Here is a 142,966-nt window from a genome sequence, read left to right as displayed (position 1 = left end):
AGAATGATTGTTTCCAATTTCCAGTTGTTTCTTGTAGTGTGTTCTGGGTTTTCTTGATTTGAGCCTGTTTACAGTGTTGCTGCAAAACTTCTGGGTAAGTGGGTCATAGGTTTCTGGATTTGGTTTTTTTACATTCCAAAAGAAGTGACAAATGTCTGGATATGGTTGAAATCTGGTTTTGTTTCAAAAATAATGCCTCAATAGGAAGCCTAGTGTTGATATGATGTGAAGGCAATTCTATCTGTCACAATTCCATGCTTTAAAATGGAATTAGCCAAGTGGGCTTGCTTTCTTTCTCTTTCTTAATCTCACCCTGCTCAATATTTCCCTTCCACCTTACCCAGCAAAAGATAGGGGAAAGTTGAATTAACAAAATTCATTGAATACATGCAATAGGATAAAATAGGTTTTGTTTGTATGTTGAAAACAAGAATACCATTTCTGTGCACTTCTGCTTCAGCAGATGGGATGACAGGTTCTCCAAAACGAATATTTACTTTTAATAACTTTTAATTTTCAAGAACTTTAAATCCCTTGTGTCCAAGATGCTTTCTAACAGTAAAGGGGATTAAATTGGTACAAATAGTTGATAAGTGATGTGGCTTTTTGTGTGTTTGTTGGGTTGGGGTTTTTTAAACTAAAAATGCCATGCTCTGTGTTGAAGTGATTTTATAATGAAGTTTTCTCTCTCTTGCTGGTATTTATTTAGTGACCTTTTCCAACATGTTTGCTCTTGTGTATTGCCTCCACAGAGAGACAGTATTGGGATAAGCAGCAGTGTGTGAACATGTCTCTTCTAGTTAAGGCTCTGAGTCAAAGAAGAGCTATCAGAATTTATATTTATTTGGCTGGTAACATCACTGGGTCTACTTTTTAATATATGGAAGAACAAGTGAACGCTTGCAGTTCGTGGAATTGGTTCTTCAGGAGAACCAAAACCCCTGAACACTTTATTTTCTCTAACTGCTGTTTCAACTATCTAATTCTGTTAAAAGAGGCAGTTTAGAATTAGCACACTGAAGTGTTTGGTGGCTGTAGGGAGAGTTGTGAGATAATATAAAGGGGAGAAAATGGTGAAAAAGTGTTAGGAATGTATTTATAATGGTGTTAACATGCAGCATCTCAGAAGCATTTTAGGAATTTACTTCATTTCTGTGAGGGAGAGCTAAATAAAAATGGATCAAACAGCCCAGCATGATATAACTATAGATTATTTCCTTAGCAGATATATAAGCCAAGAGCTGGTATCTGTTCAGAGGTGTGAGCTTTGCCCCAAGTTATAGTCAAGGTATTTAGGAACACCTGGGGAGCCACTGCTCCATTAAAATGACAGCAAGATTGATTTCACTTAGAAAGAAAACAAAGTCAGTCTTGTTCAGTTGTAGTTCTGACAACTGCTTATGTTTTGCCTACAGGAAGCTCTGGAGTGGGTGTAACCTGGCCATTAAATCAGAGTACTTAACAATCTCTCATAATTTAGAGTATTTAACAATCTCTGATAATTTTGTTTGACATCCAAAGTCTACTATTTTTAGTTATACCCAATTATAATAAATTTAGTTGTGCATCCACTTGCCTTGCTATAATTTTTCCCTTGTACTGAAACTGAATATCTGGAAGTGTAAGTGATGGCTGTGAGAAGTCATTTAAGCAAAAGGTGTTTGTCTGAACTTATTTGCTGATTAGGATAGAGGAGGAAAACAAAAGTAACTTACAGATGCTCCATTCAATCTCTTCAGCATTTTTTAAATACATGAAAGTATTTCCTGTCTTTCTTTATGGCCCTCAGAATGACTTGTGTAGTGCTGAACCTCTATCCAAGAGGTGAGGTTCTTTGTCAGTATCAATTCTGCCTTTGAGAGATCTTGGGCTGGGGCATTCCCTACTGGGAGCTTTCAAGGAATATCAGGCAAGATAGACTTGGAACTAGTGTGTAGTTCAGGAAATTTGTGAACCATGGGACTTGGAGTATATTTTTTTCAAGGGAAAAAGTCAAGTTTTAAGCAATAGATGAAAGGAAGAAGACAGGTATTAAGGTAAAATTATTTTTTTGCAGTATGCACCTAGGATGAAATATGTAGTATTAGTGCTCAGTCAGAGCAATGTGTTTTTAATGTTGGGGGTAGCAAGTACAAATACCTGCCAGAAATTGTGCTAGGAACTAGGACAGACTGTAGTAAACAATGGCATCTGTATGGAGTTCTCAGAAGGCATCAGTCTCCCTCTTTAATAGAGTCAGCTACCAGACAGGTACTAACTTCACCTTAACCTGAGCTGTGTTTGGGTTTGTGAAAGGATGCATGTCCCTCTGTAGTCCCTGTGCTTAGAATTTTTGTTAAAGATAGGTTCAAAGACAGAGTTTTGCTTTCTTCATTCTGGCATAGAATCCTTGTACTGATAATCCCTTTTTAACCATTAGTTAACATTCATGCCTTAAGTCACTTTAAAATCATATTGTATTAAGTTATGGCTGTAGCCTTACTTACATTAATTGAAAAACAGCCATTCTTAGGACAATCATGAAAATGCTGTAGGGAAAAACACAGCACAGTATGCTGTGTAAGCTGCCAATTTGGTTGACAACACTTCTTTCTGTGCCAGAGTGGCAGAAGAACAGTGAGGGAGCACAGCAGGTACTGGACTAATAGAAACAAGCATTTGTGCTAGGTCTGTCATCTGGGGACTTTAATGAACTTCAGCAACTGAAACATTAGCTTTGCAGCCTTAATCAAGTGCTGTGTATTTTTCTTCCCTCTGTCTCCTCAGTGCAGTACCAAACTGCTGTGCTGGTTCCTGGTTCTTAATCAAGTGCTGTGTATTTTTCTTCCCTCTGTCTCCTCAGTGTAGAAATCTACCAAACTGCTGTGCTGGTTCCTGGTTTCCTGTGCCCTGAGCAGCTGCCTGCTGTTTGGAGTTGGCTGGTTGCTCTCCAACACCCTTTGGGTGTGCAGATTCCTTACCTGACATTCTTTCAAAGTTCTTTTGCTGCCTGGTTACCTTGGATTTCCTCACAGCTTCAACATGTTCTCTGTTTTTAGCTGTGTAACAGTTAATCCTTTAAACCCACAATATTTGCACGGGATTTAAAAGAAGTGTTCAGTTCTTGTTTCTGCAGATGCAAACGATAAAGTTTGCAAGGTCTCTGCTGTAGTTTTAATTTGGCTTTTTTTTAAATTCTTTTTTTTTGGTCTGAGGTTGGGCCCTTATGAGGGGCCTGAGTAGGAACCTGCTCCCCTGCAGTTCCATCTCTAGATGTCCCATCTCTAGGACAGTGGAGACTTTATTCTTCAGGTCATGTTCCCTGATCTTGACTCTGGTGCTCACACAATTCCCTTTCAAGAGAACACCCCACCCTCTGCTGGGCTGTTTACCTTGCATCTGTCTAGATCTCTCTCCACCAGCACTTTTCTTTTAAATTTAGCAGTTCAGATCTCGTTCCTTAAGGGATTTTCTCCCCATGAAGGTGGTAGTACTAATTCTTCACAGACTGCTTAGTCTGCCAAGAGTTAAAGGTATTCCCCTGCTACAATCACGATTGGAATAGTTTTAATTTAGTAACTCTCATTGCCATTTCCCTGATGGAAAATTGAGTTCTGGTATACCAAAGAGGCATATACCACAGACACATATGCTATTTCACATAATGAAATAGTAGTCTCAGCAATATTTTTCTCAAAATACTAATGAGAATGTATAGATTACATTGGGATATATTTTCATAGACATTTTTATAGCTCTCAGAAAGCTTGCAAATGGTATCTGTGTTAAGGTCATGTTTTTCGATGCAGCTTCACCTAGAACATTTTTACCCTGTAGAGATTAGCATGAAGTTGTCAACAAGATAGGAAATTAGAAATTATACTCCTTTTTCCATGTGAATTTTAGGGGTGATCTTTCATACATGAAGTAGAATTATGTGTGTGCTGTGACCAAATTTTAAGTATGCACTGAGCTCCATACTCTGAAAAGCACTGTTTGATTATTGATAACTCGAGTGGTCAAGACCTCAGTTAGTTCTTCTCTAAAAGCTAGATTACCCCACCCTTACAGAGAGCAGCATATGCACAAATAAGTCTTGAACATATTGCATATTTTCTCAACCATGTCACCCCATCAGTGGAAATGGTCTCTTAATGCTTGTGTAAAATTAGAATGGGATTCAAGCCTATCTAGGGAAATCTATTTTTCAGATACCTTTGGGAATATGATTGAAGGAGTTGTGTAAATTTTTCTCTTGTTTTCATTGTGTTAAGAACCATGGAATTAGAAAAATCAGGAGGCCAGAGATGGAGAAAAGGCTGAAGGAAAGGCTGTTCAGGCAGTCAGGCCAAGGCAAGGCCAGAAGAAGTCATTCTCTTTGGTAATGACCTGTCATGGGCACTCATGGACAAAGGGCTGTCTGTCTGACTTTGCAGTCTTTCTTTGGCCTCCAATGCATCAGTTGCCTTTTCGTGGGACTGTGAGCATCTGCTGGAGACATGGATGGACTGTTCAGAGATCAGTAGTCCAAAAGCCAAGTGACTCAAAGATTTCTTGCCACAGGGATGGTAAATGAAAAACTGGGTTGGAATTACCAAGGAGTAGACTATGAAGACCAAACGTTAGTTGATGTGCTAGGGTAAGCTTCAATGAGAGTACTCTCATATTGGAGTTCTGTATTTGAGACCAGATCATTATATTCTGTGTAGAGCATGAAATGTATCTATTAATTAAATATTTGTTCTCTGTGTGTATTGAATCAGTTATGCCTCTGTCAGAACCTCTACACCCAAAGCACTGCTGTATAGCTCTGCTTTTTACTGAGAGCTTTAACCTTTTTGGTTATAATCACTCCAAACTATAGGTGAAGAATCTGAGTATAGGTATTCATTCAGCACTCCAGGCTCTGCTATATCAAGGAGTCAAAGGAAAATAGGAACAAAGATCAAATATTTTAACACTGAAGCAGAAACCTAAAGGGTCTTTAGCCCTGTCTAAGAAAGGGTTTTTTATCCAAGTCCCAGATGTGTTTGCCATGCAGCTGTTATATTCAATTTTTTTGGAAGATCTGAAGACGAGAATGATAGTCTATATACTGAAAATTGATGTCACCAGTAATTTTCTTTATCATCTGTGTCTGAGAGGGGGAAAGAAAGACAATGTTGTGTAGGGCTGTGGAAAGAAATACTAAAATTAATAAATAACTCTTTAACTGGGCTGTAAATGTATTTTTACAGGAAGAGATAGTAGTGAGCTCTTAGGAAAGGATTATACTAAAGTTGGAGTGGAGGGCGGGGGTTTAATTTCTTTAAAAACCTATGCTACTGAAGTGTTTGAGGAAAAGCTTGAAGGACTGAAGTCAGGCTTGGAAATAGTACTGTTGAAAACTGCCCCAATAATGGGGCTCCAAAAATCCAGTACATGCTCAAATTTTGAATTTTTAGTGAGGAATTAATAAAATTTCCAGGAAACCTGTTTATTTTCTATCTCTCCTACTTGTTTGCTTGTCAGGTTTTGAGCTTGGCTTCGCTATGGCGAGTCCCAATGCCCTGGTGTGCTGGGAAGCCCAGTTTGGGGACTTCCACAACACGGCTCAGTGTATCATAGACCAGTTCATCAGCTCCGGCCAGGCCAAGTGGGTCCGGCACAACGGGATCGTCCTGCTCCTGCCCCACGGCATGGAAGGAATGGTGAGCACTGCTGACTGGCACGTGCCAGGGGGAAATGCTGCCTGTGCTGCCTTCTCTGCAGCTGGAAAAGCCAAAACTGGCTTGGGGATCCCAGGGGAGGAAGGCACTGTTAAGCATGTGGGGCTGCCTCAGTGTTATGAGAAGAATTCAGATAGATTGACTGGTGAAATATTCCAGAGCTCTTAGCTTTGTGTCCTTCTTAGTGCCATGTGCACTTCCCCCATTTTTTTCTCTCTTTTTTGGTATCTTTCCCTAAGACACTGCCTTCTTTCCCCAGAAAGCTGCATTTCCAGTTTACAACAAGAAAAAAAAGATCATGTCCTGAGAGTGCTTTCTTGGTTTTATTTTGCATAACGTTTATCTCTGTAAACTCTGCACTAAATTCTCTTGCCATGAAATGATATAAAACAACTTCAAAACTTCTTCAAAAATCATTGACCTTAGTTAATTTTGACATAATAACAAATCTTCCTCTTTCTAGAAAGGAAAATGTTTCTACTGGCTGTTGACTGTCTTTTCTTCGGTGGCTAGTAGGAGGAACAAGACAATGTCTTTGAGGGAAAGGGCGTGGGCACACCCTATGTGTAAAGTTACATGAAGTTCCTATCAGCAGTGGAATTGTTCTTCAAATATTTTAAATTCTTTTTAAGATTACATGAGCATCATGTCAGGCAGGGTTAATTTTCTCCTTTTCAAAGACATTAACCTTCATGAATTGTTGCATGTATGTTTCTAGTTTTCTATTTAAAAAAGCATAGTATGTGCCACAGTGGCAATCTCCATCTGTATAAATGCTTTAGATGCTTTAGACCTTTTCACTGCAAACTGTGTCATTTCTATTCTCACAAACAATTTAATTTATTTCCATTCAATTATGATCCTGTCCTAATACACTGGGGTGCATTCATACCTTATGAATGGCTTTCCATATCCATTGTGCTTAAAGAATAACAGGTCTGATGCTGTTCACAAGGGTTTTGATAAATTAATTTTTTTAACTGTATCCTGAGGGGACAACCTGAATGAGCCCTCAGCAGGAGGTGTGGTCCTCTGCAGGAAAGCACTCAGCTTAAGGGGCTGGTTCTCTGCTACTTAGAATACATTTAATCTTTCTTTTCCCATAGCCACTTGGCAGAGAAGATTTGCACAAGTCTTCTGAAACATGCTTATTTTGCTACTAGTGTCAGCTGCTTTTGGAATATTTAAGAATCCCACCAGGCTGCTGAAATCTTTTTATCTTCCCAGAGGACCTTTTCATTACAGGAGGACTGGTCTTTCTATAACTACAGTGTTGGGGACAAGATGATTTGGGGAAGGATTCTTAATGGGATATGGATCCCTTCACCTCTAGGTCATGCATTCACAGGCAAGTTGGCTGTGATTGAAAGAGTCTGCAGCCTAATGGCTCCTTGGGGACTCATCTGAAAGTAGCTAATGGATTCAGTATAGGTCTCCCTGGATAGGTGGTCACAGTAGAGATAAACCCTGCCCCATCCCACGCAGTAGTTGCTGGCAGTCTGATTGGTGGTGTCAGCACAGAAACCGAAGATGGATGTGAACATTGAGGCTCTGGACTGAGGTTGTTGCTGGGGCAGTGTGTGAGTGATGGGAAAGCCTCACCTGCCTCTCCTGTAATTGTTTGCTGGTAACATCTCTGTTCCTAGTGTACTGACTGCAGGGTGCTTGTGAAGCACTGGGTTTTGTGCTGTGTGCCATGCTTGGTGCAGGATTTGATTTACAGCAAACAGATATGAACAGCAGAGGTGCTACAATAAACTGGGCTGCTACTGTGCACCACGGTTTTCTGCAGCTTTGCTCCTTGCTCTCAAGTCCTTTCCTGTCTGTGACCAGATTATTTGGCACCTCAAAAGTGGAGGCAGAATTCAAAGGAGCAGTGATACAAGGCACAGTTCTAGGCTGTTTGTGCTATACCTTTGTTGCCAACAGAATGGTTTTTTTCTTTGAATTCCCTTAGTCCATGAAGCAGACAGAATCATGGAGTCATAGAATGGTTTTTGTTGGAAAAGACTGTAAAGACTATCTAGTTCAAACCTGCTCACCATGGCAGGGAGCCTTTCACTAGACCAGAGGCTGCTCAAAGCCTCATCCAGGCTGGCCCTGAACTCTTCCAGGAATGGGGTATCTACAACTGCTCTGAGCAACCTGTGCCAGTGCCTCACCACCCTCACAGCAAAGATCTTCTTCCTTGTATCAAAACTATACTTGCCTCAAGACATTCCCCCTTGTCCTATTGGTACTTGGCCTTGTAAAAAGTAGCTCTCCAGCTTTCTTGCAGGTCCCCTTTAGGTACTGTAAGGTGCTGTAAAAAATTTTCCTGGAACCATCTCTTCCCCAGGCTGAACCATCCTGACTCTCTGCCTGTCTTCATAGGAGAGGTGCTCCAGTCCTCAGATCACCTTTGTGCCCCTCCCATGGATCTGGAATCCTGCACTTGGAATTAGAAGGATGATGTGTTCAATCAAGGAGGACTACCAATTGTCAGAATATGACTGATTTTGGAGTTAATTAAGATTTCAATAGAGGAAGTTCCTATGAGAGATAGCCATATAAAGAAGAAATCTCTTTATGAACATTATTAGCTTAGGAGACATGGAGAGAGTTGAGAGGTGTAATAGTTTATCTTTGGGTTAAAATTCTTACCAACTGTGTGCAAAATGAAAACCCTTCCTAAGGACACCTGTCACTTGAACAAGCCAAGGCTGTCAGCAATAGCAGTACATAAAAAAGCACATTGCATTCTCACACTCCTCACAGCTTTCTCTTATCCTTTATAAACAGGGACATGAAAAGGAAAAACAACAGATTCTGCTCCATTCCTTATTCCTTATAATTTCTGTAGCCAGCATGCATGTTTTGCTAATGTAAAATGAAGCTAACATTTGTGCAATTCAAGTAATTGCCATGGGTACTGCTAGTGAGACAGTGGATGGTAGTGTTCAGTAATGACAGAACATAAAATATCTTCTGAGGAGGCAGAAATTAATCATAGGTTAGTCTGGCAGATAATGTGTGTGTGTATTTTGATCTGTTTTAGCTAAAGCATTTATCTCAGTATTTGGTCCTGTACTGAACAGTGAACAATAGTAGGGGAGATCCTGTTCCTGCTTTTGTTGCTAATACAGCAAAAGTAGTCAACAGTTAACACTGTGTTTGCTCCTGTTCAGCATGCACAAAGAGTGAGTCACTGCAGTACTCTGAGGCACCCTGTACTTCTGACATTCCTCGTGCTCCTGTTTGCTCTGCATTAGCAAGATGCATGTTGTGCCCACATGGACCCACTGCCTTTCCTCTGGTCTTCATTGTACAGCTAATCTGAGGGTAGAAATCACTTGTAGCTGGTAGAAATGTTGGAAATACATGTGATAACCCAAACTCCTATGAAAAGAGAAGATGAGGAATTCTGTCCTGCAGTGTGTCCTCTCTCCCACCTGGCTGGGGGGCAAGTGTGCAGCTGGTGCAGAGGGGACAGGAGGTACTCATGCAGTGAGTGATCTAGACTGATGTCTAACTGCTCATTTGGCTCTTTAACGTTGTGTTGTTGTATTAAATGATACCTTTACCAGGGTCCAGAGCATTCATCAGCCAGGCCTGAGAGGTTTCTGCAGATGAGCAATGATGATTCTGATGCCTATCCAGTAAGTAGTTTTGTCCTTTTCTTGCTTTTCACAACCCAGAGATTTTTTTGTTAGTAGCATCCTTTTAACTAGGTACAGCAGTTTAGGATTTAGCATCAAGTCTTTGTCTAACTTTAACTTGATCCCAGTAAAAGTAATAGAAGTATGCAGCATTGCTGCTCATTACAAAGCTGAGGTCACATACAGTTAATCTCTGGCAGCATGATGTTTTTATGGCTGTTCCTCAGGGCCAATGATCCTGCTTGTTTATTTTGCTGTGTGTACTGCAAATAGGTGTCTCTAGCCAATTTCTAAAGGAGGTCAAGTGAGACTACCCTGGCTCTTTGCAGTGGAGCTAAATTGTACTGCTAGGAGCATGAAAATAAGCAACTTCTAATTTTGATTGGGCTAAGACTTTCATTGATTGATCATTCACTTCTACAGATAAAGTAGATAGCTCTACAGGATGGGAAAGAGAGTCAAAGCCAGCTGTACACTGAAAAAATGAATTATAGTTTAACATTCTTTCAAAGCAGTTCTGTTTGGTTTCTTCCATTTGCTGGTGTCCTAGTCCTCCTCAGTGTGCTTTCCTGGACTTCCCATCTTTTCTGAATTATTGGAAACTCTTCATGTTAATTTGCATAAATTTTTAGGAAGAAGTAGAAACAGAAAGGAATGATTTGTAGGGGTGCTTCCATAGCCAATAAAACAATCTCAGCTGAGAGCTGCTAAATAAATTTTTTGAGGAAAGGAGTTGGTGAGAGTCAGAAATAGAAGGATAGTTTTTAAGTCTTTTATCTGATCTTTTAGGCATTTTACTAATGCCTTTAATGTTTCTCTCAGGAGTTCACTGAGCAGTTTGAAGTTTCCCAGCTGTATGAATGCAACTGGATTGTGGTGAATTGTTCAACTCCTGCCAATTACTTTCATGTGCTCCGAAGGCAGATCTTGCTGCCATTCAGAAAGCCGGTAAGGTTACCTGAATGGACTTGATTATTCCAGGTAAATTAGCCATCAAACAAGGAGTGGCCTTTGCATATGACACACTGCTGAAAAGAATGAGGATTTCTGGTGAGAAACGTTAACCGAATAGAGGTTGTAGTTGCCAGTTTGATGGAAAGAAGCTCAGCTCTGATTTATTATGGCTCTAAAACTTGATTTTGAGCTTTGCTTCCAATGTGGCTATGCAGATCTTCAGATGAGCTTATCAAGATGTTAGTGATGTAGCTTACAGATTGCAGAACTGTCTTATTGCTGGAACTTCAAACACCCAAGATACACCTGTTGAGTGTTTTACTGGTTTATAACCTGTATTTTATTTTGTTGTCAAAAAAAAGCATAAGCAGTGAGTTTTCAGAAACTGTAAAAGGATTAGGCTACCTAAATCTTCTGAATAATTTTGAAACTTTCATGGCTTTCAAAACAGGAAAAAATAATTTACTGTGTTTGCTATTCATACTAATTTCTTCTATAGCATATTCACTTTGTGGATTTTGTGTGCACAGTGTTACAAATGTTGAATGTGTAATGGAGATAAAGCAGCTCCTGACTCTTGGAATAATTTCTGTCTTCCAGCTGATTGTTTTGACACCCAAGTCACTGCTGAGGCATCCAGAAGCTAAATCCAGTTTTGATGAAATGGTGTCTGGTAGGTCACCTCAAAGTATTGTGGGGAAATAATTAGCTATACCAAGTTGCATTTCAGACTGTGAAGAACAGTTTCTGCTCTGCAGAGTTTCTTTTCTTTCAGCATAATTTCCGTGGAGCTGCCATAGTGAGAGCTAGCAGGGACTTCTGCTTCTTAATTTTAACAGGTTAATCTTGTAACCAGCCTTTAAACTTAATGGAAAGTGCATTCCCATCTCTGCAGGGAGTTTCCCCCTCAAGAGGCTGTTATGTCCCTCTGCTCTTTTTCTCTTCACATATAAATGTAGTTGTTCTTTGTAAAGCCCATGCCTCCTGTCCCATGACTGAGGGATAGGTTGTAATTACACTGGGCCCATTTGGAAGAATAATGTGCCCAGTTCTGGTTACAATGCTCAGTTTGGGGCTGCTGTGTCACACCAGTGGTCTAAAGTGAGATTAGTGAGTTCAGAGCTGTTTTGGCATGCCATCAGCCCCAAGAGATACACAGTGACTGCAAGGGGAATACCAAACACTGCAGTGGTTTTGTCCTGCCGTGCACTGGTTAGACTGTGTTGGAGTGGCATCAGGAAATGCAGTGACATGTAATGAGTGAGGGATTAAAGTGACTGTTCAGAGTGAGAATGTGGGCATAGGTGTGCTGGTCTGTCTCCAGTTCCAGTGAGGGTCTTGCTGCTGTCAGAAGAGAGCAACTGCTCAGTTTTTTCAAAGCAACTTACCATATTTAGGCACACTTATACAGTGTATTATCTTATTTTTTTAAGTGTGTAAAATTTGCCTCTCAAGCAAAGGCATTTGCTGTTTTTATTACTGTTTAAAAGCTCTGTAGAATGGGTCAGATTAGAAATTCTGTAGGCTTTGGGGTTTGTCACTTTGTCTTGGGAGTCCCCTCTACTTCAGGCTAACCTCAGTAGTGGCCAAACTCCAAATTAACATTGAATTTTGGCATACTTTCATGTTTCTGCTGAAGAGGACAGCAGGTAATAAAGTGTTTCTGACTCTCAGCTAACCCTTTTTGCTTTGCTTTAAATGGAAAGCTGAGAGGCAGGAAGATTGACTCCAGCTGACCCAATGAAGCACAGATTCAGTCTTTTTTAATGATGAATTCTGCTGTTCAGTGGGACAGGATAATTCTGATATAAATCAGTTCTTCTTTGATATGTTTGTGCTGTTGCTTTTCTTCCCCAAGATAAATGATTCAAACAGGAGCTTATTCTGGTAAGTGGGTGTGCTGGTTCAGAATAGGAGGTTGAGCTGCTCTCTGCTACCCTGCAGTTGTTTAATGTGGAAATAATTCTACTCAATCATATATGAGAGCAAAGAAAAGGATCTTTTAGACCATCGAGTCTCTCATCCAGTATCCCAAGCACATGGTACTCCTGGGAGGTGGTAGCAGTGAAGATATGCATCTGAAATTGTACATGCACATTAGCATTTTAACACATGGCTCAGTTCTGTGCTAATTCTTGCTTTTGCTATTGCTGTTTTAGCTCTGAAACAGAAGTATAAATCAAATATACAGCGGTAATGTGTGTGCTTGGGTAAATATTTCTGGAGTTGCCAGATTTAGTTGCATTATGGATATGTGTTTTGTTTTAATAGAATATTCTGAAATTTGCAAAGCTGTATTCATGTTACATGGTTGAGATAATATTGGAAAGAAGAAAGAGTATGTCAGGTGGTTCTCTGAAAAAAAACCCCAAACTGGAAGCAGAGTTGAGCTGTCCAATCAATTTAAAAGTAAAGATGTAATATACAGCACAAAGCTGAAAAACAGTCTACTGTTGATATGATTCTGTGATTCTGTCTATTAAGTGTAATGAAAGACTGGGTTATTGGAAATCTTTTAACTTCTTGAAACAGAACTGCTGAAAGTCACTTTAGCCAAGTAACCAGTGTGAAAAGTAGGACCAGAGAGGCAGGAGAGCCCTTTGTTCACTGCAACTTGCTGCTTGCCCAGTAAAGGACTGTTTCTTGGGCTGCTTTATTGAAATGTCAAGTCCACTGAGGGCACTTTTTCTAATTTGTGCTCCAACTAGGTACCACTTTCCAACGTGTGATTCCTGAGAATGGGCCAGCAGCTCAGGCACCACATGAGGTCAAGCGAGTGATTTTCTGCACAGGAAAAGTCTACTATGACCTTGTGAAAGAGAGAAAAAACCAAGACCTGGAGAAACAAGTAGCTATAACCAGACTTGAACAGGTGAGCTCCCTGACCCTCAGAAGACAGGGTGATGGAGTTTCTGTGCATTTAAGCAGACCCCTCCTAGAATGGATGGTGATAGCACTTAGCGTCTTACAAGACATATTCTAATCCTTTGTGGACTTGTGGAGAAGGAACACATCAATAGCATACTGGACAATGAGATCTAGAAAACTTGATCACTTTGTTATGTTGTTCTGGAAAAGTTAAGTTATAATATGATAGCACCTTAAATTTTTATATGCTGTCTGCTAGGTTTAAATGTTGTGAATAGTGCACTTTGAAGCTATATTGTCATTCACTGATTAAAGACATGCTACAGCTACTTCACTAAAAAAGCTGTAGGAGTGCAGGTGGTCTGGACTACGACCTACTTCTGTTCATACTAATACAACTATAAAATACTTGTGTATTCATTTCTGAGCATTAAATCAATTAGAGAAACATGAGTCACACTCTCCATGGAAAAGTAATGACTCACTGTGGGTTAATACCACATAAGAGAAAGCCTTGACAATTATTACCCTCCTTTTCCAGATCTCACCATTCCCCTTTGACTTGCTGAAAGAAGAACTTGATAAGTATCCAACTGCTGATCTAGTCTGGTGTCAGGAGGAGCACAAAAACAGTGGATATTACGATTATGTCAGACCTCGTTTCCGCACTATTGTGAACCGCACTCGACCCATCTGGTATGAGACTTTAAACAACTGCTCTGTCTCCTGGGCTGGTGTTTGCTTTTAAATTTGCTTGGGGTTGTTTATGGGTATTTATGGGCAAGTCAAGTTCTTCACAAACTAAAACCTCTGAGTCTGGTTTCTTGGGTGAAGGAGGGAAAAATCTAGACTACTATTTCTCAAAATAAGATGCACATATTGCTCCTCCTTGTAGATGTAAAAGAAGATCAGTAGCAACTAGATCTGTGTTTATTGCTACTTAGCCCAGCACTTAACCCTTTTTTGTCTAAGATTCTGTCATTTTAAGAATTTCATTCCAGATGTTAGGTTTCTGCAAGAAACAGCTGTTGTAAGAGCTCAGTCCAGGCATTTATTTTGGATGATTGACTCTCAGATCTGCCTATGTCAAAGGAATGAGAGTCTTCATTGCCAAAAGCAAGTTACCTAATTATGAGACAGTGTACCTGGCTGTCCTGGGAGGGATGGGAAGAAGACACAGCTTAACAATAATGGGAGGAAAGAGAGGGAAGCTGACCAGAAGGAATAACTTGGTATAACTTAGATTGATTTTTATTTTAAAAAGATTGATGACTAAATATCCAAACTTGCCAAGCTGACTTAAACAGCATATTCTCATGCTTGTTATTATCAAAATAGTGTCTCTTCTCACCTCATTGTCTGTCCAATTCTTTTTGTCATGAAGGTATGTTGGCCGAGAGCCTGCTGCTGCCGCTGCCACAGGCAACAAGAACACGCATCTGGTGTCACTCAGAAGGTTCTTGGATACAGCTTTCAACCTGGAGGCCTTTGAGGGAAAGACATTCTAACTGCAGGGCCCTGACCTGTCTCTGACTGGTAGTCCCTCAAACACTGCATCCCAAAGGAAAGTGGGGAGAATTCTGGAAATTATGTATTTTTGCTTTACCAAATAAAAGGATCCAGCAGCTGACGTCATTATTCTGTACCTTGCTCCCCAGTTTATAAGGAAAAAACAATTCCAGCTTACCTTCCACCATTTTTTGTCACTTGTCTATTTAAATTGGGACCTCTTTGACACAAGAAGCTTGTCCTGTCCCAGGATGCCATGTGTGCTTGGTGAGGCTCATATCTCAGTCTGTGGGCATTGTCTAATTACTGTAAGTAAGTAGAGCAGGCATGGACAGCACCATAGTTATGCACACAAGAGTCATTACCACAAAGAAAAGAAATTACTTATTTCTGTCTATATGTCAGAGAAAAGTAATGAAACTGAAAAGCAGAGTTGGTAGATGACCTTGGTGGAGAAATTTACCAGCTGTGTTTGTTGGAAGGAGATGGTGAGGTAAACTGGAGATGAGGAGGAGGCTGGAAACAGGGAGTCACATTACAAAGTTGTTCAACTGGGGATAACAGAAAGTAGCATAAACCACTTAGATATGAGGTCAAGAAAGGCAGGAGTAAAAGGGACCAAGACAAGGTGGTTTGGGGATACTTGAAGAGGGAAGAAGTGTACATGAGACCACAGCTGACAGAGCAGTGGGTGATCACCAGGAGAATTTGGCATCCAATGACTTCAAAAGTAAGAGGTGCTCCTGCTCCCTGGGCTGCCTGCTTTGATGCTGTGTGGTATTCGGGAACTGTGGGGTCCTGTAAACATCCTTGTTTTGGATGAACAGTCATTCCCTCACCATACTACTAAGATAGGCTTTTCCTTGACCACTACAAGATGGTGTTTGGATGCAAAATCTCTGTTTTTGTAACAAGCAGTTGGTTTTCTGCTTTGTCCAGTGCTGTTCCCTACCTCACATCTCCTTGCTGATACTAATTCAGCTCTGAAGTGGCTATTCCTGATCTACTCACCCTTTTTTTAGAGGAAGGTGGGCAAGCAACAGCTGCTGATTTACCAAAGGCACGTGCTGTGGTTTTGCACAAGTAGTGATTGGGGTTTTTTTAGTCCCTTATGTTTATCTGTCATTTAGGATCTCAATTGCCACATACTTTTACTATGGACATAAAAGTGAACCACCTCAGCAGCTGCTCTGTGTCAGGGGGCTGATGTTTCTCTTGCTGGGAAGTAGTGCTTGGCTTCTGGGGAGGCACTGCATGGCAGGGTGGTCTGAGAACCATTGCTGTGCTTCCTCCACAGTGCTAGAAGGCAGGTGAGCCCAGCTTTCCTGTCCCCTCTTGAGGTAAGAACTGGTATTGTCAGAAGTCCTGTTCCCTCTGCCCCAGGAGAGCTTGGCTCTCAGTGCACCTTGTGACTGCAGCTTTCTAACAGCAGCACTAACCTGTGTAGAGGCAGGAGGCTTTTTGCCCTCTTTGTAGTGGCTGGCAGAGGGAATGCTGAGGTGAGCAATGGCGGGGTGCAGAGGGATGGCCACGCCTGTGCTGGGCTGGGAGCTGGAAGCAGCTCACACAGCCCCTTGCCCCAGCAGTGCCCTGAGGTCAGACTGGATGTCCTGAGCAGCCACCTGGAGACAGCATAACAAGTGACTGGGAAACACAGAGATGAGGCTTCACCCCACCTCCACCTCCCTGTCCTGAGAATGCTCCTTGGCCATGCTTTTGCTCTGGGAGTATGTTTTGCCCTGCTGCTGCTGTATGGACTGTGACATAATGAAGCATGGCAGTTTATGTCTGATTCAAAGAGTCAGGTGATGCTGGAAAGCTTCTTGTCTCATCAAAATAAAAAGCTGAAATTAAAAACTTTAGCTATGTTCAGGTACTGCATACCCAAGCAGGTTTCCAAAAAGGCCTGTGTGCCTTGTATTGTCCTTTGGTTTGGCTTGGATACCCCGTGATGGTGAAGAAACAATCCTTCTGTCAGAGCAAAGAATTGATGTGGTAAGGTACTTACCATGGAATCCAGAACTGAACTTAGTCTAATGTTTGTGAAACTCTGTAACATCCTTTAAAATCAGGCTGGTTGCCCTGGGCTTTTTCTCTTACTGAAGCATTTAAGCTAATTCAGTCTTTGAAAACCTAATGAACTTGGAAAGTACTGCAGTTGACAGCCACAAATGTTGTTTCCTATCCCTTTCTATAGCTTAAAACATTAAGCTGATAGACAGTAACCATCACCCAAAGTATTTTAATGCTTTTATGAATGCTTGTTTCTGTAGCAAGAATTGAGTGCAGCTAAATATTCTGGCTCTGTTTATTGTATTCTCAGTTTGCATAAGACAGCGCTGCATGAAATATGATAAATGCACTTTTGCCACAGTATATGCAGAGGTAAAAAACAAAATTAACATAGAAATATAAATGGTAAATGACAGATTTTCATTCTCATTGTGTATCATAGATTGTGGCATAATACTTGCATAAAAATTCCATCAAAGATGCAAAAAACTCAATAAAATAAAAGTACATAAGAAAATTCTCTGTTATGGCTGTTCTTTTTGACAATTTCTCCTTTGAGTGGGGACATTAACATCCTATTTGTAAAAGTGTTAGGACAGCTCATTTTTCTGTTTCCTATTTGTTTCCTCAGTGCTGGGTTATTTAAACATAGAAGCGCTGAGGTAGACAGCATTTGGACTAGCAAAAGAAAATAATTCAAAACCATTGAGTGAAAATTGACAATAACACTGAAGTTATATTAGAACATTTTGTTTTATTATTTGCTAATTATTTTAAAGAACATATTTTTATTTTAAGGATAGTTTAAAAAATACTGGAACTAGACTGGAATTAACATCTCTTATTTCTATATATTGTAAATAATTTCTCTAAACATGTTGTGTCTTCAGCTTTGAGATGGTATATGAGTAAAAGATTCATCTTTGTATAATGTTTGACAAGGACTGAAGTATTATATAGACTTCTTATGAAAAGTTGGCACTGAAATTCAAATGACAGCTTTGCAATTTGGAAGAAACAGCAAATGTGAGAGTGAGTTGACTTCATTACTTGGGGACACACCATGCTGTGCATGCCCACAGCAGCAAGATTTGCTAAGATAATCAGCTTCTGTCACTGTTCTTCATTCCTGACAGACAGCAGGAGTGTGTGTGATGGCAACCTTTGCTCTGTCCATGGCACAGTCAGAGTCTGTGCTAGAGCAGAAGAGGAACCTGTTCTCCAGAGCAGAAACCATTCTGTTTGTTCCAGGACGTAAAACTTAATGAGACTGGACAAAAGCCAGAAATGTGTGTGAATTGTTTGAACTGAGTAGATGAAAGTGTGTGCCTTGGGAAGTGTTTGTTTCTTTTCTTTAAGTATCCCTTGCTAGAATCTCTGGCTGCTGTTCCAAGAGCTCTGGGTAGCTCCTACCTGGGTGCACAACCAGCAGATGTGCTGCCTCTGATAAAGAGGTTGGAATACCCACTGCAGCTAAGGATAACAACAAAATGAAAGCTTGGGAATCTCTATTCTATGTTTTCACACATACAAATATATATATGTGTGTGTGTGTATCTTCTTTTAATTGCTGTTGGCATAGATGATGTTGACCATTGTTTAAAACATGAAACAGTGGCACACTCAATACTTACATAAAGCCAGAATGGCTATAAAAGCATATAGAATAGATTTGGAAGGTTAACAAGTCTGGTCAAAGAAGGAAGAAGAGTCCACTGTTGTCTCTTACACAGGTTCAGTGAATTCAGAATGTTTTGATTTTCCAGGCAGGTGCTCAGGTTGGAGCCGGGCCCTGGGATGTGATGGGGGGCACCAGGGCCCCTGCCAGGCTAACGAGCAGCCCAGTGCAGGTGGGGATAATTAATTATGGCTGATGGGACTGGCCTGTGCGCTGTGGGGCTTAAAGCCCAGGCTGTGGTTGCAGCTGGCCCATCTCTCCCTAATATGCTGTCCTGCCCTAAATACCTCAAGCACTTCACCTTGTTTTCCCAGAATGGAGGGCTGTGGCTGTGCGTGGGCCCTGTGAGGGCCCTGTGTGGTGTTGCCGAGAATGGAGGGCTGTGGCTGTGGCTGTGCGTGGGCCCTGTGAGGGCCCTTACCCATTTCCGCAGTAAGAAGAAGTTATGGAGCCATGGTGAGGGGAACAAGGCCAAGGCTGGCTGCTGGGAAAGGCTCAGGAGGGAGAAGTGGCCTCAGGCTCCCAGCTACTGGACTTTGTGTGAGCAGGTAAGAGACTGGAACTGGGTGGGGACGTGCTGTCCTGCCCCTGGGGTGAAGGGACACTGGGTTGTTGCCAGAGCTGCTGAGGCCTCTCAGGCCTGGGCTAACAACGCACAGCGTGGCTCTGGATCTCTGAGGTGGGGAAAGCTGCTTGGGCTGTAAAACGCTGCCACTTGCAGTGTCAGTGCAGTGAGCCTGGCTTGGGAAAAGTACAGGGACCTGCCAGTGGTAAAGAAATGTGTTTTGTTCTTTTTGCAAAAAAACCCCAAAAACCCAAACACTTAAAAAAACTAATTCTCCTTGCCTGGGGAGAGCTATAGAATAACCTGGATTCTTCCAGGCTGCAGCCATCATCCCCAGGTGAGACCTGCCTGGATGGGCAGACACTGGACCTCTACTTCTTCCTCCTTCCATGTCCTGTGGACAAAATTGCAGGTCTTGGAGATTTTGTCAGTACCTGTCATCAACATTTCTGTGCTGATGATCATTTTAGACACCAAAAAAAACCTTGCAGATGTGGGTAATTTTGCATATATCTTTCTGCGCTTGTTCCTGAATAGCAAAGGTTACTGAGTAGAGTAACTACAATATGGCATTCAAGATTCCTATTAGGTCTGATTAAAAAAAAAAAAAAATGTGGGTGGTTTTTTTTGCTCCTTTTGACTGTTGAGTAGTTCTGCAAAGTCCAATTGTGTAGCAATAGAAATCTTGATTTCATGACCTCTACTGATCAAAAAGACAATTGAAAGTTTTTCTTCATGTTTATACAGAATGAGGACAGAGACTGAGTACATTTTCCTAATCATTGGTGTAAGATATCAAGGAACAGCATGCAGTCTAAAATAGAAATTCAGCATACTTGCTGGAAGGAAACAGATTAATATTTTTTCTTTTCTAATTTGTGCTTTTTAACATTGAAACCACTTCTGGTTTTAGATACCTCTTAACAGTTACTTCAGGTTTTTTTAAATGCCTTTATTTAAAATGTTGCCTATTATCCAAAAGGAATAAAAGAACAAAAGGAGTAATTATTCAGGAAAAATAATATTGTAGAGAATGATTAGATTTGATTGAAAATGTTTCACGGATTTCCTCAAAGTTTTCAATTATTAATAAGTGCACCAGGCAGTTCCTTTGTGATACTTAAGTGATTCAGTCATTAATGGCAAATGGAAATCTAATTTGTTTAGAGGAGAAAACAGTTGTAGTCATTACTAAAGATGCTACGTGAAACCCTGAATTATAATTTCAGAAGTCTTTACTTCCTGTTCAATAGCCCATAAATTCACTGATACTCTTACAAAAAGAGCACGTAGACACTTTCTGCCCACATCATACACGGCCAGTGTGAGATTCTCCTCCAATTCAGGACAGGGTTTATGTTCCTTGATCATGTTCCTTGGGTCGATGCTACATTATCCCTATAATGGGTTTGTTTTAGTACTGCTTTAAGTGGCTGCATTCCACTTGGAATTCCACCTGCACTGGAGTAACAGCTGTCTGCACATAGACTTGGTTGAAGGGCAATGATGTTTGGTGTTCTCACAGAATTCCCCACGTCTGAAGGAAGACGTGCAGATCAGTGCCAGAACTGCCTGAAAACACACCCTGCCACCCTGCGTGTGGGGCTTGGCTGTGCCACCCAGGAGCCCTGGTTCTTCCCTCTCTGGCCCGAAGTGGCCTTGCCCAGGCTGTGAGGTCAGCTCTGCAGGGATGCCCTGGCTGCTTTTGCTGGGGTTCCCCCTGAAGCTCCCCTGGCTGGAGTGAGTCAGTTCCACAGGAGAGGCTGGGAAGTAGATGTGAGCAGCCACTGTGTGCTGGCCCAGAATTTGCAAGGGTAAAGTTAATTAGTAAAAGCCAAAAGACATATGAAGGAAGAGTATGTTTCATATACATTAGAGGAATGATTATATTTCCCCAAATTAGCATACCCACTGCTGGGGATAAAATAGAGGATAAAATAAAATTGTCTAATATAGAACGTGACAAAATGAACATACATAATTTCCCATGACTAGAAATAAATGTTTAACAAACTGCTCCCAGTAGGCTTGTTAAAGATGAAATATTTATTACTATATGTTAATTACAGGGTTTAAGCAGTACTTAAGTAATTTAAGGGGATTTGCTTCATCTTGCTTTCAATAACTGTGATTAAATCCTCCTTCATCAGTTGTTCTTTGTGCTACAGCAGTTTGCCCAAACATATCCTTAATTGGTCCACGTTTGCAATGTTGGTTGTTTTGTATAGGATGAACAGTAGACAGCTTTCTTTGTGAGTTTCACAACCCAAGCAAAATCAAATTCCATCAACACTGATGATTTGTGCATGTGGACTGAAACAGAATAACTTGTGAAATCTTGAAAAATCTGGTGATAAAGTTGTATGTTACTCTCAGCATGCTAGTCTCTGACACTAGAAATCTGTTTAGAAGAAGTCTTTATATAATTTTTTAGGCTGCAGTATGTGAGACAAATAAATACTTAGCATTAAAATTTTCCTCTTTCCCCTGAACACCATAAGGTATCTGTAAATATTTCACACTTTTACATCTTAAAATACTGGTTTGTGCCAACTCATTTTGCACAAAATTACATGGAATAAAATTTTTGGCTTATCCTGACTTCAAACTGGTGTTGACAAAACTGTCATCTTAGAGTTGATGAAGAGCTGAAGCTCTGTGTTGCTTAGGGACTCTTCATTGCAACAACCTACTGCCTATTCAGAAGGAAAGATAAACAGAAATAAAGCAACTTAATCTCCAGTGATTCTAAACGGTTCCTAGTTACACTCTCAGATAATTAACTTCTCCTGTGATGTGCTCATTTAATAGATACCTGGTCATATGTGACCATGTTTATTTAATGTGCTCTGCAATATTTATACCACAATACACCCTTCTCATTATAAACCAGACAGTCTTTAATTTATTTACACACACATATTCTGAAGCTTTTGCTTAGACAAAACTCTGCAGGCTTCAGGAAAATATATCTGATTGTGCATGTCAGTTTATGACTGCTCATAAATAGGGCTTCTGAAGGGACTGCCAGGAAAAAAAAATAGAATATTTTTTCCTTCTTTTCAGCATTACTTTTCTGATATTTATGTACATTTAAAAATTAGGGACATGCTACATGAAGTGTGATTATTTTTGTTATTTTTATTTCATTTTCATTTACCACAACCCTGAGGTCCTTCATTAGACTCATCAGTAAAATAATATCTGTCATAGTGAGCATAATATAGCACAGCTCAGGAGCTCAACAGATTTATGCAGATTTCAGCTCTGTGGTACCTTCTCTGTAACAAAGCCCAAAGGGAAGGAGATCTCTGTAGCCATGTTCTGTTCCCCAGAATTAATTCCAAAGCCTACAGCAAAGAGCACTTGTTTGTGATGTTTCTGGCTATACTTCATACAGCCTTGGTGGGTCATTCCTGGGCACATTTGCATATACACCTATATGTGAGCAAATATTTACGTGCCTGAAAAGTGCCTGTGTGTTGGTGCAGAACAACCCTTTCTTTTCTTAAAACTGCCTTGCAAAAAGATGAAGCAAGCAATGAAAGCTGTAGCAAGCAATAGCTGCATTTCAAATAAATTTTAAATTAGTGAGGCATCTTGTCTCTCACTTGAAGGAGCCTATAGTGAGGATTACCTTTGTATTTCCTTCCCATGTATTTCCTTCCCATTTCTCCACAGAAGAGCTGCCAGACCTTTGCAGGTCTTTTTTTCTGCTTTATCAAAATGGTAACCATGAAAGTCTGTATATCTTGCAGCAATAACTGTACCACTTTTGCATTAGGCTTCTGAAATGTAGCTGCTTGGAAATTAAGTGTCTGCTGTCTTTAATATGATAATGCATGGGATAAACACCTAAAGGCCTCCCATGGTAAGGAGAGCTGTCCTGTTGCAGTGCATGGCTTGTGCAGCCACTGGGAGTGATGGCCAAGAGCAAAGTCCTCCTGTTTGCTGAGAATGAAAAGAGCCCATCAGTGGTGCCTTGGATAATGCCAGTTTGCTCTTTTTAAAGGGGCTCCTTGTATGAGGAAGAACTTAATCTTTCCTAGTATTGTTTCAAACCAAACACCAATGAAGTACCTAGAGTGGGAGCCCAGAGATGCCACGGTCTGTACATAGAGATCTGGGCTGCTTTGTGGAGGTGTCTGTCTCCATCAGTTCCAGAGCTAGCCCAGGGCAAGCCAGCTCCTAAACTAAGGTTCACTGAAATGCCTGCAAATAACTGAGCCAAAGCCAGTCTGTGGAGGTGTGTTCTGCAAGGACTGGGTGCCACACAACCACGCTGCCATGCAGCCCATGCTTGCTGCAGTTGTTCTCACATTATTCTAAAATTTATTGAGTTTTAAAAATTTGTTTCATGATATCTAATGAATTTCATATACATTTTCCCTCACATTTTGAAGAAGTTACTGGAAAAATTGTCAGATATTTTGGAGCCATTTGCAAAGCACAAGGAAATACACATGATGGAGCTTAATCATGTTATAAGAGACTGTTACTGTGAAAGGCATAACTATTTTAGTTATATTGGGTTATTGTGCCATTAGTACCGTTTGACTGCCAACTGTGCAGCAGTGGGGCTCCAATCAACAGGAGTCTGTGAGCCTTTTCCATTGCAAAGAGTGCCAGGGATAGGAGGGAGAGAGGCTCTTAGTGGTACTGTTTTTTCAGTGATTAATAATACTTGAGATCCATTTCAGTGATCAGAAATGTGCCTTAATGAGACAATTAGTCAAACCATAAAAGCTGCACAGCAATTTAGTTGGTGTTACTACTGGAATAATTTGCTGCGGCTGCTTTCTTCTTCCTGATTTGACTTTGTCACAATAGTCTGGCTGGAAGTTGCTGCAGAGAAGACTTGGAGGCTAAATTCAGTTTTGAATGGCCATGATTATCCACAGGGCAGATAATCCCCTTATAAATGAGGAAAAAAGTGAGGAGAAAAAAATGGATATTTAATGATAAAAAAATTCCATGCCTTTGTCCATGTGGTACTGTAGTGCCTTTCAATAATCAGCTGTCTGCTAGTGCTGTGGCAACCAACTGCACGTAGTGTTTGGGGGCAGCTACCAGGCTGAAAGGGTACTACGGCAAATTTGTGTTTATTTCTTCCTTCTGTAACAAAAATGAAGTAACTGGGCCTGAGTTCTCTATTGTGGAGCTATGAGACCTCTTCTAGTGCAGCTGATTTTTGGCCTCACAATTTGGTCATAATATTACTGTAAAGCAAAGTCAGAGCAGTTGCCCTCAACCCGTGCTTGTCTTGAAAGCTTGCTCTTTCAAACCTGCAGCTTTGTGTTCCTCAAAGCTTGTTTTTATTTACTCCAGTTAAACATGTTGATTTATTAAGGCTTAATATCTCCCTACAAAACTGCTGTTATTCTGACTTGGAGGTATCTCAGAAATGTCCTCAGAGTGATGTTAAAGAGGGCACCAAATACAGCAAAATTAACTCACCCAACAAAAGAAATAACAAACCAAAAAGTCTACCCCAAGACTCGTCACAGTAGTGAGCTCATCTGCTTGCTGTATTTCCAGTGATGTTCACAGCTTTCCATGCTCAAGACATCTGGGGAGTTTATTCTGCTATTTTTGGGAGTAAATCCTGCCCAGAACTAGCATTATTTAAATTATTTTAGTCTAATTAATTTGCATTTACCTAAGAGGCCAATAAACAATTTACTGGCAGAGCAGAAAGCCATTTGCTGGTGTCCCAGTGATGAATGCAGTAGGTGTGTTTGAGAAAGCCCTGCCTCTGCTGAGAGCTGCACTGGAGCTGCCTTATGGGCAGGACAATCTGCTCAGTAGTGGCAGGGAGGCTCAGGGTGACAGCAAGGTGTGAACAAACTCCCTCTGTCCAGGGCAGGGGCTGCAAACACAGTTTGCTGTCTGTGTGAGTGCTTCCTGCAAAAAGTGCCCCTGGGCAGCTGTGCCAAGCTTCATTGTGCTGATCTTCTCAATCCAGCTCAGTCTGGATGTTCCCTCTTTCTAATCTTGTTATATCAGAGTGGTAGAAAGCAAAAATGTTTCAGTCTTCTAAAGGAACAATAAAATTGCAGCTTTGCTCAGCTTTAACTATGAGTATTGTTTTTCTTATTAAAGAATATTGGTTTAATGCCTCTGTCACCTCCAGGGAAGGGGACTGAAACTGGACATAGCGATAATGTTATTTTGACACACTTTTATGTTGGATCAGTGTTACTGTAAATGTGGTTTGCTATCTCCCTGCAGATTTCAGCTGGTAGAAGATACTGAGTGACAGGTTTTCCATGGGTTTTAGTCTTGTGCTGGGCAGCCTGCTCTCCTGCAGCCCTGCTGGAAACTGCAGCTTTGCTGCCTGCTGCTCCTGGGCTCAGCAAATCCTTGTGTTTCTTGACCCAACCGCCTTTGTTAGGTGGATGCAGATTAACCACTTCCTTCTTTTATAACTAATTGAGGGCCAAACTGAATATTGCTCAGGGCACCAGCATTCTGGCATATGATTATTCTCAAACTGCTGAATTTACCTAAGTGTAAATTGTTTTTAAAATCAAATTGAAGTTGAATGGATGTTGACAAATAAGGAGCAAAAAAGAAGCTTCATACTCTAGTTACTTTTGAGGTACGTGGAATATCAGCTATGATAACACCCAGTCAGTTTTAATCCTGTCCTTATGGCTATGACAACTTCTTTCTCTTTACTTTTGGGCTCCCTAGGGATGCACAAATGTTCTCTGAGATATTTGTGGCCAAGAGAAGAGCTGAACTGTAAACCAGTCTAACTGTAAAAAGACGTATCATTCGCTATTAATGACTTTGAAAGTATCTTTTCATAAGAAACTTTATAAACTTGAAAGAATGAAAGATATTCAGAGTTTCAATCTTCTTTTAATTTATTTCAACTAATTAAAATGCCATACAAGTCAGTCCTACCCGAATTTGCAATATTCAGGGTAGTAACAAACAACTGTTTCTGGAAAAGGTGTTCTATTCTTGTTTGGTTGACACGGGGGTGTAACAAGATTATCCCTTTCATTAAGAGACCCAGAAGTGTAAAGAACCAATCTTTGTGATGCAAGTAAACTGCCTGACAGAAACCCAAGATTAAAGGGGAAGTGTCCCTGTAAATTGTTAGGCGTTTAACACTGCTTTTCTGGCTTCTTCACAAAGTGGATCTAACTTTCACTTCACTAACTTCACTAAGTGCTATCACCTCCTAAAGGAGAAAACTACAACTTACAAAACATATGCAAGTAAAGGTATTTACCTTTTACATTTCTACTTCTTACCCTAACACATAAAACCCTTTGTGCTCTCCCTCACAGTACTTAGACCCAGTTTGGCTCTGCTGTGGTAAATTCTGTAATCTGAGATGGACTCAGCTCAAGCAAAAAATGAAAATTACTATTTTGAAAGCAGAAGTAAACCCTAATACCTCTGTGAGCCAAAACCTAGCAGGTTTTTGTGTGGTTGTGGGATGGCCCCAGACAGAACTCTCCCAAGCATGGCCTTAACTCCCAAGCCATTCTCTGTTCTTGACTGTGCCTTTCAAATTGCCTTGCATATAAAGCAGTACAGAGCTTAAAAGTGTACACATTGATAGAACCTGGACTGTTTATGCCTTAGGAAGTGCTAATTTCAAAATGCAACTGCTTTTGGAGAAACTGCAAATAATAAAGTTCAGCAGTTACCAAAATCCAGGCCATAGACGTTGCAATGAAATGCCATTTCCCTGTTAACCACCAGCTCTACAGCATTCCAGCTTGTTACCACTTCCAAAATGAGGTGATGTCCATCTGCCTTCAGGACACCTGGAAAAGAGCAAATTAGCAGTGGCCAGTACTGTATTTGCTTGGTTCCCAGTGAATTTTGAGTGTATCTAAGTTGTAGCACTTATGAGGATGAGAAAAACCCAGTGTTAATGTAGTTAAGTGCTGTACAAAACTCCCCACAAAGCCTATCAGCTTCAATCTCCATCCTCACTATTATTGCATTAATGGATCTCCTTTGAATGAATCCTTCAGCCTCTGCATTTCTAGGTCTAGGGGTAAAAGGCAAGAAATTAATTTTGTACTTGCATTTGCTATTAACTGGCAGAGCAGCTGTAAGAAACAAAATGCATTTACTTGTAAGTACCACAGAATAAGACTAAATTCAAAAGAATTCTCCAGTAAGCATTAAGATGGTGTTATAGAACAGCTGGAACATTAAGTGAACCACCTTGATAACCCAATTGTTCATTGACGCATAATTCATCTTCTACTGAAAGAGTAATTTCTCAGGACATTAAACACTTGAGATTTTTGTGAAGCTGAGAATCAAATCAGAATGGACAAAATAATCTCTTGATCCATGTATTTTTTTAGATGAATTAGGTGCTTTTTAGGTTTATTATGTACATTGTATAATGTTAAATTAATCAGAACTGGGGAAACAAGAAAACTGACTGATAATGCAGTTCCAGCAACACAGAAATGCCAATTACTTGCCTGGGCACAGCCCAGATTTAAATTAGTTTTAATTCATCACTTTCTATTGAGTTGTTTTACAAAGCAGAAGAAAATTCCTGTACAGTCAAACATTCAGGGTCTCACCTTTCCAGGTTGCTATCAGCTGTGTTAAGGCTGTACTGACACCTCAGTTATTCTGGCAGGTTCTCTCTCTGTCCCAGCTCCACTGTAGCTATATGACTTGCTGTTTGCCATATTTTAATTCAGCTTACTGAAAAAGTAGAAGTGGGTGAGGAAAGAGTCTTTCATAAAGTAGCATGCTTTCAGCTTCTGCTGCTGTTTTGCCATTCTCATCAGACAGCTCTCACTGCTTTCTAGGAAGAGTTGATGGTTATCTCAGACAATTAATTCACACTTATAAAATGGGTGAGAGAGATGACAGCTCTATACTGTGGGCTCTAAATTAAAAGCCCACCTGATTAGTTTCCCCAGGTTAGGGCCATGACAAGTACATTGCAATGATCTACCAACTCCAGTGAGAAAAACTGGAATGAGTTGCTAGTAGCCCACTTATTGCTTTGACTCAGGCTTTTTGTAAATTTTCAGTGTCAAGCAAATAGGGATTCGTCTGATACTTAGTTTATTATTTTCTTCTTTTTTCTCTTTTTTGGGTGCTTCTATGTTATCTAAAGTCTTTAAATTCACAAAACTGTACTTATTTGAATACTTGAGATCACATGCATGCGATTTGATTTGTCTTGCAACCTTAGATGAATTTTGCTAGGCAGAAATAGTTATTATTACAGCTGGAGAGCATTGGAGCAGAGGAAAAGTGTTACTCATTCCCTCATAAACAGGAAATAGACTACACCAGTTCTTAATGAGATGAACGAGAAAAAAATAGCTACAACCCTTCTCTGTGGGCTATACCTCCTGGCAGCTCTAGGTGCGGGTAGTGCAGTTCTGCAGCAGCTGCAGACTCTGTGAAGCCCCGCGGCGCTGCTCGTGTGTCGGGGCTGCCGCGGAGCCCTCTCAAGCCCGGGGCCGCGCCCGGGGCCGCGCAGCGGGCTCGCTCCCTCACTGCAGGTCGGAGCAGCTCTGCTCCAAAGCGTCTCCCGAGCCTGGGGGCACCTGCTGCCTGCCTTCTGCTGGTTGCAGCAAATCTAGCTACTCCCAAGTACTTCACTTTACAGCTACATTTGGGTTTAAGTGTTTTCATCATTGCTTTATGTGTTCATTTCAGTTCGTGTTTATAATGAGGTTTGTGTAGCTGGAAAATATACGCACACCGTAATGCAAGCTTATTCTAGCAAACACAAAAGATGGAGGTTGTGCTCTCTGAGGCGTGTTTGAGGAGCAGCCCTTTCCCCTTTCTCACACGTGGCACTGGAGCCCCCTTCGCAGCCTGCCAGCCTTGCAGCACCGAGAGCCTCCGGGCCGCACCGGGAGCCCGAGCGGGACCCGAGGGAACGGCCTGGAGCTGCCTCAGGGGAGGCGAGACTGGCTATCAGGAAAAGGCTCTTCGCCCAGAGCGTGGCTGGGGCTCCTCAGAGCCGTGCTCACAGCAGCAGCCTGCCAGAGCTGAAGCGTTTGGACAAGGCTCTCAGGCACATGCTGGGGTGGCTGGGGATGTCCTGGGCAGGGCCAGGAGCCGCTGATCCCTGTGAGTCCCTCCCGACTCGTGATCGCACGGCAGGAGCCAGCGCCTCCTGCCCAGGCAGGGTGGGACGTGGGGGGTCCCCTGAGGCTTCGAGGGGCCGGGGCTGAAGGCACAAAAAGGCGACAAGGTTTTTCGTCTGATAGCTTTTATTTGCGGTGCGGAGCTCCGTCCGTGAAGGAGCTGAATGCGCGTTACCAGCGTACACTTCAGGGCGTACATATCGATATAGACAGATAAATATATTTCAGTAGAGACGAAACATAACAGGAACAACATGTGCTGTAAATACACATTTACATTTGTCATAAATATATACTTTTTTATAAAAATAAAAGTATCACTAAAATATTTCTCTGTCTTCTGCAACTCACGCTGTGTTGGCACAGCCGTGTCCTGCCAAATTACCCGTGGCACAGGGCTCTGGCAGCACTCCTGTCACAGGAGCGAGGTCGGGCTCTTACACCTTTGAAACACCCCTGTTTTGAAGTCCAACGTCTTTTACTTTTGATCACTGTGAACATGGAATTTCATAAAAAAATTTGGTTTTTAATTTCTGCACTCCAGCACTGTGTGTACACCCACGGGGAGAGCGAAACAATTACCTTCTGAAAGTTCTCTTGCTGGGGGTTGTGTGCCCTGGGTCCCATCAAGAGGGCTCATTAAATCATAGCCACTTGTTACATTAATGTAATTACACCTACATTGTCAATCAAAATTTTCTCTCTTTTTATACTGAACAATCTATTCCACAGTATTCTGGTTAGAAACATTTTGAAAGCTTCATGTTTGGTTTCCATAAGTGCATAAAGGTGTGTATTTTTACATTTTGTAAAAGAACTTCATCTGCATAACACAAATAATTTTAAATAAGAACTTAAGAAAACTTATTTCCTGATATCCTTGATAGATACAGCATGGGATCACACCACACAGGTGTAGGGAATTGTGTTAACTGAGAAGCAGTACAGTCCCTTGTGAAGCTCCTGCTGTCAGAGCAGTTTGTAATGACTGTGAATCTTTATCCATCTGTAATTTAACCAGAAGCCTCCAATTTAAACAGACCTGAACTGAGCCTGAAGCTTCCTGCACCAAGTCAGGTATGTTGCAGATAGTGCTTTTAGCACAGGTAGTGGCAAAGGTAAACCATGTACACAAAAGACTTCTGCAGGGACTGAGGTCATCAAAGCTCCTCCTTTCAGATATTCAGGCTGAACACTAAAACCAGCTCAGTAAGATACAAGTACAGAATGGTTAGCTAAATTAATAGGAAGTATGGGTGATCACTAGTCCTCAAGTAAAAATATGGTGTCAGTATTTTCCACCACCAGTAGTTTCCAGAGCTGGAGAATGCAAAACACCTGTTACAGCAGCTGTAGACAACTAAGGGGCTCTTAATGATAAATTGGTATAAAGTATCAGGTAAGGGTGTAGGTGGTTCCTGAGTTCTCACTGACTGTTGAGCATAGTGTCTGAGCTACTGTTGGGTTTCCAGACAAAAAAGTAAAATGAGAAACAGGTAATATTTGCAAATAACCATCTGTACTTATGTAATTTTGTAGGATTACAAAATAAAAGTATATATTTAATTACAAGAAAATTAATAAATTATCAAATAACTATTCACAGTATTTTTATACACTTAAAATATAACTACAATTTTAACATATAATTCTACAAAAAATATGTAGTGCTACGTTTATGTTAGAAATGCAGAATGCTTTTGTAGTGAAATGATACAAAGAAAAATTACTGGGAATGTTTTGAAGAAATTTTCATAAATATGAAAATGTATAGGAATAATTTAAAGCTTTATTTTGAGCATGTATTCTTTAAGCAAACTTTTGGGTCTCAGCAACAGTTTTCTTGGGTTTTGTTTATGCATTTTTACATCTTAACCTTGAAATTAGATTAGATGTTAGGAGAGTTACTCACTGCTCTCTTACTGTGAGAGCAGTGAGGCACTGGAGCAAGTTGCCCAGAGAAGTTGTGGATGCCCCATCCCTGGAAGTTTTCAAGGCCAGATTGGATGGGGCTTGGAGCAAACTGGTCTAGTGGAAGGTGTCCCTGCCCATGGCAGGAAAGTGGGAAGAAGATGATCTTTGAGATCCCTTCCAACCTAAACCATTCTATGATAACTTTGGGGCAGCTTTTATGCTATAATACTATTGATGTAATCTAAACCCAGATTTCATCTTTGATTTGAACCACAGCTCATGGAGTTAAAAAACATACATATTTTTTCAGTGAAATATAATAACTTTAAAAAAAACAAACGAGCCCAGCTCTTAACGTCTCCAAATCATCACAGTTGATATACTTCAGGAACCACAGCTCACGGAGTTAAAAAACATACATATTTTTTCAGTGAAATATAATAACTTAAAAAAAAAAAACAAACAAGCCCAGCTCTTAACGTCTGCAAATCATCATAGCTGATTTACTTCAACATAGCTACTTGCTCTAATTGATTATCAGGCCCACTGTGCTTTCGTATATGGGGTTGGGGATATCCTTTATCCAGCAGACTGCTTACTTGCATATATGCACCTCCAAAGAGGCAACAAAATAAATCATGGATATAGAGAATCTCCTGGATCTGTATCTAGAGTTCTTAAACAGAAACATATCTGCATCTCTAGGTCATTGCAATAAATCCATTCTGCTTTTAGGCTTCGGAGTGCTTAAAGGTGAGATTGTTCGGTTTACAAAGGAAGAGAGAACATCACCTCTCCACAGGCAAGGAAGGAATCCCTGGCCAGGCCTCAGAGTGTGTTCCAGCTTGTGCAGCATGGGATCTGAGCTGGAGTTTGGAATTGAGTGTCTTCAGCCAGTGAGTAAGCTGTGTTCTAACAATGGTACTGAGCAGCTCTAAGTAAGGCAGAAAACTGACCTCATGAGAAAGTAACTGGAAATACTGGTCCTTGGGAGGATTTACAGGGAATGAAAGAGAGAATTAGAAAAACCTCAGGATAACATTCACATAAAATGGGAATTACCAGACACTATATATTACCACTTTCCTGGTTGAATTTACTGTATATTGCAGAATATGATACCCTACCTCTGCTATCAAAAATATATATAATATAAATCCCTCCAAGCGGGATGATGCAAAGCTGATATGAGTACCAGTACTGGTATTTAGAACTCTAGCTTGAAGACGTCCTTATATTGCAAATTTACCTCTTCATTCTAATTATTGCTCTTTGATTTTGTGTAGTTGCATTTACTCTCCTGCTAGTCACAGTGACTAAATTAATTCCAATGCAAACAGAAAAGGTCTTAAGTAGGATTGAATAGTACTTATGTTTTGTGCTTTGCCACTCTGTCAGGCTGGATTTCACTCACTGATAGAAAGAAATAATTAAGTCAATTCATTAGGGACAAAATTCTCCCAGTCATCTGTGATGGATCATGTCTCTAATATGCTGCTTTCAGAACAGGACTGTGCTTGAGACCAGTGCAAACCAGAATAAAAGCTAAATTATTTCTGCAGCATTTTTGAATTGGGGGAAACATGCAAACACTTATGTTATGTTCCTAAACTCTGCGGAAATGTACAGGGGCTGCTCTTTAAAAAATAATCAGTTTTTCTTATATAGTAAATAGATTGGTGGTATTAAATACTCTTCATGCAAAAGTTCAGGATATAATGGTATCAGCCTATTATTTACAGTGTTACTCTCAAAATTCTCAATAGGGGAAATTTCTTTTTTTCATTACATGCAAATCATGTAGTAATAAATGTGAATATTTTAGAACTACTAGTAGGGGATATGAATTAATTAGTGTTCCTTAGTATTTAATTTATGTCATACGCATATAGCTTACTCCATTTTTTAGGTGATAAAATGACACAAGGTAATTATGGGTAGAAATGGTAATACAACACATACTTATATGACTTCTTCCTTCATTTCAGTCAGCGAGACCAAATCTTTTTTGCTGACTCGTAAGCAAGAAATGATAGATTTAGTACACAGAGTTGTAAATGTTGGCCACAATGAGAAACAAATGACACTTTGGTTCTACACTATTATATTACTAGTATTGTCTTGCCTTTGAGCAGCTATGTCATATTCCCTCCTAGGGTGGATTCAGGAGAATAACTCCCACAGCCTCTTAGCGCTGGCGGTCACTGCAGCTGGGTGGCTGCATCTTGTTTGGCAGGTGGCTTTGCTGTAGCAGAACTGCATTTGTTGCACAGATCTCTCATTGTTAGGAGACTTTGTTCCACAGCTTTTGCAAACATGTCTGAGGAGGTTTCCTTACATTCTTTGAAGCTTGAGATGCAGAACAATAAATGCTCTGGCTGAGGGTTGTAGCATGCCCCATATCCATTGGGCACCACAGGCCCATAGCAGCAGAACATTTCCATAGTAGTAGGAACCTGGGTGCAGGGAGAAGGGAAGGAGTGATCTCTGATTAATCAGGGTGCCTAAAATCAGCTGCTTAGGAACTGGGAAAAAGATAAAAAAATACTACAAATGCTGATAATGTGAATCCAGCCTTGTGGAGTATCACTGTCTTCAGAAATGCAGACCTGGAGATGATTTACCTTGGAAGGCAAAAACTGATCTCAGTATAGAATCTCGTTGCTCTGTTTGTTTGCTATGGTTTAAAAACTGGTGTAATTTGAGGTGGCTATAATGCATTTCTTTGCTCAATTTATATAGATATTTGAAAGCCAGAAGATTTGAAATCTGACTTAGGGATACAATTTGTTATTGATAGATAGGAAGTTTTACTTATTGGTTTTATGTACAAGGATTAGATAAACTTCTTTAAGGTTTTTAATTTCTTAAGTTTATGTTAAATTTGTAATGTGAAGACTGAATTAAATTAGAGGAATTAGCATTTTCCAGTTCTAATAATAGCTTATAATTGTGATGCTATATAAAAATATTTTAATGCAACTAGCTGGCATTAAAATGTTCTAATAATAGCTTATAATTGTGATGCTATATAAAAATATTTTAATGCAACTAGGCATTCTATTACACCCCAGTTTAATCATGGCATAATATGGCAGTGAAACACTTTCTTCTTCAGAAAATAAGAGGTGTTAGAAATCTATATGTTTCAGACTTTGTGTTCATGGGCCTTCTCAAACAACATTTGCCTTTTTAATGGTGTAGAACAGGCCATTAGTCCTGCTAATAGAGCCATAGAATTGTCAGATGAATTTGCTGTGCAACAGCCGAAGGCCATAAAGCTATTCAGAAGCACTCTTTGCTCATGGATAGTTTCTTGGAGAATTTATGTAGTAGCATGTTGGTTACATTCACTCATGTCTGAAAGCCTACAAACATTATGACAAGATCAAATTACTTATTAAGGTTTTATACTGTAGCATGATATTTTAAGTCTTTTGTTGCATAGTCCCAGTCTGTTGCAGTTGGGTTAGTGTTTCAGTTAATGAATTCCTACATAGATTTCTTTTTTCATTAGGACTGTTACTACATGCAATGAAACATTTAATTTTTAGGCTGTATGACATAAAGATGCTTCCTTATTCAGAACATTAAATGAGGGAAGTATTGACTCTTACAGTACCTTTGTATTTGCAAATAACTGTAAATCTGTAAATGTCTGTAACTCTTAAGTTGCATGTCTGCATGGGTTGCTGTCCTACATCAAACAACAGAAGGCTCTCAAAGATCTCAAACGCAGCAACTTTTAAGAGTCAAATTTCCTTGTGGCTCTTGGCTTTTTGCTTCTCAGGGTGGCAGCCCTTCTGCCTTGTGGCTATACTGTCACTGGCGTAAAGACTGCTCACCAGAGCTGTCTTCTTAGAGGAAGGAGGAAAAGAAGGGGAATGGGAGTATATGTAGTTTGGAAACTGAGCCCTCACGTGGATTTACTAGTTTGTTTGTGTGCATTTCCAAAATTTCTGCAAAGGACTTTGGAACGTTGCCGTTGAAGTGACAACTGCAGTTGGTATTTACTGTGCTGATGAACCAAAACAGGACTGAAAATGTGGCACAATTTGCAGACTTCTTGATGATACTGCTTTTGTTTGCTTGCCTTTTTTACATTGTTCTGATTATGAGCAACAAGGTCTGGCAGAACACGAATTATGCTTTGCTTGGCAGGACCAGTGAACAGGAGACTCACCTGGCTTGTTGAGAGGATGAATCGATTGCTGGTCAGATAAGTCTCATCTGTAAATATCTCTGGCAGTTCCTTGAAGTGTTCCCGTGCCACCTCTCTGAGCCCTAGCAGGTGATTGTCTATTGCCATTCCAGTAACAGCCTGTGAGAAGACAACAGCATTAACTGAGTTTGGAGGCATTTGGACTATTACTGCTTCGTGCTCTGGTCAGAGCTGATGAACTTGGTTTGAGTGATGTAAAGCCTGTAATGGTCAGGTATTACTCTGAGTATGTACTTTGCTGAAGATCAGTAACTAGAAATTCATGTGGTGCTCTGAAGATGTACAAATTAGGAAGGAGACAGTCTTGATGTGTATTATGTGCTGATGTTATCTGTGTGCTCATTGTCTCTCAAATCTGAATATCATGGGCTGGGCTTCTAAAGATGCTGAGGGGAGCATATGGGACAGCAGAAATTTCTAAGCATGTTTTGGAATTTTCTGTGCATCATTTGGATTCTGTTTCAAGCTGGAGGGCTCCAAGACACCTCCAAATTGAAATAAGTTTTCCATCACCTTGCTGCCTGCATCTCCCTCTGGCAGTTAAAGCATATGTCATTCCATAGAATGTAGATCTAAGGATCTGGTAGGTATCTGCAGCAGGCTGAACAGAATAACAGAGAGATTTGCCAGTGACCTATCCCAGATCTATGAGCAAGCCCCACTGCTCCAGAAAACTGGAGTTAGGGATTCAGAAGCAGTGGTGGCAGCTCACAGGAGCTGCTGCTGAGCCTGCAGAGAGTCCCTGCCATCAGCTGCCTATGCTCAGTTCTCTGCTCTGTCCAGCTACCAAATGCTCTAGGCTTAAGGCATTTATTATCTTTAAGAGCTACAGTAAATGTGATTGAAGATGGCTAATGGGGTCAAAATTCAGCACTGGGGGCTTGGCAGACAGGATAGTTACAGAGTTTTGTTTCTTTAGGAAACCAACCCAAAATTTGGTCCAACCAGGCAGGAATTGCCTCAGATAAATAATTGTGTTCAAAATCCTTCAGTCCAGGTTTTTTCTTGCTGGTGAAAACACTGATTTTGTGGGCTGAGCTGTAGCTCTTCTGTGGCCCAGGCTGAAGTCAGGGAATGGGAAGGGAATGCTGAACTAGGGACATTGTACTGCCCTGAGAGCAGAGGTGACATCCCTGTGGCACAGGACCCTTGTACCAAGGGGAACAAACAGCCTGAGAGAAGGCAGGATTTAAAAAAGAGCACGAACTTTGTTTTCCTCTTAAAGATTAAAAAAATAAAAGAAAGGAGCAAGTTTATTCTTCTCTTATGAGAAGAATAATTTTAACCATTGCTAAGTGCCTGAAACAGGGGGGGTGGGAGTACATAGCCTGGTTTAGCTTATTAAGAACAAAGCACCCATTGGTAAAGGAGCTATTTGCTCATCAGCCCAGATGGAGGAAGGATGCTTGCAAAAAGGTAGCATACATCAGTGCTGTGTTTATGTTCTTTTTCCCATACAGGGAAACTGACTTGATAATCAAAGGAAATATTTTGCTATCACACAAGATTTATAAGGCTGTTAGCAATGACATTTTTGCAACATAGATCAATGTCATGTCTGAAGAGAGGCTGAGACAGGCTAACGAAATAAACTGTGAGTCAACGCATAGGAAAAAACTGGGCTAAATTGAATTTTAGAGCTCCACTTTTAAGATAGCAGTGCTACTAGTAAGCCTTAACAAGGGGAAATAAAATCATTAAATTGCTTTTTGTTTTATGAAGTAGATTTTTTTTGGTTGTTTTCTTAGGAGCTATTACATTTCACTGTGTTATGCACAATTTAGTCAGACCATCTAAGTCTTACTCAGAGATTAAAGCCCCAAAGAATACATTCTGCTATTCTGAGAAAGGAGGGGGATCTTGGTAAGTAGAAATACCTGGAGAGCTTTTTTAATTTAATGGTTTTTCCAATGGAAGTTTTAATATTTTCCCATGAGCTACATTGGAGGCTGAATTTTATAACAGTTTCTGGATTTGAAATAACTTGGAGGGGAGAATTAATGCATTTTTTTTCCTCTCTTTTTTTTTTTTGGGGGGGGGGGGCGGAGTTGGTCTTGGGGTGTTTTTTTGTTTGTTTTTTTTTTTTTTTGAGAGCTGCTGCACAGAAATTCCATTGGTTGTGACCCAGTAGACCTTCAGTATGAGATTACCCTAAGGTGGTTCAGGGGAAGCAGTTGCCCTGAAGTAAGGCTTGGCTTTGCTTTACAGAACATGTGAAGTCTCAGCTTCTAAGATGTGGGTTCTCAGCACGAGGCTTGAAACACAGAATTGTTTCTCTTTTGTTTCATAGTCCTGCCTGAAAGCAACACTTTGCCTCTTCAGTGCTCAGAATATGCCTTTAAAACCACCTCTGAAGGTGAATGATTTCTTGAATATTACGAATATTCAAAGAGTAATCAAAAATATAGGTTTATAGGCAATGGTCTGAGTCAAAACCATGGATAGCAAATTCACTTATCATAGCTGGTTATTAATATTTATTAATTTCATTAGTGGTATGACTAAGTTGTTTATAGAACAAGTCTGTGCTTTGTCTTGGCACAGTGGGACATAGAGCATTACCCAGATTGAATTGTCTCTTTTTTAATCAACCGAAAATGAGTTGTATTTGATATTAAACTGATTTCTTCACTGCAGGGCATCTCTCCCTTTTATTAGACACTGCATTCAGGTCTTTAAAAGAAAACTTAATATAATCACTCCCTCATTGTTAATGACTTGTATTAGAAATGGTAGTTTAGAATACCAGAATACATGTTCCAGAATACCAGTCCATCTGAGGATCAGGTTCCAGATTGACACCTCTATTATCTAGTGAAGAGGAATACAAGAAAATGCATAGATGGTTAGTATTAGGCTTAGGTTTTTTAAAGTTGAGGTTAGTCGAATGGCTATTTGGGCCATTAGAAATGTTCCTAAGTGTGACATAGCAGATACATTCCTGTTTGGAGATGCCTAAATTTTTCTAATGTTTAAATAGCTAATGACTGTCTTCATACTTTTCTTGAAAAAGCTGATTAGTTCTTATTCAGACAGGCAGTGTTTTACTCACCAGAACAGAGTAATTAGTCTGGGCTGCAATTGCATCCTTAAATTTCTGCATCTTCTCAGAATCCTGTTGGGGTAATCAGAATATATGTATTATTGGATCAACTCTCAAAGAAATAGCATCTTCCATCAGCTAACTGAGAGCCAAATAGCAAGCACCCCAAATGTCCTTTGCTCTTGGCTCAGGTGTAAGTGCTCTGATAAACGAAAAGCCACAGGGATCAATGTCCTGATCAGCACCAACACCTGATCCTGCAAGGGGAGAGCAGGTTTTATGGTGGTGGTTTGTTTGAAGTCAAGAAAAGGCTTGCAGTTCCTTTTGTGTATTCCTTCCATGGATTTTGGGGGTGTAGATTATCACCAATAGAATCACTATGTTTGAGGTAGGGAAAATAATTGCCTAGTGTAATTCAGTATTTTCAAAAGAGGCACTGTACCTTCTCCAGAAGGGTTTATCTAGACAATGACAGCGATATTAATGAAAGCCACTACTGTTATTTTACTAGCCAGTCAAAAAATTATTCCCATGTGTGAAAGGGCATCTAGAACTTTCCAAGGCTTCATCTGCAGATGCTTCACATTTCAGATAACAAGCTAGTAAATTTTAACTCCTGTCAAATGGCAGCCTTTTATATTAAGGGAATGATCTTAAGAAGTGTTGCCTTGCTGTACATCAAGTCCAACACTGCAACTCTGGGAGACCCTGAAACAGCCAGAAATGAGTGGGTCCCCAGATAAACAGGGGACCTTCAGCTCCTATGGACGATGAATGATCTTTTGAACAAAGAATTCATTTTAGAAGCAAGTCAAGGTCACCATCAGGGACCTTCAAAATACAAAGTCTGATATTTTTTTACAAGGCTAGAGCTAGGCTTAGTTCCCTTGTACAGATTAAATTACCAAATGCAGTCTTTAAATCTGATTAATTTACAGCTATTCAAGCAATCCCTGGTGTCAGTAGCTGCTGCTTTTACAGCAAGTGTCAAATACATGAAATATTTCTCCTGCTGAAGAATCAATCTGACTCAATCAATCTTTGGTGACTGTTCAAGCTATCGTTTGAGGATAATTTTTATTTGTATCAGAAGAAAAACATTTTTAATTGGATTTGAATTAAAGCTATTAACAAATAATAATTTGGGGAATTCAAGGCTACTTACACCAGGTTGTGCATCTCTTTGTCCAGAAAAAAGAATTAACTCCTTCACATTCAGAGCAGTGCATAGGTCTGAAGAAATCACCTTGGAATAGGGTTGTATTAAATTAATTTTCTAATGCTTCTGTGATACTAATATATATGTAGTTTTGCATGGAAAGATGATGTTCACATCAAAACAAAGATTTATTAATGTCTGTTGGAAAGAACAATCCCAGACCAGTATAAGTATCCTTTGTCTCTCTCGGTGGAGAAGAGGCCAGGAAAACTATCACTGGGCTGGTTTGCATTATGATTACAGGTTTTCCAGTGGAAATGAAGCCATTATTCCCCCTATTCTGTATGGCCAAGGCATGCAGTAGAAAGATATGGGGGCTGAGACTGAGCTTCATCTAGACATACATGGCATTCTTCAGCTTGCTTATGTAAAACAGGACAGTTTAGGGGGCTGGGAAAGGGGAGCATGATCTCAGATTTGGGTGGGGAAAAGGTGAGAAATGCTGAAACTCTGGGTGAGTTACAGGAGTCAGTAAGTGTTGGAAGAAAGCAGGAAGGAAGAGAAAGTTCCAAGGAGTAGAAAGATCTATTGAAACAACACGGTAGGAGCATGCTGGCTCCTGCCAGGAGCGCAGCCAGTGTGCCACAGCATGGGCTGGGACTATGCTGAGTGCCCAGGTGGGGAGAGGAAAGTGCACAGAAAACAGGAAATTCTGATGAAATGGGATTGAGAACCATCTTGTCAGACAGGACACTGATAGCAAATAAAAACAGCCTCTTCTTGCCCACTGTGTGGTAGTCACTATTATGTGCAATAGTATGGCCATGGATTACCCACCCAGCAGAGGGAGTTACTGCAGGTTTTTTGAGTTATTTTACCATGGGACTTACTTGAGCTTTGTCCATCAGGAGCTAAGTTCTGGGCATGATAACTTTAAGGAAATTGAAGAAGCTGTGGATGAAGAGAGGACTTATCTGGGCAAATTTTCATAATCCTCTGGGATGTTAGATCTTGCTTTATAATTTTTCATTAATTTACACCTAATCTATAGCCCACAATGCTTCTAGCAATGTTATGCTAAATTCCAAAGAACAGCCATGTGGGCTGTTGCCACTGGAATAGGCTTACTGTGAAAAATAAACTGTATTGTGGCAGCATTTTGCATCTAAACAGCCACCTGGAAATTCCCTGTACAGCAGCGCAGTGCAGTGGGTGGAAGTGGCGCAGAGACATTGAGGGAGGCTCTCCAGGGATGGTGGGCAGGACAGTGCACAGGGCTCTTTGTGCAGCTCTGCTCTCAGCTACCTCTTTGCATCCTCATCTACTCTGCACAGCACTCATGCTTCTGGCAAACAGATGGTGGTGTCCCAAAGAAAGGCAATTTTAATTTTTCTTTTTGCAGTATGGAGAGTTGTTTGATTAGTTTGATGAAGATTTTCATCATCAAGGCTCAGCTCCCTTGAGGATCCTATAAGACTTAGTCTATTTGGTAGAAACATCCCTTTAAAACAAAAAATATTAGCTAGAACCTATCCAATATCTAGAAATGAAAGCATGGGAATTACACCACATATTGCAGGCTGCAGCATAACTAAATACTGCAGGAGACCTGCCAGGCAATTCCCCTGGTGTGGCAGCTTAATGATCCTGAACTTTGCATGTTCAGCCTAGATGTCTCCAGGGAACTGAATTTGGACCTTATGATAGAACATTCATAAGACAGTACTAAATCTAAAATGAGATGTGTTTCTTATAAAGTCACATTTAAGTACCTCAATCTTTTGGATGCTTAAATTAAAGAAAAGGGAATATTTATATTTAGCTTAATGGTTGGTCTGTACAAAAAGCAAAATCCTGTAATGCTTGCTACCTTGCCCTACGCCTTTCTGTTCTCAGTTAAGAGTTAAAAAGTGAGATACTTGGGACCATGAATGCATTATTTACTTAGTGTGTTGGCAAAGAGGACAGAGGGAGCCAGCCCAACATACCGACACAGCTGCCTTGTCACCTGCCATTGCTTTGACAAAAGCCAATGCTTCAGAGGTAGCAGACCTAATATTGTCCACCCGGCCCTCATCAAATCGGCGCAGGGAAGCACTTTCATAGGTGGGGACAAGCCTCCTGTGGCACCTGAGAGAGTGAAGGAGGAAAAACAAAGAATGGTTATTTTCAAAAGGTCGTAAAGATTAAGAGAAATATAGGCTTGGTACATTTTATTGTTACAGCCACACTTTTATTTCTTGCACAGTATTCATCTTAATGTTGATAGAATTCTGTAAGAAACTTTAAAAAGATGGATGCTCACTCATCTCTAACGTGAAGAGCTGCATACAGCTGTATATGTTTTAGTTATGCATTGCCAGTAAAAAATGAGTTGTTGTGTAAAAACAAGGCTAGTAAAACAAAAATTTACTGAAAGATCTCAAGGAATGTTTTATTTGTACTGCATCATAAAATAATTGTGTAATTAATCATTTACTTATGGGCTTGAAATAAGTTTTATTTAAAACAAGAGAAAATGCACCTCCTGTGGCACCTGAGAGAGTGAAGGAGGAAAAACAAAGAATGGTTATTTTCAAAAGGTCGTAAAGATTAAGAGAAATATAGGCTTGGTACATTTTATTGTTACAGCCACACTTTTATTTCTTGCACAGTATTCATCTTAATGCTGATAGAATTCTGTAAGAAACTTTAAAAAGATGGATGCTCACTCGTCTCTAATGTGAAGAGCTGCATACAGCTGTATATGTTTTAGTTATGCATTGCCAGTAAAAAATGAGTTGTTGTGTAAAAACAAGGCTAGTAAAACAAAAATTTACTGAAAGATCTCAAGGAATGTTTTATTTGTACTGCATCATAAAATAATTGTGTAATTAATCATTTACTTATGGGCTTGAAATAAGTTTTATTTAAAACAAGTAAATGCATCAAGTGCGTGAATGAAAAGAAGAAAACTAAAAGGGGAGTAGGGTGTTAGTTGTGAGCTGGAATGAAAACCCTCACAACAATTAGAACAGATTATGAAGATTGTTACTTAATTTGAGTCCAGGTATACAGATACTAGTCCTTGCTTCAGGAGACAGACTGTGTCTTCCAGTTGCAGCAGGTGGTCTCAGAACACAACTGTTCCCTAAGGTTTTTATGGCAAGCATGGGATTTATATCATGGCTGGGATCCAGACGAAAATCTTGGCTAGGTCTTTGTTGAAGTTTTATTAATGGAATATGCAAAATGGATGTTCAACAGATGTTCAACAGTATATGAAATGTGTTAAGCATCTCTGGTCTTGACCAGGCAAAGACCACTCTAGGATTTAATTTGATGTAATAAAGAATTATTTGTTTAATAGGCTGTTCTGCAGGAAACCATGCAACCTATCTCTACCCTGGAGTTCTGGCAATGCAGAAAGGAGCTTTTAACTGTGGTAAGACTATGGAAATTAGGGGATATTATCAAATCTTGGGATGCCTGTGAAGAAGGGAACAGCAGTAGTTAGTGCTCTCTGTAGGAACTCCAGTCTGATAAGCTGTGCTGTAGTGGATGCTTTTCAGCCTGTGCCAGAGATGTGTGTGTGGTTACTGCTGTGGTTCCTCCCAAGCTACCCACGAGGCAAGGCAGTGGTGTTTCTGCCCCAGGGACCTGAGCTCCCCAGCTGCTGCTGCTCCAGATGTCCCTGCCACATTCCCTCACCTTCTCAGTGCCAAGCACAGGGACAGCTGTCGGGAGGGTACTGGCTGGGAATGGCATGTGTGGGACACAGGGATGGGAAGGCAGAGCAAGAACAGGGAAAGGGAGAGAAGAAAAGTACTCTCTCCCAGAACCAGGTATCAGTTTCTATCTTGTCTGCCCTACAGTCATTAGGCAAGATCACTCATTTTCATGCAGGATGCATTTGTTTGAATGTTGAGGAAAAAATGGACCCTCTGTATAAAATCCCACTACCTTGGGTACCTTGTTCCTATGAATTTAACTAACCTTACCTGTAGAATGCCAGCTGAAGTGCTACTTGAATATAGGCATCTGGGCTAATCTTCTGTTTCTTAATGAATTCCTTTCCATAGTGCTCAAATTTGTAGGCTATAAAATCCAGATTTTCCACTGCCCTGGAAAACAAGCAGAAGGCAGTTACTGCTGGGGTAGATGTAAAAACCTCACAGAATTGTTAAAGTTGGAAAAGAACTCTTAGATCATGAAGTCCAACCATTACCCTACCCAACCTTGTTCACCACTAAACCATATTCTGTCCCATTTCTGTTTGCAAATAAAACCCAGACATCTTTTCCTGCCAGTACCCTCTTAGAGGTGAGTGGTCTCCTGCTGTCCTGCTCTGCAGACAGTCCTGGCCTTTGGTAACATGTTCCTAGTCAGTAATTTTTATTCATACAGATTCTACACCAGGCTTGTTGTCTGCAACCTTAACTGTAGCATTCAAGTCTGTTCATTTGAGTAGGACATCTTTTTAAAAAACAAACAAACGACAAGAAAAGAAACCAAAAATCCAGCAACCTCCACTCAACCTTAATGTTTCCACCCCTGAGGCCCAAACAAGGGTCTCCTTTGTTATTCACAAATTTCTGAGAGATTTACTGGTGTGAGAATTGGGTGCATTTAGGACCTGATGAAGGCCCTATGCTCCTTGCAAGATTCAATTTAGAGGACTACTACCGTTATTTAAAGGAGTTATTCTACACCCTGAATGTTCTCACTCATATGTATCTTTCTAGCCACTTTAAGGTTTTATCTAATGCTACCACACTGGCCATGCTTACAGCTGACCATGCAGACAGTGTATTAATTCTCTACAAAGAGATCACAGGCCTGAATGTTGAGAAAAAAATCTTATTGTTGCCCCCACCCCCAAAGATCATGCAAATCTTTGATTGCCTGGAAACAGAGTCAGAAAAACTAGACTTTGTAGGAGCAACATGAATGTAAACAAATTACATTCCTAAATTCAAATTGTTTATTCAAACCAGTCTGCTGTCCTCTATATGTACCCCTATTGCCCTGGCTTTAGATTGAGTCAGCTCAAACCCATAAGACACCAAAACAGAGGACCTGCATTGTTTGCATCCTGTGCAAATATGGGCAAGCTGTTTTTCCAGCGGCTTTTAGAGTTCCTAATATTTACATGGAAGGAAAACAATGGTAATGCAATTCCTGAATACAGACAAGTAGCTCCAGCCCTTAAGGGTCCTATCCTGCACAGAGATGCTAGGTGTGTGCAGTTTGGTAAGAAGGGGAGGAGCAGGAAGACAGGAGGCCCCCAAGGAGGGAGCCCATGCAATGTGCTGGGTAGTTTCCAGCTGAGAAAAATGAGGCATCTGTTCTACCTTTGGAGTTTTTCTGCTGCTGATGCCAAATGTGTCTGAATGTCAGGGGAACACTTCCATCTTAGTCTCCGTGGAGCAGGAAGCTCGCTCACTGAATCAGCTCGGACTAATTTCTTGGAACTTTCTTTCCTGTTGGTGTGTGAGACAGAAGTCATTAAGGTCACAGGAATAATCCATTTATTAAACACTGTTCTTTTAGCAGGTGAATTACTGCTTTTCAACTGTTTTACATGTCTTAGTTCCCCTGTGCATCAGGGGAAATTTGCCAGTGGCAGAGGCTTCCCAGGGGCTGGAATGGGTATGAAATGCACAGAAAGGGAACTCACATGTGCCTGAGCAGGTATTCAGCACACTGCACCATTACGATGCCATCGAAAGGGGAGTGTTCGCACACGGTCCCGCAGAGCCCGTCTCTTCCTACCACAAACTAAACAAGGAGAAGATAGGTGCAACATACACAGGGAATAAATCATGTTCTGGGTAAGTTATCCATGATGGAAACCTGAAAAAAGGTGTTATTGTTCCCCCGTGGTTTTCTTGTTTCTCATATCAGGAACTTCCTTGCCCTACAGATCAGTGGGTGACTTACAGATTTACTGCAGGAGACTTGCTTGTCCTGTGAAAGGTGTTGCACTGAATTCTTTTCATGCTGCTACTTGGGACTGAATTCTGTGAGAGTGTAAATGTTAGCAATTCCCAATGGAATCTGAAAATTTGATTTATCATCTGCTTTATGCAACATAAAACCATCAATGCAGAGACAGGCCAGGGTTCTCCTTTCTTTTGAGGACAACAAAACATCTGTATCTGGGAAATCCTCAGGATCCCATTTTATTGCAAAGCTCATCCTTATTTGGTAGCTTTCTCATAGCTTATTTTGAATCTTTTCTTTTTAGACGCTTTCTTAATTTCATTTCCCTTATTTGTCTTCATTCTTAATTTCATTGTGTACACATGGCACTGCTGGTGGCAACCTCCTGCATTCGAGTTCTGTGATACACCCATGCAATTTGGAACTTCTGCATCTCATACAAAAGCAGATGTCTAGGCCAATACTGCAGCTTTCCTGTCCTTTTCCTGGGCTTTTCCCCACACTTGTTTTGAAGTGCATTTGGTTGGACTTCACCCACTTAGCTCTCTCTTGCACATTTGTATCACATCCTGCCTCCCTGCTTTCCATGAGGTTTTCAGAGAGTGGGCATGATGCAAAAAGCTCATCTGGACATTTTCTGAACCCTTATTGCAGAGGTGAGGAAGAATATGGAGAGAAAGAACAAATTTTACTGTGAGAATGGCTTCCTACATAATCTGTGTTTGCATAAAAGGAAATGGAATCTTATTTCCCTAAGAATTTCTCTTCACCTTTGAACTACTTTGGCTTGAATACATCTGGACAGATTAAGGTCTCTCACACTCTGTGCAATTTTATTTGCTTTCTGCTGCCTTATGATAGTAGACAAAAAGAAATTGTTGTTTATTCTCATCTGCTTGAAATATCTCAACACTTGACCCTGCAAATAACAGGGTTCTAGCTGTTCTGAAGACAAGAAGTTTGTTCTTCAAAAGAGTCTGCTAATAATGTAATTTGCAGTGGAATTAATCAGGAATGATTACTGAAATATATTTGCTCTTGGGTAAGTTGGTGCAAGTGAAATTCTTTATGGGAGAACAGGTGGGAGACGGAACAGAGGGCATGGTTGAGCTTATGGATCAAGATATTCTGGCCTTGGTCAGGTACAGATTGTGGGATAAGCAACCAGAGATATGAAAAGAAGAACTAGAAAAGTACAGCATATACAGCTATCAAGTTTTTTGAAATTACGTGGTTTTGTAAGGCTGCCAAGTAACACATACAGTAGGCTGATTGTGTAACTAGTGGGAAATTCTTGCCTAAGGATGTAACTGCTTGGGGCCACAAAAAGATATTAACTGCTCTGTGATAACAATAAAACACCTTCGACTTCTTTTTGCCTTGACTTCTCACATCCCTCCTTCAAAGTCCTGTCTCTCAGTCGTGGCAATTATTTTAGGGGTTTCTCTTTTCATGTTGCTGTTCTTAGATATGGCAAGAGCAAAAAGCGTTATGTAAGCAATGTATCAGCCAGGGTTTTTTCAATTTTTCATAAGGTGTCAACATTGTTGACAGTTGGAGATTAATACATCACTTCACTCTGGGTCTATTGCAAAGTGTGGAAATAACAGTGCGACGCTTTAAAATATGACAATCAAAATGTGATGGGGAAAAAGGCTGGAGAAGTCAATACTTAAAGAAAGTCTCAACGAGGATGCCATTAAATGAGTAAACAGTCTGTTAAGTGAGGATTTAAACACGTGCCAAATTATCAGCAGTAGCATTTCTAGGATGTCAGAAAAATATCTAAGAAGAGGAAACAAAGGAAAATACTGTGCTCTTTTTTTTCCATTCTGGGATAATAGGCCAGCATTTTCATTCCATTTGACTCAGTGTAGAAAAATGAATTGTTTTTTTATATCCAATGTCTACCTACTCATACATCTGAGTATCTGTGTTATCTCAAGAGCAAAGGGCAGCTTTGGAAAAGGTGGAAGTGTCCCTGCTTCCCCTGCCTTGCAAGGGACAGCCTTGCTCACAGCAATCCTGCCCAGGCAGATGCTGACACCACCTTCCCCTCTTTCTCCCACCTGACTCTAAGTGGCCCCCAGCACAAGACAACGTGCAAGTAACGTCCCAGTGCTGTAAGGTTTTTACCTGCATAGGCTTGTCATACCAACGATTGGCCCCGTTTTTATGGTAGCCTCCTCCATGCAGCATGTGCAATGCCATGTTTGTGTTGTTGAGCTCCACCCCACTGGGGCTGTCCAGGCACACCAGGCATATGCACCGTTCAATCATGTCTAGAGAGTCGCGGTTGGTGGAGTCTGGGGATAAAAGAGTGAAATGTTCACATCCTCTTACCTCTGAGTACAACACTGGCTGGGGAACCCTCTGCCTTGGAGAGCACTGAAGATCTGACCCTGGCTCTGCAATGAGCTGCTGTCTGCAGAGCTTCTCTGAGCAGCAGATCATCTCAGTGCCAGGGAACCTTATACCAAGGCATTAATTCCTGTGTTAACTTTTGTAGCTCAGTGTAGCTCTCACATGATTCAATAATAACTGCTTTCTTTTTCTGCCTTTCATTTCCTTGAAGTAATTATATTACAAAATAGATCTATTTTACTCTTAAAGCCACCATTGCTTACTTGCTTTATAAATAATAGTTACAGGGGACAGGTGGAAAATAGCAAATTTCAGAGCTCACGCTATTGCTGCAGTATTCTGCTCTGGAACAGCAGAGCTTAGAGTGTTTTGTGTTTTCTCCCATGAAAACCCTTTTCAGAACAAGGAACAGCAGGGTCTGTGTTGGTTTTGTCTTATTGTATTAAAACCCTCTTGTCTGTCCTGTCTCTGATCATTAGCTTAGATGGCCTACATCACATGAGGAAACATTTGCAGATGAGGTTTTCAGGTTTAGTTTTTGAACGTGGGTTTGCCTAAACTGTGGGTTGCCATGTTACACTGCTGTCCTGTCAGTACTGTACTGCTGAATAAAATGGGCTTTTGTGGAAGTCTTTCTCTTTCCTTTCCCTATCCTGACACTCTTATATGGTTGGACTGCTGGGGTATTTTTACCTTGACCTCAGTGCTTGCCTCCTTATTTCTGGTATATTTCTGTTTCTTTGTCTAACCCAGAAATATTACAAAGGCTCAGGGTTTGTTTGCATCTGAGGACCAGGTTGAACCATAGGAAATATTTAAATGTGACCATTGCTTACAGTTCCTCATTGAAAAGATCAAGTGTGCAACCTATAACAATAACTTGTTTCATTTAAAAACGTATCAAATAATTAATTGCTGTTTTATGGTTGCTAACAAGATCAAAGGAAAAAGGGATTTCAAGCATCGACATAAAAATCCTTTTGCTCTTAAGAGATCAGCTTTCATCCTCTGGTTTTGCTAGATTTTGGTGTAAATGTGAACTTGTTTCAGAATGTTCTAAACAAAAGATATGAATTCAGATTGATCAAAACTTATTTCAAATCTAGGCTAAGTTCAACAAATATGTGCTCAATTCAGAAAACTTTTAGCTGAAAGAATGGAAAAATATTTAAAATTAAACAATTCTGATTCTCATTTGAAATATGGGGCCATTTCAATATGTGCATGTTTTCAAGGTTTGCAAGTCTGTAAAGTAGCTTGATTGTCTGAAAGGGCAGCATTTTTTCATAGTAAGAAATAATGCACCTTTCCAGAAGGAGTAACATAGGTTAGTCAAGAGCTAGAAAAAAACCCAGACACTTGTTACCATCCAGGTTCATTCTTCAGATGCTGAAAAAGAACCCAAATATGCAAGAAATTAAAAATGTATGAAGAGAAGGAGAGGCAAGTGATAGCAGTGGCTGAGAAGGAAGAGGGGCAGCTGTGGCCTTGTGCAGGTTATGGTAAGGTACTGCCTATTGCTGTTTGGTGCCTCCTGCAAGGCACCATTAGCAGCTGGGGCCCAAGGGACAAAGATGGTCAGTCTGACTTTTTGCAGGCTCCCTGGGGACCTGGTGGAGTGCAGAGAGGGTTGTGTCCCCTTGCCAACAGAAGAGTCCTAGGGAAAGCAGCTGGAGCACCTGCCAGCTCCTACAAAAGCTTGAGACAAGAGATTGTGTTTGATGGGGCGTGCAGAGAGGTTGCTGCCCTGCAAAATTGTGAACACCAGCATCCCTTGGGAGTGTCTTCAAAAGCATTCAGAAGCTTTATAAGAGAGAAGACACATCCCTGTCCACTTGGCTGTAAAGCTTTTCTAGTATCTCACACTTGCAGGGCTCACCGTAATTGTGGTATTTTTTTTCATTGATGATCAGAACAAAGGATGGAAAGATCCTTGTGAATGGAACTTGCCCCGTATGCATCAGCTTCTGGTGCTTGCAGACAGGCATCTTTGAGGAAAACCAGCTTGGATAGTGATTTACAAACTGCTCACAGCTTGCTCAGCATTCTGCTTTCCACATTTGATAGGTATATATATATTTCATTGTGGCTGCTACCACACATCTTTGACAGATATGAAGCCCTTAGTCTGACATATGGCTTCAGGGTATCTGGAGTGTAGGTATTAGAGTGAATAAAATTAAGCTGTGCCAGAAACACAGAAGCAGGGGAAAGATGCTTTTACAGAAGGAAACAGACATATGCAGAGGGCTGATCAAACTCTGAAAAATTATCATGTGAAGCAGTCAATAAATTGCATGAGAACTCATGAACCATGATCTAGGATTGAAAATATCTGCAGGAGGAGCTAAAACAACAGAAAGTAAGACCAAGCCTAAAGTCTGCAAGACTTTCTTCCTTTTCTTTCTTTTTTTCTTCCTTTCTAATGCACAGTTGCATTGAATTGGCCAGCCAACTGTTGGTTATTTTGGGTTTTTTTAAAATTTAGTCTTAGAAAAAAAACATGAAAAGACAATTTTGAATCAAACTCAGATGTAGAATGCGTGGGGCTGTAGCCAGTCACTTCATACAGAATTAGGTTCCTGTACTTAGGAAGAGCGAGCTAGTTCTGCAGCCTGAAGGCAGCTACAATGCTGAGTGTGTTTATAAATCAGTGATGGCTGGGTTTATTACAATCTCTTGGCCATTTTCTCACCTAGAAGACCTATGCTCTACTTGCAGGGCTGTGCAGGCCCATGGGTATAACTCCCTCACAGCCTCTGCAAAGCACTGCACAGCTTTTCTGTCCCAAAGCATTCTCCCTTGCCCTGCCCAGCACAGACCAGCTGTGGAGTGACTCACTCATCCACATTGCTTCCCAGATTCTCTCTTCCTCTCTTATTTATTGTTGCAGGAACATTTCACCATCACAGATAAGAAAAGGGCTGATAATGATCATATATCCATGTGTAACAGCAATGCATTTACCTATATAGAAGAGCTGTGCTAACATGAAGAGTCTGGGATGGGATTCCTGCATAGATTAGAGAAGGCTCACATCATGGTGCTATGAGGCTTACTAGTGCAGAATCTGGTTTTTTTTCAGCTGCATAACTGAGCTGCTTGCCTTCTGATTAAAATTAATATTTTGGGAAATGCCAGGCAATCTAAAAACACTACGGTGAGGGTTTTGCTAGTTTTTGTTGATTTTTCTTTTTGTTTATCTTTTGGATGATGTAGGTTACCAAAGACAATTTTGTTGGAAGTTTGAAGGCATTGACGGTTATACTTAGTATGGCTTAAAAATAAATCATTAGGTGTTCACCTCAATTTTCATTAAAAATTTTTTGTCTCCTCCTTTAAAAAGAAATGGTGGGAAGAGGAGGGGAAGGCTTAAAGATGAGACTAATGCTATGTAATATTGCTGAAATAATGGCCAGGACTCTGTGTGTGTATCTGTACTAAGTTTTATAAGCACAGAGATACTTGAATTAAAAAAGGGGAATCTTCCTTAGGAGGATAAACTTATTTTGAGGCTCTTGGCAACTCTTGTATATTCCAGGGCATTAGTAAAACAGCAATATTTTCTGTGGCATTGATGAAATGGAGATAGAGAGATGAGTTAATGTTTTCTTCTGGATGAAAAAGTAAATACTTATTACATGTAAAATGTCAAAAAGAGGGCGTTTTTATCACTTAGCCTCAGGGTAAAATACATAAGGTGTGATGTGATGTGAAAGAGGCCACTAACCCCACCCTTTATTTTCATTCATTTCCAAGTTTGACATTCAAGTCCAGAATTTGAGACAGCTAAATCTGCCTGCTGGAAAATACAGAGAGCAGTCCCCAGATAATAACTGGTGCCATCTTTCCTAGCTAGTTAAGAATTGGTTGAATCAGCCCTGGTACCTTCTCCATTGATTAGAGAGAGTACACAGCTAGATTCAATAGGTGTTTAACTTGCAGGTGTTTTTGTTGGATAAGATCAATAATATCAAATAGTTGCCAAAAGCTAAGAGGATACATCATTCCTATTGGTACAAAATGGAGATAAAGAAAGAGACAAATCACAAAATCTGATGTAATGTAATTTATGTGATGAAAAACAAAGAATGGAGTGAGAGTTATTACATGGCATAACACTTAAACATACACAGCCAAAGGGTCAAGCTATTTCTGCTGCTCCCCTGGCAACACACATCTTACAGAGTTTGCTACCGCTGGAAAAATTCAGCAGTGGGGTTGCACACTCAGTCCTGTGTTTGCTGGGATGTGTGTTTCTCAGCAAAGAAAAGGCAGTGATGGTGAGGAGGAAGATGATGAAGAGAAAGCTGGGGTTGCTGCAGCTAACCTTTCATAAGGGTCATCCTGGCCTCTGCCCACTCTGTTCTTCCGTCTGTTGTCAGCAGGCCAATTGGAGGCAGCATTTCCTCTTCATTCTCTGCCATTTTTGCTATCTTTTGTAACTGAGTGAAAAGATCTCCCTCACTGAGACGACGGAAATTAATGACAACATCCAAAACAAAAAACTGCAAAAAAATTACAGAAGTCAGAAGATCAGTCAGAAGTGGTTTGGACCCTTTGTGGTCCAACATTTTGCTGTCACCTGGGTAGGTGCTGAAGATGCCTGGACAGCCAGGCCTGCATGCAATGCAACACAAAACCACTGGGGAATGGCCCAGGGCTCACCCCTCCTGTGTTTTAACACCAATGTAGTGCCAGTTGCCATAGGGGACTTATGTTGTATGTGGGACTCAAATAAAATACACACTATTTGAATAAGCTTAAAAAACCTTGGAGACGTAAAATCAGGCAGTGTGTAAGTAATTTTCATGGTATTATTTGTTTAAACATAACCTAGAGAATCTAGAATATTTCCCGTGCAATTTTTCCTGGAAAAGCAGAAAGCACTTCACTGGAAGCTACCTCCTCATTCCAAGAGCACCTACAGGCATGGCTCCAGTACTGCAAATAGTCAAGCTGGGCTGTAAGGTGCTGTGCCCAGGAAACAGACTGTGCTGCTCCCTGGTAATTACTGGTTGGGGCAGATTCACTCTACCACTTGAGTATTGCTGCCTGCACCTGTGCTAACTTCTTCAGGCATAGCTTCAGGCCCCTACATGGTGTCTATGCCATGCATAGGTGTGATAGTGGTATAGTGGCCGTGAACTTGACTTTGCCAATACTCAGCTGTCATGAGAAGAGCATTTCCAGCAAATGCACTCTAATAGGATTCTTTTTTCTCTGTGGTTTCATCACTGTTTATTAAACACTTTTGTTTGAAAGAGAAAGCAAATAAATTCTGCCACACTCCTCCATTCTGCATCGCTGTACTTGGAACATAATGTGGGCCAAGGACAAAAATGCTGCAGAAGCATCTTTTAGAAATATTGACTGCAAATGCTTTGTAAGAAGTGAGCTCATATGTAACACACTAATTGCACTTCTGAACAGAGATTAGATTAGGCTCTTCTGGAGTGAATTTAAGCAAATCAAGAGATATAGAAAGGTATGAAAAAAGAAAATTACCTGATTGTTGCAAGCAACAATGATGTGCTCTGGTTCTGGCATTACATTGCTTTTCTGGGCCACGAGGGTATCTTTGGTAAGTCCTGGAAGACGATAGGAGGAAAAGAGTCCATAGTATTGCTTCATGCAGAGAGGATGGCCAGACAGCTGTCCACGAGAAAAATCAGTAGGTAAAGCATGGCTGCAGAGAAGGAGAAAAAGCCAGAGGAAAAGAGGGGAGAGAGACAGAAAGGAAAAGAAATCTTATCTGTCCTTTGTTCTGTTACAATTAGATCAGGTATAACACAAATTGAATAATAAAATGAGATTACAGTATAAGGGAAATAGATGAATTCCCATACCAAAGTTAAATACATCATTCCTGGCAGCTTCATGCATATTCATTAAGCAATTGCATTATCCTCTAGTGGCAATGGAAATAGCAGGTCACAAGCAGCTTTGCCATGTGCATGGGAAGCCTGACTAGCTGGGACCCCAGAAACCTGGCAGGACAGAATTCAGCAGAACAGCTGGGAAAGACCAGCACCTCAAAGAAAGGGACTGATGAAATTCCCTGCAAATCACAGCAGTCATGTACTGTGCTGACTGGTTAGAGTGTGTGTGAGAGGGCCTTGCTTGACAAACAGGAATGACTTGGGCAATACAGTGAGAATTTTCTGTTTTCTGCAGGTCCTCACTTTTGTACTAATTTTCACTTAGACCCATGGAGTAATATGTGCTGAAAACCTTTTTTTTTTTTTTTTTTTGATTGGAAGGTAGGTGAAACCAGCATCTCTTTACAAGCTTCTTTAGTGGCCAGGGGAAAAAAAAGAATTATCACAGTCACAGTTATGACTATGGATTGTAAAATACCCCACTGACACTGCAGCGGGAAATAATGGTGCTGCTGGTCAGGAGAGGCTGCCGAGACCACAGGAGGAAGAAAATCTTACAATGCAGAGATTTTCCTTCTGCAAAAGAGAAATAAGCTTCCAACTTGTCAGACAGGGGGAGGGATAAAGAAGCAGGCAAGGAGGTTTACTCTCGTACAGCTTATGAGGGGTAATATTTTATGCTAGTTCATCTTGGTTAACCACACCTTTAGAACTGTTGCAGTTCTAAACTAGGGATATTCGCTTTAGTTCCCAACTCCAAATTCTCTGTTTCACTTATTTCCTTGTACAGGTGCATAATACATTTCCCCAGTGTTTTTATTCAGAAAGTAACAAGAGCATAAGTAGCTTATTTTTACTGGCTACTGAGCCAGCCTTTCTGTGGTGAGACTCCACTCCCTGCTAGGATGTGTTATTTCTCTGGGGGGAGGGAGGTGGGACAGTGTTGTTTCAAGTGGAGAGTGCCAGGAAAGGTGTGCAGGCTGTGTAACCACAGTGCTGCTGCCCTGTGGGTGTGGGGAGCAGAGGCTTCCTCTTGTGTTCTCAGTAACTCTGTTAGGCAAATTGTCTGTGCCCTTTTGGGCTGCATCATTCCTGCCAGAGTGATGACTGCCAGCCATCAAAAAGGATCCTTCTTCAATCTGTTAGACCGCAGGAATACAGCAGAAAGGGCATAAAATATTGCTGAAGCACTTGCCCTGAAGCATGCCGGGGCCCCAGCCCTTCCCCATGGTGGAGAGGTGCAATACAGCCCAGCTTTGTACTGAGAGCAGCCTTGAATCAGAAGCCCTGTGCATACTCAGGCTCTCCTTCCAAGCCACTTACGTGTCCAGTAAAGCTTTGTAGTCTTGCACTCCTGAAATGAGATTGGCAGCAAACCTGCAAGTGGCAGAGAGAAGTGACATCAGTCTTTTGTCATTTGGCAACACTGGGCTGTTTCTGGGAGACAGAGGAAAGCCTGAATGATTGATGACACGGTATAAGGAGAGAAAGTCTTCTGGCTTGGCAAGAAGAGCTCCCTGCCCCCACCCAAAACCTAAATTAATTCATGTCAAGAGAAATATGAAATCCTAGAGACAGTCCCTTCAAATAGTTAAAAAGACTACCACAGGAGGAAGCCTGAAAGTGCTTATTTAGAGAATGGGAGCAGAGACTGAATATTTAATAGAATCCTCACATGGGTTTTAACATCAATACTTATAACCTGTCCAGCATTAGAGTACTTCCTGTCCTAAGCAGATATTCTTTTTGCAGAGCTGTGGACAGGTGTATTTTTCCCTGACATTGTCCGTTTGCGCTGTGTCAGAATGGGAGGCTCTGAGAAAAATATTTCCTTGTTAAAGCATGTGCATTAGAAAATGCAAAGTGGAGGTTTTTTGAAAGCTGTGTGCACAGTAAATTTAGTCAGTAATGAATGGAAGCGTTTATAGTTATGTTTAAAGTAAAGTAAAAAGATGCATTAGCTGTCTATGCAAAATGTTAAAATAATGCATATTTGTTTCAAGGTTCTGGCTGTTTTATAATAGCATAAATTCACATGCAGTTAATTATTTCAGTAATGAGCAGCTAGAGAGTGCTAAAAACAAAGAGGAAAATTACACACTATATGAAGGTAGATTTTTTTTGTTTTAAAAGGAAGAATGTTTTGGCAAAGGCTGAAGAAAGGAATCCTGTTTTAAGGGTGTCTGGAGAGGTATATTCTGTGCTTGGCTAGGTGCTTACCTTCTCACTTTTTAAATGATAGTAATTGCCCACAACAGCTCAAAGTAGAAAGATCAGTTAAGATCTGGGACTCATGGGCCTGAAGGAAGCAGTGTTCTTGGGGAAGAATGATTTCTGAATTCTTATTCTTAGATCCCCAGTGTTTCTGGTGCCCTTTTGTGCATCTGAGAGGGACAATTTAATGGCAGTGTGGCCTTTTCAGTTTGCAGGGTGGCTACGAGTCATAGTGAAGCCATGTTAAAGATTATTTCCCTTGAAACTGTGTGTCAGAAATTAGTATTTTTTTCATCACAAAGTGGTTTACTTGAATCACGTACAGTAAAAAGTTTGTAAATATTCCTTAAAAGTATAAATCCCTTGGCATTTTTTTCATGCAATGAATGTAATAGTAATGACATCTTTCTTTCTGAATATCAGTATGAGTTACCCCAGGAACACTGACCTCAGTCAGCAGGCCTCATAGGAAATCAATTTAATGGCTACAGCCCTTATTTTTTAATGAAAGTTGATTGTCTTTTTGCAAAAGCCGTACATTTAAAATATCCTTTCATTTAGCAAAAGCTGCAAAGTCGTAATACATTACCTCAGCTGGTCGTTTATGTCCTTGAAATACTGACGAGCAAAGATAATTGCGGGGCTGGAATTGACTGGGAGAGCCAGGCGGTTGTTGAGGTACATGTCATCCAGCCAGTAGTTAAACACCTGAGGGAAGGGGACACGGCGTCTTAAAGCTGCCAACAGCACACAGAAAAGCACTCTGGGGTGAGGGGACAGTGCCTGGTGCTCCTGGTGTCAGCCATGGGCTCTGATTAATGGAGCTGCTGAGCATTTTCAGTCTGGGCTCTGTGACCTCAGCTCAGCAGAAGGCAGCCGCAATTCCATAATCCTATTTCTCAATCAATGGCAATTTACAGTGTGTTCCATTAAAAACTACACAAGTTCCAGATTGTGGTGCTTTGGGTATTTTGCTGTTTGCTTCCCTCTATAAGCAGGAAATGTTTGAATACAACATGTTAACTCTTGCACAGCAATTAGAATATGTTTAAGAGAGAGACAGGGTTTTAATAGTGATGCCTTTTCTCAGGGGGTTTCAAATATTTGTGAATGATGCCAAGATGCTCCGCTGCTAACCATCAGATATTGTCCTGTAGCAAGACAGAGCAGGAGAAGAATTTCCCAAGCCTAATGGTTCAATCCTGCAGAGAGTAACACATGGATAGGGCCCCTGGAGAATTCCCTTTGTGTCCCCTGACACAAATGCAGATTGCTGATTCTTGACCCAGACAAACACACATTAAATTTCTAACCATTTTTATTGAAAACACAGATGAACAGTAACTGCATTCCTTTATGTCTAAGCACAGATTGAAGAATCATTATTTGGAAAATGGAGGCTTTCATAAGAAGATCAAATGGCCTTTCTGAGAGGGCAGGCTTTGCATATGGTAACTATAAACAACAACGAAATTATGCAAAAATAATTACAAATGCATGCATCAGTTGAAAAAGTTTTCCTCCGAGATATTTCATTGCTGTTAGAACAGATGCTTCCCCCACAGTCTCTGGAGTCTTCAGGGGAACATGCTAGAGATATACTCCTGGCAAGTTAAATTCCAAATAAACCTATTTCTAATTTACCTTAAGAATGAGGTATTTATTTTAATAGCCAGTATTTAAAACTGTCACATTTTCAGAAAATGCTTATGCATCCTTCCTCTGTAATTTTCATGCTATAAGTGTTCAAGTGAGCAGTTGTCTTCTGGAATATTATTTCTTATCAGGAACACTTTTTAAATGCTGCTTAGTTTAGCCACCATGAAGTTCTGTGATCACAATATGAAAATAAGATTGGGCAGCATTTTGTTCACAAGTTAAGCACTCTTTTAAAATGAAAGCACTGACAGCACTGTAGCCTTGTCTCCCTGACTGTAGCAGCAATTCAATGGAGTTTTTTTGTGTGTCACACACAATTCACTGACATCAGTAACAAGCCTGCAGGGTTTCACTGAATCCATAGAATCATTTTCCTTGTTGGAATGGAAGGACTCCAATAAAACTCTAATTTTCAACTGCCATATTCTAACATGGTTAATGAGGGCAGGATGAACTGGAACTTTGTGGAATGGTGAAATCTACTTTAGCTGTGGCTTACCTAACTTGCCTGCCTTGGGAAGCAGAGAGCTGAACTTTGGTAATGGCAAAGGTCTCAGCATGGTCTGTGTGATAAATGTACATGAATATACATGCATGTGCATATTTGGCAAAGTAACTACATTGGTATAGTGTGACAATGAATGGCAAATAATAGTTCAACTTTAAAAGACTAATTCCTATGATGAAGCATTCTGCCACCATGAAGTTCTGTGATCACAATATGAAAATAAGATTGGGCAGCATTTTGTTCACAAGTTAAGCACTCTTTTAAAATGAAAGCACTGACAGCACTGTAGCCTTGTCTCCCTGACTGTAGCAGCAATTCAATGGAGTTTTTTTGTGTGTCACACACAATTCACTGACATCAGTAACAAGCCTGCAGGGTTTCACTGAATCCATAGAATCATTTTCCTTGTTGGAATGGAAGGACTCCAATAAAACTCTAATTTTCAACTGCCATATTCTAACATGGTTAATGAGGGCAGGATGAACTGGAACTTTGTGGAATGGTGAAATCTACTTTAGCTGTGGCTTACCTAACTTGCCTGCCTTGGGAAGCAGAGAGCTGAACTTTGGTAATGGCAAAGGTCTCAGCATGGTCTGTGTGATAAATGTACATGAATATACATGCATGTGCATATTTGGCAAAGTAACTACATTGGTATAGTGTGACAATGAATAGTTGTCAAATTCATTGTCAGGCAAATAATAGTTCAATTTTAAAAGACTAATTCCTATAATGAAGCATTCCATTCCAGAATAACTGGAGTGGATCAGAACTTTGTGTAGATGGCTGTGCAAGGCGCTTTTAAAGCCCTATCAGAAAGAATTTTTCATTCTAATAAAAATTCTAAATCCTGTTATTTAAGGTGAAGGAAGGAATTACATCCAAAAGGTGTGTTTCCTACCAGTGTTGTGACACTTCTGTGCATGAACCTGAGTTGAAGGACTGTCCTCATTAACATCAACAAATGGCTGACATGAAAACCTAATCATGACATAGATTTTGACATAATTTTAAAAATCTAGCCTATTACATCTGAGATATTCCTTTGTCAGAATGATGCCTGTTTGCATTGACCTGCTGAAAGAAAACAGCGATATCATAGAGAACACCAGAAAGAACTTGAAAATAAGCATCATCAAACACAGCAATTATTTTTTCTACTGCATTTGCTTACCCAGTTTACTGTCTTTTCACTTCTTTCCTCAAGCATTTGCTGCAAAGATTCCCCCAGGCCTCCTGCAATTCCAAATTTCTCCACAATGGCCTTGGTCTTTTTAAATTGCTCCTCTGGCACCAAGTGTTTCATGCACTGTAGGTACATGTGTAAGGTCTGTTGCAGTGGTGGAACTGGAAGTTTTGGCACTTCCTAGTCATTAAAAAGAAATATATATTGGTGAGTAATTCTACTTGTTTCCAATCTGTTCTCTTTTGTTTTCTTATTTTTTTCCTTTTGTTGCTAATTAATATATTACATCCCTTTTAAAATGAATTTATTCTCTTTTAGGAGTTGAGAGGCCTGATTAATACAAATGTACTGTTTGCAGGCTTTGAAATGGATAGAGCAGTGGACTAGTGGAAAATTATTGAGGACACTATTCCTTGGTAAAAATTCTAGAAATCCTAGGACAAAGAAGCATGATGCAAAGAAATACCCTGAGCTAAGCTCTGGGAAATCTGCAAATACATTACAAAATAATGAAATAATATCTTAAGGTATTTCCTTAGTAAAGGAGTTGTGATAAGTTTTTGGTTAGTAAAACCATGGGTTAATACTTGTCTGGTTGGTAATATTAATGGTTATCCAATGATAGAAGTAGAAACATGCAGGTCTACCTGTTTATTAGTACTGATTATGTACAGTCCTCAATAAGTTTGTACTTTACCCTCCCAAACCTCCGCTGTCAGTCAGTCTGGAACCCCCCTGGAAGGCTTGATAACATGTTTCTGTTTATACTTTATCCTTACCCAGTTTGGAGCAATAGTATCTGGGAAAAAAAGAGTTCCATGCTGTCCATGCAATTAAGTTTCCTTTGTTTTTAAATGTAGAATTAACCAAGTGAAGTGTAATTAGTCATTTAAAAGCCAGAGCAATTATTGGGACACACAAGACTGGACCTGGTTAGCATAAGAGATGTGATCATCAGGATGCCTTGGCAAGAACAAGCAGAACTTTGAGGATTAAATCAAGACTAACTGAAGATTAAATCAAGACTTACCGAAAAAGAAAATTACATCAAGACTTCTGCAAGCAAGAGATGTTGTAAAATGTTTAGGTTTGTTTATGTGATGATTAATCCAATCATTGTAGTAAAAAATTACTAGCCTTTCTAGAATAGTATATAAGCATATGCAGTCCACAATCAGTTTGGATTCTGACCAGCTCTCAGTCTCCTCGTCTCTCTCTCCATTGCCAACAATTGGTGCTCTGGATGAGGAGAAGGACCAGCCTGTCTGGCTGCAATCCGCGAACCCCTGGAACTGATCGTGACAGTGAGAAAACCTCGTTTGGGCCCACAATCACCCGTCTGCTATGACTGACAGGTGAGCCAGGGAGCTGATCCATGGGACAGAACATGTCCAATGAGAGAGACATCTGTGAAACCACACTTGCCCTTCTGGGCAGGCATGGCTCCCCCATCCTAAAGCACGACCTTAAGTCAGTTTCACGATGGGTGTCATGCATGCTCCCCGATGCCAGCCCTTCTGTATTTACCCTCTGCTGCTGAGACAAGGTTGGCATAAAACTGTACGACCTGGACACAAGCCAGAGCTATGAATGCTTCCTGCTTGGAGGGGGGTCATGGACGTGATTAAAAAGGAGGGAAGGAGCAAGGAAGCCTGCAAGGCTACCGCTGAGATGGTCCTGGCAACCGTGCCAGATCGAAACCTGCCCAGGTCCCACTCCCCATCCTGTGTCCAGCACACCCTCCCTGATGAGCACCAGGGAGAGAGCCCGGTCACCTCCTCCAGTCCCACTGCCATACCAGCAGCGATCCCAGAGCCGCCAGACACATCGCTGACGTGGCAGACACTGACTCTAGCAATGGATGTGAGCAGGACCCTTTCGACCCTCGACTTATTCCCTTTGGATGTGCATAACAATTGGTTACAGATGAAAAAGAAAGCCCTTAAGGACAGAGACTTTGACACTGCTGCAGAAATCTTTTTGGCCCTCATGTGACTTGGCCCGATGGGAGGGAAATCCACGATGGGAGCCCCTAGGTCACTCAGAAATTAAGGAACTGTGCCGTACCGCAGCGGAATATGGACTGGGGTGCCCTTACTTTAGTAATTTATTAAGAGCAACTTTTACTGCTCACCTTGTGACTCCTCATGGTGTTATGTTTTTGACAAATCTTTTGCTCACACCGACACAATACGCCATATTTATGGCACAATGGAAAAAAGGACTGGAGAATTTAATTACAGTGTAAGCAGAGCATGCAAACCAAGCCCTGGCTGCCTTAACTACTGACCACCTTGCTGGGGGGAGGTGGGGGGATGGGGCATACCACTTCTAATGGCCGAGCTGCCTTACCAAGAGAAGCTTTAGAGGGTATCACAGATGCAGCTTATTTTTCTTTTCTTAAGGTTCCTGATGCCAAAACCCCTCAACAGTTCTTCATAAATATCAAACAAGATCTGCAAGAGCCCTCTATGCACTTTGTGGACAGATTAAAACAAACACTGGAGAGACAAATCAATAATTATCAAGCAAGGGAAGTTATACTCCTCAAACTGGCCATAGAAAACGCCAATGAGGATTGTAGTCGCTTTTTGAAATCTTTGCCTTCTGAACCTGAGCCCACTTCACTCTGAAAGATACAAGCATGCAACCACCTGGGAACAATACAACACACCACAGTAATCATCTATCAAGTCATGGGAGAAGGCATAGTGGATGATTTTGCTGCCCTGAAATTAACCCCTGGAAAGCAGTTGGTTTGTTTTGGCTGTGGGGAATCTGGACACATAAAAGAGACTGCCAAAAAGCAGAGAAACCCAAAGCCCGGGGTCTGTGCCCTCACTGTTGGAAAGGCCCTCACTTTGCTAGTCTGTGCTGCTCTAAGTTTCACCAGAATGACCAGCCTTTACAGGGAAACTCATCTTGGAGCGCAGAGCAGCATCGCACAGTGACACAAATCCTACAGCTGATGCAGCAACCAGGAGCACCTGCCAACTTCCAATACCCTGACTGCTGGACAAGTGTCACTTGTGTAGCCACCCCAGGCAGCACAGGACTGGTCAGATCAAACATCACAGTAACATTACTCAATTCATCTGTTCATTTGCTTCCCACAGGAGTTTTCGGACTGGGACAGCATCTGCATGCTTTGATCATGGGCAGATCATCCACCTGGATAACAGGGTTGTTTGTTCTTCCTGGGGCTATTGACTCTGACTGGGTTGGGGAAATTAAGGCCACGGCTTGGACCCCCCAGTGGCCGTGTGTGGTCCTGGCTGGAAGCCAAGCAGCCCAACTCGTGCTTTTTCTGGTAGCACCCCTATCTGCACCCCTGATAGCTGAACAGAAGGGAGGAGGGGGTTTGGTTCCACCGGGGTCCCGGAGATTTTTTGGACACAACATATCACATCTCAGCATCCCACATTCCAATGCAAAGTGGCTCTGAAAGGCAGGGACATAATTCTAACAGGACTCCGTGATACTGGAGCAGATGTGACTTATCTCAAAAAGGCAATGGCCCAGTGATTGGCCATTACTGTCTGTGCCTTGAGTGCTCCCCGGCAAAGACAACACTTAGTGCAGATTACAGGGCCTGATGGGCAGATTGCCACAGTGAAACCTTTTGTGCTGTCTGTTACCCTGGTTTTGTGAGGGAGGGATGTGTTGACACTGTGGGGAATTTTTATGCATTCAAATTTTGTATAGGAGTCATTGGGACCTTTGACACACCCCCACAACAGTCCCTGGCTGAAGTGCCCCAGATGCTTTCAAACATTGGAAGGAGCAGGCCAGCTACCAAAGGTGACATTTAATACAGATCTAAAGCCCTGAAGGACACCTTGCCTTAGTCAAACAAGTTATATTTCTAGTTATTTGCCTTTTTAATATTGCATTTTCTTGTGAATTTTTGGTACAGCTATTTAGTATTATGTAACTAATTTTTTTATTGGTTTAGCCTTCAATGTTTTTATCCCATTACTTTTATTAAGCCAAACTTAAATCTGTCATCAAGTAATCTTCAAAAGCTGCTGCTGGCACCAGCCAGCACAGTCTGACCAGAACAGCATGCTGAAGTTATAGCACGTCAAAGTACCAACTGATGCTACATACTATCCCAACTCTGTTAACATTTACCTTCTAATTTTAATAACACGTGATTTGAGATTTTTAACAGGATTGTTACCAGAAAAATTCAAAGGTGTTTGTGTAAAAGTGGTGTTTTCTTACATATTAATAACATAGGAAAACTGCATCGTTCACTGAGAGTAATTAGGTAAGTCATAAATTCAAGACTCTTTAGATCACATTTGAGACCAACTTTAAACTTGATTTGTAGTAGTTATTTGAGCCCTAACTAGAACTAGCATATAAAACTCCACTGTCAGCTTTATTAAGTGCTTGCTTTTTACTCCATAGTTTCAATGAGGTCATTTTATTGTAAATTTTTCAGAACAGATGTTATTTACCTTGATGTTTAACTGTTATATGACAAATGTTCAGTAACTTTTTTATAATAATAAGAGTTTAAACAAGTTAATTTTTGTTAAGATTAATATTTTTTAGTTTCAGTGATGTTAACTTTAAGTTAAGTATATTTTGGTTATGTTTTACTGGAGTTAAGTTTTAGTGAAGTTGATTTTAAGTTTTGTTGAAGTATATCTGTTTAAATTATAAGATAGAATTCCTTTACTATTCAAGTGAATAACATAAAGCCTAAATGAATTTTGTCAAAATGTGCTAATTTAAATTACAAGATACAACTATTTTGTTATAGAAATAAGAACAATTTTTGCTATTTTATTTTTATAAGTAGTACTGAAGAATTAGTAAATTTCATATTATGACTGCTATCAGTTGTGGTCTGTTAAATGCTTTTTTTTGTTTTACTACTATTTAGCTAAAGATAAAATGACAAAGCCAGCTGATTTACAAACCTTCACATATTGATGTATAGCTATTTATAAGATTATATTATTTTTCTAACTACTATTACTAAGAGGTTTTTAAAATATATTAAAGACACTTCCAGTTAAAGCCTGGACCCTGGCCAAGTCCCAGCCATAACTAGTAGAGAAATATACCAGTAAAGCCAAGCGTTTTCTACATCAAAACTATACTCAAGTCATTGTGACTTGCCAAATTTGGACCTACAATGGCTAAACCTCCTTTTAAAGTGAATGTGGAGGGCTTACCCTCCAAGCCCTCACTTTAAACATAAAGGTTGCCAATTACTACAGACTCTAAGTAATAGTACAATATTTAAGAAATTGATAATGCATTATTTAAAATCACCATTCTATTTTTCATGTGACACTAATTGTATATATTATCTGATTTATTTTTACTTAGTATATGTTTATTGCTTTCATTGTTTTCTTTTTCTGTTGCCTTCATGTTCATAATGAGAAATACACATGCTATTAAAAAACAAAAAAAAAATAGAGGGGGGGAATATAGCTCCTCCAGAACTTTACACTAATATTTACACAAAAAAAAATTTAAATCAAATCAAATTTGACCCCTTACCCTCCTGAAGCACCCTTGGAACCACAAGAATTAGAGCCCCTGGATTCTGTGAAAATAGATTTTTGTCTTAATTTTAAATACATGGAAAAAATCAATCTAAAACTTTTAATATGTTTCTCCCTATCACCCCGCACATAAGAATCAACCTTTTGGTGCAATTGCACTTGCAATCTTTCTAAATCCAGTAATGCCCCACCTGTGGCTGCCATCAGGAATATTTTTAGTTTATAAAGGTCAAGCCTGAGCCTTTAGAGGCTAAGGTTTTTAGCTAAAAGATTCTTTTTAACATGGGTACGTATGTGATGACTTTCATAATAATTGTATTAATCGTGATACTTTTCTTGTTTTAATGTGTGCAGAGATTAATTAATTAATAATAAAAAGGTGTGGTTTTGATTGAAAAGTGAAGAGGAAGATATTGGGACACACAAGACTGATGATGGACCTTGGACCTGGTTAGCATAAGAGATGTGATCACCAGGATGCCTTGGCAAGAACAAACAGAACTTTTAAATCAAGACTAGCTGAAGATTAAATCGAGACCTACCAGAAAAGTACATCAAGACTTCTGCAAGTAAGAGATGTTCTAAAATGTATAAATTTGTTTAAGTGATGATTAACCCAATCATTGTAGTAAAAAATTAGTAGCCTTCATAGAATAGTGTGTAAGCATACGTAGTGCACAATCAATTTGGATTCTGATCAGCTCTCAGTCTCCCTGTCTCTCTCTCCATTGCCAATATGCAATTATGGGGGCAGTGGGAAAACAAAGCAAGGAGGTAATTCATGTAAGACTGGGAAGTTGCAAGAGGCTGTGATGCTCTAAGTGTGGCTCCTCAGGGAGGGAGCTGTGTCACCTAGTTGAGAAATGGTCATCTAATGCAGCATGCTTGTCCATTAGTGATTAGTGTAGGCCATAAACTTTTGGAGGCTTTATTTTTCTAATTTGATTTTTGCCCATCTCCTAAAGTAGGCAGCATTCAGATTTTTTTTGCTAGCTCTTTCTGTAATGGACATTCATTTTAGTAGGATTGCAGTGTGATTTCGGGTGGAAGAAAGGACTAGCAGTTACCTGTCCCACCTGTTGCTCAGTTAGTCCAGTGCATGCAGGGAGGGAGGGTGTAGAGGAAGTGCTCTGAACAGCTGGCAGGGACTGGGTGTCCTCTGGGCTCAAGTACCAGCTCTGCCTTTTGACAGCCTCAGAAAAGTCAGTGATGCATGATGTTACCTATCCAGAAACCAAAGACTTTAGATACTCATGAAAAGTGTCATAGGATTACCTGTTATTAATGGAAATGCAAATCAAATTTAGCCTGTAATACACCCAGAAATAAAAGAATGGCAATTCTACAGTCTCAAGCTATGTCTAGTCAAGACATATTTCTTCTGTCATTGATTTCTTTGTCATTGGAAATGGATGTGCTAACTAGTATTTCTTTTTGATACCTGGCTTTGGCCCTATCTTTGTGGGTAAGGTTCCTGTACAGTTCCTGACTCTGCTTAGGAAAAAAACCCTGGAGGCTGATTACTGACAGGCATACACACCCAGCACCTTCTAAACCAGCTTGAAAATGAATGATATGTGACAATTTGATAGTGCTGCACTAGCATGAAGAATTTAATGTCATCTCTGACTTTGCAGTATAAAAATATTTGTTGTATAATAATATTTAATTTGCTGTAATTCTTCAGAGGATGTTGGGAGAAAGAGTTTATTTGGATATGAGAAGCACTAGTGCTAGATCAAGGTTTCTGGCTGTAAACAGTTGCAGGATAACTGGTGTTCCCTGAAATGAAGAAACTGGCTCTAGAACAGAGCTTGGGTTGCAATTATGATATTAATTTACAGAATTAAAAGTTGTTAAGTCATCTTCTTTTTTTCCTTTTTGTTTTCCCAGAAAGAGTTACTTACTCTTTCATCTTTACTGCTTGAATCTTTCTTGTTCTTCTGCATGTTTTTTTCTAGGTCAGGCATTCCTGCATTTCTTTTGGTATCTTTCGTTGAGGACAGAAATTGAAGTCACTTGGGGGCACTTATGGAGCCTGATGCCTCAGTTCTGGAAACAGAAAAGATTTAAAGTCCTGTGAGTAACCCATTATTTATAACCAAAATGTATGAGGGGAGTATTCCCTGTGCAAACACACACAGAAGCTTCAGAATGCAAACCTGAAGAGAAATAGAAGTACAACATTCAAAGTAGCTAAACTGAGCCCTGTGGAGATTGCCCTGACATTCTGTTTGTCTCATTTTGCTATAAATTTATTTATTCAGACTATCTGATGCTCATAAAAGGTCCCTTCTCAGCATGGTTTATTTTGTCACTGTAATTTACTTTGCAATTTATTGTGGCATAATCTGCATGCTTTGTATAGCTGTTATATGTTAGCTGGAGGAAAGAGGGGACTTCTCTTTGAATGCACTTATGTTGATACAGGTAATAATAATGTTGCATTTTTCTATATTAGGATCTTATATTTCCTCCTCTTACTATTTCATATGAAAGCACCACAGCCTTTAAATGTATTTTTCATGGCATTGCTCCATGGGTACAGTGAGGTGCTGTGCTAGAAGATGTAAAAAGGAGCTTGATGGAGATATGCCTTTTCCCTCTGCAGCCTAGAATCTCACACGGTACCAGTGCCTTGGGGCATAGCTCTGGGCTGGGGCACCCTGTGAGCCTGCCTGTGAAGGCTGTGGGAGGCCTGACAGGGGTGCTGTACCCTGGGTTTGAGCCATTTCATAGAGCAATCTTTTAAATAGCATATACTTATCCAGGGAGATGGCTTAACCTGCTAAAAGTCACAAAAGTAATCTGTGACAGGGCAAATACTTCCACTCGTGTCTCTCTGGTACTGTGCTTATCCTGGTTTTCACTTCTAAAGATGCCTCTTCGCTCTTTTCTGTGCAGGGATAAGCTATCTGACATGCACATTTTTTCTGATATACTATTGACCACAGGAAGTGATTGTCCTAATTATGACAGTACATAAGTACAGCTAAAGCAGTGAGATTTTTTTGTGTTCAGTCAGGTCTTGATGGATTAGAGATTTTCTTTTTTTCTTTTAATTACTTTGCACTGTGTCTATGAAAAATATAACACAACGTATTGACTATGTAGATTTTTTTCTGTAATCTTCAGAATTATTACACTTAGGGCACTGAAATTATTTCTACAACAGCTTTTAAGAACAATTTGGATTAAACTCTACAGTGCATGAAAGTGAGTTGAAGAGTTTTGTTTAGCAATAGGCAGAGATGGCTGTGGATTATTCCTCTCCTGAGGAATTAGCTTGGCTTTTGCAGCCTTGCAGCTTCAGCATGGCTCTGCCAATGTGTATGTGGTCACTGACACCTTGTGTTGATCCTGTCCTGCACTGGCTGTCAGTGGGGCCATGTGCTGTGAAATAGGTTGTATAAGGTTGAGAGATGTCCCTGGAGCCCTGCAATGAGGGCAAAACAGCAAATTCGTGTTGATCTGTCATCTGCTTACAGTTTCAGCCCAGGTGAGAGATGATGTCCCTCATGAAAAGGCCACATTAACTCACTGCCCTGCTCCACTCCCTCTTGTGTGCTGCACAGGGCTCATCACTCAGCCATGCACTCTATTCCTAAAACACAGGTCCAAAGCACCTCAAATAATGCACGTCCTGTGACTCTTGGAAGACTGTTGGCTTGCCCAGTTGTTTATGGGCTGGCCTCAGCCCCCACCTGCATTCAAATACAGAGCAGCCATTTTGTCTTTAGAGCACTCAAACTGTGCTCCCTTAAAGGAAAAATCCTGCTGGTATTCTTTTTGCTGGGACTTTTGTTATTTCTTTCCTTATGCTTTTTTGTCAAACTGCAATATGGTGTCACGCTGACTGAAAGTCTATATTGGCTCAGTGTCTCTAGGAAGTGCTACTACTAACAGCCCTGCATATCTGTAAAAACAGTGTGATAAAGAGTTTGGAGGTGGTAGCCTGAACTGTGCTTTTCTCTGTTGCAGGGATGAACGGAGGCTTTGTCTCTGGTTCAAGTGCTGACAGCTTAGCATCACACCCAATCCTGTATTTGCTTAATAAAGGACAAGAAAACTGACACAGGAGAAAATCCTGAAGAAATTCAAGATGACTTCAAAGTTGCTCACTAGAAAGCTGCGAGGTACGTTGTCAAAGTTATTAGGCAAAAAAAAGAAAAAATAATCCTAGCTGTTTTTATTTACAGCTGGCTTAGCTGGAGGGCCAGGGTGAGCGGCTTAGCACAGTGGCTTCGAGTCACAGCAGGCTGGGGAGCCGGGTGGCCTTCCCCACAGCTCAGAGCAGCAACTCAAATCCGTAACAAAAGGCACTGATCTCTCCGTTAGCAGATAGCAGAGGAGGACTAAAATCAGCCCATGTGCTTATACTTGAGTTCTCCTGACACGATGGACTCGGGAGGCAGCTTGCAGTATATGGTGTTGTTGGGGCAATACATTCAGTCCCCACCCATTCATCCTCACTCTGTGTTATCAGGAGGATAAGCTTTAAAGTTCTCAGGAGCCTATGCATGAAGTTAAGCGGAATGTATGCCTTGTCAGGAATACACGTGTGAAGCGCGCACTGCCGCGGCAGTAGACATTGCGAGCGGAGCCCGGAGCCGCCCTGTCGCCGGCCGTGAGCTCCCTGCGGGCCACGGCAGCGCCGGACCCGTCGGGGAGCGCTCACGCTCCGCCGGAGCCTGCCGGCACCTCCCGAGACCTTCCCAAGCCTCAGCCCCGAAGGAGCCCTTTCCCTCCCGAACCGCCCGTGGCGGCGGGACGCTCGGGCGGCGGCAAAACGGGAGGCGCCGTGGGTGCCGCCTAACCCACCGAAGGGAGCTCGCTGGGCTCCGCTCCACGGGACCCGCCGCCCTCATCCTCCCCGGCCCCAGGCTCTCCCGCAGCCGCGCCGTCGGGGCAGCGGCAGGCGCGGGGCGCGCAGCCCGCCCGTCCGTACCTGCTCGTCGGGGAGCTCCGCAGCGGCCGCCGGGCGGGCTCTGCGAGTCGCGGCGGCTCTGTCCAAGGTACCGCCGCCTCCTCCGCGGCCAGGTCCCCTCTGGGTGGGGGCGTGCGGAGGGCGGCTCAACTCCGCCGCCGCTGGCTCCTCCCCGCCCCGCCCGGCCCGGCCCGGCACGGCACGGCCCTGCCCCACCGCCCCTCCCGCTGTGCGCAACAGGCGCTGCTGCCCGCCCGCAGCGCCCAGTGCCCGCCGTGTCCCCCGGGGGCGGGCGGGGGCAGTCGGGCACAGCCGGGCTCTCCGGCGTTCTTACGGCTGTCGGGGTCAGCCTCGGCAGCGGCAAGGACAGCCCCAAAGGGCTACTGTGCTCGCAGACCCGCGTTGCCACAGGGGCTGTCGCCAGTGTCGGGAAGTGTCGCCGTGGGGCATCTGCGGCTCCTGAAAGCTCGGTGGCCGAACGGGCGGGCGGCGCTGCCAGTGGCTGCCGGCACCACGGCCGGGAGGGGTGGAAGCCGCGACGGGCGGCAGCGGTCCGGACAGAGAACCGGGCTCTGCAGGAGCTGCCGTGGGGCCGGCAGCAGCAGCGGCCCGGGGCAGCAGCTGCAGAACCCGCTTTTGCCGCTTACCACAAAGAAGCGGCTGCGGGTTAGGGAAGCGGGTCTCACCTCCCACCACGGTGGCCGCTGCTCTTTCGCGGAACCCCCGTGTCAAAGCGCCATCCCACTGTCTTAATGAGTTTTGCGCCGCCTGAGCAGCGACTCGACCGCCCCGGCGGGAGCTGCGGCGTCGCGCGTCCCGCGCAGCTCAGCGGAACCGACCGGCCGCTGCTCCGCGGCACCCAGATCCCCAGGGACGGGTGCGAGCCCTTTAATAGGTGCTGTGGCCGCTTGTAAATGTCTTTCCACCCCTCTTGCGATTACCAGTAATTATTTTTGTTTCCTATTGGGTTAAGAATTAAAACAAACGATTTTATTTTATATTAAGAGAAATGTATAGGGCAAATTATGCAGTCTGGTTCCCTTGTGAATGGATCGAAGGTTTCCACTCTTTGCAAATGTCTGAATGAAGCGTTTCACCCATCTTTTGTTTTTGTTTAATCCCTGTCGAGTCACTGAGGTGGGTGCCTTTTAATTCGGGCAGCATTTAGCACTGAGAAAGGCACCTTCCAGTATTGTACCTCGAACTGCTGGTGGCATAATTTTTGAAATATTAGAAAATTGAAATCCATTATTGTGGGGAATTAAAATTGAATTCACATGAGAATTCAAGGAGCTGGTTTTAAGCACGGTTGCAGAGCGATGTTGTTTCCTCAGACCTGTTATGCTGTGAAGAATGAATGAGAACATTTTGTACTGGGGTTTTTGCCTGTGCCATTTTGGTAGCTAGTGAGAATTATGCTCTGGGAAATAGTTCCTTTAGGGGTTACATTGAGCACAACCAGCTCCCTCCCTCAAGGAGCCCCAAAAACAAAACAAAAGACAATCAATCCCCTTCAATTCTGTTTATTCAGATCCTATTATTCTTGTAACTTGGACTTCAACATAATACAGCATATTGCACTTACCGGAGAGCAGCACAAGAGAGAAAAAAAGAGGTACAATACTTCAGTTTATTCCCAGGAAAGAATGAAATGAGACAGCTGTTGCTCTTCTTAAATATAGGAAACCAACTGAAAGTCTGAGTATATGTACACAAGATTTGCTAAGTCCCTGAATACACCATTTGAAATTTTACACATACGTTTTTGCTTTTCTTGTAATTTTTACAGAGATATACATTATGTCACACACAGTTTCAGTTTGAGAACACTCTGCACAATTATACCCCAGCTACAAAGCTGTTGGGTTTTTTGTTTTCTTTTTGGTGGTTTTTTTTTTTTGAAAGATCCCCTCAGATTTCTGCTAATGATTACTCCAATAATTTTTTTCAGCATTGTCTCCCATTTCCCACCCCCTCCAACTTGCTGGAATGCTGAGGGAAATACCGATTAAAAGTAAGTCTAGAAGAAAGCCATTACATCATGACAAAGGTTAAACTGTAGATATTGCACATCAGTACAGAAACATAATGCAGTAACATTTTCATCCCCCCGCTTTGCCTCTCTCACACATGTCTCTCCTTGCTCTTGGGTCTGGACCACATGGGGGAACCTAACTGTACTCATAGTCGGATGAGTCCTCCTCAGACACCCCTTTCAGGTCTCTGTGGTAAGAGCCCATGCCATTCTCATCCATCTCGCCCGCTGGCTGGAGGTTTTTGCCCACGCCTTTGCGCTCCTCCATTTTGATGGTGTCATAGAGTCCCTTAGGTCCTTCTTCAAGGAGGATGTTTCTCTCTGAGTGAGAGGGTTTCATTTGGCAGACATTTTTGAGAAAGAGAAGGACAGGGGCATAAAGCACATTGGCAAGCCCCATGCCCAGGTTGAGCTGCGCAAAGCCCATGGTGTGCACAATCTGGCCGGCCACGATGGGCCCCAGGGCATATGCCACACAGTAGGAGATGTCTGCAATGGCATAGACGCTGCCATAGACAGAGACGTGTCGCACGTCCACCAGGAAAGCCAGGGTGGGCAGCAGGGCTGTGTCCACCAGGGCGATGCCAAAGCAGATGCCACAGAGGGGAATGATGACCTGCCCGAAATTCCTGCAGGCGGGCACCAAGCAGGAGCTGGCACCAATGATGGCCATGCCCAGGGCCCCGTAGAACCACTGCAGGTGTGGGTACGCAGCAGCCAGCTGGACGGTGACGTAGACGCCCAGCACGTGGGGGAAGAAGGCGGGCAGCCAGGTGAGGCCCACCTCCCACTCGCTGGCCCCCATGGAATCCTTCATCCAGTTGGCGATGGTGGGCTCCAGGAAGGCTAGGGGGATGTTGCAGGTGGCCAGGGCCCCTGCCACCACGGCGATGTAGGGGTCAATCATGAGGCGGTGTATGGGGGTGCCGACAGGCATGTTGGCCCGTGCCCCGGTGCCACCGGGCGGCGCCAGGACCAGCAGCATCAGCCCGTCGAGAAGGCAGACGCAGGCCAGCACCAGGAAGGGCACCCGCTTGCCCGCGAACTCGTAGAGGACGCCGCCGAAGGGGGGGGCGGCCAGGCTGCCGAAGGAGATGCAGGCCAGCGCCGTGCCCAGGGCGCGGCTCCGCGCCGGCTCCTCGGCGTAGCGGTCAGCGATGAGGGCGATGCCGGCGGTGTCCGCAAAGGCAGAGCCCAGCCCCTGCAGACTGCGCGCCGCGAACAGCGTCGCGTAGTTCTCGGCGAAGGCGAAGGTGGCGGTGGAGAGGAACAGGACGGCCAGCCCGGCCAGCAGCGGCGCCTCGTAGCCCACGCGGTCGATGAGGGTGCCGCTGAGGGGGTTCACCAGCAGCTGCAGCATGGCTTTGGAGGCGAACAGCACCCCGATCTGCACGTCCTCGTTGCTCCCCGATGCCGGCGGGTACCGCGCAGGCAGAAGGCTCCGGTTGCCGCCGCCGCTCCCGTTGCCCCCCGCGGGCGCGGACGGGCCGGCGGTGCCCCCGCCGCCGCGCATGGCCGCGATGTAGTCGGGGATGATGGGCACGATGACCATGTAGAGCATGTTGTCCAGCAGCAGCGCCACGCACACCACCATCAGCAGCAGCCGCCGCTGCCGCCGTGCCTCCCCCATGGCGGTGCCCAGCCGCCGCCGCCGCTCGCCCACCGCCTCCGAGCGGTGGGGACGCGGCACCGCCCCCGAGGCGGGGGCCCGACGGCGCGGCTGGCCGCGGGTGCCCGGGCACGGCTGCTGGTGAGCCCGGCTCCGCGGCAGCCTCCCGGAGCTCGCCGTTGCTTCCCCCTGGGCCGGGGCGACGTGCGCCCGCCGGTGCTGCGGGCAGAGGTCCCGTGTCCTCCCAGCCCTGCGTCGCCGCTGCCTCAGCGGCGCCCGGCTCGCCTGCGGAGGTCGGCGATTGCGGGCTCTGCCGCTGTGCTGCCGCCGTCTAAGCCGAGAGCTGCTCGGGGCTGCTCCCCATCGCGCGGCGCGGGTCCGCCCGCGACGGCAGAGCTGGCCAGGGCAGGGTGTAGGGGCGCTCGGGGAGACTTGGACTAATCGGGAACGGGGCTGGCAGCGCTGGGCTGAGCCCCCCACCTCACTGGAAATCAGAGAGCATCACAATAACTGTCTTGCTGTGTGCGAGCGTGTTTCTGACACTCAGACAAACGCCAGGGAAATAATCCTCAAGTGCAGCGTTACACACTGCTCGCATTTTGTCGGGCCAGTGCAGCAGCTGGAAGAGCTGCGGAGCAAGGGGCCTCACCCGGTGCACAGGCTTTGGCATTGAGAAGTTCTCTTTAGCACAAAGCAGCATATCTGTACTCCTGTAGCAGAAATGACACGTGGGCTGATCCAAGGAGGATCTCTGCAGAAGGCTGTATGAAATAATCCCATCTCTCGGCCAAGCGGTTCCCGAGTGGATGTGGAGTTTGGGCAACTTCATTTACTTGCGTAGCTGGGCTTCCACAGCTGAAAGGGAGGTGATTTATCTGTCACTTGCTGTATCTTGCTCTGTTGCAAGAAAACATTCTAGATGGCCAGGAACACTTTAAGATGGATCCCTGCATGGAGTAGCATACAGATCCAATTGTGCTTACACAGAAGTGGAACCTTAGAAAATATTTAAAATAGCAATAGTCCTCGACATCCATATTGTCATTGTTACCATTGTTATTCATTTACTATATCCACTGTAAAACTGCAGAAATGAACCACTGACAACTGAGATAAAGCTCTTGGTCTGGGACTCTAAATAAGCTATTATCCTAAATGCTTCAAAAGGTAATTTCAGGGTGTGGAAGGGAAGTGCCTGAAGGAATAGAAGAGTCTAGCTGGAAGGGTATTGAGCTAAAAGCCAAGGCTGCTGCACTTGGCTGCACGGAGTCAAGATACTTGTCACCTGTGAGACTGGTTTAGTTGGGAAAAAATCAAACTAAACACTACAAAGTCCGTCCTCCTCTGATTCCTCAAACAGACCCTGGGGTCGCTTCTGGAGAACATGTTTCTGCAAAGGACTGTGAGCATGGGAGGAGCAGCTACCCAGATGATGAGGAAATGGCTGAAGGATGCACCTCCTGTTTGGGATGGATATCACGTTGCAGTAGGCGGTAATGGGTTGGGGGCAGAGATGACTTTGGATCATTGCTGTGCTGCAGTCAGGAGTATTGGAATCTTGGCTCTCGCTTGATGAGGCACTTTATTTGATTAAAGTTTCCCTTTTAATCAGAGATATGGTCATTTCCCGTCTCTAAAATGGAATCTGGCTCTGGGGGTCATGTCTGGATAATAAAAGGACTGGTTCTCTTGTCTCATGGGAGTTGATATCGAATTTATTACCATCAAGAGAAAGCAGAATTATACTTGTAAAATGTTGCATAATAAATTTAGCTTCCTTAGTAAATCAAATCAGCGGATACCCTTATCTGCAAGAGATGCGTCATCGCTACGTGAGCTTCTTGGACTAGACAGAACTAATGGGGAGAAAATGTACCTTCAAGTGTGGGCAAAGTTGATGGAGCCACAGTAAATTAAAGTTAAAAAAAGTCTCCCTGGTGTTTGACTTAGAAATTTATCATTATATTTGGGAAGGGACTTTAAGGTGAAATGAGCTGACTTTTAAAATTTTGTGCTTTTATCCCAAAGCCCAGAGATGTGACAATTATTTAGTTTGAGAGGAGGAATGCGGAGGAGGTGATGTACTTCATTTGTCCTCCAGTGCAGAACATGCGGGTTTGGAAAGCCCCTGTTAAAATCAAGGAGACAGAGAAGATTTTGGATCTGTGCAAAGAACAGGGATGACTGCACCAAGACTTCTACCACTTTCTTTGTTCTAGAGGCTGTAAATGAAGGAAAATAGTTCAGGGTGACTGTTTGGCAATAAAAAGGAAGTTATTATTGAATCTAAAAGAGCCCGTGGTCCAGGAAGAGAAATTATACTTAGGATCTTCAAGCTTTCAGAAAAAAAATCCTAGAAAATATATAACATATATGAGCATACGAACCTTTATGTCTGATGATGGTATCAGTTTAAATTGAATGTAAGGGTAAAGTGGGGCTTAGTATGACCAGTTGATCACATTTCTAACACTCAGCTTAAAAAGGAAGACCTACCTACTTTGGGAATTTTGGAAAAATGAGAGAGATTTCTCTCCAAACATCAAAATGAATATATAAGTAGTTAAACAGATAAAATTACTTGTGTACAGTCTGCTCTTGCTTGTCCCACTACCTACCGAATTGATAGTCCTTGTGCTTTGAAATGACAGTTGGTTTTGATGCTGTATCAGGGCAATTTTACGGAGAGAGAAAGAGAGAGAAGCAACAACTGCTGTGATGCACTCTGCTGTCAGGAATGGAACTGAGTTAATTGTGCATCCTTAGGAGCCTTTCTTTCACAGGAGAAAAAGTTTTTGCTATGAGGTGTCCAAACACAATGAGTCAGAGAGTTAAGAGTCCTCCAGGTCTGCAAAATATTAATACTCCTAATAGCCTGAGTACTTAATATCTGCAATAGAGATCTTGCCCTCTTCAGGATATGGCAATACATTCTAGCACTTAAGACTGAACTAATTATGTGTTTCTTTTTTGATTAGAAGACCTGCTAATCTGATTCTGCCAAATAAGAGAGGCTCACCTACTTTGACAAGTATGTTACAGTCTTTAGAAGTGTGGTAGAGGAAAATGGAAGAGATAAAAGGTAAGGTCCATTTTCAACAACTCAATTTCAAATGCATTTTTGTGCAGAAAATGGTCGGGCTGTCAAATGTCAGCCAATAAGTTCTTGTCATGAATGTAATTATCGAAAAAACCACAGGTATTTTGCATTATCCATTAACACACTGTTTTATGTCAGTAGTAACTGAGGTTCCTGCTCTTCCTGTTGAGCTCTAAAACCTTTGTTGCCAAGGCAGATGGACACACAGTACAGACAGAAGCACATGATGCACAGAGGAGCTCTGGAGAGCAGAGGAAAGAGGGAGTCTTGCCAGTGGCTGGTGGTGCCATGAGGTTGGGCAGGGACACGCCAGGCACGCCTTGGTGCCCCTGGTCCTGCTTTGGGTTCCAGCTGGGCTGGTTGGCAGTCCTGGCTGGGCAAGCCTTAGCCCCTCCAACCATTGATACTTTTCTGATTAGCAGGATGAGCCACCAGGCACAGCCTTCTGGAGAGACCACGTGTCTTGTAACTCTGTCAAAAGTTCTTGTGTGGAACAGGTGAAATGTGGATGGACGCTGGACATCAAAGTGTGCCCTTCCACTTCTGTGGAAGCTTTGTTCAATAGGAAAACTGCTTTTTATTAATGGTTGTCATACTTTGAGGAATGGTAAAATGATCAGGGTGGGTTTTTTAAATTAATGTTACAGCCATACTTCATGCTGCTTCACTCTTTGGAAATAGTGCTTAGAGAGAATGGAAAAATAGCTGAAGTTAGGGAAAATAAGAGAAAAAGCAATTCAAGGATTTGTGTCTAAGCTTATGTCAGTTCTAGCAATAGCTGATGTTCTGGATAGTTGTAATGGACATCTTTTCATTTAGAGTTCAAAGAAAACTAGTAAATAATGATGTATCTTCCAACTCCAAAAGTACAGGGACAAAGTATTTCTGGACATGTAAATAGCTCAGTGAATGGAATTTCCACTGTCCCTCTTGGAGAATACTTATCTGTCCAATAACATTCAGGGATTGAATAGTCTCCTGATGTTCAGTCTGAAATTTGTTTTCCTGTTTTGTTCCTGCTAAGCCTATGTCTACCATGTGCATCACCTCAAAACACTTTTTTCTCTTCATATATCCTTCAAGCATTTGTTGTGTTAGTCCCAGACTAGACAAGGATGACAAGTGGTGCTGGTCTATGAGATGCAAGAAGCAGCTATAGAATCTGGGAAGATGCTCCTCCCAATGACTGCTTCTCTTCCCAGTCCTTATTCACCATTTTTGTCCTGTCATGTCTTTCTTTGCTCTTTTGTGGAAGGCTGTCAAAATGTTCTCCAACCAACCACAAAAGTATATTTTCCCCCCAAAATTATCCTGGTTTTCATATTTTCAGTTATAAAAATACAGAATCTATCCTTGCTCCAAGACTCTTCAAGTTCATTTCTGATCCAATTTTGCAGGGAACAGGAGCTGAAAGAATGTTTGGATGCTCCTGATTCGTAACATCCTTCTCCACTAGCTACTCATCTCTGCTCAACTTTTGGGGCTTTACTGCAGTCCAAATCAAATTCCTCATTGCTTAACAGCCTTTCAGAACTGTGATAGCAGGAAACACATCTTCCACATGCTCACAAATAGTTTCTTGGGCTTTAAAAGTGGTGTCAGATTGGCAATTTGGTTTGCTGACTGTTCAAATAAGCATTTCCATCATGCTGGACATTCTCCTCATGCTGACTACAGAAGAAAGATATATCAAAAAACCTGTCAGATATTTTGGATTGGTAACCACAAAGACATTCATTTGTCCAAAGCACAACAAATTAAATGTGAATGTTTTATTTAAATGGGGAGGCAAATGTCTTGGGAAATAATTAAATATACGTTTGAAAGATATATTGTAAGTGACATATCCCAGTGACAGGATACAAGTCAGCTTGTATCTTCTAACTATTTAAGAAAAATTTCACTGTCAGGAAAAGCTCAGGCATCTGGCAATTTTTGTAATGCCTTTCTACAAAATTATCGTGAAGGAGAAAATTCCAAGTATGAACTAGGCATTGGTGTCAGGAGACAAACAATGTGAAATTGTAGTGGGTCCTACTTTCCCATGGGACCTAAGGTAATCAGAAAAAATAAACCTAGATAACTACTCATGTACATCTAATGCATCTAAATATCTAAACCTTAGCTATTTACTCGTGTCCATATATTGTATGTTAGGCTTGTCTGTGGCAGCATTTGCCACCAGACTTGCCTATCTCTTCCCAGTCCACTGTTTAGTTCATAAGAAGTTATATTTCTGTAGCTTTCATCCCATGCCTTAACATTTTGAATAGCTGTGGCATTTCAAAGCATTGAAAAGTGCTTGTAAAGAAGTGGAAATAATGCTCCTTTCTACAGTATAGATAAAGCCAGTGGAGACTGAAGCCAGCTTGAAGATCGTTATAGGTGTGTGGGATTAATATTCACACAAATTTAGGAAGGGAAATCAGGGGTGCATCATGTTTCCACCTGAGGAGGTTCCAAGACTGATTCTTAGACTGCTGGCCTGAGGCTGGTCTTGGGATGGCATGAGTCACTGGTGTCACTGTGAAGCTGCTGTTGGAGTGAAGGCTTGGAACTGGTTGTCAGTGGAGACAGAAGAATGAAGTTAGTGATTTTTGTGGTGCTTTTTTCACTGGGAGTATCTGCTGTAGTCTCTGTTTCTACTGCAGCTTCAGAGCAGTATATAGTCCATCTGTGGTCTTTGTCAGCTGGAGGCTCTTCTTTGCAAGGTACAAAGGGCAGTGACTCCTGCTGGTGCTTTTAGATCTATCAAAGCACCCTCTGGTATTTTTGAATAAAGTTGAATAATAGTCTGTACTTAATAATACATGAGGCTTTTTTTTTTGTTTGTGAACCATCTAAAAGTACTTGTATGTAGGCACAGAGTTTGTGGTGATTGGGGTGGGTTGGGCCAGCCTCATTCCCAGTGGGCACAGCTGTGAGCAGCAGGTGAGCAGCACTGACAGCAATGAGCCAGGGAGTGCCCAGGGGCACTGACCAACCTCCAAAGGGAGCAGAGGGCACACAGGGGCAGTGCATCAACGTGAGGGGATAAAAGGCTGGGCTGAGGAACAAGAAGGGCAATGCTTGCAGCCTTCTGGAGTGGAGTGATGTTACTCTGTATGGGCAGACACCTGAAGCCTTCTGATGTGGTATGGTGTTACTGTGTATGGGTAAATGCCTGAGGCCTTCTGAAATTGTGTGGTGATGCTCTCTCTGTGGTGGCTGTCTGGACTGTGGCGTGTGCTGAGGCACTTGTACTATTGTCTCTTATTTTGTGTGAAAATATTGTAAGTTGCTCTTAGCATGAAGGTTGTCCTCAGACAAATTGCTGCAAGAATGAGGTGCCTGACACTAGAAATCTGGACTGCACTGACTGGCTGTCAGGGGTGGAGAGTAGTAACCTCCTGTTACTTTCCTGCTTGGGCTGGAAGCACATGGAGTTAATGTTAGTGTCTCATCCTGAGCATGTCGTAAGTTGCTCTTAGCATGAAGGTTGTCCTCAGACAAGTTGCTGCAATAATGAGGTGCCTGGTACTAGAAATCTGGACTGCACTGACTGGACTGGCTGTCAGGGATGGAGAGTAGTAGCCTCCTGTTACTTTCTTGCTTGGCCTGGAAGCACATGGAATTAATGTATCTCAGCCTGAACACGTTTATGCCCCCCAAACTGCAAAGTGGATCATAAGTGGAATAAACTTCATAAAAAGTGGTGAGATTTGACAGCACAGCTACTGAGTTTGTGTTTAGAAGTTGTACTGAGAGCTCTCTGGAGGATTTGAAAATCCAAGGAGATGAAGTCCATTTACTACTAACCTAGGCAGGACCAACTGGGTAGCAGGAGGAATACCTGGGAGAAACAGTTGAGAGAGCTCCTGCTCTGAGCCCTCTTGGAGGTGGGAAAATGCATGGGATTTGCTGTCAAAATATGATGGGACTGGTGGTGTCCCAGTTGTAATCCCAAAGAATGCTTGGTTATGTAGGTTAGATTCAGAAGCAGAATTTCAGTTTTCTTAAGCAGTTTGGCACAGTTGATGTGTGGGAGTTTTTTTTGTTTTGTTGTTTTGTTTCCTTATGTTTTTTTTTTGTTTTTTTTTTTTTTGTCCCAGAAGCACAAAACTGTGGGGCAAGTTTTCTTTGACTTTCAGTTAGATGGTGGCACCTGCAGATGTACTTAATTCTTTTCTAATGTACCCAATTGTTTTAATTGTGAATATTGCAACAGAATGGAAAAGTACTTTGGTTCTGTGGGGTATCCTGTTTTCTTTTTTTTTTTCCCCAAAGCTTTGCAAGTTTTTATTGGTATTGGTGGGGTATCCTGTTTTCTTTTTTTTTTTTTCCCGAAGCTTTGCAAGTTTTTATTGGTACTGTTGAGAACTGTTTTTCAACTCGTACTATATAAGCATTATGTATTCTGTGCATTTCATGACCTAAACTGTATGTATGGAACAGAAGGCTGCTCTTTGCAGGTTTCTGTACTATGTGCACATCCCGTGAGTAAAAGGGAAATGCAGGGAACATGCAGCAATGAGCTGAAGGGTGTTGAACATATACTGTGAAGGAAACTGATTCTAATTAGAGACAAATGAGGTTGAATTTGAAGGGAACTCTTTACCTCCTGACAAGATTTTAGGAATTCGTTGGGTTCCAGTAATTTCCTAACAGTGAACTTTAAAGAGATTTTCCATTTCCTTGATTGCTGCTATATTTAAAGAAGATGGCACTTGAGAGTTGAGAGCAGGACGCAGTGACCTTGCCTTACCCATAACGCCAGTGGAAACCACTGTTCTTGGAGTGCTGTAATTCTGCTCTCACTGGGAGGCTGCCTTTGATTTCAAGGCAGAAGGCTGGAGCTCCCACATGGGAGACTGCTGTCCTGCATCTCTCACTGTGCATGCATTAACTGGAGAGCAGGCATCAGATTAACATCCCTAGTGCTGTCATAAATCAATCTGTGTATGCTTAAACAAGTTACATCAGCCTAATGGGAAAAGATGTGGTGAGACAATTAAAAGAATTAACCCAGAGCAGGGGGGTCGATAGCATGCAGTAATCTGTTGCTGGCGTGTGACGACCAGGCGCCATGGCAGTTCTGGCAGCCAGTCCCTGCAGGGATTGAACCCCACTCTCTCTTGGGAAGGCTGATGCCTTTTCAGAGGCTCTGGCAATGGGGCTCTGGGGTTTTCGAATGCTTGAAGGCTGATGAGGTTTAATTATTTTTATTATTAATTTTTATTGCTCTGAGGTGGAAAGCAGCTGTGTGTGAATGAGTTCACTAGTGCATGTGTAAATAAGCCAGCTCAGAGCCTTCCTGCCAGTGGAATCAGAGCATAAGCAATAGGGTCCAATCAATTTTAGTGATTTAATACTGTCTAGGTAAGCTTTTCTTCTTACTGACTCAAGAAGGTTGCCTTACAATACTGTTCTTATGCTGTAGTGGGTTGCCTAAATTGAGCAGTGCAATGGCTGCCAATGGAAACCAGAATCTCAGACTTCTTATTAGATTTAGTACAGTGGTCATTATGGTGAATTTAATTATGAAAAAGGCAGAGGAGGATTGCTAAAAAAAGAGATGGTTTTGTTTCCTTTACTCCTCCCCACCTTGTGAAAAGTCAAATCGATGATGTGTGTCTATCAGGCTTACAGTCTTAGAGCAAGCATTGCAAGCTCCCAGTCGAGTTCAAGACAGTTGCACAGGGGTCTTTGAAAAACAAACCTCTATCTTCCTCAGCCAATATTCAGGACCTGAATTCAGTTCACCAATGTCTTGTGTGAATTAATGGAAGCCTCAGCTCCTTCATTTCCCTTGAGTCTGCTTGTTGTTTCCCTGGAAAATTTCTTTTCTGTGGGGCTACTTGTGCCTGGAAAACACAGTAAATGTAATGTACCTGGGACTAACGTAAATCTCCTCCTTTCCTGCCAGTGCAATGCAAAGAAAGTCAAATTGTGAGTTGTGGGAGTTTGTCACACAGGTATGTGTCAGAGAAAGGCAAGGGAGTCAAGAGGAAACGGAGAGCTGGTGGAAAGAGACACTTGCAGCATTGTCTTTGTGTACTTGACCCTCTTTATTTTTCCCTGTAGCTTTCTCATTTTCAGGCAGAGAAATCCGTGCTTGCAAAAAGTTTTCTTTTCCACTTATCCCCAGGCAGCACAGTGAAGTGTTACTGGGACCATAAGGGGCAGCATCAGGAGTTCATGGTGGAGTGCAAGGAGTTCATGGTGGAGTTTCCCCCCTCTGGAGGAGAAACTCCATCATGAATCTCAGAGCATGTGATGTTGACACTCTGAGTCCACCAGACCACCAAATCCAGAAGAGTGAGGCTAAATGCCAGTGGTGTCTCCAAGAAATGAAGTTATTGGCTATCCAACCTTTTGCTTGCTAAGTGTGTCTCTGCTCAAGGCACATCTGCTACATTACAGCAAAGCCAGCAGTGAGCAGCTCATGGTGCAGTGTCCTCCATTGCCAGAGGGCTGTGGCAAAGGTGGTTTGATGGAATTGCTTCCCCAGCTCACCTGTGTGTGACTTGATTTTTGTGTGTGTTGTGCTTAGATATGTTTTTGGTGGACGTGATGAAGAGGTTCAGGAGCAAAGAAAGGATCTTGCTGGCCCAGGAGACCAGCAGCATGGAAAGGCTGTTGAGAGACGCAAAAGGAATGCTGGCCCTAGTTGCTCTGCTTTCTGCTTGCTGTTTTGAAGCATCCTGGCAGTGAGGTACCATGCAAGATCAACTTTGTGGCCATTTTCCAGTGTGCCAGTTACATATGTAATGGATCTCATTTGGGAAACCCCACCAGGACAGAGCAGGGGTAGGGGTTAGTGCAAACCTGGCTTTTACCCTTCCCTAGCATCTATCCAACAGCATCTTCTAGCACAATGCCTTTAGCAATCATCGAACTTTTGACCCCGGTCTCTGAAGTAATGCCAAGTATGTTTAGCACACATACAAATGAAGTGGAAATCATTATTGGCTTGCTCATGACCTGCTGAAAAATGGGTCCCCTCCGGGGGCTCTGTTTGCATTTCCCTCAGTCTCTCTGAGCACTCAATCTTTCAGCAGTTTCATGTGCTACAAACTGAGCACCACTGTGCTTTTCATTGGATCGACCTGCCACTGCCTGTTCACTCCAAACCTTCCCCTGCCTTGTGTTTTCTGAGGCAGCAGTAACAGGGCTCACACCTAAGCACCCCCCAGAACACAGGTTTGTATTGTACCATGTTTATATTGTACACACAGGTGTGACTTGGGACCACATCTAGCTCACGTCATGCTGAGAGCTGCTCTCAGCCTGTCCTTCAACTACCAAGCCCCAGGAAAAGGAAATGCAGATTTGTAGGCTGTCAGGAGGCTCTGCTGATCCAGATGACTGGCAGTCCAAATGGCAAGCTTTCTTCCAACCCTGAATTTTATTTCTCTGCTTTCCCTCTGCATGCATATATTCATTTTTGTCTGGGCTGCCATGAGGATTGACAAAGCTGATCTCTTCTTTAAATGTCCATCACTGGAGCCCCTTCTCTTCAAAACAAAGAAATGTTCAAAAACTCAGAAACCTCTGAATTATTTATCTGAAATATGGCAATAAAATATATTATTTTTATCTTTATTTCTTTTCTAAGCAAAGCTACATATAAAGTTTGATATAAGGTCAAAGATTATTGAGATAATTTCTACTTACTCTGTGTAGATACAGAATGATTCCAACAACTGGGCTATTCCTTGCAAGAGTCTCCTTTTGCATTTGCATGTAAATGATTACAGAAAGAAGGAAATCCCAGCATTCACCTTGTCGCCTTATCCTGCATTACAATTGAAATATCCTGAATAGCTGATCCTTCCATTTTGCAATTTTTGATGGCTGCTGGTTTTTTTTTTTCTCCTGTTGTACTATCTTAGTAAATGGTATTTTCTTCTCCCAAATATGTTCTTTCTGATGGGCTGGGGGTAACAGTAGAATAAATTAAAGAAGGCTTCACTGACAAGGAGTAATGATCAACTCATTCAAAAGGCTAAATGAAACAGCCATGTTAAGCTGTGTTGTTAAAGAAAGAGTTCATTTTTTAATTTGTTTGTAAGTTCTTTTCTGTCAGTATACCACAGCCTGTGTTGAGACAGCAACTGTTCCAGGCAGAGCATCATGTGTTTGCGTGCTGTTAGCATGATGGATTGGCAGCTGTGACAGCAAAGCCCTTTCCTTCAAAGAGCTGGCAGGACTTCGGCTTGATGAGGGGATGTGGCAGACGCAGGGGAGCAGGGCCCTGGCTCTGTGTCCCCGCTCTGCTGTTGGCAATGCTGTGCCGAGGGGCAGCGTGGAGCCGGGCAGCTGCCCCAGCGCTCTCCCCGCGCTGCTGCTCGCTCTGCGCGGGGGCTGCTCTGGAGCAGCAGCTCTGGAACGGGCACTGGCTGTTCTCAGCACCCCTGAACCTCGGCTTTTTCCGTGTCACGGACGGCTCTTCTGCAGCCGTGCCAGCCGGAGCAGCGCGGCCGCAGGGTGTGCCGCTGCCCGGGGCTGAGGGGATGGAGCTCCAGCTCCGGGAGCCCCGCGCAGGAAACCCGGCCCTCGGAGGGGCTCTCCGCTGTCGGTGTGCAGGTGTGCGTGTGTGGATTTTTGTTTCCCGAGGCTACAATCGTATGAGATGCTTTCGACGTGCACCCATTGCACTGGGCAGCTTTCCCTTGCACTCGGGCAGGGCTCCTGCCTGTGCACCGGCTCCTGAGAGAATTTTGTCCCAAGTGAAACCTGCCAAGCTGCTGCCTGGGCCACCGATAGAAGCGCATCCCTGGAGTCACACAGAAACGCTGTGGGAGAGGCAAGGTGGCAGCGTGCCTTTCAGAATTGCGGGAAACCTCAGCTGGTTTCTCTAGTGTGACCTTTAGCCTTGGAGATGATGGGTAAGGATCATGGGAGCCTGTTCCTCTGAAATGCTGCCGAGCTTTTGAGATGCTCCTCCTCTGCTCCACATGAGAGTATTGCAGACTTGGGGTCCTTCTGAGTCCTGTGGCTTCAGTGGACTTCAAAAAAAAAAACAAAAACAAAAAAACAAACCAGAGCAGATATGGGAGTCCTGTGGCTTCAGTGGACTTCAAAAAAACCAGAGCACATATGGGTTGGTAGCACAAAGGGAAGAGACAGGAGAGAAGAAATTAATTTGTAGGGTTTTTTTTTGCTATTGACTACGTTAATTATTGACTACACCGCTAAACTTCCAGGGAGTTGATGCGAGTGAGAACCTCAATTTCAGGTCTACTCTGTGTGAATCGCCCAGGACCCTTCCCTGCTCGGCTCCGGCAGGCAGCAGTTAAGGACGCTGGGAGCAGATTTGTGGCCATTCAATGCCACCTTCTGGTTGTAAATGTAACAGCAGAGCTGCTCCTAAAGAGTTTATTGCTGTCTTTGATAAACTGGGATAACAAATACCTAAGTTCTTTGGTGGCTTTCTTGGATAATTTTATTTAAACATACCAAGTTTATACCAAGTAATATGAAAATTTTTATACCAAGTAATATGAAAATTTTCCCCTGGGTTACTGTTTATATTAGTTAAAATATAATGAAGGTAAGAACAAAAATATTATATTGTAACCTGCTGCTTACCTTAGAGAGTGAAGGTTCAGGAAAAGAGCTTGCCAGTCTCACTATAGAAAAATCTGCCACAGCCATTTCTATGTATCAATAGCAAAGGTCCAATTTTCAGTAGCTAGTAAATGTTTGTCCTCTGGACATGTTATTTAGTGATATATTGTTACTAGAACCTTTGTTTTGTTTTGTTTTTGTGTTTAAATGGCCTTTCCGCTCAGCACAAGGGGACTCCTTCCTCACAAAAAAAGCCCCAACCAAACAAAAACCACAAAAAAAGAAATCAAAAAACCACACCCCAAAAAACCCACAAACAAAAAAAATCCCTACAAATAAACAAACAAAACTGAGTTACCTTGCAAGAATGTGGTAAATAAAGGCTTTTTATAAATAAAGTAATAAGTAAATAAAGTAAAAATAATAAAGGTAAATAAGGGATATGACATGGTTAGAAGAAATGACCTATTTAAGATGAAAGCTGCTCCTCTGTGTTCTCATTTGAGTGATGGGGGAAGATCTCTGTGGTGAGGCTGCAGGCTGATTGCTCGTGGCTGTTTCCCCGGTAGGGGGTGCAAAGGTAGCGTATGTTTTTGGGGAAAAAAGCCCTTTTCTTCTTCAGCTCAGCCCCACATCTCTTTATCTGGTGCCTAGCCTTTAAGGAAGTTTTTAATGACAAAGGAGAAAGAACACAGAAGATGCAGAGCGTCAGCAGATGGAGAAGCATTATTTGATAGAATCTAATTTCACTTTACACATATGCCAGTTGCTATAGGAGATGCAGCCTGGCAGGGATTACCTCTAGTGTAACTAATTTCTGTTTTCTAGAGAATGTTTTTATTATTGACAACACAACTCTTCTGCATGTCTTTTTTTTTTTTTTTTGTGGGAAAAAGATTCAATTTTCATGTCTGAGCTATGGAGCCATTTCTATCTTTTCATTTCTTTCACAAAGATCTGATTCTACCTTTTGTATGTAAAAACCATGTTTTTCTGAGGTGACAAGGAATTTAATTATTGAGGCATACAAAAAAATTAATTCTACCTTCAGGATGACAGAGTGCACTTATTTAATGTTTTCTCTTGTTTCTTAGAGGGTTTGATGTATAAACTTCATCTGCTATTACTTACCACTATAAACCCTGACTTGCTGTTTTAGCAAATGTTCTTGGCTGGTGTGTGCTGACACTAAGTTCTACACACAAACATTAGCTGTCTGATTTGATATCTCTGATACTGTGGTGGCAGTTTCATATGTTTAAAATTTTTAAAATAAATGTCATGTATTTTCACTAGATGATGTATGTAGTGGTAGAAGTATTTGAAAGAATTAAGAGGTACATAAAAAGTACTTTTTAAACATAAAAAGTAAAACATTCCTTGACATATTTTGGTATCTTCATGCTCAATAGAATGTTTAGCAACTTTTTCCTCGCTCAGGAGCTATGTTAAAGTTATTGGCTTCAACAGGCATTTTGCAGGAGGAGGTCCTAGTTTTGTACTCTCTAAACACTTCATGAGAATTCTGATAAAAGCTTCCTCTGTCTGAGAATGTGTGCACTGTGATTTATGGTCAGAGGGTCAAATATTAATTTAATTCACTTGTGACATTGTCTCTTTTTTTTTTTCTTATTTCTTGCCATTGTAATTCCAGTAATGCATTAAGATTGTCAGTGAAGATGGGTTACAATGTAGGAGGTTAATATGGTTCAAATGATTTGTTTGGTGAACAGCAAACAAAAACATAAATCTTAAAAATATAAGAAACAAATTTCTTCCTGGCAGAGTTCTTTTCCATTATGGGTAGTCTGCTCAGATGCCTGGGTATCACCATCAGCTATCTTTATTTGTTCCCGGTTTGTCAAACCCAGATTTTAGAGTAAAATCTGCAGCATTTATGCAAGAGCACAAAGCAGATGGCAGCTGCTGTCTGGGCTGCTCAGAGCTGATTAAGCTGCAGTGAGGTGCTGCCAGTGGCCACTGGCCTGAAGAGGCTGGATCATGAACGTTCCTCCACCTTGTCACACTCGGCTCTATCCTGGAAATCTAAAATAAATCACAAGCTGAGCTATGGAAGGCTCCTTAGACAAGGTGCTGAATGCAGGAGCCAACCAAGCTTTTAGAGGTTTGCACTGTTTTGTAACTGCAGCCTGAATGCACCTCTGGGGCTTCACCTTCTTCCAAGGAATATTTTCTGTATTTTCAGGCACCTCTTTGGTTCCGGTTTTTCTTCTCTCTTGTCATACAGTCTGAATGGGTGCTGAGGGAACACACCCTGATTTCTGCAGGAAATTGTATAGTCCACTTCTAATTTAAAATCCTACAGAAACAGCCAATGTTTCTACTAAAGCTTCAGCAAAGACTGAGGGAAATAGAAGCTATCCCCTGTTGAGAGAACATCAAAGCAATTTCTGAAACTGAAGATGTAATTATGACAGGGTCCTGTGGCTTTCCCTTCTCACTGCTTGGCTTTCTGCCACGTTGTGCTGTCAGTCTGGGACTGACAATCCACGTTCAGCAGCTTTCCTCTGAGTAATACTATTTTTTGAGAAGAGGCACAGTGCTGAATGACCTTCCATTTCCCAGCTGTGAATCCAAATAGCTAGTCAGCAAATACTGGATGAGCTGTGTTTGGAGATGACCTTGTGGCATGCCTTTGAGCTGGCAGTCGTGAAAGGAGAGAGGCGATTTCCACACTTGACCCGGCAGAGGGCATGAGTTGGCTCCTGGGATTCATGCCAGATCCACGCGCGGGGGGGAAGCACAACTCATCGTTTATGCATCGCGGTAATTTCTGCCACAGATAAAACACGCTAGGGCGTGTGTTTTGGGGATTATCACTCTTCTCAGGTGATTGAAGTCCGGGGAAAATCCGAGGTATGTGATAATCACTGAGAAATCCACTGCCAGGTGCACCTTGTGGTTTAAGGAGCTCATGCCATTTCCTCCTGAAGTTTTGGATGCTGCAGCAAAAGTCAGGTGCTGGCATTGCTGTGGGGAGGTGGGATACCCAGAAAAGAGGAAAGCCCTGCTCAGAGCATGGTTTCAGCCATGCAGGAGTGGGTTTCATAAAGAGCTGGGCTGGCCACATCGTGCTGCATCTGCTCCTCCTGCTTCTCAGATTTGCAGCAGCTGTCAGGAGGACCTAACATGATTATCCTCAGGATGAGATTACCCAAAGGTGACTTCTTCTTTTCTTGCTGTGACAGGTGATGGGAACTGACTCTTCACCTTTGGAATCACACTAATGGAATAGGGTTTCCTTCAGGAAACTAAAGATGAGAATCATAATTGTGTTATGTGTCCCTTCCCATCTCATTTTCCTGTTTCTGTATCTTGGATTACCAACCCTCTGCTCTGAGCAGTGTTGTGAGTGCAGTGGGACAGTCACCAGGGATCTGGGATTGTGAGAGCAGCTCCAGCTCCTGGCTCTGTGGCAGCACTGCAGGTGGAGATGTTTGATGGGACAGGCACCAATCCTCTTGAAGGAGTTTTTTGGTTTTCTTGTCTCTAATTTTGAAGCAGTGTTGAAGAAGTGTCTAATTTTGAAGTGTTTGTACCAAGTGTTGGTAAGGATGTCTCAGTGTCAGAATAGCAGGTTTAGACAACACTCATTTTTAAATGAATATTATGTCAATTTATTGGTCATACTTAAAACAGCAGTGGCAATGCCTACAAGAGGGTTCTGTGAAGAAGTTATGGGTTACCCAGAACACCTAGGCTTGGTCCTGTGTTGTCTGCAAGGCTGCAGTGCAAATCAGAAGATCATGTGCAAGGAATTAGGAGAAGTAAATCTAATTATTACTCATGCAAAGACTCTTTTCTGTCCCTTGATTCACTTTTTCCATCATAGGCTGAAGCAGGATGAGTTGTCTGACATATTGGGGGTCAGTATGATTTTGCACAGATTTGATTTTTGATGTAGCATGCTTAATTACTATAAAAAAGTTTGGAAGACTTTGAAAAGGAAAATAGTATGATATGGATATATTTGCTAACAGATCAACAGATCTCAGTGTTTTGTGAGAGATCAGCATGATGTTTTCTAAGGGAAAATGGCACAAAGAGACTTCTACTGTACAGTGACAAAGAATATTATACCTTCTCAATAAATCAGGTAATCTGTGATGAGAGCCAGTCTCTGTACATTGCAGCAGGCCCTTGAAACCATCTTTCAGTCACCAATGGTCCTTCTGCCTCAGTGCTTAATGATAGTCACACAGAATTATCTGTGGAAACCTTTAAGGTTCACTGTAATTCACACAGAATCCTAAAAACAACTGTGTGAATCACAAAATGAGCTAGGTTGGAAAAGATCTTTGAGATCATTAAGTCAAACCCTTGAGAGCACAGGGGTATGAGGCACCCAGCTGGGCCTCTCTTAGCTGGTCACTTTCTCCACCAGCCCCTTTCCTCGGGGAGAAAGAGGAATTTGTGTTTTCTGCTTCAGAGGATGAAATTTGTAAAGTGCAGGCTGTCCAGGGCTTGCCTGAGGTCTGTTCACAGGGAGCAGCCTGTGCCTCTGGTCAGCTGGCCTGTGGAAAAGCTCAGCTGTGGGAAACCTCTGATGGTAATGAATGAGCCACACATCTGCCTGAGTAACCGCTGTGGCCACATCATCCCATTTTCTGTGTCTGTCAGCGTAAGTTTTGCCCCAATTTCTTGTCTGTTTCCCTTTCAAAAGTCATTCCACAAATGACTCTATGGAAAAGCTAGATTAAAAAGTCACATAAGCTCCTTTAGCAGCCATTAGTTTAAATGCACTGAGCAGTGTAAACATTCATGTGCCAAATCAATTCAGTAAATGGAGAGAGGTCACTGTAATAAATGGACTGGCATGTACTCAGGACACCAGATCCCCTCAGCAAGAGATGCAGGGACTGTTCTCTCCCTCCAACACTACTCTTATTAGGAACAGTTTATTGGAGAAATTATTTTGTCATTACTTGGAAGTAATGACAGAGATCTGGTTAGAGAGGTCCCTTAGAGGTTTATTACATTTCCAGGACTGGGAGGATGGTGCTTGCTAGCAAATGGGGTAATTCCCTCTCTTTGGCTCCCATCCCTACATGCATGTGCTTCTGCAGTGAGAGACAGCCTGGAAAACTAACAGCAGTACAGACTGCCTGTGCCTTTCCCTTCCATGGATGCCATGGTAGGAGAAAAGGGCTTTTCTCTTGGTGTACTTGGCCAAGGCTGCTTGGACACTTGCACTGAAGAAACAATGATGGTCTCAAACAGCAGCATGGATGCCCTGCAGTTGTTGAGATAAATATGTGCTTTTGCTGTGCCTTATAGACCTTAGTCCCAAATCCTGTCACCAAGTGTGGTGGCCCTGTCCTGTGGGCTGTGGGAAAGGGCTTGCTAACACCTTTGGCAGGTTACATCTGAGTATGCACCCTGCAGTGCTCAGAGCATGTGCTGGGTTAACAGAGGCAGGCTGTGGGCTTTGCATTTCTCTTTCTTTAACAAGAGAGAAATAATATAGTAGAAATGTTGGCTTTTCAGAAAAAGCAGAACCAAGAGATGCCCAGTGTTTTTTGGTTTTTGGCTGTGCGATTGTCCCAGGCTGAGCAAATCAAATGTCCACACATCCTTTTGCCTCTGCTGTGGATCTCCTGCCTGAAGAGGCTGTGAACCCCCAGCAGAACCTGGCAGCCTCTTGCAGAAGTTAAACAAGTCACTCACATATTTGTTTGTGAGTACATATTTATATATGAGGAGTACTCAATACTCCTCAACACACAGACCTGTTGTTTCATAACAAATAAAATCAATTTGACATGAGCTTGATTTCAGTGCTGTCTTGAGGGGAAGGTGAGGAAAAATCTAATGTGAAATTGATTCATTCCTATTCATTCCATGGTAAAAAAGCCCCAAGCAAACAACAAAACCCAAAACCAAACCAAAATGAAACATAGAATAAAAATAAAACAAACAAAAAACCAAACTGAAACAAAGCTCCCAAAAACCCGAAGAGAAGTCCATTGCTCTTGTCAGGGGACTTGCAGCAGTGGTGACAATAGGAAGTGCCTGGGCATTGGCTAAGCCTAAAACTTTAGTGCAGTGTTAAAGAAATAATATTTTCATTACTCTTTCAGTTTAGAGGTCTTTTTTTTTCTGACAGAAAAAGAGCTAGCTAAGAAAAAAAAAAGAAAAAAGAGGATTGATTGAGGTTTCCTTGTGGCCTACTGAGGATGCTGCAGTGATGGGAAACGTGACCAGCCAACCTCAGGTGTGCACCAGCTGTGAATCTTTTCTGGCTGTGGGCATAGGATGGAGTGACTTGGCATAGAGCCACTTATTTTTCCCCTCTGGTGAAAGTTTGCCCTTTCAGTGTACTCTGGTGATGGTAACACAGGACTGAATAAAGAGAAGATAGGCTGGCTCTTCACTAGCATAATAACATTAATCTCTTTCTTCCAATTTCTAGGACTGGGCTTCCTTATGTTATGATGAGATTTTGGCTATTGTTTTTAAGAATAAAGAGGAGAGCAAAACCTTAACAGCCTCCTTCATCTAAAGTGACTTGTTGCTTTATACTGTAACTGTGCCATAGTACCATTGCAGAGCCCAAGAAAATTTAAGATTTTAACCTGTATTTCAGGAGGAAATGATAGCTTAGATATTTGCTCAACTTGCTAATCACTTTAAAAGTACCAGTGAGCAAGTTTTGAAAGTTCTGCAGAATGAAAGTAATCAGATTTTATTCCAAAGGGCTCAGTTTTTGAAAGCCAGGTAACTTCTTGTGTAACCTACTTGGGATCTCTGTCCATCACCTACTGTAGGGGTCTGGTCCAGTGTGAAAAGGATTGCTGAAGTCAAGAGTTGAATAGGTTTGCAAGTGCAATACAGCAAAACTAACAAATTTCCCCTCTAAATGTGTGATTCTACCACTGTGTCCTTGTCTTTCACCTTTGTGTCCCCCTGCTCTCCATGGTGCTGCTGCTCCCCTCGTGTCTCGTGAGACCGAGCGCTCTTCAGGCAGTGATACTCCTGCTTGGTCCATGAGGTGCTCAGTCTAACCTCAGGAGGCTCAAGATAAATACCTGGAGTTTATATTTCCTCCAGATATGACCTATACTGGTTGCTGTCTTATTGCTCCTTGGTGTAGCCAGGTGTAGTTGAAAATGTTTTGTTTACTCTTCTACTGTACAGCCTTTCCAAAATAAAAAAAAACTTATGTGTGAGGGTACTGTGGGCTCTGGCATTCCTGTCTACAGCCAGTTTGATTCTGCTTTTGATGTAGAACTCCAATTCCATTTCATCAATGTGTTTGTTTATTTTGTTGCGATTTCATAGCTTTTTAAACAGAAACTCACCACATGTTTTGGTAGTGGCTGTGACAGTACACATGAACATTTCCTAATCCATTATTTCTCCTTTGACCAGCTCTGCCTATCCTCTCCTTCTAAACTGTGTTTAACAGATGAGTGTGTCTCAATAATGAACATTTGAGAATGTCGCAATCTGTGGATGTGGCAGTCCTCCAAGTGAAGGAGGAAAACTGTGGGAAGAGTTCCTGGGTACTCATTTTACTGCTCAGCATTAGGCATCTGTTTGATTTTTCCTAACAAGCTGAAGCAAAATGGACAGGCAGACACAATCAGATATATTTTAATTTGCATCTCTATGATGTTTTCCATGCCAGAGAAGGGTTTGGCAGTCATTCTGTCTCTGGAGTATGAAAAAATACCAGGCTGTGTGAGGGTGGGCTTCCCTTGTCTCCATGTGGTGTATGAAAAGGGCAAAAGTAAGAAGGAGAGAAATTTACCTCCTTATTAAATCTAGTAATAAGTTTTGAGATGAACCTCTAATGGCGCATGTTTTTTTACTTCAGGATGATTTGGTTTTGGGATTCATTTCCTGTTATGCTCCTTGGGCAAACTGGCTAAAACAGCTGGAAAAACAGCTGGTCAGGGTGAGTGCTGTTGCAGAGACAGAAACAGAGGATACAGGCCAGTGAGTGTGTAACCTATCAATGCCCCAGGTAAAATGCATGGATGGAGTGGTCTGCCCCTGGCAGCTGTAAAGCTGGCTGTGGTCAGCAGGAGCTGGGACCCCTCAGGGTATCCCTCTCTGAGACCTCCTGAAACCCCTGCTGTGGTGCTGAGGACTTATTTCTTCCTGAAGCAATTGCCAGGCAAAAGGCAGGGTTCTCTGCAGTTGTTTCACTGCAGCCATTCCTGTTCTAGGTTTTGGGTCGGATTTAGCTCTTCTCACTACTGACTTATTAATTTGGGGATGTATCAGTTTCCCTTGTGAAGGTCTTGTCATGCCTACAAAGAGTTGCCCTGGAAAAACTAGTGGGAGTTTGATGCACAGAAATGCCTCCATGTTCAGTGTTAACAATTTGTAAATATAGCCAGGAATAAGGAGCTGCAGGAGCAGCCCCAAATTCTTGTACTTTTTGGGATGGCTGTTTGTAAGGGTGAGTACTGTGCCCAATGTACTCATGTGTAGCAGCCTAAGGGCTCACAAGCCCCATGTTTTCAAAAAGGTGTTGACAATTCACCACTATTGCAGTCATCTGTTAATATGCACTGAACAGTTTACTACATTTTTTTAAAGTGTGGGAATATTTTTACCTCTTTCTAGACTTCTTTAAGGTGTGGTTTGCTTTTGGTTTTGTTTTTCTTCTGACTGTTCCTGCATGGTTAACTGGAGTCAACTTGAGGTTAAAGCTAATTTAAACTGGATGCTATATTTAGCATTTATGGTGCTAAAAGGATTATAGGAAAATAGATACTGCATAAGTGGCCATAATCTTCTCACTGCTTGTGTTACTTGAGTGGCAGAGAATGGGGTGCCAATCTGAGATTAAAAATCTAATTTTAGGGAGTTAACAAGAGTGACATTGAAGCATAAAGGTACAGGGAATTAAATTTTGTGGACTTAATTTTTTTAATTGAGCCCCTGGCCTGCTAAGAACCTTGCAATCATATCTTTAACCAAAGCCTATGATTCTAAATTATGTACTATTTCCATACACCAATTTAATAAAATCAAACTGGACACTTCAGTTTTACCCTTGATGGAACTGCCAGGATACATTTTCAGAGGTCATTTTTTTTCCACTGCCTGAAGCTTGGCAAGCCAGCTCTGTGCCATAATTTTTGATTGTTGGAGGCAGCAGTTAGCCAGCTCCTCATCTGTATTCCTTCCTCCATGACAGTGACAAGAAAGCCCAGCCTGGGATGTAAGGAATCTGTGCAGATGGCAGCTCTGCAGCTCCAGTACTGCCCCTTGGTCACAGTACAGCCACCTCACCTGAAAAGACCTCCCAGTTAATTCCTTTTCCATAATCTGGAGGGGGGGGGGGGGGGGGCTACGTTTGAAAAGAGACATAAAAAACTTCAAACCATGGAATTCTCATCATGCATTACAGATGAACCAGCTTCTCTGAGTTAAATTGTCAGTGCAACAGAGGAAGGACTGGCTGCTAGCACCAAGGCACTGCAGGAGCCTGGGACTTGGTAAGACACAGTGCACAGCACAGGCTTACTGGGGGTTTTTCCACATTCTTTCAGTCATATTTAATGGCTCCCAGCAGGAGGAAGGAGGGATCTTGCATTCTGACTGCAACCAAAATGGAAGTAAAATCATCATCCAGAGAATGTCTGAACTGGTCTCCCTTTTATTCCTGCTTGCCTGTAGGCTTTTAAATAACAATTAAACCCTCTTAATGGGATTTGTGTACCATATGGCACCTTTCTCACAGGATGACACTTTCTTATTGCTGTCTTGTCATTTGTCCATATCTACAAATAGTTTTCAGCCAGAAAAACAACAGGCACAATTCAGAGACATTCAAGGAGAGAACACCATCCCTTTGGATAGTTGTTTGTAAATCTTTGTCTGAGGCATTGTGTTCTCTTGTGGTGGTAAATCAATGCAGTAGATTGCAGTGGTGTCCTGGTTTAACCCCCAGTTGGCAACTAAGCCCCATGCAGCTGCCCACTCACTCCCCCCACAGTGGGATGGGGAGGAATTGGAAGAGTAAAAGTGAGGAAACTCGTGGGTGGAGATAAATACAGTTTAATAGATAAGACAAAAGCCACGTCCATAAGCTGAGCAAAACAAGGAGTTCATTCAGCACATCCCATGGGCAGGCAGGTGTTCAGCCATCCCCAAGAATGCTGAGCTTCCTCACATATAGCAGTTACTTGGGAAGTACTTCCTTCTTCTCCCAGCTTTATATACTGAGCATGATGTAATGCAGTCTGGAATATCCCTTAGGTCAGCTGGGGCCAGCTGTCCTGGTTGTGTCCTCTCCCAACTCCTTGTGCACCCCCAGCCTCCTCACTGGTGGGGTGAGGAGCAGAAAAAGCCTTGGCTCTGTGTAAATGCTGATCAGCCATAAGGAAAACATCACTGTATTATAAACACTAAATCCAAAACATTGCTGTTCATCAGCTGCTATGAAGAAAATTAATTCTGACCCAGCCAAAACCAGAACAAGTGTCAAGTTCAGACCTCTCAAATATTTTAGCAAAAAGAAGTTAATAAATGCTCAGTGTAAGGAGAGACTGTTGGGTGATAGGATTCTGACATGCCTCTAGTCCTGAATTCCTTAGTTTTGTTTGTAATACTCTCATTTTTGCTGGTAATGAATTCTGAGAAAGAGTAACTGCAAAAGAACAGCAATTTTATCATTTGGTCCATGTAGCACAATGGTATTGCTTGCCTTACTGATGCTTGCAATGCTTGCTTCTCTTTTAATTTCCTCCTAATCCTATTTCAAAGCACTGAGGTTCAGCCAGCAGTAGTTACACAGCTGTTTGGTGGTAGATGGAGTCTTTAATTATGGGCAATGCCATGGGATTAACGTTTCTAATTTCAGCTGCTGGGTGGGGTTTCACTGGAGTTAAGAACCATGTTTTTTCACTGATGCTTCAGGTTGAAACTCATTGCTGCTTTATGTGTTGTATTTATAGGTATGGCTGCTATATACATTTGATTTCAAATGCTATGTTTAGGCAATTGTTTCAGAGGTGCTGATACTCTGCTCTCCCCACCTGTCTATCCCACAGCGGGTGTATCTGTCTGTCTGCAGTGCTTTCCACTGTATAGTATCCCCTGGAGGATCCTGCTTCTGAACAAGTACCTAGTGACTTCTAAACTTTTAGACCAGTGAAGTTGCCTAGTGTGACTCCCTTCAGCAAGCACACTGAGATCAGATCTGACCATATCTGTATTGTGCTCCACTTTCCTAGTGCTCTGTGGATGAATTTGGAGAAACTAGGGGAACACTTCAAAATAGTTTTGGCCTTAATGTAAAGGGAAGCATCCATATCTTCACAAGCATTGAACATTCTCCATTGCTACCAAGAAGATTTTACATTTCCTTTGCATCCTTAGGCATGGATTATGATCTCTCAAACACCTGCTATCAAAACCTTACCTGTTTATGTCAGAACAGTACATAAGGTTACCCCTTCTCTGACCATGAGGCCAACATGGTCCCACAATGCTAACCCTTCATCCTTGCCAGTCATAGCCCCTGTAGCATCATTGAGCCATCAAGGAAGCATTGCAAGAGCATTGATTACAGTACAGGCAGTCCTGTTTCACCAAGGGCTGAGGAAATAAAGCTGTGCATAGGGAAACTAAGGGGCCAGGGCTTACCAAGCCAGGAAGGAGAACCATAATCATCTAGTCTGAAACTAGGCCAAAAGTGTACCTTCAGAGCTGTCTGTCTTTGTCTGAAAGGTTGCAAGTGATGGTGGTTTCACTAGTTCCCCTGAAAAGCTGTTTCTGTTTCTCATTACTTTGTTGCTGGGAAATTTCCCCTTATTTCAAGGCTGAATTTTTCTGACTTCAACTTTTATTCATTGGGTCTTTGTCAGCCAGATTGGAAAGCTCCTCACGTAGGTCTTCCCCAAGAGCAATTACCTACGCAGGGTGGTGAAGGTATGTCTACACTTTCTCTTCAGTGAGCTGCATATGCTGAGCTTCCTACCCATCCTGTCAGAAGGCATGGGCTTTTTTTTAAAGCCAGAGAATTCATTTGTGACACTCACTTGAACTCTGTCCAATGTCTTCAAATCCTCTTAAAATGCAGACACTAGGACAGCATTCAGTAACCTAGTAATGGTCTTGGCAGTGCTGCCAAATGATGGTGAAATCCTTCATTATTTCTGCTTCATATTATTCTCCCCCATCCATATTCAAGAATCTCATTAGTCCTTTTTGCAACAGCATTGCCCAGACAGCTTACATTGAGGCGATTATCTAAAATGACCCCTAAATCCTTTTCTGAGCTCTGTTTTTCAAAGCAAAGTCTTCTATCATGTAAATATAAGCAACTTCCATTCTTGAATCTCAAACATTTGATCTTACCAAAATGCATTTTTGCAGGTTACAATTATTTACCCTGATGGCTCATTTACCCATCTATCTGTTAGTTACTACTCCACACAGTTTTATAGCATAGAGAAGCAAAACCAAAGAGTCAATTAAAAAAATCTCTGATTTTAAAATGTCCCCATTTAGTGATATCTACCTACAAACTGTATTTTAAGAGCTGCCAGTAACCTAGTATTCATAGAACATGTTATGTGGGAATTCCATAAAAGGTGTGATTGGCTGTATTTTACTTATCCTTACAAGTATCCTGGAGAAATTCAGGTTTTCACTAGAACACATGAGTCTTTGCATTTTATCCTGGAAAAAATATAATTATCTAAATTTCTTCACATCAAGTCAAGTCAAATAAATTCCAAATTACTTGTTCTCATTCAGTTGGCAAAACCAGGTCCAACCATTAATTAAAAATAATTATTCCTAATTGGTAGTACAAGAATGTGATTCTAGGAAGGTCTTTTCTGGCTTAAGTTGCCTAGTCCCAGGTTTGAATCCTTGCTGAAAACAGGCTGCAGTGAAGTGGCTCAGTGTGCTGACAAAGGACATGAAACAAATATCCCTCCTCTTTTCAGATTTATAGCCTGTTTAAGGTGCTTTTCCTTACTTTCTGTGTGGATTCTACTTTGGAGAGCTCATGTACCAAACTCAGGCTTGGGGACCATCCTCCAGGAGCTGGTGCATCACATGGTGATGCCAAGAATCTCAATATGCAGATTCTTTGTAGATAAAGGGCTAACAGTAAATCAGCCCACTCTCTTGTCTCCATTAAGATTTTAGTTTGTTATCTGTTTCAAGGAAGTCAACCCTTCCTAGTAAAGGAAAGGCTTCAGACGTCTCTGGGAAATGCAGTATTTAATCCATGCCTCAGAGGTACCATTCTGTGTGATACCCAGGACATGCTGCCACTCAATGAACTACTGAGACAGAAGCACAGCTGCAGGGTGCTGATCAGCTTCACAGCTTGAACTGTCTTCAGTTCAGTAGTGAAAGAGCTGACAAATATTGCCACCAAAGCATTGGGTTTGCCTTCCTTCTGTTTGTTTGATGGCATTTCCCCTGCCCCATCTGTAGTTAATAGTATCCTTAACCTGCTGCTTCTACAGCTGATTTCAGCACAATGGTTTCTCATCCAATATCATATAATTTGTTTGCAAACTGATTGTGAATGATGGGTCAGCTTATTGATAGAGAAATCAAGAATGTTGCTGTAGCACCTCACGGTGTAGTTCAGTGGAATAAATCTTGGGACAGTGGACACGAATCAATGAACACCATGAAAAAAAAATCTGTTTTCTCACTGTTCACCAAGAAGATTAAAAGAGTGGCTTCTCCAGCAATTTGAGCCTCCAACTGTTGCCTGTCAAAATACAGTTTGTTTTCACTGTCAGGCTGTCAAGCACATTGGAAATTTAGCACTCTTGCTGTAGCTCTTGTGAGCTTGTTCTCTGTTTCTACTTACATAATATTCTTTGCTGGTTTTTATAACATAGAATCATAGTATGGCTTGATTTGGTTTGGAAAGGATATTAAAGATTACCTAGTTCCAGCCCCTCTGCCTTAAGCAATGACACCTTTAACTAGACCAGGTTATTCAGAACCCCATCCAACTTGGCCTACATGTAAGTGAACTATTGCTGGCTCCATTTAAAAAAAGATTCATGTTTGTAGGCTACAAATGTTTGTCTTCCTTGAGTCATATTTTTGTACTACAGTAATTAGAATTATTTTTCAAACTTGACTTTTGACAGAATTGTAAAAAAGTATTAGGCCTTGCTTTATAGCTACACAATTATTTTTCTAAATCCCAAGAACAAATTGTTGGTAAAGAGAACACATTTTCTACCATTAGAGACCTACTGAACTAGGTATTTTCTTCTGAAACATATTTCTAAACAATGTTTAATTAGTTTACATTAATTTGAGACCTGGGTTAATTAAAATTAGATTCCTTTAAAACAGGTAATTGAATTTGCATCTGAAATACATTAAATTGGCATTTAGGTGCAAAATCTTAATTGTCTTGACAGTTTCTGTGGGTTGGTCTCAAGGGAGGTATCAGCTCTCTGCAGCTCCTTTTGCTTCACCTCTCTGGCACTGCTCAGGGGTATTATTCCTAACCAGTGAGCCCTGTGCTTGTCTCCTGCTTCTTCTGTAACAAGGAAAACCTGTAGCCCAGCACAGCCCCTTTACACAGCACTAGCTCTCCTCTTCTGTGATCTCATGTTCTGTTCTGAACAAAACCTGCTTTGGGAACTTTCATACATGGTGAACACTGGAAGAAATTACAGTCTGCAGAAATCCAAGGGTCTCAAAGTGTTAAAAAATAATTCTTAATTCTTGCATGTACAATTTCAATTGTGTTAATAATCATTCAGACTTGCATCTCATTGAGAAGCATTTTTGTGCTTCTGGTGCTGTTACTGCATCCTTTTGTCTTTTAATGATATACACAAATGATTACATTAGTAAGCTTCTGAACAACACCTAATATAGATGTGTATGTATGTGTGTTCACATTTTGAAAAATTCTTATTATTTTACATAATATTAATGCACCAGGCCCACCCTCCTTTTTTCTCTGCAGAGAGTGGAATGCCTGTTTTCATAACAAAAAGCCCTGTGAGTATTTACTGTGTTAGCCTGGCCAGGGTAGCTCATACAGACCATTGACTGTAATCCCTTGATGCGCAATCTCAAATGTGAGTCTGTATAAAAAGGCAGATGGTACCAAATATTTTTTGAAGTTTAACTCCAACATGCAAACTCATCATTGGCTGGGGTGTGAGCCTCTACTTTGTCATCCTTGAAGGTGGAACATGAACAGAAATTTAAGTGAGACATAACAGGAAGGATGAGTACTTGTGACTAACACTTGCCATTCATCATGCTTTAAGGATCTTATCTTTCACTTTTTGTCTTTGTATCCCATCTTGTTGAAGAAAACCAATCACTAGCACTTGGGTCCAAGTTTAAGATTTTGGTAGTCCTTTTTTTCTTTGTGATGACAAAACCAGCTCACTGCCCTCTTTTACAGTAATGCAGTTCAAAGAGGCATGATGATAGACTGGGAACAGGGCAGATTCCTCCTCTGACCCTATTGCTGAATTGTGGTGTAATGCTCCCATCAGTTGTACTGCAGGTGCTGGGAAAACACATCACAATGTGTGTGAGGCACATGAGAAATGTGCACTGCAGAAAAGCCTGACTCCCTTTTATTGAACTGTAGGGTGTTTGTAAGTGTGGGCAGTGCAGGAAAGCTGAGTCAGCCAGATGTGGATTTGCAGCATTATTGAGGACACAGTAACTTCATTTGGAGTTGTGGGCGTTTAATAACCTTGAAAATAGAACTGCATTAAATGCTAGTTGAGGTGTGAGGTACTTATGGCTGAAAGAAAATCTGAAGAAATTACACTTTGTATCTAGAGATAAGGAGGAAAAATTGCCTTCTGTTTTTTCTTTGAAGGTCTGTTTTTCATCAGCATGTCAGAATGCTCACTCTGAGCACAATTCAGTTTGCCTGTGAGAGGGATGGGAGGGTGTTTAAGTGATATGGGATATAGTGCTGCAGGTCACTGGGCATTAGGAGGGGCTGGATACTGAATCAAGTAATTGAATCCTAAGGAGAGGCTCACCATCCACTTCTATTTTGGTTGTGTTCAGAGTCTCCCAACAAAGGGTTCCAGTGGCTAATGTGACATAAGTTGAGGTGTCATTTAATTATTTTTAACAGTGGCCACAGAGTGGTTGTAGTCACTCTCATCTTTAGTGACAGGACAGGTATTAATCACTGCTGTTCATATTGGCTGTACTGGCTTAAGCTGAGTCTCCATTTCTTTGTTCTTATGCAGTTTGCTTTAGAGAATAGGTGGAATACTACCTGTACAGGAGTGTCTTGCATCCCCTGTATAACCCCCTGGCCTGTGCTTTGGTTAGGGTAATGTAAATCCTGTTTCTAGCGATACTGAATCAAGTAATTGAATCCTAAGGAGAGGCTCACCATCCACTTCTATTTTGGTTGTGTTCAGAGTCTCCCAACAAAGGATTCCAGTGGCTAATGTGACATAACCTGAGGTGTCATTTAATTATCTTTAACAGTGGGCACACAGTTGTTATAGTCACACTCATCTTTAGTGACAGGACAGCTGTTCATATTGGCTGTACTGGCTGAAGCTGTCTCCATGTTATTGAATCCTAAGGAGAGGCTCACCATCCACTTCTATTTTGGTTGTGTTCAGAGTCTCCCAACAAAGGGTTCCAGTGGCTAATGTGACATAAGTTGAGGTGTCATTTAATTATTTTTAACAGTGGCCACAGAGTGGTTGTAGTCACTCTCATCTTTAGTGACAGGACAGGTATTAATCACTGCTGTTCATATTGGCTGTACTGGCTTAAGCTGAGTCTCCATTTCTTTGTTCTTATGCAGTTTGCTTTAGAGAATAGGTGGAATACTACCTGTACATGAGTGTCTTGCATCCCCTATATAACCCCCTGGCCTGTACTTTGGTTAGGATAATGTAAATCCTGTTTCTAGGCATCTGTGACTCTCCAGAGAACAAAAACATGATGGGATTGTCTATGCTTCAGCCTAAACTACTCAAGATAACACCTTGTTGTGACAGGTGTTATCAGGATGGTAAGAGATATCCATTGGCAAGACCTGGACAACCAGCAGTGCCATGGGGCACTGGGCCAGCACATTGTGGTGAAGGCTGACTGTGCTAAGGGTAAACTGTGTAATTAACTGGAAGTACATGTAGGGCTTCTTGATGCACTGTAGTTTGCTGTCAGGCATTTTTCTGAAGCACAGCGCACTTGTTTAGGCCATTGTTAGTGGTCATCAGCCAGTTCTTGTTGTGGATAAACCCATGGTGAGAACTAGTTGTAGCCAGAAAAGTGACCAGTTATCAGGTACTGCTAGATCTTGGTGACCAGTCCCTGAAAATGCTCATGTTTATTTCCATGTCTTTTTTTGTTTCAAAATTTTTTTTCAGAGAGAAATTATCCATAATGCAATAAATGAACCATGAGCAACCTCAATTCCTCCCCTCTTTGGCAGGAAGTCAGCAGCCAAGACTATAAACTAGAGTTTGAACAGTTTTTTCAAATGCTTTGTTTACCTCTCTTCACTCAGGAGCTTTTGTAACTTGTATGAAGGATCCCTCAGGATGGGACAACTGTGGGCCTGAGTGGCTGAGAAGCATTTGTTGAAGATATTTAGAGGGGAGATAAATGACAGGAGAAATTACTTGGGTTTTGTGTACATCTTTAGGTTTAGAGGTGCAGAGTGAAACCAGGAGGGACTTCTGACCCAGTGGGAGAATCACAGTGCACAGGAAACCATCTGAAGTGAGTGTCTCTCTCTCTTGGGTGGGACAGGCTGTTCTCATCTCACTGTAATGCACTCTGCTGCCTCTGCTTAGTCCCAGGCTTATAGCACTGTGCTGGGCCATATGAACACGCCCTGTGCTCTTCACAGTCCATCTGTAAGTTTTGCACTGTCTGAAAGGTTTCAGTGACTTTGTTACCTTGCATTTCTTCAGTGGGGCTCTAGAGGACAGCTTTGGCTGCTGCTCAGGACAGAGGCCCCATTTGTCTCAAGGCTTGAATACTATTGACCAATGTTATGCTCTCTAAGTTATGATATTCAGATTTACCCATCACTACTTCTCAGTAATCAATATGAAATAGCATGCATAAACCTAAGCAGAGATTTGTAGCTGTCCAGCAGAATGAAGAAACAGTTCTGCTGCTTTCTACTCCCACATTAGAAAGTTTGTAGTAAGAGCAAGACAAAAGTCAATCTGCAGATGGACTAAGAGCCAAGGTCTGAGATGAGTTCCTGATGTATGTTTCCTTTAAGCCAAAGGGACTCAGTCCCCAGCCAAATGTCTTTAGCTGTTATTTATTATATTATTACAGTCTTTTTATGTAAGCCATAATGTGTTTCAGTAGGCAGGCATGAAGAACACTCCTCAAACCATGAACTTCAGAAAATGCACATCTCAAACTAATTTTACTGTGTGCTCCATCATTCTTCTGCTACTGGGAGCAGCAAACAATCATTCCATCTCTCATGCCCTGTATCCCTGGTTCAATAAGGCTGTCTCTGTTCCCCTCAGCAGTCACCTCTTCTGAGCCAAGTCTTGCCTTCATTTCCTCCCTACTGTGTTCAAATTTCTCCCTGTGTGTGATCATGTCTGTGGCCCTTTTCTAGTTTATCCTCTCTGAGTTGGAATGTCCCAAACTATGCACCCTGTTCACTAAGTCAAATGGTGTGACTGTGTCCTGTTTTGTTACTACTCCTTTTTTAGTGCTTTTTTAGCATTCTGCTGAGATTTGTCTTTGTGACCCCACTGACAATGGAGCTGGTGATTGCAAGACCTTCCCAGGCCTCTTTCCTGATAAAAAGATAATTGCACATTCAGAGGCTGTCACTGTAGATACATACTTAGAGATAATTTTGTGCCCAGACACATTATTTTTCACTTATCAGTGCAAATATTTTGTCATTTTCTCACTTTATGTTATGTGTACCTAAGATGTGAGTCTTAGCTGTCAGCATTAGATGTTATTATTCTGCATAATTTTGTCCTGGCATTATTCAGTGCTCTGTCAGGTAGTTTGTGACCAGATTGAACCTCATGAAGTCCCAAAGCACATCTCTGAATAGGATCCTGCTGGTTAACTGCTGACAAAATGACATTTATTCCCTATCTCTAGACATGAGAGGAATGTTTCTTCTAGCCACTGATTGTTTAGCTTGCAGGATTGTACCATTTACCCTTTTGTATCTCATAAACAACTGGTTTCCTTTTTAGTATGTTGGAAGGCATCAAAAGGATGGATCAGTTTTTTCTTAATTTCAAAAACCCTTTCACTGTCAGTGCTTGGAAATGAACCATATGATCCCTGTAAGTATCAATTAAGTTTTTTTTGTGCACAAAATCTCTCCTAATCTGTGTCATGCACATATTTTTTTACAAATGGGCAATTCTGAGACACATCTTGTAATAACAGGCAATATCAACTGACAGTTTTTCATCCCATAGGCAATATGAGCAACACAAGCAAATACAAATGTTTAAAATGGACATTTCTGAGAGTTAAAAATACATATAAATTCTGATAATTATGAAAGTGACTTTTTAATTGCTCAGACTCTTTAATCACCACTGATGCAGGGATTGCTCTCTTATGTAGAACATAGGAGAATTTAATGGAAGATGTGAAGTTAATTTTTATTCTTATGACATTTTTGTCATAAGAATCTGACTCATACCTCCCTTTAGCTTTTGCTCAATGTTCAACAAAAAGATGAATGTTTTTTATGAGGGACTATAAGCTTTTGATTGTCCTGCTAAGCAGCAGCTGCAAAATCCGATGCAGTTTAGTGTGTGACAAAGCTGAATGTCATGCAGTAACTCATTTGAATAGGAGCCAAGCCAATATTCCTTACTGGGGAAACATGCTCACTAAAATGTTTTTATGGAACTAGGATGTCAGATTCATGATGGAAATTTGGAAATGCCTGTTTTGGGTGCACTGAAAATGAGTTGTTCAGATGAACAAGCTATTTATGCAGACATGTGGTCAATACTGGATACTGGTTTAATCTTCTAGTAATCCAGACATTACCATATGGACAACCTGCCCAGATTGATCTGATGAGGCCTCACTGGGCAAATGAATATCCTGCTTCAGTTAATTTGCTGAGCTTTTATGTTAGCTTTTATCAGGAGAAAAAAAATGCTTTCCAGCACATAGTTTATTCACAGTGACATATAAAATGAGACTGATGACAATCGACACAGGTTTAAGGCAGCTTGTTTGACAAGCAGCTCATGGTGGTTTGGACAGTTATCTGGAGGGCTTTCTTTCCATACTTCATTGTTTGTAGCCAATGCACAGCCTTTCCAATGTGGAACCACCTTTGCACAACATACCAGAGAATGCACTCAGTTTTCTCTTGAATTTTGCTTTCAGTGATGTACCTGCAGTAATTTTGTTTAATACCATAATGGGTTATTTAGTTTTGTTATCAACCTCTGCTTTCTCAATCTTCTGTCCTGTGAGGAACTGCCATATTCCTCCTCTGTAGTTCTCATTTCCCAGGGCATATACAAAGGCATCCACCGTTGGCACGGTCTTGGCAATTAGGGCAGGAATCTGTCATGAGACACAATATTTATTACTAGGAAAACACCAAAAAGCCAGTGGGCTGATGTCAGCCTCTGTTTAGTTTCCCTTTACAAAAAAAAGCATGTCTTCAATAGCATTAGCTTGCTACTCCCAGACAGGGTAGAAGTAAAAGGAATTTGGCTGGTGGGAAGTCCTACTCAGGAAGTTATAGCTTCCAGGAGAAAGAGTTTAGGTTGGCATTGCCTGAAATAGGGATCATTCATTTGAGAGTGCATACCAACACTTAGGAGGAGTGAAAGGTGTGCCATGGACACCTTTGCATGGATGAACAGGCTGATGTTGCTAACACATTTAATGTGGGATACTGAACACGGTAATGCATTCAGTGACCTGAAACGGGGCTGATTTTGGGGCATGGAATGAAAGTTGAAAGGTTTGAGGTGATATTACTGAGTCCCAGCAGTGGCTTTGGAGCCAAGACTCATCAAAGAAAGGGAAAAGCAGGCAGCAGAACCTTAGGAGTGATAAATTACAGCTTCCTTGAGGAGAGAGTATTAGAAATGTGAATGAGACAATCGATCTCTTTAAAACTGAAAATTCTGAGCTAGTGCCTCACTCTGGGAAGGACACAGAAAGCTCCTACATGGCACAGAACAGTACAGGTTCAGTACAGGTTACACACCCCTAACTAACTGCTGAAGAAATATACCCCTGACTTCCTAAATGACTGCTTGATCAAAGCAATAATGCAATGCCTGTTATATCACTGTGCTTAGCTGTTTTCACTAAAAATGGTAGACAAACAGAATGCTTTGAGGAAAAGGACTACTTCTTATATCTGTTTTTACCAGTAAACCCAGTAGTGAGTAAATTGGCAATGTTGCACGGAGACAGAGTGGGGAGTGATGAGAATGTAATTTTGGGGTCTGGGGTGGCACTGACTTACCATGCGGTATTTTGGTGGAATGAACATGACATTTTCCACTGCTGCATAGGAGCACAGGAGGCAATAGGGACCCCAGCAAATGACCAGTGTCTTCAGTGGCAAACCAGTATTAAACTGGAAAACAAGAGCAATAGGTTTGCTTTTCACAATCACACATTGCAACAAATGGATGGGAGAGGTCCTGTGGGATTGTGGTTTGTGTTCAGTAGCAGGAGAGGATCAGCCAAAAGGACACGGGACAGAACAGCGCAACAGCACCAAAGCCCTGATCCTGGGTGTGGGTGGGGAGTGACAGAGGTGGCAAAACACCTTATGGTAGATCAGATAAATCTGTGTGTGCTAGATATAGAAGCCATGGCCAGTAACTTCTTCTGAGGGGAGAGAGCAATTGAAAATGTAAGTGAAATTGAAGCAATTGAAAATTAAGTGAAAATTTAAGTGAAAATTTAAAAACAGATCAAAAGGAATTATATTTTGCTGACTTCCTAGATGGTCTTGCAGACAAACTATGTGAAGCCACTGCTATGCTGGTGCAACAAATGCATGCAGTAGCTGTGTTGTGATAGAAGCATTTCTCTGTCCTTTATGCTAGAACCTATCCATGGTGTTCATGGCCAGCTGTTCGCAAATATCTTACAAATATGAATGACTAAGGAAGTGACAATTTCATCCTTAAGTTTTCTGCATTGTAACTTGTCTGCACAGCTACAGAGAATCGTGAGAAAGAAATCACATGCTAGTGCATACAAACTCACTGGAAAAAAGTAATAGACAAAATAATGAATACTGAGATTTATTCAAGAAATACAGAGGGCACAAGTATTTATTCCAGTCAGCTACAAACAAGTCTGCCTGACTGTCTCTGTCAATATAACATTTCTCTTGAGCTCTGACTGTCTTTACTGAGTGCAGGGGTTGGGCTGTGCCCCCAGCCATGCATAGTGCCCCAGCCTGCACCTCAGCAAACAACTCATACAATCACCACATTAGATTCCCATAGACCTGCCACACTGGAGCAATTCCTTTGTTTCCAGCTCATAAAGGTTTCTGACTTTCCTCAGCCAAGTGTTAATACAATGTGTATGGGAAGGCCCTTCTCCCCCCAAGGGGTGCCTGCCTGTTTCCTTGCAGAGCTGTAGTTCTGAGTTCCTCAGCCATAAGCCAAAGACCTGTAGCAAAGCAGGAAATAACAATTCTTCCTGAGATAAATTTCCCTGGATAAAAATTGATATGCTATTGGTAACTATTCTGCATGCTCTGTGTTTGTTTTTTTGAGGAGAGTTGGACCAGTGTTGATGAAGGGAAATCTCCAGGAACACTGGTCCAACTCCCCCTTTGATGAGGAACTGTTTACAGCACTAGGTTGGGGCAAATGTGGCCGTCTGGTAAAATGCTGATATTTCCAAGGATGATGTTCCATGAACTTTCTGAATGGCCCCATCCTGTGTTGTACTCCCCTCCTACTCAAGTAGCACTGGGGACTTAGGACAGAAGGAGCTGAGTCAAAGTCTTTGTGAAAGAAATTGGGTTTTTTTCAAGGACTTTGTCTCTACTGAATGCAGCCCTATTTTGTCACAGTGATTGCAGGGGTCCAGGGAGCTTTCTTACCTTAAAGTGCCCAGTTTTCCTGAACTTTTGGTGTATGGACTGATAGGCTGTCAGCATGATGAAGCCTGGGATCAAGAAATTGAAAGTGGACAGAGCAAAAAGGAATGTGACATAGTTTCTGGAAAAGGTGAGGAGGGAAGAAAAAAAGATGGTGTTAATTCAAGTCTAGTACATCTATGTAAACTTGCTGTAAGTATTTACCAAATTGTAAATACCAATTTAAAAATTGCTAATACCACTTTTGTCAATGTGCTTCAGGTGCAGAATTTGCTGAAGGCCAGTTAAACTGTGCCATTGTGTGTGGAATGGATAGTCTTGTAGAAAATCACAACAGGTATTTGTATTTTAAACCCAAACACCACTACTCAGACATCTGTGCTGGCCTACATAAAGCCAAAAGCTTTATGAAAATATTATGAAACTATTATGAAAATATTATGAAACTATTCTGAAAGAGTTTCAAGCCCTAAACCCAGAAAAGATGCAGCACATAGATGGGTGAGGGAGTGGCAGAAAGCTAAGCACCAGGCTCTCCCACAGAGGAAGCTGTTCCATGTGCCACCATGCAAGTCCAGGCAGCCTGGGGTGGTGCCTGCCTTGTCCCAGATGCTGGGGAGGGACATCTGCCCCAGGAACAGTGCTGGGCACAGCTGGGGGGGGTTGTGTGCCCCCAAGGCCATCCTAGGGGATGGCAGCCTCCACTCTGCTCCTGTGGGAGCTGGCCCTGGCCCTCACCTGTCCCCTTTGCTGTAGTCCAGGGTGCAGCAGGTTCGGAGGGGTTCATAGTCGTATTCTCCCCAGCCCAGCAAGGGCATCACGGACCAGAAGGCAGCAAAGAGCCATGCAAACACCATCATGGAGGCAGCTGTGCTCCACTGCAGCCTGCTCCCTGTGGGAAGAGGAAAGGGAGTCTCCATGCCCTGAACAAAACCACTGGAAACAGCTGTCAGGCCCTTGGGCCTCAGGCAGAAACAAGCAGTTGTTTGTGATTTGTATCGTGAAGCTGATCTGAGTCTGGAGGAATCAGTCTTCCATGAAATATGAAGGCAGCTTTTAGGAAACAGCAAACTGTACTTCCCTTTTTGTGTGTCTTACTTCGATGAATGCTGTATTGCTGCTCAGCTTTGTACCACAGTGGAGATACAGCTGCTGTTACGAACACTATATTCTTGTGTTTTGGGAATGTGTTAAAAGACACAGATGAGGCAGCGAACACAATGAACAGGGTGATGCAATAAACAGTGTTTGAAGAAACAGAGCCCCATTGCAGAGTGTGGGTCAGGTCAGAAATGTGACTCTGCACACACGCCCCAGCCCCTGCCTTCTTCCTTCCTGCCAGGCCAGGAGGGTGTGGATATGTCATATACCCTGTTCTAAAATTACTGGTCATCACAACCTGAGAACAGAGCTTGTTCTAAAAATACTACTGGACAAGTAATTTTGCCCTTAAGATCACTTAGCCTATAACAGGAAATGTGAAGCTCAGCATTAGTAATTTTTTTCTAATTTTATAATAAAGCATTCCCTTGTGCCTATCTCATCTGGTTCCACCAAATACTATAGGAATGTAACGGAAGATTGGAAACTTGAGAAGACACAGGAAGTATTTCTTCATGGAGAAGACAGGCAAGGCTTCCTTGCTGCTGCAAGATATTGTGCTAGCCTCACTGCTTGCATGTAAAAAGGTCGGGATAATTTTGTTACTGAGGCCAGTGTCTGTCATCGTGCCCATGCTGAGCAGCCCATGACGCCAGCAGCACCAGCAGGGAGAACAGTGACTTTCCCCAGCACTCCTTTCTAATCCAATCTCCCATTAGGGACAAGTAATGATGTAATTTTCACTGAGCTTGGGAAGCAATCTTTTTGTCTGCCATTAGACAGCAGCATCATGACAGCAGGCAGAAAGATTCAGGCCAATTCTGATCTGTCCCTCAGAGGTGAAGGACTGGGGATGAGGTGCATTTATATTTAGACTGGTGAAATCAGCTGCTGGTTGACCCTTCAGAAAATATTTACACGCACATCAGAAGTAGCTAAAAATGTATGAATGTAAAATTAAACAAGCTTGAGATTACTTTAGTTTTACTCAGAAAAACACTTTCAGTACAAGAACAGTGAAAGAATCATGCTGTCCTCACATGGCAAAAATGTCCTCCCCTGAGAAGGCTGAAAGCAAGAGCACATGTTGAGAGCAGTTCAGTTGTTTTTGTCCACATCAGGCCATTGCTTTACCTTAAATGCCTTTTCTTGGCCTGACAAAATTTAATGTAATAGCCATGTAGGTCCTAATTCAATTAAATGCATGTGTATGGGGTTCCAGCATATGCTTACAGATATAATTCTTAATTAGGGCCCTGTGCTGGCAGTTTGGTCCTATTAAGTCCAATCAGTCTTGTGCTCTGGTTTTCCCTCTTTGAAAAACAAAAGGGAAGCCTCTCTTTTCCACACAGGGAAATAATACAGGGGATTTTAAACATTTTCTCTAATTGCTTTGGAACAGAAAGACTCCCCTCTCTTCATTCAAAGATTACTAAAATTATGATGCCAAAAGATGAACTTTTAGCAAGTGCTAGATAGAGCATGGAACCTTAATCCTTTTGATCATGAAAGCCAGTTTTTAGTGATATAATCATAACTATGTTTCAGGGTTTAGTTTGTGGAAACATTTATGAATGTGTTTTTGTAAAGATTTATGATTTATTCAAACATTTAGCTGATTTTCACAGGCTGAAAAATACATCTCTGACACTGGGCTGCCTTTCAGCTAGATTTCAGTCTGCTGTTCAAAGGAGTGTCTGAAATAAAAGGTCAATATTTTCTATGATTTCCTATGATGGAGGGGAAAAATAGTCTATTTTTCTCATTCTTACAAATGGTTAAGTTATAATAGCTGTATAATATTAAGTTATAATATATTTCAGGACAGTATATGCCTTATACCAAACTTAATGGCATGCATAATTTAAAATTAGTTTGCAAAAGAGAGAAATATCTGAAAATTTGCTAAGGAAAAATATATATCAGTCATAAATGAAATAGGTGTTAGCATTTACTTCATCTGCAGTGCAAAAAGCAACAGTCACTGGTGCTCACAAGTGTTCAGTTTCTGTAGGAATAAGAAATTGAATGCTGCTGTGAAATCCCTGCTGGTTTTGTTTGTCTTCTCTTTTATGGTATTCAGAGAAGTACTGATATAAATCACTTCAGCTTTTCTGTTTCCCCCTAGTTCTTAAATGCAAGTTAAAAATCTATACTTTTTTCTTTCCTTTTAAATCTGTAACTTTATGCTGTGCTTATGAACGGACCAGGATCCTTTCCCTCTTCCCAAACTTCTAATGGCAGTGTGAGTGGAGTGTGAATGGCCAGAGAGGAACTGACAATGTCTGCCTTGATCTAAACTGTCGCCTTCTGTCCTGAATACCTGGCTGCTGAGAGACAGCTTCCTCAGAATCTGCCCTTTTCTTCTTCACTGTCAGGCACTCACACATAACTACTTCTGTTTTCTCCTTTCCCCCCTAATGATCAAATTTTAAAATCTTTTTTTCCCCATCTTGCTAGGGATTGATATTGATACCCTTCAGACTTCCCTGCTATCTCTCCTCTTAATGCATACTTTTGGTTTTTTCTCTAGTTCTCTCCTCTGCTGTGAAAGTAGCATCTCATAGACCCCAGAGCCACACTTAGGGGATGAAAAGAGAATTGCCCAGTGTGCTTGCCTAGAAGTAAATAAAAAAAAAAGAAGAGAGGGAAGAGTAAAATACCCTGACCTTCTCTGTCACATGGGTTGATGATACTATTTTCTTCCATATACCAAGCAACTTCAACCTGATTTCTGGTGAGTGACTTGTCTAGTTATCAATACACTTTAAAGGTAGGGTTTTGTGACTTAAGGCTGTGCTGACTTCCAAATCTAAAAACCTGGTCAATTTTCAGAATGTTGGTGAACAAATTTGTGATATGAGCATCCAGAATGGTTGTAAAGTCCCAGGTTATCCTATCATCATAGTCATCTCTAACATTCTCATCAGCTCTTTCTTCCCAGAAATAGGGATAGTAAATAATCAAGCTGAGGAATGCCACAATGAAGGTTTTCTTGGGAAACTGTTAGGACATAACAAAAAACGGGGGATGATGTAATTGAGCTTGGAAGGAGTATCAGATCCTGGGGAATGAAGATAAAAGGCTGATAGCTTTGTATTTTAGCTAAAGGTATTTTGTACCTTCTGTACAGGCATGCAACTCACACCAGTGTCAACAGGGGTTTAATGTATGGATTGAGAACACAGTATAGCCTGTGGGCTTGGTGTAGCACGTCTTTGAAATATGACTTAATCTTCCTTGCAATCAGCATGTGAAGAATCGAACTAGAAAGGGCTGGTTTTACTGGAATAACCACAGGGCATGAGCACCTTCTGGGTTTTTATTTTGTTTTGTTGTTCAAAATGTTCACTTTAGGAGCCATGTTTGGCCATCAGTAAGTAACAATTTGAGCAAAGTAAAGAAGCTTGTGCCCTTAGGGCCCTTCTGTCCTCTTAATGTAGTGCATGTTCTTGACTGGAGGAGTGCATGACACAAAAGCATTAAAGTCAATGTGGCAGAGAGTAAAATGTCTTTCCCAGAGATGCTTATTTTCAGGCTCTCTCTTGTGAAATACAGATGCTCCTCTTCCAGCTCCAAATGCATTTCAGTGTCCAAGGGGTGTTAGTATGGATTTAGCTCACAGCCTGCATTATGTGGGGCCTTGGTCTAGACATGAAAAAATACATTTCTTTGCCTGAGCTGGATTCCTTCAAAAATTGCAGAACAAAAAAGTTGGCAACCTTTCCTCAACAGGATCAGACTGACCATATTCCCTGTGTGCTTTTTGGGTGTATTTTGCCATTGGCTGCTGGACTATTGTGGAGGCTCTGTGGGGAAAAAGTCTCTGCACCCCAAATTGCCTGCATGTTGCACAAAGGGGCTGCTGAGCCAGTCATGCCGCTGCATGGGCCCTGTTCCAGCCACCATCTCTGCAGAGGCAGCTCTCTGCTTACACCAAATTTATCTGTCACTAGTAAACTCTGCATGGATGTGATGATCTCTTTGGTACACAGCAGGGTGTTGGATGAAAGCCCAAGATGAACAGATTTTTCTTCAATATGAGGAACTGGATTTTATTTGGGATTTTGTTGTAAAGTTTACTTATGGATTTAAAGAAAGCATGGCAAGAGGGTCACAAATTAGATGTGATCAGGACAAGGAAATATCTCCTGATGGTTGATAATTTCCCCTGTATGGGAAGAGTTCCTTTGGAGAAGCTGTTTATATTTGCTGTATCTAGTGTGTCAGAAAACCAAACTTATATACAAGATACACAAATTATAAGTATGTGCTTGCTTTGATTCTCAGAAAGCTGAGGCAGCTGCCTTTTGCAGCATGTGGGGAAGGTTGTGAGGGGAACTGCAGCCCTTACTTGTGCAGTAGTGATGGTATCGGTCCCAGGCGACGGCTGCGCTGGAGCCAATGCTGGCCAGGGCTGTCAGGAAGCCATGGAAGCCATGGATTTGACAGCCATCAGAGCCATAGGGCCAGTATCTGTCAACAAACAAATACGTTAAGAAAAGTATAGAGAAAGGTGAAGACATGTTTGGAAATTGCATTAACAGAGAGGGTAAAATGATAGCCTGTGCTTGTCCTGAGAATCTGAGAAACACTGTGAAAAATGTTACTGTGCTTGCTTTTAGGCATTTGCCAGCATTTTTCTTGCTGTGGTGTCTCTTACAGTACAACAGCTGTTTGTACTCTTAATACTGAGAAGAAAATATAACCCTGCATCTGTGTATTGAAAAGTTGGTGTTTTTAAATTTGAAATCTACGTTTCATCCAATTATCCAGATCTTCAAGGTCTGCTTCCTTTATGAGGAGGCAATTTGTCAATGTGTGCAAGTCAGTGCAACACAACAAACATATAAAGACTTGCAGACAAATTTAGGGTCAACCTAGAGGTTTAGTGACACGATATTTTGATATTCAGTTAGCTTCTATAACCACTGGTAAAGTTGTCTGGCTAAATGTCTTCTCTAGTCAGTCTTATAATCTGTCAGTGATGATATGCAGTAAAATTTGCTTTTCTACTTGCCCAGTAGAAGCATGTAGGGTTTTGTTTCATTGTTTTGGATTGAGGGAATGAGAAGTTTGGCTATGACTTACGGTAGAAAGAGAGCCATTTAATTAGTTAGACCCCTTAGAACTTAAGATGTTAATTTTCACGTGATTCTCCCGAGCATGCTTTGGGAAAACCTTTGTGCCATACCTGAGGAAGCTGGAGAAGGCAGCGATGAAGGCGTTGATGCAAATGCCGCAGTCGGCCAGGGCGATGCTGAGAACCAGCAGATTGCTGGGCGTTCGCAGCTCTTTGATTTTTCGGAAAGAAATGATTGTCAAGCCATTCAGACAGAAACCAAGCAGGGCTGAAAGACAGAATTGTTTGGTGTGATTCAAGTGGAAATTGAAAATAACTACAATGATGCTGCTGTTTTCTTTGATGAGAGAGCAATAATTACAGTGGAATCTTATGCACAGGGAATAAATAGATCTGTAGTGGTCAGTCTGCACGCAAGTTACAAAGGCTTTCAGAAGAGAAGTCATAGGTGACAGCTCAAGCCAGTGCTTCAGACTTCTTCATTCATGTGGAGCAGAAGCAGTTTGATCTTATTTATAATTCTGCCTTTTGTTATAATAAGAGAAACTGGATTGTCAGGCTGCATGCAGGGACACATGGTTCAGGGTTCAGAGCGAGTGAGATGCAGAGGAGGCAGTTTCAAGAGAGCTGACAGCCAGCACATGCTGCTGCTGTGCACATGTCCAGGCCTGACTTTGACAGAAAAATGGTTTGTATTTAATATCCCTTGTAACATTCCTTTTTGTTTAAGCACAGAAATCCCTCAGCCATGTTTCAGTCAGCCTGCCTCCCTTTGGACTTCAGTCTCAGGGTAGCCTACACAGTGCTTGAATTACACCAGCTCAATCTTATTACTGTCCCTCGTCAACAGACTATACATGGAAAGGAATAATCTAATTATGAAGAGCAGTCACTGATAGATTAAAAAAAATAAGTTTATGTTGTTCCTCAGAGAGGGATCCAAGCAACCCAAGCTATTCACCCAGCACAGAGCTGTGCCACTCTGAAGCCCATCCTTCACTGGTTTAAACTCAAGCTTTGTCCTTTAATGCCCTTTTGAAGGCGACCTGAATTAGTTTAGCTCTGATGAGGATCTGACTCAACATCCAGTCTCTAAGTCTCAGTTAGATGAGAGGCACTGTGTCTTTGTGTTCTTCTTGGAAAAAGAAATGCTGTAGCACAGAAAAAATCCATATCCCCTAATTCTGTAAAGTAGTGTAGTTACTTATGCTTATTGTCTTAATTCTGCAGTTACATAAGATGGATGATTTTTTTCTAGCCAGAAATCCTGCTTCTACCTTAATTGCATTAATGGCTGATGGCATAACCATAGTAACAGCTGATGTGTGTCTATCATTGCACAATATAGAACAAAATATTTCCAGGAGAAATATTTGGAGCCATTTGAGATCTGCTGTTTTTATTTCCTCCCTGCTAGATTACCTCCCACCCACAGGGCAAAACTGCTGTTAACTCTCTCAAATGCAGAGAAGCCTTTAGGAGAGATGTGTTCTGAGCATATTTAGAGTAGAGCTGAAGAGTTATTACTATATCAGATTTTTTTCTATCTTTTCCCTCTTTTTGGAAGCCTCGGGCTTTACCAGATTCTGCTTTCTTGAAGGTCAGCATGAGTGCACACATAGAGAACTTACTAAATTTTTTTAAGAAAGTATTGAGTTTTCATTTTTAAATCAGCAAATATGTTCACTTAATAAACTGGATGCAACTCTTCACCACAACCTTTCTTTGCAAGCTGCACTTAGAAGCTGCCATGAGGAAAAGAGAGGTCTTCATCACCTTTGTCTCAGAATGTTTCAGAAAGTAAATGACTCCTTGATTGTTTAGCTTGGTCTTCTAACCCAGATGACAATAACAAAGTTTTACTGCCAATATACTGGGCACATTCTGCCTGAAACCCCACGGAACATACTTATGTTTAATAAACCATAAATGTGTTAGACTAGACCTAGTTTTAACTGAAGGTTGCCATGGGGCTCTTTGCTGGAACTTCCATAGCTGCAGCCCCAGCACAGGTCAGGGCTGGCAGGGCCGTGGTGCCACGAGCAGGTCCCCAGCAGGACCCAGCTCTGCCAGCCCCAGCACTGTCACTGTCCCTGTGCTGCCAGGCTGTGCACATGGCTTTGGGGACTGTGGGCCAGGCTTAGCCCTGTTTAGGCAGCAGCCTGCTCCTGGGCAAGAGGTAGAAGCTTTTCCCCCTCTCTTCCAAGCAAGAGTGTCTGACATCATTTCCAGCTTTCTTTTGCAGCCACGTATGACCTTGGGTGGAAGGCAAAGGTGAGCACCCGTGCTCCATGTTCATGGAGTGAGCTAACAAGCATTTATCCCACTCTGAGGGTGCTCACAGCTTCTCCTCCTCTGCTGTTGGGCCCCACAATTCCCACATCCCCTCTGATTCCTATGCAGGAATGGGATCCCAGGCCCTGGGACTGACACCAACATTATCCTAGCTATGAGCCTTTGCTAGCTGCCAGGTAGATATAAATTCACTGTTTTGTTACAGTCTCTCAATAAGTGGAATATGCCTTAAGAAAAGATCAGACTGGCTCAATTAAATTGATATGCTTTGTTACTTTTACCCAGCAGCCATTAATTGCGGTGCTACCAATGCAGTCTGGATGTATGCTAACAGTTTACAGGTCTTTTTGGAGCTATCATGTTTGATTGTAAGATTGCCATCACAAGCTGCAAAACAAGCAGTGCAATTTTATTGAGAGATTATCAGTCATTTCAACTTCTTTTCCCAGAGGAAGATAAAATTGCCTTTAAAAGTCAACAACAAAATATTACATCCCAAATTCCTGAGAAGAGAGCTGAGTAGCTCTACTTCACTGCCACAGCTATGCAGAGAGTGCAGATCTTCACAGCAAAGAACTTTCAGCTCTTCCTGATTTACTCACCAGAAGTACTGGTGATGTAGCCACAGTAACTAGGGTCAGCACACCACAAATGCTGCTGTTCACTTCAATTTTCCTTCTCCCCTCTTACCAGAAATAATAGGGGGGAAAAAAATCTTCTTGCTGCCGAGGTCCCCCACCAAACTTACCTTCTACCAGCAGGGCAGTGCCAATGGCAAACACTTCTATTTCAGTGAAGCCTTCAGGGAGAGGGTGTGCAGCGACCATTCTTATGATAAATATGCCAAAAGATTTAACCTATGCCCTCTGTTATAGCTGTGGGGCTGCCTTTTCTCTGGATCTCTCTACTTCCAGTAGCCCAAGGCTTCTTAAAGGAGCAGCTCACGTGCAAACACATGCTGTTATTATATAAAAGCTTTGGGGTTTTTACTCCCACCACTACAATCCCTGCAGGAATGTTATTAGTGATGGGACTAGCATCAGCCCGTACTCCCCCTTCCCCTGCAAATCGTATTTCAGACACCAGCAAAATGAAAGCATTCATGGCAATTACAACAAGTTCTTTGTAGACACAAGATTAAGAAACCTGTCCAGTTAATTTTGCAACACTGCAAAAGAATTAAATGTTGTGGAACAAAGGAAACATGTAATTGGGGAGTGACCTGAAAAACAAAGGGGCACTCATTGAGTTGATAATTAGAGGAAAAGTATGAACCAATAATTTCTGCAGCTTGTAGATCTTCCCCTCACCCATTTTTTTTTTAGAAACTGGCCAATATATTTTTCTGGCAATGACTGTTCTCTAATATTAACATATTTCCTTTTTGTAACTGAGGCTTAAATTAATATGCACAGTGGCACAGCTTGATTAAAGACAAACACAAATTACTGATTTGGGGCCCTAAACATACAAGGACATGAGTGAGTTGCTCAGTGGTGAGCACTCACAGGAATCACCTTCCTTTTGGAGATATTTGGGGGCTGGAGTCTGGGTGCACAGTGGCTCTGGACTATGTGCAGCCTGCAGCTTGTCCAACCTCCAGCTCATTGCCTTAACAAGGTGCCACTAGCATGATAGTTCTTTGCTACGTAACTTTCTTCATCCTGATAATCCTACTACAAAATGGGAGCAGAAAGGGATATGAGCCCAGGGGATATGAGCTTCCCTCAGCTCAGGCCCCACACTGTGCTGACCTGGCTGCCTGTTGATTGAGGTCTCAGGCAGAGTGAATTCACTCCAGATGCCAACAGAGCTTGCTCAGCTCTCCTGACTATGTGGTGAAGTTTACATTTCAGGGGTGCATTTACAATCAGGGGTGTTGGTTGAAGATGGTGGATTTTTTGCAGTTTTCCTGAAATCTGTGCTTAAAGGCTGTGATGCCCAGGAGAACTGATTAGAGCTTCAAGGCTGTTGTGAAACCATCTTGCTGAGTTTTTTTGATCTCTGGTATTCAATTTACAGCTCTTTTTGATGCAGGTAATTGCCTTGATGGATATGCTCTTAGATTGTGAAGTAGAATTCAGGAGGGTATGATATTTGTTAGGCTATACAGATATTTGGTTTAAGCAGAGTAAAATTACATTGCACCCCATAAATCCATTGTTATGTTTGCTTTTCACTCACCTACATGTCTTGATGACAAAGAAGGTGACAGTCCTGCCTCCCAGCATGGCAAATGAATGACATAAACCTGTGTTTTAATAGTGATCCATTGTATGTTCTTGCAAAAAAATTAGTGCTAGATCTTGTAAATGTGCTGTAAATCTTCCTAGTGTGATAGTTCTGAAAATGGATGGCTCATTGTAATGCTTGTCAACATAAAGCTGCACAGCTCTTCTAGACTGGGATAAAGGACACAGGCATTTGAACTGCCCTCCTGAGGCCTGTCAGGTACTTTTGGTCGCCTGCCACTGTACTTCACCTTCACTCCCAGGAAAATCTCCCAGATATGTCACACTGCTGGTAGTTTTGTGGAGTGTATTAAAGTCTGTGGGGCAAACTTTGCTCATTCCAATACTTTTTCTTCCATGAAAGTAGGCTACGACCTCAGTCCCCTTGGATTTAACAGACCTTTATTAGAATGATTATTTTTAACTTGTTGACTGTTTTTCTTTAAGTATCTTAACAATTTCCATGTCTAAATCTAATTTAATTTATCAGTGCAGAGTCTACTTACATAAGTCAGTCATAGGAAAACTTTCCAATGGCAGTTCAGCATCTGACTCAAGTGAAATTCATGTCAACAGAAACTTCCTGCATCAGTCTCTTAACTCCTTTGCTGATGCTGTGTTAAGTTGACTTTCTAAGGGTATGTTGAGATAGTATGGAATGATATATGGTCCAATATGGCTGCTAACTTCAGTTACAAATTCAGGTTGTAAATGGTTTTCTTCAAGCAAAGAGGAGGTGCAAATAAGGAATAAATTACTGACTTTGATAGAATCTTCTAATGATAGCTCTTTTTCCAGCTGGTAAAACAAAGCTGCATTCATTTGCTTTCTGTCCTTTTTATGTAAGATGTAACTTCACATCGTGTATTCCTGTGAAGTCAGGGATAACATGCAAATGATAACTGCTTTGCCAAAGACACTCATTAACTCCTTAGTGATGAAGTTTTTTGTGCCTTTCTATTTTATGCACTCTTTCAATAGCTACTTGCTATTTCCAAATTGAGGGGGAAAGGTCTTTTGCTGAACCTGATGTTATCCTAGAACTTCATAATTTGAATTCCACTGATCTCCTTTCTGCATCAATAACAGATCCATTTCCTTTTACCCTCTCACTGAAGATTATTTCACTGGTTACTAATCTGTTTGCAAAGAATACACAGAAAAAATATAGGATAGTTTCTTGCCAGATGTCCTTGTGGTTTTCATAGAACTGTGTATATTTGGTGGGAGCATATTAATCTTTGTAAAATATGCATTGGTACAAGCACAACAAAAAAAGGTGCAGTGCAAAGATAACAGAGTGCTCATGCACTCTGAATTTTCTTCAAGCAATCAATGCAGATTACTGACACAGTATTTTATATTCACAGCAAGAACTTTGTTAAATTGATGTGTTATTATTCCCCTGCCTTTCTAATCCTTTCTTCTGATTCAGTTTTAGCCAAATTTGACTTTTTATGTTGAGATATGCCTTTAAATGAAAAATGGCAGCATTTCAGCAGAAGCAGGCTGGGAATGCAGTCACCCAGAACTGCAGTTTGGTATCACTGAAATGAGTGGTAATCTTGGTCCTCATGGGAAAGGCTTCTTGCCAAAGAAAGGAAACAGAAAGCGTATTGTCTGGAGACCTTCTCGTTGCAGTTGTGTAAATTTGTTTCAGTTTGGTAGGGGTGGTAGGGAATATGACCCAGATTGTAAATAGGCACCTGGTGCTGGCCTTAGGAGGGATGATGCAGGGAAGAAGTCATCACACCAGGGTGTGCACGGGCACCAGCCCTTTGGAAATGCCTGCAGCCACTCAATAACCCTTCTCCTCAACAGTCTGTACAACACAGGATAGCACTCTGCTCAATCTGATTTTCTCTGCAGTTGTCTCAGAGCTGTTGGAGGAAGATGTAGTGCTGAAGGCCTGGGCAGGGCCAAGGGTTCTGGGGCAGGCAGGAGCCAGTGGCTGTGCTTTGGGGAGCGAGCTTGGTAGCCCCAGGAGTGGTGGGGAGAGTGCAACGGACAAGGCAGGATGGGGGCCAGGAGTGGAGGTGCTGTCTGTGCAGAGGAAAGGGCTCACTTGCAAGTACAGAGAAAGCATCAAGGTCAGGGATAATATCTGGGGAAAGCTCCTTGGCCATGCTGAGCAAAAATGAAGGAGCTGTAAACTTGGTGGGAAGTAAGAAAGACTTGCAAGTACAGAGAAAGCATCAAGGTCAGGGATAATATCTGGGGAAAGCTCCTTGGCCATGCTGAGAAAAAAATGAAGGAGCTGTAAACTCGGTGGGAAGTAAGAAAGCCAGGAGGGGCAGCTCCAGAGCCAGAGCCGTGCTGTGTGAAAGACTCTTCAGAAAAGGACACAGATCCATCACCTGCTCCCCAGATATCACACATTAGCTCTGTGATTGGCTCCATGAGGACACCACACCTGGGACCAGGCTGCACTGGGACTGGCTTTCCTGCCTGCTGCTCCACCTCAGTCTTTCGAGAGTCAGAGCTTCCTGCAGAGCTGGGAAGCATTGCCTCTACTGTTTGAGTTACCTCTCCAGAGACAGGTAGCTTAAATCACTGTAAATGGAATATGAAATTAATAAATATATGTATATCCACCCAGGATAGAAAATAAAGTTACTGGAACATTGCAGTTTCCAAGAAGTTTACTAGAACTGCCACAAAGGTATGCAAAGTCTCGGGGCTGTATTCAGGTAAATCAGAGCAGGAAAGCCAGTGCCTGTCAGACTGCCAAGAGAGCAGAGGGTTGCTGTGTAAACCACTGTGCTCCATCTGCATTCAGGAGCCAGATAAACAATGCTGGAAGTTCTTGCATGCCTGAAGAAGCAAAATAAAACAGCTCTGTTTCCTAAGCAGAGGTGACTCCGCTGAGCTTAGACTAATACTATTAAGGTCCAAATCAGAAAAGGTGGTTGCAGTCAGCAGTATTACTGCATGGGCCCCTCTGTTGTGCAGCTGAGGATTCTAAGCCCAAAGTTAGCTGATTTTGTGGAACTGAGGGAACTGCACTGAATTTTAGGCAATAAAGGTACAATAGAGATACAGGACCAGGCATATAAACCTAAGAAAGCTTCACTCATTTAAAATACGTCAGATATGACCATGGTATTTCCAGTCATTAAATCGGACCATTGTGGATGTGTATGTGGGTGAGGCTGCTCAGACAAGAGTACTTTTTTCAGTGAGAACAATGCTGCTGGACAGATATTTATGCTGTTCTAGGTGTATGTTTTGGTAATCCCTGATAATCAGTTCCCCTGCTGCCTTCCCTCTGTAGAGGAGTCCACAAAGGGTTTGTCCCAGAGAATTTCCCTCTGTGGTCCTGAATGTCCAATCCTGGTGGAATTTTCCTGTCACTGTGAAGCCTTTGTAGAAGAGTAGAAGAGCTATGGCCATGGTGACTGGCCCACTCCTCCCCTAAGGTGAGGCAAGATGTTGTGTCCACCTTATCTCAGTGGTTGCTGAGGGGCTCATTCTCCACTGGACCTGGAGGCTCTGGCCAGCCCTTCTCATCTGCCTCAGCCAGGGCGAGGCCTCTGTTGGTGCCTGAGTGCAGAGGGAGCAGACAGGGAGACACCACGGGGGTTGGCTTACACCCCTCCAACCTCTGCCAGGCTTTGCCTTGCTGGGCACTGCTGACCAAACTGGGGCCTCGTGGTGGCTTCTGCAGGGACAGAAATGTGTGCAGTTTGGGAGGTGTGTGAGTTTATCTCCCCATGGGCCAGAGGTCAGCCCTCACCTCTGCTCTTCTGCACTGGCTGTAACAACGATGGTAAATATGCACAAAACAACTACCACTGACAGACTTGCAATGTGCCATGCCAAAAGCTGTGTGGGTTTGTTTTATTTCTTCAGCATGTCCAGAGCTCTGTTAATGACTTAGGTCCTACAGGTCTGGAGGAGCTGCCTTCATCAGCATTAAGTGCAAGATCCAATTTAGAATGACGTCATGCATTAGCGTGTGCTCGGCTGGCATCAGTGGGAAGGATTTTCCACTTCACATGTGCCCTGCCAGAAGCTTCTTGGAGGTGCATTTACCTAATGAAATTGATTTAGTGTCTGGCCTGTGTTGCCTGCTAATAAAATCTTTCACACAAAATCATGATAATAAGGTATTTTATGGCTTTCATTTATGCTAATATATGCTGTTTGATTTGCTTTATGCCATATTTTTCTAAGTATATGGAGAAAAGAAATAAATTCTGTCCAATTGCCATATTAAACATGAGCGACTTAGTGGAGCATGCTGAGTTTGTCACTCAGGTTTAGCTGTTTGTGAGGAGTTTGTGAGGAGAATCTTCTGATAAAACATTTCTGGCTTTTCTGGGAAAAAAAAAATTGAAACTATGATGTCAAATAATTAACTTAATCTTATTAAATACAAATTTTTTTCCCTGAATTATAACCCCACCTAAGAAAGGTAAGAAAGATTTCCATGGCTGAACACAGCTGAACTTTGCTGACAGTAGACTTTGATCTCATTTGCTTTGCATTTATTTACACCAAAAATATAAACAGGAGATCTGGTTCTTCTCAGAGAATGCAAAACAAATTCTTACACTCCAGATGAATGACACTTTCTGACTGCTTCTTTGTATGTTTTTTCCTACAACTGATATTTTTAGTTTGGTGCAGAGAAGAAACTGTTTACTTCCCTTCCTAAGTAAACAGCAAGGAGCACAATTTTTATGATTGGGAGTGCAGAACTGTAAGTAAAGAGCCTAACTCCCACTAGTTTCATTATGGAAGGGAATTGTCTGTCATGACAAAAAATGTTTTTATTCTGCACTGCAAAATGTGGTATTGATTTTAAAGTCTCAAATAAATATCACCTGCACTTACAAGGAAATTATCTAATGAGTGTTCATTTTACATTAGATAGCATAATGAGTGAATAACTGTTCAGTAGTTGGGAGGAGGCAATACACTTAAGCCTTAAAAATACCATGAAAATCTAGACAGCTGTTGTACTGCAAACAGTGCTTCAGGATAAACCAGAATTTTGTGTAGAAGCAAATTCATAGGCTGTTGAACACAGCAATCAGATTTTGCTTCCAGCTTTATTTCTTCCATCTGCCTGAATTAGGGAGAGAGCATGAATGTAAGCAGAAGCAGCATCTTGTTGCAGCCCACTCATCAATGCTGCCTCATGCAGTCCTTGAAGTGCAGCCACTGGCATCTACTCTTAGTTTTAAGGATCTCTTTTCACTGTCTTTGTTTCACTGATTTTCTGTGTTCTCTTCTGCTTGCTCCAGTCTGAGACTTCACCTCAACTGCATCCAGTTCAGGGACTCCCAATGAAAGAAGGACCTGGACCTGCTGTAACAAACCCAGAGGAGGGTCATGAAGATGATCAGAGGCTGGAGCATGTCTCCTAAGAAGACAAGCTGAGAAAATTGGTGTTGTTCAGCCTGGAGAACAGAAGGTTCTGAGGAGGTCTTGGGGCAGCCTTCCAGTACCTAAAAGGAGCCTAGAAGAAAGCTGGAGAGACTTTGTGCACAAGGGCATGTAGTGACAAGAGGGAATCACTTTAAATTGGCAGAGGACAGGTTTAGATTACATATTAGGAAGAAATTTTTTACTGTTTATGAAGCTGTGAAGCACTGGAACAGAATGGCAACAGAAGGTGTGGATGCCCCATCCCTGGAAGTGTTCAAGGCCAGGTTGGATGGGGTTTTGAGCAACTGGTTGTAGTGGAAGTTGTTCCTGCCCACTACAGCAAGTTTGGAACTAGGTGATCTTTAAGGTCCCTTCCAAACCAAGTCAAACTATTGTGTGATGTTATGATCTATGTAGCCCATGAACCAGGGGAATATATCTGCTCCCTGTGCACCAAGGCCTTCCTCCTCCACTTCTTTCTCCTCCAGTTCCTTATGTCCAAACCATACCTGAGCTGGTTTCCACCCGTCCTGATGAACCTCTTGTTGAGTTTCTGCAGGGTGAGGGCAGACTCACTCTCTTGACCACTCAGATCAAGCCTAACATGGTATCTGTGCCTTGATGGTTAACTCATCATTTGCATCATTTGGGTGGTGATGTGTCGATGAAGGATTGTAAAATAATCCAGTTGACAGGGAGGGAAAACTCCAACATGTAAATGCTGATAAAACATAGCTGGGTTAATAGTTGTCTAGTCCTTTTCCCTCTCTTTTCCTCCTTCCAGAGACACACTTGTGAATACACTCCAAGATGTGAAACCTGTTAATGTTACCTCTTTAATTTATCTGGTTTTATTAATCTCTCAGCCTACCTCCAGGTCTTTCTCTTTCTTGTTCAGAAGTGACTCTGTCATGTTAAGTAAATAGCAGCTTTCTTGACAAAGTGCAGAGCATTAGCTGCTGCTAAGGTATGCTTTATTGACTGCTATTGATTTTTACAAATTAAGTTTACTTCTACTGCTCCTGACATTTAGTGGTAACTTAAATGTTTCATTAATGAGGCAAAATTGAGGTTCGTGAAAGCAAACCTTACAATACAATTCTGCTTTCTACAAGTTTATTATCCAAGAGCTCCAGTGGAGGGAAACTACTTTATCAGATGCATTGAAAAGAAAACAGATGCAAGAGGTTAATTATGTTGCATTGCCTTTTCAAGTAGAATTTAGCTTCAGATGTTTCAGTCAATGTTGTAAGTATTGAGCTGAGGCAGAGTCTGGGCAGCAAGGCAAGCTGACCAATGAGTACACTAAAGAAACCCAATAAGCTTGGTCTTAGCTTGGAGATCATTAAGGGAACTGAGAAATCGTTAAATCTAGAAATGGGACCTAATGGAAGTCAATGAGAGAACAACCATGGATAGTTAATGAGCAGCACTGCATTATGTTCTCATCTCTTCAGAAATAAATAATAAAATACGTTACTTTCTCTTTGAACAATGGTAAATGCAGAATGTGAAAATAGCAGGGGGAAAAGTAACCCTTGGGGCCATCCTCTCAATAAATGATTTCTGCAAGCATTAATTAATTATCGGAGTAACTTGTGAAACAAGCTCATGTGAAACAAGCTTATGTGAAACTATGGCACCATAAAATGTCTATTTAATAGTTAGCCCCAAACCACATCTAGATTACCTTGAAACTTCGAAAGTTCATTACCCAGAATTACTGAAAATCACCAGCATAACTTCATTGTGAAGAACACAGGTTGAACTCTGCATGAGAAGAGCTCCACTCCAGAAATCCTGGTGAGCAATCTTTGTTAGGAACAACACTGATGTAAGCACAGTCATTAACCTCAGGCAGTTTGTACATAGTTACATGTGTTATTGCTGCACTTCTGAGTGGTAACTTATGTATTTCAAAAGGAAAACAACAGGACCACAATAGGGAGGAATGCTGGGAAAGTGAGGTGTCTTTGGCTGACCTTAAGAGAGAGCTGAGCTTTTCTTAGCATTCCTGAATTCCTGCCACTCAGCTCTGCATCAGGTGGCACTCCCCAAAAGGGTCCCTTACCTGAGCTTAGCTGTGTCAGCGAGTCAGAGCACAGTGGTCAGTCCTGCAGGTGTGTGCTAGCTCTGGTATAAACTGAAATATGTACATATTTACTGGGTTATTAACTGTTTATCGGTAACAGACTTGTTGCCAACAGTTTAATAATTGCTTTATCAAACTAGGAGTCTTTAAAAGAAAATAAAGCCTTTTAATAGCATCACTATATACATATATTTTAGTATTCTTAGATAGAAGGCTCACATTCCATTAGCACAAATAACTGTTTTAAATCTTCCCAACACCTCTGCCAGGAAGTAAATTATTGCTAATTCCTGGTCAGATAACAGTTATCTTGCCTGTGATCTATGTCCCCCAAAAATATATTTGTTTTTTTCTTGCCTGAGAGCCCCAGGCTGCCAGAGGAGGCTGTTTTGAGGGGGCTGCTGAAGGAAGAAATGCCGTTAGCGGTTCCGGGAAGCAATAAGCACCTCCATGAAAATAACTCAAGTCCCCATCCTTAATCCCTGCCTATCCTTTTTTATCTGACGGACTCAGCGAGGGCTGGAAGATCACAGCGCGGCTGAAAACAAAAGGGAGTTAACAAGATGTGAGCGGCCGGCGGCTAGAACAATAGGCGAAGCCCCCTGGCAGCGCAGCGGCCGGGGCCATGCGGCTGGCGGGGGCCCTGCTGTGCTGCTGCGCGCTGGCCGCGCTGCCCCGCGCCCGCGGCTCCTGCCCCTCGCAGTGCAGCTGCGCCTTCCACAGCCCCGCCGAGGGCACCAAGGCCAGGTACGCCGGGCGCTCTCGCGGACGGGGCGGGGGGTGTTTCTGCTCCTCTCGGGGGATGCTCGCAGGAGAAAATATTGTGTCCGCGCTTTGTGGCCATTATTTTTGCGGTTGCTCCGCGCTCTAGCTATATTTGCGGAGGATTAGCTTCTGAAAACACAGTAAGCTGATTTCAGAGAAAGCGTTTGGGCATCTCCTCTGTGAGAAGTGACATAACTATTGCTGGTGTAATGGCAAGAAGAGAATAAAATTTAAACAGTATTTTATTTTTTTTAACCTTTCTGCTGAAAATTCTGGTCCTAAAAGGTTTTATTCTGCTCTGCTGGTTTGTTGCTAAAGTGTGACTAGATTTGATTCATGCTGTAGTACCAAACCCAACAATTTACTTTAAAAATCCTTCAGCTGGAGATTTTAGGCATAGCAGTAGACTTTAGACAAGAATGAACTAAAAAACCAGTCAGTAACAACAACAACAACAACAAAAATGAAGTTCATTCTCAGACTGGAAACTTTCTGTTAAAAAAGAAGGCAAGACCAGAAGGACGTCCATCTTTGAATGCAAAGCCATTGAACACAGATTTCTCTGGAGGACTGTTATAAAAGAGTCCTTCTGAAGGCTAAGCACTAAGTATCTGACTTATAGAAAATAGAGGCCATATTTTCATAAGGTGTGGTTCACAGAAGAGGAGGTTTTATGACAGAGATACAGGATTTGCAAAATCCTTTGTAATAAACTTTTTCTAGACTGAAATGTTTTTTCATTACTGAAATGAGATATTTTGGAACCCCATGAAATAGCTCTACTTTCTTATCTCTTTTATGGTGCTATAGATTTAATACTAGAAACTTTCCCAGTAATAAGAAGCATGGTAGAGACACAAGTAGCCTGCAATTGCTAAAAGGGAGTGTAACAGTGTGAGAGCCAATTATTTTTCCATAAATGTCATAGTTCCCAGGGGAATTTCCTCTCAGTGACTGGAAAAAGCTGTTGTGCATTTTAGTAAGATACATAATGAAGCAAATATCCATTAGTCCCTTAGGGAGCATAATGCCACCTTTTTTCTGCATTATGATTCATATTTCTCACTAGAAGGAGATTATCCCATAGATTAAATGTTTAGTGCTCACTGACATAATTTAGGGACGCTATGAGAAGCATTCTACTTTACTACTTTATGGTCTTTCTGTTGGTAACATTTTGTGACATGACTACACAAAGTAAAATGTTTTATTTAAAGTGGATTTCTGGATTTTTCTTATTTGGTAGATTTTTATCTTCCTCAGAATCTCAGCTTTCAGCAGAGGGTGGACAGGATTTAATGCCACAATAAAAGTGTTGGGTGAGAGTAATGTACTATGTTTTGATTATAAATTAACAATTTAACTGTAGACTCAAACAGCATTTAAATCTGGGAAGTCTGCTTGAGCAGTTCAGCAATGTTATATATATTTTTTGTTGATAGCAGAGGAATAATTGATTTCAGCCAAAACCAGCCTGGTTTTGACAGCTTTGTAATATTCTGTTTATAGAGGCTGTGTGATAGGAAAACATTACTTAACTGATCACATTACATTTCTTGTGGTGTCTTGTCCAGCAAGTAGACTGGAACATACCCATCCAACCTCTTACCTTTTGCAGGTGGCTTGCTATTTTGTTAAGAACTTGCCTTCCCCTACTTGCTGATAGGTAAATTAAAATTCAGACTGAGAGACCTGTTTTGTCTCCCTTCATATCTCATGGCTCTCTACAAACCCAAGTCAATTTTTTGGATGAAGGCTGCCAAATGCAACACAGGCTTTCCATGCTTTGACCTTTAGAGATTAGAAATGGGGAGGAATGATTAAAACACATAAATCTGCCTTGCTTTCAGTAAAGCATTTTCCAAAGAGTTAATTTTCTGTGCTTTCACTCTCATGACTATACGCAGTGCAGTGACTGCTACCATCTTTACACACCCTCCATAGTAAAGCAGAGCCTACTCCAGAGTACTTCCAAGGAGTTGTTAGCTGGCTTTCTTATCCTCATTTCTCAAACCAAAGTTCCTGTGTCATATTTAATCTATATAACTTCTTGACCTCCTACATGTCAATAAGGCTTCTTTTTGTAGGGCTTTTATAGTTCAATTTACAGATCCTTTTGTTTTAACTTGCACTAGAATCCTCTGCTGTGCATGAGTGTTGTCACTGCTATCACAAGTACTCTAAAAAAACTGATAGCAAAACCCAACAGGAACACTAAATGGGCCAGATTTGGACTCACACCACTCCAGGAGAGGCACAGCACTGTGATCTCTGCAGTCAGAAGGCACATATGAATTACTGCAAGCTGATGTATTCGTGGTGATGATGCAGAGTTGAGCAGCAAGAAAGAAACGACAAGAAGAAATCTTGTGAAGAAAGAAAGGCAGATCAAAATCTTGCATTAAAATAAGATTTCAGATCTTTTCAAAATAAAGTCACATCTTTGCTTGTCCTTGTCTTTCCCCACCAGGACAGTGCTGTGCAATGACCCAGAGATGACCCTCCCTCCTGTGAACATCCCTGTTGATACAAGCAAGCTTCGGATAGAAAAGACAGCCATCCGCAGGGTGCCAGGAGAGGCTTTCCACCTGCTGCACAACCTGGAGTACCTCTGGATGCCCTATAACTCCCTGGCCAGCCTCAGCAGCATCACCTTCAAGGGCCTTCGTCGTCTGCAGGAGCTGAGGCTGGATGGGAACAACTTGATATCATTCCCCTGGGAGAGCCTGGCTGGCATGCCTCAGCTGAGACTCCTGGATTTGCACAACAACGAGCTCACCTCAGTCCCTCCAGATGCTGCTCGCTATGTCAAGAACATCACATACCTGGATCTGTCCAGCAATAAGCTCATGACTCTTCCTCAGGCTCTCATTGCCACCTGGGCCAACCTCCAGGCTGTTCCCTACTTCCCCAATGATAACTCCAAGATCATCCTAGGTAAGAGAAGTGCCTGCCCATTTGCAGGGGCCACAAATGTCAAGGGTTCCTCATCTTCTTGCAGCATTTTCACTTACTGTGGTTGCCATAGCAAATACCCTGCTATTATATGTATACAATTTAATACCCTAAATAATATGTGTAAATTCATTTGCATATTCGCAAACTCACCTCAGGCTTATCACACTCATCTTATTATGCCATTAATTTGATTACTTGCCTGGGTCTTTACAACACAAAATTGGTGACTCTTGCTCAAGGCTTTTTTAGTTATTGCCATTGCCATTTTGGATAGAAATACAAATATGTTTACAGCTCTTCATCATTTGTGTGCTCTTTTCTAATATCACTGTGTTTGGATTTGACCCATTTTAAGCAAAACAAAATAAAAGGATGGATAATTTATTATGCCTAAATTAAAGAGGAATAATGCCACGACTGAGCATAAAATCTGGGTCAGAGCTGCCAATTTGTCTCTTCCCAGAGCCTTGTTTATCTGTTCACACAGAATTAAACCCTAGTCTACCCAAGCACACCAAGACAGTGCTGCCTTGAAGGGCAGCTATGAAGCTCCAAGAATACCCTTTCTGCTGGCAGCTCTAGGCTCCCCAGAGCCTAGAGGTTGGGGCAATTATCCATTTTTGTGTCAGGGTGTCTCACAGCTGACTCTCAGTTGCAGGGTGCCCAGGTGAGGTTTTGAGCACATTTCCTAGTTCAGGAGACTATCAAACATGGTCTTTTAGCCATTGCTCACTGTTCAAATCCAGGTTGATGATGGCTCAGAGTTGCTGCCATCTGCATGTACAGCCTCTGCAGCAGGGGTGTGAGCTCAGGCACCTGCTGATCATCTCAGCAGAGGCACTGCAAGTTTCCTCTCACTCTGGCAAGCACCTGCTCTTTGTTCCCTTGATAAATTTAGGAAGGTGAAGTTTTTAAAACCGGATTGAAGTGGAAAGAGATACAGGACTTTAAAAAGATACAAAATACCACCTACAAAGCTTTTAGTGTCCTTAGCAGATGTTGCTGAAGGTTTCACTAGCATCAGGAGAGGAGCAGGTGTTTCATGATCCTATTTTGCCAGATGCAGTAACAAGTTCTTTAAGCCAAAACTGGCAGTTTGGGATTGCCCATTTCATTCATGGCAAGACTGCCTAGACCATACTTTTCCCTTTTTATTTTTAGAGTCAAGTTGTGTGTAAAAATGTTATTCCATTCAATATAGATTAGGACTGTTTTATCAAGAGCAGATCATGCCTTGATGCACGTGGCCAAATTGAGCAGTATTCAGCTATGCACAGGTTGATTGTGCCAGGATCCTAAAAAATTCATGTATCCATATGAGTACAACGCTAAAATTAATGCAGTAATGTACAGACACTCCAGCTTCTAGGTCCTATCCTGTGGACACCCATAGGAGCCATGGAAATAAAATGCATGTCCCTCACAGGAGCAGGCTGGAAAAACACAGCTGCATGTTTCTGTTTCACTCTGCTCATGAGTGTTTCTCATGGAGGCATAAAAAATCATGAATAATAAAAAGAGTCAGCCCAATCCATTCCTTGTCTGCAGTGCATCACTGTGACTCCAGAGCCACTGCCTGCAGACTCCTTCAGAAGTAATTCCTCTGCTCAGTTGCTGGCTCATAGCCTGTGCCAAGGGTGCAAGCTTTTCCACACGAGGACTGCCCACGTGAGCCCAGGGCCTGTGCTGTGCAGGGCAGCAAAGGCCTCACTGGGCTTTGTGGGGCTGCTGCTTCAGCTGGAGCTGGGGCACCTGCTGGGGAACCTGGGATCAGTTGTTATCTAGTGCATGAACTAGAAACTGCTAGCAAAAATGCCATCAAACAGCAAAGCCAAGCTGAATGTTCATTATTTACTTAGTCCCCCTTCACTTTAACATATTGATTTACAAGAACTGACCTCCTGCCAAAACCCATCACTTCCAGATCCTCTTCTAAGCCCAGGGAAGAAGATACGGAATGCACTCAGAAGAATTTTTCCCCAGCATCTTTAAAACAGTTTGGGGGAGTATTAGTACTGTTCCCTTTCAGGCAGGTGCCAGCCCCAGGCATGTCCTTGGGCTGTGCATGGAAAAGAGGAGGTGCAGCCCCCCAGAGGGAGCAGAGCTCACTCCTGTGGCAGGCAGGAGCCTGGGAGCCATGCTCCTGGCTTAGGCTTCAAATGTGTGCCTGGGGTTAGATGGCATTAATATCCCTAGTGCCAATTCTGCTAGCTAAAACCATTAGAGACAACGTGTCCACAGCACAGCTGGATGTGAACTTTTTAAAGTAGGATGACACAGATTTAATCAGAATGCAGGAGCTTCTGTTCATGGATATGCATTGCTCCAGTTCCCAATTTGCTTTTTCAGTACTATCTTCACAGGTCTATTTTTAATAATGTATATTTTTTTTCAGAATTGGAATTCAATAGGTGCAAACTGGGAGATCAGAATAAAGAAAAGAAACATTCCAAGAGTCTGAAACAGGAGTGTGTTTTTCAATATATCACTTTCTGTGTGTATAGCCTTAATATAGTTTATCTACATTTATTATATACCATAACAGGCATACTCTTCAATTTAACCCTTAAAATAGTTCTTTCATGTTATCCAGTATAAATTAGCATTTCAGGAAAAGCAGCTGATTACCAAAATAATGAAAATAACTTAGAGTAACAGGGCTGGAAGAGAACTATGGCAGGCAAGTAGGATCAGCCACAGCTATTGCAGGTGTGAAAAGTGGCATGACAATCTGGCTAGTGTTTTAAGAATGACCAGTGAGAATTTTCTGGCCTGTCAGAGACTTCATAGTCTCCTCATGCCAAAAGAATCCACAGCCCTTCTCCCATGAGTACTTGTTTTTTTCATCCTGGAACAAATGTGTTTATAATAAATTCTGAACAAAATGTTTTTATCATAAATTGTTTTGCTTCTTTATGTGCACGAATCACAATGTTTTCATGATATGAATAATCCTGCTTTGAACTTAAAGAACATGATTTCAGATCCAGATTTGGAGATTCTTTAGCAAGTCACATTTATTCCAGTCTGCTAACTGTGGGATCCCTCAGCCAGCAGCAGTGGGGGGACACACCTCTCCCACCCCAAATACTCCTGCACAGGCAGTTCTTGTAGGGCAGACTGGCAGTCTGTCACACTGTGTCCTGCTGAAAAATAGAAACAAAAGTGGCAGAAACCAAAGGTGTTGTTGGAGTGACTTAGTGCCCTCATTTCTTTTTGACAGGTTTGCAAGACAATCCTTGGGTGTGTGACTGCAGTCTGTACGAAATGGTGCATTTCCTAAATTTCCAGTCTCCTAACATAGCCTTCATTGAGCCCAGGCTGAAATGCTTCACCCCCAGGAGCCTTGCAGGAGTCTTCTTCAGCCAGGTGGAGCTGAGGAAGTGCCAGAGCCCCGTGGTGCACACATCTGTAGCCAAGGTGAAGACCATCCTGGGCAGCACGGTGCTGCTGCGCTGCGGCACCACGGGCGTGCCCATCCCCGAGCTCAGCTGGAGGAGAGCTGATGGGGCTCAGCTGAATGGCACAGGTGGGCTTGGTTTCAGCTTTTCTGCACACGTGGAATGATTGAGGCAGGCCTGTACTAGGTGCAATCCACCCTTGCACTGTGACTTTTCTATAGACTATAAAATCACTTATATATTGATCTTAATATTATCAGATAAATGTGTGTTATCATGCGTAGGAAGTTGGTTTTGCTTTGTTGGAAAGTTGGTTTTTCATAGCAATTGTGGTGGTGAGACAAGTCAAGGGATTTTATGGAAATCTGTTAGAGCTAAAGAAATGAAATATTTCTAACAGTAGCAATTAACTGTTTTCAGTTAGTTAGTTATTCAATGACAGAAAAGGCTTCCCACTGAATTATTCTATATTCTCCTCATCTATTCTATGGCTAATCCATTAGCAAACATCTCTGGCAGAGAGATGTCTGACATGAATTCAACTGGGATTCAGATCAGCTGTAGAAGAAAGAAAAGATTGCAAGCATACAGCATTACCGATATATAAAAAGATGAAAAAAACACTGAAGTGCTGAAGGATGCAACACTTGGGTGGGAATGTCCCCAAGGACTGACAAGCTCTCCTGGGGAAAAAGGTCTGTGGAAGAAACCCTGAGCACCTGGTCTGAGCACCTCTCCTGGGGGAAGCCTTCAGACAGACACTGGTTTTGTGATTGATCATGATTTTATTTCCATTCACAAGAACGTTTGGAGCTGTAATTGCAACACTGGTACTTTAATTTGTGGGGAATTTAGGGAAGAAACCTTTGCTCTGCTGAAGACAGCTGTCCTTGACTTGAATTTCTAGGACACAAAGCTAAGACTTGAACCTTCTTGCCTCCAACCTGCCCTGACTTTCACAGAGGATCTAAACCCAGCAGATAAATTGCCAAGTATTGGGTCTGATCTTCAAAGGGTTACAGGCTCCTCGGTGCACAGAACAGGGAAGAGAGCAATTCCCTTTCACAGCAGTAGAACCATTTGTAACAAGTATCATTTCCTGGGATCTGCACAAGTCATTGCTCCGCTGTGCAGGATGTAGCAGAGCTGCTCCTCATAATGATAATGTGTACCCATCATGCTGCAAACATCCCTCCTACACTTGAAGGAGAACCACCACAAAAAATACAATGGGGTGATTTCCTGAAAGCCTGTGTTGAGTTTACTTTGAGCTGCAACTGAGAATGATGTATTTTGTGCTCCATTAAATCAGATGCTAGCACCTTTCAATAAAAAGTTGGCAGGAAAGATAGGTTATTTCTCAGCAATGGCAGCTTCTGTGCCAATGCTATAATGTGACTATTTGAAATGCTGGTGTTCTGAGCAGAAAGGAGTGAGAAACAGCCCACAGTCTGGATCTACAGGTAACTGCCATAGGTAAAACCATAGCTTTATGCTTTTTTAAAACACTAATTCAATAAATAATTAAACTGAAAAAGTAACTTCTGTTGCCTTGTATTTTGCTGCCATTGGAAGGGACCCTGGTTGCCGAGGCTGAATCCTGACCCCAAGAGGGCTTGGGAGAAGTTTGCACTCCCTTACTTTTGCCTTTCAGACATCTCCCCGGTTTACCTTCCATCAGGAAAGGGCTGAGACAGCACATGCCCATCCTAAGGAGCTGGCTAAATAATGAAGAGGGTGCTTTACCCTTCCACAAGATCCCAACCCCCTTTTTTTTTTCTCTGCACCAATAGAAAAAGACAAAAAAACCCTAGTTTTATCTTGCAAGTAAATCACATGAGCAAATCAAAGCTCAGCTATGTACATATTGTTTGCTGGTAACCAAATGTACACCTGTGTAAGGATAAACACCTGCAATAATTAAGCAATAGAAGGGGTATTATCTTTCAACTATTTTTCCATATGCTCTAGGCTAGTCCATGTGTGTTTATTACATTAAAATCTCCACTGTTTGTATTTTCTTTGTCTCCACAGTCTGCATCTAATGCTCAAATAGATCATGTTGCTGCCTGATCCTTCCACTCTTTTTAAGTATTGTACCTACACAAAATTTTTCAAGCTTTTATTTTTAATGGAAGAACCTTTCCTGTTATGTTTTCAAACTGTACATCAATTTGGAGGAAATAGCATCAATTTTTTCAGTATATTCATTTTGAAGCAGTTCAAATCCTGACATAATCTAATTACAGCCTTTTTCTTAGGTTTATTTTGATTTTGTAATGTTCTTGGTGGCAAGCAGAAATGATGATTCTTTGTCATATACTTTATTGATCAGATATTTGGTGATGGAGTCAGTATTTTACAAACATGGAATTAATTCCATTTATTATTGCCTGTTTATTTAACATTTTTCCTGCCTTGCAGTTCACCAAGAGATTTCCAGTGATGGGATGAGCTGGTCTATCCTGGGCCTGCCTGTAGTCTCTTACCTTGACTCCGGAGAGTACATCTGTAAAGCAAAGAATTTCCTGGGGGCAACAGAGGCCTTCATCTCGCTCATCATCACAGACTCAGAGAGCACGGATGACCCCAACTCTAGTGCCAAAGGCACATGGAATGGCAAGGCCAGCGGGATGGAGGCAGCTGCCTACAATGACAAACTGGTGGCCAGGTACGTTATCACCACCTCCACCGTGCCCACGCTGGGGGCCGGGGCGGGCACTGGGGACAGCGTCCTCCTCCCGGACGCGGCACAAGACAGCAACCCCCAGAACCTGCTGGTGAGCCCCACCACGGGCCAGCAGGAGCCAGAGAGGATGGTGAGGTCTGTCAGGGTCATAGGGGACACCGACCAGAGCATCACCCTGGCCTGGAAGGCGCCTATGGCAAAGAACACCACGGTGTTCAGCGTCCTGTATGCTGTCTTTGGGGAGAGGGACATGCGGCGGATCAACGTGGAGCCAGGGAAGACCAAGGTCACTCTTTATGGGCTGCTGCCAAAGACCAAATACATCGTGTGTGTCTGTGTGAAAGGGCTGATCCCCAGGAAGGAGCAGTGCATCATATTTTCCACAGACGAAGTTGTCAGCGCAGGAGGGACGCAGAAGCTCATCAATGTGGTTGTCATCAGCGTGGCCTGTGTCATTGCTGTCCCTCTGACCCTGGTGGTCTGCTGCGGGGCGCTGAAGCGGCGCTGCAAAAAATGTTTTGTGAGAAAGCCCAAGGACGTGCAGGAATCGTACGTCACCTTCGAAAGCCTGTCCCCCGGGGCCAAGGCCAAGGGCGTGGAAGGAGAATACCTGACCAGACACACCCCTGACGAGTCCAACAGGCTGCTGTCCGCCCGCTCCAGCGTGGACTCGGAAGCCATACCAAAGATAGAGGGACAGCCTAATGAGTACTTCTGCTGACAGTACCTAGGCTGGCTGTCAGCTCGCCCAGCGGGAAGTGTGTGGCTGTATCTGTGACTCTGCTCCAGCACTGCAGGCCACCCCGTCCATGCTTCTGTCTCTGACATCTTCTGGAAGAAAATGCAAGAGGGTAGACGGTGCCCAAGCTTTACAGAAACATGTTGCTCACACCACTTGGGGTTGGCTGCTTTGCACCCAGTCAAAAGCTTCTCTGACAATGGCCTCGTTCTCCTGGACCACTTTTTTTTAGGTATTTTTTTTTCCCTGTCAAATGAAGTGTGCACACTAAGTGTAAGGACATTAAGAAACATTTCTGAGTGTGCTCCACTTGGTACTGTTTAGGTCCTGCTCAGCAATATACTACATATTTTATTCTCAGCTCTTTTGATGTTCTTTTGGTTGACAAGCCAGGGGAGTAGCTAGTAATTTTAATAAAAACACTTATGAAGGTGAAGATTGAGAGTCTCACCTTTTACATCCTCCATGTTTGTATGAAACATGCAGCTTGATGCTTAATAGATCACTAAACAGAGATGTACAGCAACTCCTTCTAATATGTCCAACATAATTGCAACTCTATGCTCTGAATTCAGAGGAATGTGCAAAGGAAATAGAAATGAAGAAACAAAACCCAATCCACTCCAAAGAATGCATAATAGACAGCATTTGCTGATTGCACTTTGGGCCTAAACTCTGTTCTAAACATACGGAACAATAGCAAAGGTCTTTCAGTATCAGTCCTAGCTGGCATTTGTACCTGTATTGTAATTAGTAGAATATGTTTTATACCAGCTGTGCTAGATTACAATCATACAATATCCTACTTTGCACATTGTGTGTGATGGTGTAATGCTTTGCAATCATGCTGGAAAACCTACATTAGACAGTTTTGCAAAAATCTCCCAAACCAGCTCTGTCCCTGCTGCCTGTGCTCCTGGCAAAACTGATGGTGGAGGCCCACATGATCAGCCAGGTACTTGTGACTTGGTCATGGTCATGAAAAAAGTTGCTCTGTGCAGAGCAGGAGAAAGTGATGTGGTGTCAGACCACTGGCCATGCAACATCAGCCATTCCTGACTATGGTCTCAGTGGTAGCAGAGGCTCAGTGCAGTCTTTTTGGCTTCCAAACATTTTACAAATTCAAGGACCCTGAAAAAAACCTGTCTAATATTAATCTAAATGTACTTTCATAGTCAGGGTGAACTGATCAGTCATTTAAGTTCTGCAGCTTCACTGGAATTTCAATCTGAGTGCTTATCACAAACTAATTCCCAGATGTGTAATTTTCCACTCAAGTCCCTCATGTAGTAATACTGTATATAACATTTTTCTCTTTGTAATAAATATTATTCATGAGGAAAATTATATATGTTCTGCCAAACAGCGAATAGGAAAGATCCAGCCAAGTTGAAATGCTAACAGAAAAAGCTTGCTGAATTGTTCTGAAATGTGTTTGTAAATTTATTGGAACTTTTACTCCACTCACATTCTGGATCTGTATGTACAGTGTGGCTTAAGAAAATTCAATGGCTGGAATGGAGCCCTGTATGGATTTTGCAAGTCCTCCTTGTACAGAAGGGTTCTACTTATGTCAGATTACTTGGCCTGATGGAAAAAGCAAGTAATTTGATCTCAATATAAATACCAGCAACAGGGACACATCACAAGAGTTTCTGATAGGACTCCCTGTATTCCTTGCATTAATGATAAGGAACTTCTCTTGTATTGGGAGAATTTGTCAATCCCTGTATAAAACAATATAAAATAATTAATGCTGCTTCTATCACTGGACTGTGCAGATTTTTAGGTTTACAAGTAAAGTTTTGTAAAATTATATATTTTAATGCAAAAAAACTAACTGATGACAGATGGTATGTAATAGATATATTCCCTATTTATAAAGTTTAATAAAAATTATTATGTTTTGTCCCAGCCTGATTATATTAGAGTAAGGAAAAAAATGTAGCAGTTTTTGTGCTGAGTTGCAAGGACTGCTGTATGTAAGCCTGGGTCCTGCCCACATATGCAGCAGGGGCACTGGGCTGTGCAAAACTCTCCCTACCATGGTTCTGGATGGGTAAGCTCCCAGAGAATCAAGGCTGTCCTGAAGTTTTCCTGTGTTGAACAGAGTGCACCTACTGCCCAAGGACTTTCCTGGAAGTCAGGATCTGACAGGGAACCAGAAGTATTCACTTTTCAGCTGGGCCAGCACTGGCCCTCTTTGTGCTCCATGGAGGGATCATCCTGGGACATTCACTGCGGATGTGTTCAATTTTACAGACTCTACTGGATGTTTTTTGTACTTTGAATAAATAGTGATCCCCAATAGAATACACGTGACTTCTCTCATTCCTGGGCCCTCTCTCACTGTCTCATAGCTGAAGCATTGCAGTTCATCATCTCAGCTGCTGCTGTTCAAGACAAGCCTTTCCCTACTGCACTGGTGGTTCAGACACAATGGGCAATAGGGACAAACTTCACAAGCTCTGTCTTGTCTGGCATTGGTCAGAGGAGAAACCCATAATTTCCCTAAATTATGAGGGAAATTTCAAACCATTAAGGAAGCTGAGGTGACTTCAATGCTCTTGGTCAGTTTTTCAGAGGTATTAGACATGTAAATATGTACCTCACTGGATTTTCTGTCATGGAAGGGCTGTTAGGCACCTAGTTTCATCCTTACCTCCAGGTAAGGAGGAAACCATTTCTTTCTTGATTAAAGTCAATTCTCAAGATGTGCTGAAGAACCAAAGCAAACATCTGCTATTGCACTCCCTCTTAACAATCTTGGGCAGGATATTGCCATGCCCACTAAACCATATTACGTCAAGTCATTTTTTAAGCACTTTTTGATGCATGCACTGTCAGAAACACCCAACTGTAGCCTTCAGTGCTAATGTCCTGCCCAGCAGTGATTTCTAACACTGAAAGCCGTGGCAGAGGGACTAATTGAAAAGCATCAGCCCAGACCTGATTTCTCACATGAAGAAATGTCATTTCAAGATGGAGTTTGACTCCCCAGCCATAGCTGGCAGCACACAGTGGGTGATCTCTTGGCATTTGCTTTGGCAATCAGTGCAGTCTCTTAAACTCCACTTCCAATAGACACTGTGTCTGTGGAGATTTATTTTGACAGCTTGAGTTTTAGACAGCTTGTTCTGCATTTTGGCTTCAGCCGGGATGCCACATGATGTTAAAGAGCAGCTGAACTGAGTGAACATCTGCTGTCACAATAGTGACCATTACATTTACAAGCAGGCACAAACTGGGCTGAATTAAAAAGCAGCAAAATCCCAGTCCAGGGAACATAAGCATAATGACTGTGGCTAACACGGGGGATTTATTTCCCTTACTTCTCCCTCCCCACTTCTTTCTACCCTAATTCATCCAACTTCAGTAAGTGATTCACCACTGGACTCTCAGGTTAATACTGAACCTTCTGAGTACACCTGGGGTTGGGATATATTTAGACAAATGGCCTCTCAATCAGCAAGTAAATATCAGCCTGAAAACAGCCACAGCATTGGCCCATGGTACTAACACCACTCTTTGAAAGGCCATTTTCCAGCCCTGTAGAAGATAGGTGAGACTGGCAGGAATTCTCATGTGGGAAAAGGAGAACAACTGCAATTCTTCTTTATTGTTTTTTCTTTTCAGCAATTCATTTATTTAAAATAAGGTATTTCTAACAGAGAACCCTGGATATGGTTTTTTCCTTCATCCCAGGACACTGGGCATTGTGCACCTTCTGTGCCTGCAGATGTACATGGAGAGAACCTCCAGTAGTTCATAAACCTGTAAATAATAACACTTCACTTTTCATTAAAGATTTTTTTAAGATGTGACTTAGCTGCCACATACTGTAAGGCTCTCCCCATGGGCCAGGGAGGAGAGGTGGCAAGGAAGGGCTCTTCCTTTCAAGCAAAGCAGGTTTTGGGCCTTAAGAGTGGTGAATCCCTGCAGCTGTCCCTCCTGTGCCATTGGCACAGCCAGAGCCCCCCTGCTGCCAGGGGTGCTGTGTCCATCCCAGCACTGATGGGGGTCTCCATCCCTCATGGGTCCCCTGTCCCGCCTGACTGAACATGCCACTGATCTGGGGGCTTCAGCCACGGATCCCCTCACAGGGACGTGTCCCATCCCCTCGAAAGCTGAACACATCAAGGCACTGGTTTTCTTCTGCCTCTGCTGAAAGCCTTCTGTTCCCAGGCCCTGCAGCTCACACATGGCAAACTCCAGGATTTGCTCCTGACACCCAGGAATTTTCTAACTAACTGCATTATAAATTGTTACTGTTATGGCCTGTTATATAGGGTAAAATAATATTATTATAGTAAATAATATTTTTACAATATCACATTATTATACATAATATATCATATACATAATATTATATTACTATAATACACTATATTACATTACACTATATACCTTATATTACATTACATAATATCATATCATCATATCATATCATATCAATCATCATATCATATATTGTATTTCTATATAATATAAAAGGAGGGGGAGGTGTTGGAATGCAAGCCCCTCAGGGCACAGGCCCAGAGGGAAATCCAGGCACAGGGATTGAACAAAAACCCCTGGAGAAACTGAGATATATGAAGCCTTGAAGTGAAACAGAAATGTAGATTTAGAATATAGATATTAGCTTTTAGTACAAACTTAAGCGCTTATAAAATAATATATAATATATAATATATAATATATAATATAATATTTTAATATTTTACAATATAATATTATATAGCATTTTAATTATATTTATTATTTCATATTATTTCACATTATTTTATTATTGCAAAGTTATATTTATTATTACTGTAAAGTGTAAATATATAAAATTATTATTATAACAATAAATATCATTGTTTTATTAGGGAATATTTTCATGGCAGACCACAGACAGAGACCAAAGGCACTGGTGACTGTGGCATTTGCTGGGTGGGAATGGGGTCCCTGAGTCCCTCTGCGCCAGTGGCTGACGGATGATGGGGCAGGACCCGTGGCAGCTGCCACTGCTGCTCCTGAACAGCCTGAGCTGATCCAGCCGGCCCTGCTGATGAGCGTCCCCTCCGCTGGGTTCCACGGGAAGGGCACAAGGAGGGTGTGCCCAGGGGACAGGGGCTGCGGTGGTGCCATCTCCACTGCACCAGCAGCAGCTTCACCAGGAGCTCCTCAGCAGCCACCCCTCCCCATGGTGGGGGATTGGCAGCTCTGCTGCTCTGCAGACCAGCAGCCTTCCCCTTCCAGGCTCACTGACACCCCTGAATACAGGGCAGTCGTTATAAAATCAAACACTGCACCATGGACAAATAAGGAATATTTCAGCTAGAAA

At 42.1% G+C, this 142,966-nt stretch overlaps 5 protein-coding genes and 1 long non-coding RNA gene across 6 annotated transcripts in view; 3 read left to right on the top strand and 3 right to left on the bottom strand.

Moving 5' to 3' along the window:
* OGDHL (oxoglutarate dehydrogenase L) overlaps positions 1-17,184 on the top strand; it is a 46,334-nt gene extending 29,150 nt beyond the window's left edge. The window contains exons 17-23 of the mRNA XM_039719698.1: positions 5,491-5,669; positions 9,254-9,325; positions 10,148-10,273; positions 10,880-10,952; positions 12,988-13,151; positions 13,689-13,843; positions 14,532-17,184. Of these exons, the coding sequence (XP_039575632.1) occupies positions 5,491-5,669; positions 9,254-9,325; positions 10,148-10,273; positions 10,880-10,952; positions 12,988-13,151; positions 13,689-13,843; positions 14,532-14,655 (893 nt within the window). The 3' untranslated portion in view covers positions 14,656-17,184. The remainder of the gene's footprint in view (positions 1-5,490; positions 5,670-9,253; positions 9,326-10,147; positions 10,274-10,879; positions 10,953-12,987; positions 13,152-13,688; positions 13,844-14,531) is intronic.
* A 15,318-nt stretch (positions 17,185-32,502) lies between these two features.
* On the bottom strand, positions 32,503-69,666 carry CHAT (choline O-acetyltransferase). The gene is made up of 15 exons (XM_039719679.1): positions 69,577-69,666; positions 66,536-66,680; positions 59,086-59,277; positions 56,334-56,452; positions 54,854-54,907; positions 53,157-53,337; positions 51,979-52,156; positions 47,421-47,590; positions 45,019-45,119; positions 44,693-44,821; positions 43,340-43,462; positions 41,348-41,489; positions 38,210-38,272; positions 35,119-35,256; positions 32,503-33,391 (listed from the first exon to the last, which is right to left on the bottom strand). Exons 2-15 carry the CDS (start codon positions 66,596-66,598, stop codon positions 33,137-33,139), a joined length of 1,908 nt encoding a protein of 635 aa, XP_039575613.1. The 5' UTR covers positions 66,599-66,680; positions 69,577-69,666; the 3' UTR covers positions 32,503-33,136.
* A 1,777-nt stretch (positions 69,667-71,443) lies between these two features.
* On the bottom strand, positions 71,444-75,025 carry SLC18A3 (solute carrier family 18 member A3). Its single transcript, XM_039719601.1, has 3 exons — positions 75,002-75,025; positions 74,625-74,734; positions 71,444-73,683 (listed from the first exon to the last, which is right to left on the bottom strand). The coding sequence occupies exons 1-3, from the start codon at positions 75,023-75,025 to the stop codon at positions 71,727-71,729; spliced, it is 2,091 nt and encodes a 696-aa protein (XP_039575535.1). The 3' UTR covers positions 71,444-71,726.
* Positions 75,026-79,299: 4,274 nt separating this feature from the next.
* On the top strand, positions 79,300-109,020 carry LOC120507263. The gene is made up of 4 exons (XR_005628707.1): positions 79,300-79,433; positions 95,240-95,327; positions 105,036-105,128; positions 108,881-109,020. It is a non-coding gene; the product is annotated as an uncharacterized LOC120507263 (long non-coding RNA).
* Positions 105,712-118,309, bottom strand: RGR (retinal G protein coupled receptor). Its single transcript, XM_039719673.1, has 7 exons — positions 118,135-118,309; positions 115,203-115,359; positions 114,363-114,484; positions 109,646-109,799; positions 108,911-109,028; positions 107,303-107,416; positions 105,712-106,383 (listed from the first exon to the last, which is right to left on the bottom strand). The coding sequence occupies exons 1-7, from the start codon at positions 118,211-118,213 to the stop codon at positions 106,240-106,242; spliced, it is 888 nt and encodes a 295-aa protein (XP_039575607.1). The 5' UTR covers positions 118,214-118,309; the 3' UTR covers positions 105,712-106,239.
* A 9,320-nt stretch (positions 118,310-127,629) lies between these two features.
* Positions 127,630-137,619, top strand: LRIT1 (leucine rich repeat, Ig-like and transmembrane domains 1). The gene is made up of 4 exons (XM_039719699.1): positions 127,630-127,832; positions 130,321-130,787; positions 134,032-134,337; positions 136,634-137,619. Exons 1-4 carry the CDS (start codon positions 127,711-127,713, stop codon positions 137,617-137,619), a joined length of 1,881 nt encoding a protein of 626 aa, XP_039575633.1. The 5' UTR covers positions 127,630-127,710.
* Positions 137,620-142,966: the final 5,347 nt, after the last annotated feature.

The sequence above is a fragment of the Passer montanus genome, unplaced genomic scaffold (assembly GCF_014805655.1).
Source record: "Passer montanus isolate IOZ18808 unplaced genomic scaffold, ASM1480565v1 scaffold42, whole genome shotgun sequence".
Classification (NCBI taxonomy): domain Eukaryota; kingdom Metazoa; phylum Chordata; class Aves; order Passeriformes; family Passeridae; genus Passer; species Passer montanus.
This window is presented reverse-complemented; position numbering and strand designations above follow the sequence as displayed.

Excerpts from the sequence above, each read along its gene's own strand:
- CHAT (XM_039719679.1), bottom strand. The coding sequence starts at position 66,598 with ATGCCTGACCTAGAAAAAAACATGCAGAAGAACAAGAAAGATTCAAGC. Across the intron at positions 56,453-59,085 it reads GTGAAAAGACAGTAAACTGG|GTGTTTAACTACTGGCTGGA; the intron begins GTAAGCAAATGC and ends CCCTTCCCTCAG. Across the intron at positions 41,490-43,339 it reads CTTCAGCTGGCATTCTACAG|GTGCCACAGGAGGCTTGTCC; the intron begins GTAAGGTTAGTT and ends TCACTCTCTCAG.
- SLC18A3 (XM_039719601.1), bottom strand. The coding sequence starts at position 75,025 with ATGACGCATCTCTTGCAGATAAGG. Across the intron at positions 74,735-75,001 it reads CGCATCTCTTGCAGATAAGG|CACAGCAATGATCCAAAGTC; the intron begins GTATCCGCTGAT and ends TCCTGACTGCAG. Across the intron at positions 73,684-74,624 it reads GCCATTTCCTCATCATCTGG|TGAGGTGGGGGGCTCAGCCC; the intron begins GTAGCTGCTCCT and ends TCTGATTTCCAG.
- RGR (XM_039719673.1), bottom strand. The coding sequence starts at position 118,213 with ATGGTCGCTGCACACCCTCTCCCTGAAGGCTTCACTGAAATAGAAGTG. Across the intron at positions 115,360-118,134 it reads CACTGCCCTGCTGGTAGAAG|CCCTGCTTGGTTTCTGTCTG; the intron begins GTAAGTTTGGTG and ends TCTGTCTTTCAG. Across the intron at positions 109,800-114,362 it reads ATACCATCACTACTGCACAA|GGAGCAGGCTGCAGTGGAGC; the intron begins GTAAGGGCTGCA and ends CTCTTCCCACAG.
- LRIT1 (XM_039719699.1), top strand. The coding sequence starts at position 127,711 with ATGCGGCTGGCGGGGGCCCTGCTGTGCTGCTGCGCGCTGGCCGCGCTG. Across the intron at positions 127,833-130,320 it reads GCCGAGGGCACCAAGGCCAG|GACAGTGCTGTGCAATGACC; the intron begins GTACGCCGGGCG and ends TTTCCCCACCAG. Across the intron at positions 130,788-134,031 it reads TAACTCCAAGATCATCCTAG|GTTTGCAAGACAATCCTTGG; the intron begins GTAAGAGAAGTG and ends TCTTTTTGACAG.